Source organism: Xyrauchen texanus, chromosome 9 (genome assembly GCF_025860055.1).
Source record: "Xyrauchen texanus isolate HMW12.3.18 chromosome 9, RBS_HiC_50CHRs, whole genome shotgun sequence".
NCBI classification, from domain to species: Eukaryota; Metazoa; Chordata; class Actinopteri; order Cypriniformes; family Catostomidae; genus Xyrauchen; species Xyrauchen texanus.
In genome coordinates, this window is record NC_068284.1 from 27,597,119 (window position 1) to 27,741,297 (window position 144,179).

Consider the following 144,179-nt stretch of genomic DNA (forward strand, 5'->3'; position numbering starts at 1 on the left):
ATACATTTAGATAAAAGTTACACAAAAGCTTATTACATTGTGTTTAATTTGGTTTTGGCCAAATAAGGGCTAGATATGTATGCACGATAAGTTGAATGTTGCACTGGGATGTCCATGTCTCTTTTATAACCCACTAAATAACAATAGCAGCTACATTTTTATTCTCATGCGGCAGCACTGACAGCAGAGTTGAAAGTTAGTCTGTTTTGGCAGGACTGCTGAATGTGTACTTTTCAATAAATGATCTCCACATTGTGGCAGGCTCTGTTGATAGTCTGATGATTCATACTATTGTAACGGGAGGACACACCTTAAGCATGGAGTCCTGTGTTCCCAGATGTCTGTAACCTTTCATTCTCAGACTCTCTGTCTGATCTCAGATGGACACAGGGTGAGCTAAAAATAAACACCTATTAAAGCCATTTTAGTCCTGTTCTTCAGGGAACCATGACAGCATAAACTGCTCGTACCATGTGCTAGCGTGATATTTATGGCACCGATTAGAGCACAGTAACCCATGACAGACACAAAAATATGCTGGAGGGGGCAGGGAGACATGGACATCACCTAATTGTTGTGACGACAAGATAATTTGCAGTATATTGGGGTTTAGCTACACTGCATGGATGTATTGTTGTTTTCACAAAGGAGGATGTAAACTGTCTTTCCTTTAAATCTGTGAAACAAGACATCACATAGCTGCAGGCTGTGTTAGCTGTGAAATGCCCATGTCCTACTACACAGATAATTTTTTTGCATTTGAGCACAAACGTCCGTTACACCAGGCAGTTTTTAGAAAGGCACCAGAGTTAGATGATCTGGAAAGCAACATCCACAAATCCTTCTGCAGCCATAAATTAGGCTGAATCCAAAATGATTTTATTTGAAATAAAATGAGTCAAAGATGATATACTGTAGTATTTCCATTGGATTTGCATTTGCTTTTTATGTTTTGCTTTTTCTTTTGTGTTTAATGTTTAGGGAAGGGAGGTAAAAATTTTTTATTTAAAACTTGATAGATCATTATCCTTAAAAGCCTCTTCTGTTCCAATTAAGTACAGCTGTAGGCCGGAGATTTCCAAATGGGGGTGGAATCTCCAAAAGAGGGCAGGGTTACTCCAAAAGGGGTTGACCCAGCTCCAAAAGGAGGCATTATTTTCACTTAGGTTTAGGGCAAGGGTTAAGTTAGGGGCTCCCTAGGTTCAGCTTCAACTGACCGCCCACAGTGCAATAACCATCTGATGCATATTGCACACAAATCTGGAAAGCGCTTTCTCAAACAATAAGTGCAAAAATTATTGGCTGGTTTGATGGGACTATCGTGAGAAGACAGACTAACCCCAACCCCATAATGGCAAAATTGACTGTGATTGGTCGCTTTTCCTGTCTGTTAGATAGCTCCTGTCTAAATACATGGTTCTTGGCCAACTGAAGCAGATACAGACCCCAGACCTGTGCCACAGTCAAGCAAGCTATGCAAGACTAGGGGCTCCCTATATTTATGCTGGCGGTTTGGTGCTCCCACCCTTTTTTGGAGCTCTGCCTGCAGCTATATCCTTCTCATATGTTTGGGAGAAAATGTTACTGATCGTGATATGTGTAATTAACCATGTAATATAATTTAGCAAAACAATATTAGATTGGCTATAGTGTGGACACAATCTTTCTAGTATGCTACACTGGTCTTTCAACTTATCCACTTGTGTAAATGAATTTGAGGCCAGTGCTGCTATAGCAAGTTTTTTTTATATATTATATGAACCTAAAATTTAAAGGGATAGTTCACCGACAAATGAAAATTTTGTCATTGTTTACTCACTCCTGTGTTGTTATAAACTCATTTGACTTACTCACCATAATCTGCCTTTGTATGACATCACTGAGCACAACATATTTTCACAATTTCTTCTTTTGAGTCGAGAAAAAGAAAGGAAGATATATGGTGTTGTGACAACACAGAGGTAAGTAAACAATGACTGAATTTTCATATTTGGGTGAATTTATCCTTTAAGTAATAATGAATTTTAGCAATAGATGCTAATGTATGCATATAAACTTTCATTATGCTCAAGGGTGTAGATTTGGGTTAAACATTGGGGGGTTGCAGCGTGAAGAATTTAGCCATGTTTCCATTGATCATGGTATACCCCCATCCCATTCCATTCCCCCCTCTTTCTGTCTCTCTTTACACTCTCTATTTAATTAAAGCAAAGAGTAAAATATACATCCCTAATTTACATACATAGACGTAGGTAGGCTTTGTGAATTGTGATTCAAATCTATACTCTTAAGAGCTGACAATAAGCAATGAAATGAATGAATTGATTCATGGAAACATATTATTCAGCTCTGTTCAGTCTTGTGTTTTAATGTTACATATCAATTAGCATGATGTAACAAAGGTTCAGGTTGGGCAGATAAAGGAGGAAACAGGAACTGGATTCCACAGTCCACGTGAGTCCTTTTATTCACAGATAAGCAGCAATCACTGTACAGCTTCTCTCAAAACATAAGACAGCTCTCACTGTGAACACAGAGATGGTAATTAGTCACAATTCATCTCAGGTGGATGTCCTTACTCTCTCTCTCTCTCTCTCTCTCTCTCTCTCTCTCTCTCTCTTTCTCACTTTCCCCACATGCATTTGCACTGGCTCAGATTGTGTTTATCCAGTACAACGCAGAGTTCAAAATAATAGGTGGTTAATGACATGTGCAGCTCTTCAAATGTAAATTCAGAAATGTGAAGAGACCTCAGTCTTGCACCCATGCCAATTAAAAACATTGGCTCAATCCTTTGCTGAAATATTCTTCTAAAGGGTTTTCTTTAACTGTAAACATTCTACTACTGATTACGAATAGCCTTCTGGAGTTTTGCACTGTGTTATTACACTCCCTAAGAGCAGACAGTGCTTGTTAAATATGATCTCCTCTTTTCTCACTTGCTTTGTGGCATAACCAGCAAATCCCTTCACTCTTCCTCATCACTTTGTTTGGTTTGGTTTGGAGTCACTCTGGAGGGGAATGGAAGAGTGTAATGGCTCAAATCAACCACTTTAATATTTATTTCTTAGAGTAATAGATGGTTTACATCTCAGGAGCAGACACTTCTTGTAGAATAAGGGTGAGTTTCTTTTTGTTGTCAATTTGTTGATGCTTAAAGTTTTAATGACCACTGCTGAACCATATCATAATTGAATTGGGAACAGTCACTCAGTTACCTGTTCTGTAAAATAGTGTTTCCTCAGCTCCAGATTTATAGTAACCTGGTCCAGATGGTGGGAGACTTATATCAACAAAAACAGAGTGGAAAAAAAAAACTTTCTATCTTGGGTTTTTGGAGAGAGTCAGTGCCTCCATTTACATTTATGGGTAAGTATAACAAGACTATTTTAAGTGTCACAGAAAAGAAGAGGTTTGTATTTGAGTAAATATATAATATCTCAACTGTGTGCACATTTGCTAATTTGCAGAATTGTGGTCCTGTGTTTTCACTGAGTACTGTATCATTAGGTTATAATTACTAATAACATGAAACAAAAAATCACGTACAGAGTTTTCTAACATTTGAATTTGAAGTTTGCCCATTTTCCCACTATAAAACGATATACTATAGTTTTTCTACAATAGTTATAAAACACTATCACTGTACCATAATTTTACCTGCATCATGAAAACGTTCTTGTCATTCCATGCTCACCACAGTTTGAACGATTCCATCATAGGCTCGGCATTCTTCAATATTTTAGATCACCTAATCAAACCCCACCCCTAAAATTAAACAGTTATTAAACATGTAACAGCCAGGAAACTGCTAATTTCTATTTCTATTATGCGTGTATATATAAACCTAACCAATAATAAAACAACAATGCAACCAACCAACAATATAAAAGACATTTCAAGCAGATACAAGTGCAGTCATGATAAATTATTCCAAAAACAATCAAAAAGGACCATAAAAGTATACCAACATCTCATGCTGCATTGAAAGTCCACCAAACTCACTCGATATTAATGAAAGAACACAGTGAAACAAGGTTTTAATCACTGAAAATATTCCTTACAGTCTTATTCAAAAATATACATCCAAACATTAGAACGGCACAATCTGTCAAAAGACACATGAGTCAATGGTATTTTACATCACTGATGTAAAAGCTGTCATAAAGCTCGTTGAGGCGGCAATTTTAAATGTTTAAATGAGCATGGGATTTGAATGTTATGGTGGATGTGAAGGCTGACCGCTGCTTAAAAGCGAGAAATTTTAAATATGTTCCTCACACAAAGCCATCACACGGCATCAGAAGATCACAAAACAGTACACAAAAAGAATGTTTTATTTTTACAAACATTTTTATAGTGACTTATATAGTGCCCTTTGTGTCCCATGGCAAACAAAACAATGAACAAATAAGCAATTAGTATAGCAATGAATACATGATGACAGAATTTTCAGTTTATTTCATTTTCAAATGTAGCTTTGGGGAAAGTATTGAAATCCTCAGAAATTATTTGAATTCGGCATTAGAGTTAAATTGAAAATATGGAGAAAGGGTGACATATTGGTGATTAAGACAACAAACCATGGACATCGTTTTGGTAATATAGACAAAAGGTCGCCATAGGGATATATAATTATGAGAGCTGGACGGACGGCTGGACTGACAGATAGATAGATAGCTAGTAAATCAATCAATGGAATACCTCATTCTGTACAAGTTGCAGTTTACCTGTGTGCTCATCATTCCAGAGCAGCGCAACATACCCTCACAATAAGACCCAGGGGAGGGGGGTACAAGAGCTTCGACAAGCAGCCTATCACAGCCACATACATGAGAGTAAATCTCTCTCCTCTCTAGAATGTCCCTCTCTCTTTCTCACTGCCCAAGTGTGGCTTAGCCGTGGCTCTGGTCTGCATTCACAGCAGTAGCAAGGCAACTGTAAAGCAATGATCATCTCTGCTGCTTCCCTGGTTAAATCTGCATGCCAACTTAATTACCTCTGCATTAAGAGCACTGTTTTACCAGCAACTACACAAGCAAATTTGAGCTGGATGCATGCAATTCGCTGGATTATTAAAAGGATAATTTATCTTAAGCGTAAGAAGTGATTAGACAGCAGAGAGTGTCTGGGTGAAGAGAGCACACTGAGGCCAGGAGACCCTTTGAGCTGCAGTTTTCGCTTTTAACAGCTTCAGCATGGTGTGTGTGAGTTTAACAATTTGTATTTTTCAACTGATCAATTTATTCTCACCTCAGATTTAGATTGTGCATGTTTTAGTAAAGAAGCGTACTGTTGTGTCCTCACTATTGAGTCTCAAACTGTGCACATCCAAGCTGTGTTCTATACAAGGAATCCTGAACTGCTCTAAAGTTGACAATCAGTTTCACTCTCCAGCATTCTTCAGAGCAAGAAGAGACAATGAAATTGACCAGAGATGGACCACTGGTGAATTAGTTGGATGTCAAAGTTTGGATTGGTGAAGGTGTGTGCAGGAGTGTGCCATTTCAGAGGGAAGGGATAACTTTGGAAGAATCCCTCACAATCGTGTTTAAGGAGAACCTGGAGAGATGTCCAAATCATCACGTCTGGTCAAACCTTCCAAGCAGTCCCGAAAGGAACCTCCAGGGAACCGCTCACACATGCTAGTAGTTGGGGAGAGGTTGATGAGGGCTGGCAGTGAGGGCAACCTGGTGAGATCCAGACCACCCCAGCAGCAACAGCAATCTGACATCCAAGACCGAACACCTAAAGTGGGTTCCAATCCAGGTACAGGGATCACCTTTGACTGCTTGACAAATTTGAGTGTTGTTGGCAATGGCTTTTTTTCCCCTGAGTACTATCGCAAACTGTCACTGCGTTATCATTTATCCATGTCACAATATCTACCATATCACAAATATTTAATTTTTGTTTAGTTGTCATATTTAGATTTTTTGCAGTGTCTTTTTAGACTACTGATGTAACAAAGTGGTCTCTATTGGACAAATTACTCTTAAAATACACACACACACACACACACACACAGAGCGTGCTTACAGTTCCGCCATGGGTTTAGAACCACCCGTCTGAGGAGAGTGGTTGCTATTGTATTATATGCCTGACAGCAGCACATTAGTGCGCTTGTATGGTTTGGCTGATGCCCTCTCTATGGAGGGATTAACACAGGGGTTTGACCCTTCCTGTTCACTCTGCTGATTAGTTACATTCCCCTCCTCATCATCAAATTCTCTCACATCACTTGATCTCATCTGTGCTAATCAAACCAGCCACTCTCTGCAAGATCCATAAAGAAAGTTACACACATTTCCGAATGGCCTGGTTTTGAGCAGTGATTACTGTATATATGTAGATGAGGGCATAGCTGTAGTTATGAAATGTGGATTTAAGCATTAAAAACGGCCTTAATTTGTTTAGATGATCAATGATTTACTGATTGATGCCAGCTACTTCAGATTTATTAAAAAAAGAAAGATATATTCTGCTGACACCTTTAAAAATGTTTGGAGAAAGTCAGTACAATATCAGTTTTAGAGATTTTATTTAAAATGGCTTTTAGACAACTTATATTATTATATAATATATATTTATATATATATATATATTTTTTTTTTACCTATTTAACCACATTTCTATGAAAATAGCCATGTCATGGCGTTAATAAACAAATATGCTGTTTAAAAAGATTGATCAGATTGATTTGGTAAGTATTTTTGACGACTTCCTAATCTCTTCTATAGTTTATTTTCTCAAGTGTGCCTGAAAAGGTTTTGAGAGTACTATGTGAGGCTCAGAGAGAAACAGCAGCGATGGGAAGATTTATCAATTGTTGTTGACTTACAAGTTTTGACAGTGTGGTTAGGGAGATGTTTAAAGGATTTGTCACTGCTCTAATTAGGTCAGTTTAGAAACCACATGGTAGCTAATGGCTACAAGGACCTCTGGTTAAGATTTCTCGAGACACATCTTCACATCAAATCTGAGACAGTCTCTGTCTTGTATAATAAATATGCCACAGCTCAGTGGACATAGCACAACATTTTCCTCATAAAATGTGTTTAAATAAATCTGCTGTTAAAACCGCAATTATATTTTAAACACATATTTACAATCTATTATGTATATATATATATTCATAATTGTTTAATTGATTAATGTACATTTTATATAACTCTAGCTTACCACCTATTTTCAAACCAATATAAATTCGCTGCTATTAAATCAGTATTATGTTGCTGTTAAGTGGGATTTTTATTGATTTGCCTATATGGCTTATTTATGTTATCAGTCTCCAGTGAGTTTCAAATGCTGTATTGGTTTTGTTTCACATCAGTTACTTTCACTCACAGTACTAAGAGAGGTACAGTATTACCAGCAGACGTTCTGCCTCAGACTGAAGGCACAGCCTCAGAACCGTTGTTCCCTGCTGTCACCCATTCCCTCAGTCAGGTCTGTTAAAACAGAGATTTATCCCAGAGACAGTACCAATCCTGTCATGCCACTGCAGATACATGACATTTCCACAGGCAGAGACTCGTGGACTCATAGAGTTCCTTCTACCCTCAGAGGCTCCAACCAGGCTGAAAAAGATTCCTCAGAAAAACCTGCAGCACCACAAGCATTGATTGCTTAATTTGAAAGCCTCTTTTCCTATGGCTATCTGTGCCATTCAGAGCTTATTTATGAGAAATAACTCCAGAATATATATATTTTTTTGCACGACATGCACCAAGCCATCATTGATGTCATAAAAGTAGGGTAATAGTGACTGAAGAGGTGGGCACACTGTGATTTTATCTAGGATGTATTAAAAAAAAAATGAAAATACACTTAAAAAGTCATATATTTATAAAAGGTGTCAGAATATTATATTATTCATTACATAAATAAATAATAATAACAATTTATGGTCCATTGTAATCAAAATCTCATTTGAACTTACAATAAGGGTAAGACAGTTTCTTGCTGATATGGTGTAGATTACACTACTAAAACTTTAAATTAAATATCTATTTAAATTAATAGGTTTGATTAACTGCTATTTTAATTAATCAAATGGGTAACACTTCATACTCTAATTTATAAACTACTTCATACATTACCTTATACATAATAAACTGTGAAGCATTTTATAAATAATGACTAATGAGTGTAGTAATATTCACGTTAACATCTAATATTACAATATACCCAGCAAACAGGGGATGTCCCCAGACGTTCGCCAACGTCCGCTTAGGTTGACATTTGGTTATTTTTGTAACGTTTGCTGCAGGATGTTCCGAGGACATTTTGGGCATTTGCAACAGGTTCAATTTTCATCTGGGCAAAACATTCTGAAAATGACATTCAGGGTATGTCTGAGAACGTCCCTGTTTCGTCCCTAAAATAACATTCGTCTTTGGTCCCACAACGGACGTTTTCACAACATTCAGTGATCTTACAAGAATGCTTTTAATTACAAGGATGCAATTTACTGATGGGTTACTTACCTCCAAGCATGTGCAAAATGCATCCATCCGTATCCATGTATCACCTTCTTTTATCAGACCTGCCTTGTTTATTTTTCAGCAAATTGTTTTACAGACTACAGAAACAAAACTTTTTTATGAATTAAGCCTACGGAATAAACAAGGATCTCGAATCAGCTGGCAACATGGGGTGTTTTCCAAACTGCATTTTTGCAACCTAGAGAGGCACTGCGGGAAGGGGACACCACTCATAGGGTCGTTCCCAAAAAAATTCACGGATTCAGAGCCCTACCGCAAGACTGTTAGTGAAGGGTATAATCACATGTTCCCTTCAAAGTGCCCACATCAATAGATCTGTCTTTTGGAGTGAGTATAGGGCACAGGGATGATCATTTTCGACTGGAATTCACCCACAAATACAGACACTGCCAGACAGAAATGCCTACAGACCTGTGCGAGTGCATTTAAAAATTCTGCACATGACAACTTTTGAACATCTGAGGCCAACCATCAGTTAATGCATCTCAGGAAAAAGGTAAGCGTAAATATATTTTTATTCATAATTTTACCCAGTGGTTTGTACATATGTCATTGAGTATCATTTTATAGCTGAAATGTGTTATAACTCAGTGTTTTAAAAACTTTCCTGCTTCGTCATTTTGTAATTTTAAATTGGGGAGAACCACTGGAAAGCGCCGTAGATCCAACAGCATGTCGAGATGAATGGAGGCGGCAGAGGAATTCAGCTATGTGACTTGCTCACTCGGCTCTGAAGAAGATATCTGATGTGTGTTTGCTGCATCACTCCTTTTATACCTGTATGTCTGGGGGAGTGGCATGCAAATTCCACATGCCAATTTCCATTGGCCTTTTCTCAAGATCAGAGATGTCTGGGCTCCGCAGGAGCGACCCCTAGTGTCAACTCATCGACACAATGTCGAGTGAGTGACAGATAGGGAATCAAAGTTAAACTATGGTATTTTTAGTAAAACCAGAGGAACCACAAATTTGTGATTTTTGATACCTTAGTTTTCATTGTCCTGTATTATTATTGTGGTTTCACTACAAATATGGTTACTATAGTAAAAACTATTTTGTTGGTTATGGTTTCACTACAAATACCACAGTTTAATAGTCAAAGAGGGAGCACAAAACTGCAATTGCAATTTTTTTAAATAAAAAATTCAGGGAAAGAAAGAGGGGCTGAACTCTTTAATTTAGCCTATAATTTGTTTATTATTATTCATTCATCTGTGATTACACCAGAGTGATTTGGCTGTTTACAGTAGACTTAAAATTTATGTATTAAAGAAAAACGTTTACTCTAAAGATTTGTATGTATCTGTGAATGTATATTTTGCATAAATAAAATAAACTACACTTGCTGTGGATTTGATAAATTATTACATATATAGGCTGATTGATTCCTAGGCCTATTTGGGATTTTTTTCTGTTCAAATGCACTTTGGATCACATCATTCCATATGAAATACTAAATATTAAATGAAACAAATGACAATAAAATGCAAAGTAATCTCTTGAGTAATTAAAATTATTTTTTAATGCAACTGTATTTTAATTTCCAATTATATAAATTGTATCTTTGGCACCCTCCCAGCAGGTGGCACCCTAAGCAACCACTTAATTCGCCTATGCATAGAAACGGCCTTGATTTCTGCACACATATAAAATAAAATCACAATTCACTCAACGGTGCTGTGGCATCGCATAATAATTAAAAGTTATGGGTCAAAAGCCTCCTCGTTTTTCTGGCTGCCGTGTGTGTCATAACTCATTTTAGGTGGGCAAACGCAAAATCCTTTGAAAGATAGGTGTGCATTCGACATATGCCTGCGTATGTCCTAGACTACACTACTACATTAAAGGTGCAATAAGAAATATGTTGTGCAAAACCACAGATAATGCATCCCTACCTGACAGATATCACATCTGTCTCTGTGACAGCCCTAGGCTCTGTAAACCAAGGAAGTATCTGAAGAAAGCTATCTTTTAACATTCTCACTTATCTGGCACATGACCCCCAGAAAGTATGCCATTTGAATTTTGCAATCTTTGCTCTCTCATGGACTCGGTTCTGAACATTGTTTCTGAGCCAATTACTAAGCCCTTCACTAGCAACTATACTGAGCTGTGATGTTAAAGGAAAACAAGTATATTTTATCAGCCCTCCAAATATCAGTCACTGGCAAATCATGTCCTATAATAATGTAATATTTTATAAGAATACATGGCTAGGTTTTGGCTTTGTGCCCCCAGATGAATAACTGGACTATTCTAACCAGCCAAACCTTGTCCTCTTGCTGTAAACACCAAAAATGAGTTGTGGAAACTTCGGAGATCAAGTTCTGCCTTTATCTTTTACTTTTCAGGTTTGCTGACATCGGGTTGGCTGACATGTTTTTGAAGGGTGGCTTTTTGGAGAGAGGGTGTTTGGTTGAAGGGATGGGGGTTGTATAATTCAGTGATTTAATCTAGTGAAAGATAGCAAAATGACACAACATTCTATGTACACACCTTTATACACCTTTCATTTTAAAGTATTGGATGTAGAATTATGTTGAACATTCATTCCCTTGTTGAGTGTGCTCGGACCGCAAGGGGGGGGGCGTGGCCTGAGTGCGATAGGCCAATGAAATGGTGTCCACCACCCAATGGGAGAGCCTCTGTTGGAAACAGCTCTGCGTGCGGTCCAAGTAGATAGGCAAAGCATGTACCGGACAAAGCAACGAAGGGGCTGGGTCTGCCTCCTCCCGAGGCAGCGCTTGCAGGTTCATTACCTGATGTCTGAAGGGCGTGGTAGGAACCTTGGGCACCTAGCCCGGTCGCGGTCTTAGGATCACATGTGTGTCTGCCGGACCAAACTCCAGGCAGGTGTCGCTGATGGAGAATGCCTGCAGGTCCCCGACACTCTTGATGGAGGCGAGCGCGATCAGCAGGGCCGTCTTTAGAAAGACGATCCTGAGTCCAACTGATTCTAGCGGCTCGAAGGAGGATCTCTGAAGGCCCGAGAGGACCACTGAGAGATCCCAGGAGGGGAACAGGCATGGCCGGGAGGGATTTAACCTCCGGGCACCTCTTAGGAACCTGATAATCTAGTCATGCTTACCCAAAGACTTGCCGTCTATTGCAGTCGTGGTGGGCCAAGATAGCAGCTACATACACCTTCAAGGTGGATGGGGACAGCCTCCCCTCCAACCTCTTCTGCAGGAAGGAGAGCACCGACCTGACTGTGCACCTCTGTGGGTCTTCAGCCCAGGGAGAACACCAGTTCACGAACAAACACCACTTTAGGGCATAAAGTTGCCTGGTAGAAGGGGCTCTGGATTGGTTGATCGTGTCTACGACAGCAGGTGGTAGATCAGCTAGATCTTCCACGTCCCATCCAGGGGCCAGACGTGGAGGTTCCAGAGATGTGCCAAGGAGTTGAACCAAGCCCAAGTAGGGAGCCACTAGAGTGACTTGTTCCTCGTCCTCCCTGACCTTGCATAGCACCTGTGCAAGAAGGCTCACTGGGTGAAATGCGTACTTGTGCAGCCCCATGGGCCAGCAGTGTGCCAGTGCTTGCAACATCCCTTCAAGATCTATAAAAAAGCCCTGATCATCGATGTTAAGTGCATAAATATTAGCCAAAATCAACCTTTGCCCCTGAATTTCTGCTAAAGCTATAATGAATCTTCCTAAATTATCTTTACTCTGTTTGAGACATTTGAATTGTAGATAATAATTACTTATCAGTGTAATGACTCTCCTGTTCATACTCGAGCCAGCACTATAAAAAAATGCCCACCCCATATCTTTCCAAATTTTTCAGCTTCCTGCGGAGAAAGATGTGTTTCTTCAAGAAAAACTTTATTATATTTCTAATTGCTCCAACCCATTCACATTCCACGTGGAGAGAGACAATTCACTCACATTAATATTTAACATTTTGACATATAAGAAAAAAATAGACTGTGTGTCAAAAATAAGATTATAAAAACTCTAAAAACAGAAAAAAGAAAAACGTGTGCATTAACCCCACGCACGACAGCACCAACTGGCGTCCATCCCTCGAAACTCAAACAGTCCATGTACGCATTCGAGAACCCCAGTGACAACGTTGTAGTCGGATTGCTTAAGTTTATTAACATTTTTTGAGACAGAATTACACAGTAAAAGATCATCTACTGTATATAATAAACTCCAGCACAATTTTTTTTTCAGATTCTTCAGACAGACAAATGAATGTTCAGTGAGCCAGTCCATTTGGCTGCAACATGAGTACAAGCAGATTACTTACTCCAATGACTTTGCAAGAAATACTCCACTAAATAAACTCCAACCGATAGGTGGAATAAGCACAAAGAGTGTGTAGATTCATCCACAAAACCGTCCCAAATGTGTGTTACCCTACAAAATAAACTCCAGCCGCTAGGTGGAACCAGCACAAAAAGAGTGCACAGAATCTTCAAACAATCAAGCGAATGTTCAGTTAGCCGGTCCACTCTGCCGCAACGTGAGCACCACAATACGACCCATTCATTCCATTGACTTTATTAAGGACATCGTTTGCTGTGGGCATGTGAATGTTTTATGGCTATCCTTAGTATCTATTCTCAATTTTGCCAGGAATATCATTGCAAAAGCAACCTTCTGTTAATGTAAAAGTTTCTTGCATTCCTCGAGTCGATAACGTTTATCTCTTGTCAAGTTTGCAAATTCTGGGAACAAGAAAATACTGTGGTTCTTCCAAGATAGCCTTCCTTTTTGCCTTACATAACATGAGATCTTTATCGTATGATCTCAGAAATTTGGCCAGAATTGATCAGGGCCTGTCTCCCTCTGCGGATTGCTGAGCCGGAACCCTGTGAGCTCGCTCGATTTCCAGCTTATGGCATACTATGTCGAGCAGACTCGGAAAGAGCCCATCCAGGAATTCCACCATATTCTGTCCCTCCACTCCCTATGGTTTTCCATGTCTTTCAACTTCTCCCAGACACTCTCCAAATCCACCTTGGTCGCTTGCGGATTAGCTGATAATTCCCTCTCTGATGACTCCAGATAATGGATCCGTTTCTCGACATCCCCCACTCTTGTGACCACATCAGTAAATTTGTATCCATGGCAGTGATCGATCGACATATCACAGCAAGATCCGCCAAGTTAGCAACAACCTTTGTCAGCATTGCCGACATGTCCGACATCTCTCGCCGCATTTCCCACATCTCTCCGACCAAATTGTCTCCCTGGTCCGCGGCCTGCTTAGGGGTTTCAGCCTGAGCACATAAGTGTCTTTTAATCACTCTAGAGCCCAAGGATTTTAAATTCTTTGACATATTGTCCTCCTAGAACAGTTATGGAACAGAGAGTATTGAATCTCACTGGTTTATTTCATTAAAAGTTATTAAAACTAGCAATGTGCACAGAGCTCGCCGTTCACACATCCGACCCTCGCATGGCGTCATGTGACTCGCCGTAGCATTATTGATAATGCCAGACAGGCTGGTTTGAGTATTTCTTTAACTGCTGATCTCCTGGGATTTTTATGCATGACAGTCTCTAGAGTTTACTCAAAATGATGGCAAAAACAAAAAACATCCAGGGAGCAGCAGTTCTGCAGACAAAAACGACTTGTTGATGAGAGAGGTCAGAATGGCCAGACTGGTTCGATCTTTGAACTGCCAGAAAGGCTTTGGTAACTCAGATAACACTCTGTACAATTGATGTGAGCAGAATAGCATCTCAGAATGCACAACACACTGAACCTTGAGATAGATGGGCTACAGCAGCAGAAGACCACATCTGGAACTTTATTAGGACCATAGTTCCTTATAAAGTATCAGTGAGTGTATAAGGGTCACAGGACAATGTCGACATTCAAGGATAAAGAACGGCAGGAATCTATTCGGCAGGTTAGGTCATCAGATTTAAATGTTTTCCTCTCCCTATCAGTTGTCAAATGTGGATTAAATGTGTGACCATAGGAAAAAAAAGAAAATAAATAAAAAACCCTGGTTGTGATAAGATATCTTGATAGATCATCTATTGCTCTTTATATGCCAACTCTACTTTTGAAAATGAGCATTCCGGCTGCTTGCAACTGTGTGATCCTGTTCTAATACCTTTTATATCACAAAATAAATAGTCTATAAAATAGGGACACTTTGATGTTGTGCATTTTTAGTGAAGGGATTGAGAAATATTTTTCAAAAACAAGTGATATTAATCATAATTGGGCTGCAGTTGTGTAGCGGGTGGAGAAACGGTCTGCTAGGGTGGAGATAATTTGGTTTCGTTATCTGTTAAATGGTGTGATTACGCTGGCCTGCACTGCAGCTGCATGGGGAAAATGTCCTCCATTAAACTTTCTTGAAAAAACATCTGGAACAATGACTTTGTTCACGTTGTGCTTTTCAGTTGAGTTAATGCTTATCACCCCATCAAAGCCAAAGACAAAAACAGGACATTTTGAGAGGTACAGTAAAGCTTTCTTTTAAAAGATAATGTTTGAAAACCACAGAAATAACTTTTTTAAAAGGGACCGTTTACTCAATAATTCATTCACCCACTTTCTTTTGTCTGTGGAACACAAAAGATGTTCGTGAGAATGATAGAATCAGTCACCATTCACTTACTGTTGCATCTTTTTATCCATGCAGTCAAAGTGAATGGTGAGGCTAACCTGCATAACATCTTTTTTGTTCACACAGGTTTGGAACAACTAATTTGTTGTTCAGCTTTGAACAACAAATTATCAAATAATTTAGATTTTTGGTTGAACTATCCCTTAACCCTTGAGCGCCATTCAGGACATTTCAGTCTTTTTTTTTTTTTTTTTTATAATTTTGGCTTGTGTTATTTTTTGCCACAGGTGTGTGCATTGCGGAATTTTTATATTTCAACCTCAGTTCCTATAATACATCTATAAAACACTGTGTACACAAAATAGCTACACTCAAAATGTCCCCATTGAAACCCATTAAAATTGCAATATTTGATCCCAGTGCCATTGAAGCATAAAATCATGAATTCTATGATATTATGTTTTCAATCTGGAGCCCTGGCTTCAAAATTTTATATTGTTCACCAGATGGCGCAATTTTTCTCATGTTTAGACTATGGAGAAAATACATGCTTTTTTTCCTATTTTCTGTTTGCTGTATTATAGAGCACTGCAGGCCAATTGAATAAATGATGAAGCTAAAATTAGTCCTAATCTGCGTATTGAATGCAGAGATTCAAGACTTCTTCATCTTGCAAGTCAACTGAACTTTACTTCTCTGTAGTTACATAAGCTCCCTTCATCTGCATCTGCCTCTAAATTCCTAATTTAATACAGGAATTAACCAGACCTTCATGTTTCGTTGCGTCTGTTTAATCTGTAGGAATCAATATAGTTTGACATCAGTGTGATCTTACACAAGGATGTGTGCCTGTCTTGTTCCATTCCTCTCTGCTGCCCTGTCTAACCTCATTTTTGTTCCCTTCTCTGGCTTAGCTCTGTGACATTTTTCCATTCTCTACAGCAAAATTGTCCACAGTTCAAAAACACACATCCTCTGCCGCACAACAATCTCTTCTAAACAATGAATGAGCTTTTAAATTATGAAGCTTATTAAGGTGAATGACTATTATTTTTTATGAAGATTCAATCCACCACTGACATTAACATTCCTGTTGGTCAGTGACAATCTGCATGAATGAACTACAGAGAACTGGTTACTATACGGACCCCTCTACATGTCATTTTTCTGTTTTGGAGTTTAAAGTAGCCTAATTGCTGCAAAATTAGACAAACATTAGACATGCTGCTGCATAATTAAACGTACATACAATCCCCATGTTGCAGGTCTAGACATTGAATCTCTAATAACTTAAAAGCAATTTAAATTTTAGACAAAGAGCAAGTTGATTGGCTACCCAATTACATGTCAAAGGACCTATAAGTTTATAGCACGCAAGCCGATTGGCTTAACATATCACATGTAATGAGCCGATTGGCTAACAGAAACCAGAAACCAGTTCAAAGAATATAACACCTTGTGCCATGTAGAGTTTCATGCCTGGACATAAGTGATTCAAAATTCACATTATATACTACTTACCTTGGCTTATTTAGGTTGAGTTATTAGAGATCCAATTTATGTCCTTGCCATTATAGTAAGGAAGGAAGATTTATTACATATGATTTGCAAACTGAGGTTAGTCTTAGTTCATTCTGCTGAGATTTTGGTGATTATGTCCTATGTTCAATTGTTTGTTGCACATTTCCAGTGAAGATTTTAAAAGCTAAACATGAAAAATGTGGCTTAAAGAATTTTAAGAAATTTGGCCAAGGGCCAAATTTCTGGTTCCGGACCGTTCCGTCTCAATTTAACCACAATTTGTCCCTCCATGTGCATTTTGTGTTTAGCATATTTTGGAAAATATTAATGAATCGTTCCAAAGTAATCAAATCGATTTGTGAGAGATTTAAGTTTTTATAATTAAATAATATGAGCCTTATATTGGAATACATCAACAGCCCAACCTACTCCAATTCCAAAAGAAGTATTACTATTTAAATAGGCCTACATTAAATCATCATAACCTAACACAAGGCTGAAAAATCATTTTGAGCTAAAATGACATTAATGGTTGTTATGGTGCAAGTCACTTCATTGTGCTTCAGTTTTTGCACACCCGGTTTTCCCATGGCACACCCAAGAGCCTGGTTCTGGCTATGCCACTGGATGCAATTCCAGATTCAGGTAAAAGTTAAGTAGACATTTCAGTGGCTTTTATAGATTAAATTACTCTGACGTCGCGCCGCAATCAACCGTGCTTCTGGGTTCTTTTGAGCAGCAGATTTCAATGGTAGATATGGGCAGTGCTGCAGTTTTAATAATAATAAAAAAAAGCATTTTATAAGGTAATAACGTGCGTTGATGTTATTAAAAACAGAGTGACTATTAACATTAGGTCTAAATAGCACCTGCCGCACAGCGTGGCTATTTGCACTCAAATAGTCTGGTGGAAACACAGAAATTGAAGACAAACTGCACCCCTAAGTGCTGCTGTAATGGCGTAGTATGTAAAGACACTGTTGATGTGAATTTTTTCATGTGGAGGTCCCTTCTGTCACACTTTTTCCCATCCTGTTTCCTGTTTCCACTCTTGTTTTTTGGCGATAGCCAAAGTTTTAATGCAATCAACAATGGATACTAGAGTAATATGTTGTTAATATAGTAACCATGTTTAATTTAGTTTCTGCTATGATAAGTTTACTATAAAATTCCATGATGCTATGGTTAATGTAGTAAAACCAAACTCCCTATTTTTGTAAGGGAAGTTTAGGGTCAGATTTAGGGGTAGGTTGCCAGTGTGACTCTAAATAAGCACAATATTATATGTTAGTGTTTGTTAGTATTTTTTTGTATTTAATTTGGAGAGCAAATAGTATATATTTGCACCAAGGTGCAAACAGCACCTAAAACTATTTGCACTTAGTGCAAAGAAGATGTTTTTGTTGCTATTTACACCTTCATAGTGTAAATAGCATCTATTGTTATTTGCACTTACTGCAAATAGCCTCTGTCTAATAAAAGTAAGCTCATTTAGCTGGACTAAGCTTTAAAAAGGAGTTTTAATTTTCATTATATCATTATTAAAATATGATGTGTTACATTTGTCTGATATGCAATTGGGCAATCTAAAATGAAAAGTCTACAGTTGCGGTATTTGTGTGGCACAATTTGAAGAACTGGAGTTTGGCAGAGATTAATTGCTTCAAGGTGCGCAATCAGCCAAGAACAGGACACTGCATAATTTAAGCTTTTTATTACTGCTCATGAAGTGGATCTGTACCCACTTAGCATACTATAGAAGTTTGCTATGTGAATCTTAATTAAAGCTTTAAAGTTAACTTTTTCCGTTAATAGCTTATAAAGCACAGAACTAAACAGAGAATAAATCATCTTTATGCTTGACTGAAAATGTCCTTTTAAGATGCTGTCAAAACACAGAAGCATCTTGTACCTGTCTTACAAGGACATCACTAAATTGCCCAGTGCTTCAACTACTGACAAACAAGCCACATCTAACTGATCAATAGCCACTGTCTTGAACATGCCACACTGTTCTCTTTAGCTAGATATTTGGTGTCTTCATATCTGAGCCCTTGGCTCTGTACCCAATAATGTTTTGAGTGCTTTTTCATTTGATCCTTAATATACTCTTAACTGCCTGAATCAGAGAGGTGAAGTGTTAAGGTCATTTAGCTTTAATGCAAGTCATCTTTGATGCAGGTGTTCCTAAAGGGAAAGTTCTGACTCATGTTCTTACCATCATGTTTTACCAAACTTGTATGACTTTCTCTTTTCTGTGGAACACAAAACGGATGTTAGGCAGAACGTTTACCTCAGTCACCATTAACTTTAATTCCATCTTTTTAATACAATGAAAGGCTTAGAGTGAGTAAATAATATCATCAATTTTATTTTGGGGAAAACTATGCCTTTAATGGATGCCTTTTGCAGCAGTATTCATTATAGGCACATGGATGAAAGGGTTTTGTCATGTTCTTTTTCAGCTTTGAAACAAAAGTTGAAATTTGTTTAACAGACTGTCCATAATAGCTTGGAATTTGGTACACTATCTAGTAAACAAGCAGGTGGGTATGATGTCGTGTCTTGGCTAGGTTGTGCACAGCTTAAAAAAGGACTTGAGTCCCCCAATGCATGCTATTTTAACCACCTAATTTTAAACATAATGTTGCCCATCTTTGTGCTTGTCTTTCCCTGTTTAAAGCTCTATACTGCTGTGACTTGGACAAACAGAAGAAGAGAGATTCATCTCATGACCATAATGAATTTCTCCTCCTCTCTTCTGTGCTATTTGTGATGTGTGCTGAACATGCTCACTGAGAGTGTAGTGAACCATTGCAGCATGGCAGTCTTGAGGACCCCGCTCCAGGGCCCAAGTGAACTAGATCAATCAGTTTGGGTTTGTCAACCCAGGAGTACCATCCACCGCCTTCGTTACATCTGTGTCCCTCCATGCACTGTGCTGTTCTTCCTGAAAGTTGCACTTAGGTGTCTTGTGCAGGAGCACTGCATTGTTTTAGGCCAACATGACCACACAGGATGTCGACATACTGTATTGCTACGGAATGTTCTATTACACTGACATCGACCCCAATTATGCCTAGTTACTGATTAGCGCCATCTCCCATCAGACATTTCTTCATCAGTTCAAATGTGTTTACCTTTACCTGAGGCACAACTTATAGTGTGTTGCATCAGCACCCTCAGAATCCTGGGTTATTGTTCTGTGTTGAAACCAATAATTAATTGCATTCACATAAGCATTGATGAGCGCAATTCGTAAGTTGCATTTTTCCTCTAAGATTCAATGTATTACATTATTTACTACTGAAAACACCTCTCTTTACAAGTCCCAATTGGTGCCCCTCTATTGACATATCACCTTGAAAAAGAAGTTCACTGTAAAGGGATTTAGATGGGCAAGGAAGAGACGAGAACCGGATTGAGAATATAAATAATAGTTTAATGAGAATCTTAAACAAAAGACAATGATCTCTCTCTCTCTCTTTCGCACCATCTTCCGCAGTCAGTCTTTATCCCTCTCGGAGGCTTGATTAGCCTGATAAGGGACCGGGTGTGTAGAATCACCACCCGGCCCCGCCCTCCACCCTGTCACACTCACATTTGCCCATACTTTAAAAGTACTTCCCAAACCACTGGGGCAGTGGTTCAAATTTTGGTTCTGAATAATTTTAGCTCAAGAACTCACAATGAGATCAGTCCGTTTTAGATACTGTGTCAAGTTAAAAATAATTTCGAGACAACACCAATCTCTTCCATTTGTTTTGCTGTCTAGCTTTTTTTTGCGCAAGGACACATTGAGTAGAAACAGCCCATAAGCATGCATGCTGCATTTAGAGCACTCTTAAAGCAACTTAGATCCTGTCTAATGTACAATTCATGAAAAGGGTACAAAGATGGACCTGAAACAATTTTTTTTTACAAATGGTCAGTGAAAGGAGGTTCATAACCTTCAGAAAATGCTGATAGTCAAACTCAAGTGTTGAAAGTAAATATTATATGAGCTGTTTTATTATTACATTTTGTTTCAAGGTTTTCTGCAATTTTACTGTTATTTTCTTGCATCAAAATGAAATGTGACAAATTTTGTATAATAATACTGTGGCAGGGCGGAGGGTGGGGCCGGATCGTGATCCTACACACCCGGTCCAGTTTTAGGCTAATCAAGCCTCCGAGAGGGATAAAGGTCGACTGCAGAGGATCGTGCAGGACAGAGAGATCGTTTACGGACATGTCCGTTCTGTGTGTTTGTTTAAGTTTTATATAAAAAATCTGATTTATATTATCAAGCCAGTTCTCGCCTCCTCCTTTCCATTGAATACGTTACAAATACATTTGTAAATAATAAAATGAATAGCAACAATTTTAAACATTTTAATTCTAGGTTAAATCAAATCAAATCACATTTATTTATATAGCACATGTAAAAACAACCATGGTTGACCAAAGTGCTGTACAGTGGTTTCATAGGCAAGACAGTATAACAGAAATAAAACATGGGTAATAGGGCAATTTCACAGCTTAACCATGATTTTAAGGTAAATTAAAAGCTAATAAAAATAAGAAGTTTTTAAGCAACTATTTAAAAACAGATAGAGAGGAGGCTGTCCTGAGGTAATCTGGTAAGCTGTTCCACAGTTTGGGGCCAGTGATACAAAAAGCACGATCACCTCTATGCTTCATCTAGGATCTAGAAACAGACAGAAGTCCACAACCCCCAGTGAGTGATCTGGTTGGGTTATGCGGACGAACCAAATCACAGAGATAATGGGGTGCCGGATTGTTTAAAGTTTTATAGACACATGTTAAAATCTTAAAAAGTTAAAAGTCATGCCGCAACATTTTGGACCATCTGCAGGTGGAATAGAGCTGATTGGTGCAGACCAGAGTACAGAAAATTACAGTAATCCAAGCGTGAAGAAATAAAGGCATGGATCACAATTTCAAAAGTTTTCCTGGATAGGAAAGCTTTTGTTTTAGCTAGGCGAGGTAGGTAGGAAATTAGATGTTTTATTCTCATTGAGGTATAGGAAACTATCTGGAAATTATCTATTATAAATTAATAATAAAAATTGTATACAATTTAATTCTAGGTTAATTTTATTTTATCTAACATTTTATTTTAATAGAGTATATATAATAGTTTTCACTAAAATGTGATTTGTGCCCCCAGTGCTTTTTAAAAAGTAATGAGACACAGCGTACCATATTTGTTGAAAGTGCCCTAAAATAAAAGCATACGTTAACGTCTTGAACACCACTGAACAGTACTTATTTGCAGAACATTCGCCTTATTCAATTAAAAAGTCTGAAAGAGTTTCATGAGTCTGTCTCGTATCCTAGAGATCGGATGTATGTATGATTTCGGTTGTTAGTTTGGATAAAGAATACCATTATTGAAGAGCTTAATGTTGTAAATTTGTGGGGGTAACAGTAGCAGAGCTTGTGTCTGTTATTGGTTGAATAAGACTGCCCAGGGATTTTTATTGTTATTGCTGTAAATGTGGACTTGGTTAGGAGGGAAATGTTTTGTGATATAAAAATAAAAGTTTTGAAAAATAAAGGTGCTGGACATTTTGAGGTTCTAAAAAGGTATTAACATAAATATAATACCGTATGTATGAATGCAGATACTTATCCATTATGTTGTATGATTAAGCCTGATTGAATGCTCTCAGTTTAGGCATTGGTTTATTGAATAGAGTTTTTTATTGATTGTTTGATTTGTTCTTTGGCAGTACAAGAGTATCATGACAAAGAAAGCATGTGATTTCATGACCTTTTGTTTTTTTTTTTGTAGCGAGTCAATCTGCCACCTGTGTGCTGTGAAAATATTTGAGTAGACTCAAGCTCTTGGCTCCTGCTTTGATAAAACCTTTATTGGTTTCAAAGTTCGTGTCAGAACAATGTTCATCTTGCTAAACTTGTCTGATGTCGTTATAGCAAGAAAAAATGTCAGAGCACAATTAGTCTCACATTTCACTTGTCTGGTTTGCTGATTTTAGAGGGGATTGAGGCACTTGCCAACTGGTCGGGTTGGATGACCAGCTGGCCAATGAACTAAACCAGCAGAACACCAGCTTGGCCAGGCTGTGAGAGCAGCTTCAGATCAGGTTCAGACCTGCTTAGGTTTTTTTTCATCAGGGATTGTATAGCAACTTTTTTTTTCTTTGTCTTGAAGTCTTGTTGATTCTTTCTCTCTCACTCGGTCTGGGAATGGACAGGAAGAGAGGGTGGAGGAACTAGCTAAGGAAATTGGTTATTAACCCCAACAAGCAAAACCAAACAGCTATGTTAAATTCCTGTGAACAATATCCAGGTGTTGGAGACATTATATGTACACAATGCAGAATTTTTTACATCTTATGAGAAACATATCAAAGCTATATTTTGCTCTCACGTTTGGAGGTGGAGGAGGGAGATGTAACACAATCTACTGCTTATGCATTGTTAAAAGAGATGGTGAACCCTCTGTTTTGGTCTGTTCAGGGTCATTGTTAGGGTTTGTTGCTTGAAAACGAACCCCTCGCTGACAGTGTAAGCACTGTGCTTTGAAACATGAAGGAAAGCTTTCAGTGGCTCCACTGCGTTCTGATGCTGTCACCTGACTACAAACAAACTCTGGAACCACAAACATAAACACTTCTTAACTAATTGTGTTTGACCTATTAACCTTTTTACAGCCAGTAATCTCTCGGTCACTAGTTTAAAAAGGCGAGGTTCTGTTTCAGAAGTAAGTTGAAATTAGGGTCTTTTGTACCTTTAGTGCAGGGTTTACCAAAGGAGGGTTTTAAATGGGTTTAAAATTAAATAGAATAATAATATAATATACTTATACATTATAATAATGTATTAGATTAAAACTCAAAAGAATATCATCAATCAAAGAAAAACACAAAAAAAAAGTTGTTTAAAACAGCATGTGAAGATACTGAATATGGTTCTAATTATTAACTGGATAGCATAACTTAAAATCTCAGGGGGCTTTTCAAGTAAATAACTTGGGTCTTATGGGTTTGGCTTATAAAAAATTGTTTTGTGCCCCAGAATCAGACAAAAGACCCTCCTTTTTACTGCACCTATGACTCACACACCCTAACTTCAGACAAACTCTGTTGGGTAGAGAGTGAATGCAGTCGTTTGAGCAGTGGGCGAGACAACATATTTGATAGAGGGTGAGAGTGCGAGCCTCACATTAAGCAGGATACACATGCAAATTGACTCAGAGTACATTCAGAGCTGGTGAGTATTTTATACAACTAAACTACCTCTATAAATGTCAAATCATTTATGGGTGCACACATTTCACAAACACAGTGGCTTGAGACACTAATGTCTAATATTACTGATAAAGAACACCTTTGTAGACACGTAACTTTGTCATTGATATTTATGCTTTAACAATAACAACCAGTCTATAGTGTGGCAATTTAAAGCGCTGCTATTATTCAGACTTTTAGATGTCTTTGCCAAGATTTCTGTTGTTAAACCAAAGAAAAATATATTTCAGATTTTGTAATATATATGCATGACCAGGACATGATGTACTTGCCAAAGATGACATTTAGCATGTTTCAGACTTTTTTATTATGCTTTTCTCTCTTCCTCTTTTGCTGTTAAAAGACAGGGTGAAGCAGAGGAGAGCATTTATGCCCTTCCTTATGCAGTAAGGTCACATGGTAACCATTCGTTAACATTAGTTAATGCATTACATTTACATTTATGCATTTGGCAGATGCTTTTATCCAAAGCGACTTACAGTGCACTTATTACAGGGACAATCCCCCCAGAGCAACCTGGAGTTAAGTGCCTTGCTCAAGGACACAATGGTGGTGGCTGTGGGGATAGAACCAGCAACCTTCTGATTAACCCACTACGTTAGCCCACTACGTCACCACCACTCCATTAAGTGGAGTATCATGAACAAACAATTAACAATATATTGTTTACAGTATTTATTAATCTTTGTTCATGTTAGTTAAAAAATACAACTGTTAAAGTTAACAGTTCTGTTAGTTCATAGTGCATTAACTAATGTTAACTAATAAAAAGATTTATTTAAAAAATGTATTGGTATATGTTGAAATTAACATTAATTAAGATTAATAATTGCTGTAAAAGTAGTGTTCATTTTTAGTTCATGTTAATTAATGTTATTAACTAATGTTAACAAATGGAACCTTATTGTAAAGTGTTAGCTGTCACATCATATAACCAACACTTCAAATAATACATTCTAAGAATTTGGAAGGTTGTATCAGTACATTAGCTTCATTAAAAGATGGTTGTGGACTTAAAAATTGGCTAGACTATAAGAATTTAATGTGTAAAGTAAAGAGCACAAGCATCCACATAGATGCAAAGTCTTGATCATTTGAAATGTTGTACATGGCAAAAGCAGAATTCTCCTTAACATTCAGGGAATGTTTTCTTTTTATTTCTTTCAGGAAGTGTATCACAAGTGTTTTCTTTTTGTCAATCAGACAAGAGTGATGTGGTTGTATGATTTAATTACAGAAACAGTTTCTGGCTCTATTTGCAAAGGGGAGATTTTTTCACTTCATTAGCATTTTTGCATTTATATGTTATTTTTGTCATGCAGGGCTCTATTTTTTTATTATTACAATAGGTGCTGACCTGCTCTTCTCTGCTCTGCGTTTTGTACAATTTTCATCATAGTTCTAATTCTAATTGCAATTTTCATGCCAGCGCAGCACACAAGTGGCTGTGGGTGGAAGTGCTTGCACTATCTGTGGGCATATGTGCGCAAACTGTAGGTGTGATGTGTGTTAAGGAAGTGTCGCAAATCGAAATTTGCTATTTTCCCGAGAAATAAGTAATTGCGCTAAAATGTATGAGAACCTCATCTATTCTCTGCGCAAAGTGTAAACTATGTTACTCTTTGAGCATGCTTTTTCTCTAGCCCACTAAGGCCTAAGACTGAGTGCAAATTTGTACAAAAATACCAAATCTTCATGCCATGCCCACTGACTTGTTTTATATTATGTGTCACATAGCACTATTCTCAAGATATAGCAGTCTTAAAATAGAGCCCACTGTATCACACTTACATGCAGACCACTAAGTGGTCATTACCAGTAATAGTACTAAAGCAGTCATCTTTTTAAATCTCAAGGTTTGTCCTTTAGTGGGAACTAAGATGTCTGATAGATTTACAGTCTGTGAAAGATCATTGATATTCTGTAACTTAGCAAAGTATGCATCCCCAAAAATAATGTTTGCTTTTACAACTACAGAGCTTTTACAGAAGAGGTCTAAGGTGAAAATCTAATTTGCTTTAATCATTTGAGATTCTTTACAGTACACCATGTAAATACCATGGTACCTTATGTAATATGGTAATAATGCAGTGCCATACTATACGGTATATTACAGTACCATAGTAGTACCATCTGATAAACAGTAGATTTTGTAAGTGATGCCTGTTTGGAATATGAGCATACTCTGTTATACGAGCTTGAAAATGACCCAGCTGTAACAGGTAAATAATTCATAGTGTCAATAATGAGCTAGAATTGCCAGCATAACCGACAGAGTGTGTCACAGTACTGGAATCAATGTTCAGCTCTCTTTTCTAATGAGGCATTTGTGATACATCAACAGCGATTTGAGTCCCATTTGTTCTAATGGTGTAGAATGCAGGGCTCTACCGTGGGCCAGCTAAATGGTCTATGAAATAGCACTGGTTGATAAGGCTTAATTGTTGTTGAGGTCTGCTAAAATGCTGATGGCCATGTGTCAGCCTAAATCTTTTGAGCCGAGGCTTTTAATTGAGAGGGTGCTGGATGGGTTGCATTCCACTGCTTTGCTGACTTAGGGAGGCTTTATATTTGATGTGACACTGCCAGTGCTGAGTTACAAAGCAGACAGTGCATCCAATATGCACAACAAAATGTCTGGGGTTTTAGACTGAGCATATGGGTGGGGGAAAGCATTAAGCTATTATAAAGGTGTCACATTTTTTGGAGTTGCAGACTCTGTTAAAAAGACCATCATTGCTGTTCACTGGCATGTATTTTTTGTATTTTTTTTTTTTGGAAAGACTAATCACACTTTGAATTAGACAACAGGAGGTTGAAAGTTCTGCTGCAGAAATCAGACTGTGCATACCAAAATTTGAACCACTGTCCACAGTGGCCGAAGCTGGAAGTTTTGTTGAGGTGAAATGTCTACAGGGTGGCACCAAAAAGTCGATTTTATGATACATGAACATTCGGAAGCAGCATGTCGATTTCCTGTGTGATCATGTCATGTTTTGGATGCTTGTCCCCTGCATGGAATGCTGGTAAACTGGTGTCCCTAACAGGATTCAAAAGTAGCTTAACTATAAAGCCATGCTGGTCTGAATATTCAACATAAACTTTAATGATATTAATGAACTTAAAACAACATAAAACATAAGGACACAGACACACATGCCGCTCGGCCGCATGTGTCTCTCTCTCCCTTGAACCGCCATTTCCGGCTCACCTTTATGTCCCTCTCCTATTAATCAGCTGATTCAGTGCCGGTCATACACCCTGGTGGCCCTGCTACGCCCTCCTCCTCGTCACACTCCTCCCCTGCCGATTCAGGCCACCAGACAGACATACATGCAGTACATATGCTTTTGCTGTATCCTAGCACCCTTGAAAAAACATATTTACCTTCCAGATTTGTGTTTAAAAGCTGTTGAAGGGGTAATTCACCAAAAAATTTAAATTCTGTATTTTTACTAACCCTTATCTGTGCAACACAAAACATGTTAAAGGGATAGTTCACCCAAAAAATATAAATTCTGTCATGATTTAATCTCACCCTCATGCCATCCCAGATGTGGTTGACTTTCTTTCTTCTGCAGAAAACAAATTAACATTTTAATTAAAATATGTCAGCTCTGTAGCTCCATACATTGCAAGTGAATGGTAACCAGACCTTTGAAGCTCCAAAAATCACATTAAGGCAGCATAAAGTAATCTATATTACTGCAGTGGTTAAATCCATGTCTTCAGAAGTGATTAGCTAAATGTGGGTGAGAAACAGATCAATATAAGTCCCGGCCAATGCCCATGAGTATGCCACACTTCTCGTCGAGTGTGCTCGAACCCGCAAGGGGGCGAAAAGGCTGGGTCTGCCTCCTCCCGCGGCAGCGTTTGCAGGTTCACGACCTGGTCCCTGAAGGGGGTCATAGGAACCTTGTGCACATAGCCCGGTCATGGTCTTAGGATGACATGAGTATCTTCCGGACCGAACTCCAGGCAAATGTCGCTGACAGAAAATGCTTGCAGGTCCCCAACCCTCTTGATGGAAGCTAGCGCTATCAGGAGGGCCGTCTTCAAGTAGAGGGCCTTGAGCTCTACTGAGTCAAGCGGCTCTAAGGGGGTTCTCTGAAGGCCGAGAGGACCACTGAGTGATCCCAGGAGGGGAACAGGCTTGGCCAGGAAGGATTTAGTCTCCGGGCACCTCTAAGGAACATGATAATCAGGTCGTGCTTACCCAAGGTCCACTGCGTGGTGGGCCGAAATAGCGGCTACATACACCTTCAAGGTGGAGGGAGATAGCCTCCCCTCCAACCTCTTTTGCAGGAATGAAAGCACTGACTGAACTGCGCATCTCTTCAGGTCTTCAGACCAGGAAGAACACCAATTTGTGAACAAGCTCCACTTTAGGGCAAGCTAAAGCTGCCAGGTAGAGGGAGCTCTGGCTTGGTTGATCATGTCTACAACCGCCAGTGGTAGGTCACTTAGATCTTCCGCATCCCTTCCAAGGGCCAGACGTGGAGGTTCTAGAGGTCTGGGCGTGGATGCCAGAAGGTGCCCCGTCCCTGGGAATGTATGTCCTTCCTCAGGGGAATTCGCCAGGGAGGTGCTGTTGCAAGGAGCGTGAGATCCGAGAACCAAGTCCGAGTGGGCCAGTAGTGGGCATGGAGTTGTGACATATGACGATTGGCAATTTATGTATGCTACCGTCGCGTTGCTGTCCGAACGGATCAAGACGTGCTTGCCCAGAATCAGTGGGAGAAACCTCCGCAGGGCAAGGAATACAGCCATCAACTCTAGGCATTTGATGTGCCAATACAGCGGGAGCAGAAAACAGAGGTCTGTCCAAGGGTTGAAAGTCTGATGGCAGGAAGGGGTGATTAACACAGGGTATGTGCCGTTACGCCATGCCCATCTCAGGACTCAAGTCTGAAGCCAGTGCAGAAGCAGTCTCATATGCATCAACCCAAGCGGCGCGACCCCGGCTGAGGATGCCATATGCCCCAGGAGACTCTGGAACTGTTTAAGAGGAACCGCTGTGCCGGGCTCGAAGAGAGTGAGGCACTTTAGCACCGACTGCATGCACTTGTTTGTGAGGCATGCTGTCATTGTGACTGAGTCTAACTCTATGCCGAGAAAAGAGATGCTCTGAACCGGGGCGAGCTTGCTCTTTTCCCAGTTGACCTGAAGCCATAGACGGCTGAGGTGCCTGAGCACCTGGTCCTTGTGACTCTCAAGAATGAGCTAGAATGAGCCAGTCATCGAGGTAATTGAGTATGCGGATGGACAAGGGCTGCCTCTACGACCTTGGTGAAGATGCGAGGGGACAGGAACAGGCCGAAGGGGAGGACCTTGTACTGATATACCTGGCCGTCGAACGCGAACCGTAGGAAAGGTCAATGTCGAGGCAAAATGGAGACGTGGAAGTATGCGTCCTTCAGGTCTACTGCTGCGAACCAATCTTGATGCCAAACGCAGGTTAGAATCTGTTTCTCTGTGAGCATTTTAAACGTGAGTCTGTGTAAAGCCCAGTTGAGAACTCACAAGTCCAAGATTGGCCGTAACCCACCGGCTTTTTTGGGTATGATGAAATACCTTCATCTTGGCTGGAGGGACAGACGCTGTCACAACCTTGAGTAGCAGAGTTGTAATCTCTGCACGTAGGGTGCTGGCATTTTCACCGCGCATCGAAGTGGAGCGCTGAAGTGAGGTGGGAACTTGGCAAATTGAATCGTGTAGCCAAGTCGGATGGTCCTGGCCAACCACCGCGATGGGTTGGGCAGCGAAAGCCATGCATCCAAGCTCCGTGAGAGGGGCATTAGGGGGATGGTTAATTTTGACATACCGGGATGGGCTTTGCAGCGGGGGGACAAGGTAATAATGCTTCGAGAGGCTAAAACGCGTCCTGAGGCTGGGGTTCTGAGAAAAGACTTTGGGGATGGTGGAGGGTTCCAGTCCAACCCAATGCTCAAGGCAGTGCGGGAAAGCATGTCGGCCATCTGCGCATCAGCCTCAGAATGGGCGGGCTGACCCGAAGTTGGCAGCCCAGTCGAGTCTTCTGTGTCAGACGCCTGGACTCTCTCCGATGCAGGGGCAAAGTCATCATCCAACTCAAGGAGCTCGAGGGAGAGCAAATTCTGCCAATTTCTCTCAAGAAAGACCCCTTGTGTCACTACAATCGACACAACGTTGAGTGAGTGACAGAAGGGCAATGGAGATTTACAGTAAAACAAAAAGGATAGAAAAAATCATCAGTTTTTTACCCAAAGTGAGTGTCACTTCAGAAGAGTCCTATGGATTACTTTTATGCTGTTTTTATGTGATATTTTGAGCTTCAAATGTTTGGCCACCTTTCATTTGCATTGAAAGTATCTACAGAGTTGAAATATTCTTCAAAATTTTTTTATTTGTGTTCAGCATGTCATAAGCATCTGGGATGACATAAAAGTGAGTAAACGATGAGAGAATTTTTAATTTTTATCACTTTAAGCAGAATGTCAGCATCAGTCACCATTCATTTTTATTGCATATTTGGGAATGGTGACATTCAGCTTAATCACTCAGTGTTTTAAATGGAAGAAAATTGTATGGGTTTGGAACAACATAAGAGTTAGTAAATAATGACAGAATTTACATTTTTGGTACAAAAATTCTATCCCTTCAACTCGATGCTATTGATATCAGTCTGTTGGTCAAAATATAAATATACTACCCAATAAACAATGAAGTCATAAAGCCAAGATCAAATTATCTAAAACCAAAGCAGTCGCTGAATAAATTCCTCCAGTGAATCACAAGTGAAGCCTCTTCTCTTGCCTGCTCACATTGCTTCCACAGTTTGCGTGTGATGTACTCTAATGAGCTCACTCTGTGCACATGTTTATAGATATTCTCTTGTGCTGCATAGTCCTGGTTTAACTCACCTGAAGTTTGCATCGTTGTATTTATGCTCCTTCTTTGACATTCTAATGCAAGCTTGCTATATGAATCATGCTTGTTAGAGAACAAGACTACAATTTGTTCTGAGTTTAGGGGGGAACAAATATTATTTATGAAAATAAATATATACAAAAGGAACGTCACTGACACCTCTGCACAGCAGAAATGCTGGTAAACTGATGAGCTTGCCAAAATGGTTTTAAGTCATCCCTGTTGAGTTGCTGTGTAATATCAGGAGCATTTGTCCCATGCAGTCATTTATCCTGGCCTTAAAAACTGAGTTGAAATAAGGTTCACATCTTCCCTCAGAAGGCTGAAACATTAATTAGGATGCAACTTTAGTCAGATTAGAGGATTTAAGGGATATAATGTCATGAATATAGATAGAAGCCCCACAACCCTTCAGCTGCTCCTAGGAATGTACAGAGAGTTTTAACAGTGTAATTAATTCATATTTGCTAACCACAATGTTATTCAGCTGTCTTTGAATATTTTGAGAAAATACTAGTATGACTGCTCCATCATGCTCCATCTAATTTTCCATGTAGAACACAGGTCTATTGCTGATTTCTCAGCTTAACAAAATAACTATTAAATGACATAAATGTTAGGCATGCAAATGCAGTGGGTGAGTTGCAGCTTAAGCTGTTTGAATTGTCAGTCCAGCAAAGAATAATGTTAAAGCCACACTTTACAGTGTTGGTTTTAGGTTGTGACAGTTGGTTTGGGTTTATTGTGAGAGTCTATTAGGGTGTGAGCAGGGAAAACAGTCAAGGACGAATTAATGGAAACGGTTTTGCAGGGGGGATCTGGGCTGGTTGATATTTCCTGTCTGCCCGTGTTAATGCTGGTGTCCTCATCTATGTGCAGTGCCAAGTTAATGGAAGATTCGCATTCTCTCCAATCATAGAATAGCAGGAAAGGAGGGTAGCTGCCAAATATGAAAAAAAAAAAAAGACTTCAGGACACTTGGTCTGATTGGTCAAATATGGCATTCTGCAGTGAAATATTTCTGTATATTGACCACTAAACTGTGCATTTGAGCATTGTCCCTGGTCCACCCTGTGTTAATTTAATGTCTCTCATACTATAAGGTCTCTTTCTTCACAAATCTCTAAATAATTCAAACTCAATATTCATGCCCATTTAATATTTGGTTAGTAGCTGTGTAATAAGTGATAATGTACACTCATAATGTACATACATTTTCTTATGATTTCCTACCTGCTTACAGTTTTATTAAATCGCTTTGGCTCATTTATTGAAACAGACTTAACATTTTCTAAACTGTAAGTACAATTGTCACAACTGTTTTATGGGACATCACAGCTCTATTGCATATCTGCAAAAATGTAGTAAATCACCCAAAACATTTAATTCATGCTTCAAACCCTAGTTATTTGGTCAGTCACCAAAATGAAAAAAATTTTTGTCATCATGTGAGCCATACTAGTCAAAATGTTTAGATGGTTTTTTCACCAAGGCAGTCAACCCTGGAAATGTTTGTTGTATACAAATTCAATTTTTGTTCTACTTTTTTGTTGACACTGACTGCTTACTGTACTATATATTAATGTTAGTTTTGTTTAGCTGTTGTGTATCACACTGAGCAATTTATATAAAAGGTCCAAGTTTACTGGGAAAAGACAATGCTGTACAATGCTGTAATACACAGAAAAGGATATGCACATTTGCATGTATACAGTAAATGTATTTTTGTAGCAATATGTTACATGTAAACAGAAAATTCACATTTGCATTTCCATTTTTACTAATTTCTTACATGTAAAATCATATATAGTGAACACAAAACTGCCACAAAATTACATCTATCCAAAATATATATATATATATATATATATATATATATATATATATATATATATATATATATATATATATATATATATATATATAACCTGCATCAATTAAACAACCTGCGGTAGTTCTGTAAAAAATAATAAATTGTGCCTCCTCATGGTACATGCAAGTTTCCATCTTCTTGGTAGACATCCTGTTGCTCTTGTTAGTCTGGCCAGAGATTTAGCAGACATTACAAACATTCCATGTCATAGATCTTTATGGAATATACATGTATGTGAGACAGATTTTGATGGCTCACATGATGAAAGAATGTTTTGAAATTGTGATGAGTATGACAATTTCACTGAGAATCAACTCATCAGTTTTTATCAGCAAGCCATGTGCATTTAGTTATTGTACAAGTTGTAAACAATTGTACCATCTCACATGTGCCAAAACACGTGCAATTTGCTTAAATTAATACAAATTTTAAACTAGTGTGAACAAGAAACAAATTGTTCAGAGATTTAAACTTGTTTTGAAAAATATAATTCTCATTCGAGAATAGAGCAAAATCAAGAAAAACTGTAAAACATGGCAATATTAACCTGTATCCATATTTACTGCTAAAAATAAGTATAAATAAAAATGGACAAAAACAAAACTCATGGAACAGGATTTTTAAGCAAATGGAAAGTTTAATTTCAATTGCAATCAGAAAGGTTAAGAGGAAGTTCAACCTAACGCAGGTGCTTATGATACAGTTCTACTCAGCAGCCATTGAGTCTGTCCTCTGCACTTCAATAACAGTCTGGTTTGGTTCAGCTACAAAAATGAACATCAGAAGACTACAAAGGAGAGTTTGAACTGCTGAGCAGATTATTGGTTGCCCCCTGCCCTCCCTTCAAGAACTGTACACTTCTTGTGTGAGGAATAGGTCTGGAAAAATCTTTCTGGATCCCACTCACCCAGCCCACTACCTTTTTGAACTGCAGAGCACTGAGCACCAGAACCATCAGGTACAAGAAAGTTTTTTCCCTCAGGCTATCTCATGAAGTGTTAAAACTATACTATAATTACGTGCAATACACAGCCTAGTCAATTACATTATTTAATATATCCTACCTCTTCTGCATTTCATTCCCTTGCAATCTATATAACAGGTTTGTATTTGTACATACTATATGTATATTTTTGTCCTATTGTGTATTTCTACATATACATATATTTCTTTTCGCTCTTTATTTGTATTCTATTTTCATCATCTCTGTCTTGTTGTTGTATTGTTTGTGCACTGGAAGCTTTTGTCACCAAGAAAAATAGTATATAGGAAGCATACTTGGCAATAAAGCTCATTCTGATTCTGATTCAGATTTATATGAAAGATTTTTCTAGGTTAAACACTGATTAGGGGTTGTGAAAGGTGTGGATACTTTGTGATTTTGTGTTTTGTACTAGGTCATTTAAAATTATTAGAATTTTTGATAATTTGGAAATTAGTAATTAGAGTTTCACAAATTTCCACTGACTTGTGAAAATAATGCCGAAGCAATTATAAAACTATATTGCTGTGGAATGGCCCAATATTAGTTGTGTGCTATTTAAATTCACAATATACAAGAAACAGATGTTTGCAATTGGTGTTTTTTATCCTCTGCTGTCAATAAATGGGGCAACAGCAAAAGCAGCGCAGGCCCATGAAAACATGAAATGTTGCTCTGATGTGTCTTGTTGAAATAAACCCCCTGTCTGTTTTAGCAGAGACATGGATTTATTAGCTGATGGGAGCTCTAAATGCCAATACACTATTGATGACAGTATAAAGTATTGTAAAAGTAAACCAGAAATGCTCTTTGCTACCTGTGTATATGCCTTTTTGAATACAGTGTTCTATATTACATTAGTTGACTGCATCATGTTTTGGTATGGTAATTATTACTGTGTCATATATCAGAACATTTTCTCTTTTTGTCTCATACAGTAGCTATCTATGGCTGATTATTCTTTCAGGAAAAAGCACACAATCAATCTATTGTCTGGCTCACTAATGACCCCATCAACAGTGGATTAAGTGCTTGTCTACATGGCATGTGACTGCTTTATACTTAATGGAAGACTAAAAAGACTATCTATCTATGTCTCTTGAGTAGACCTCTCAAGAAAGAGGAATAGGAGTCAACATTTATTTCATTTCCATAGGAAAGCAAATACTCATCAGGCCAAGCCTGTAAATCCTTCAACCTCTTCAAATTGTCCAGGCTAGTACCTTATTATGGAGTGATGATATATTTGTCAAACACAGCCCAGTTTAAACATGAAAGTTTAGATTAATCACTAGAATGAAACTTTTAAATGTTTTGTTCAAATGATAAATTACCAATGTTATATGGTTGTGCTTCAGCATGCCCACGCTATAATGTTACATTTTAGTTATGGAGATAGTTTGTCATTTAGGTCCACATGCCCATAAGCAACATCTGTGAATAGAGAAGAGGATATCCTCTCCAAGAGGTGACCTCACAAGCTTGAAATATTTTGGAACAAACAATGGCTGGATTTTCTCCAGTGGTAGCCTGCTTTACTGAAGTGGGTTTTCCAAGGCATTGTGTGCAAGGGATGTTTCTTTACATATTGAACTGGAAAACATTAGGGTAGGCCTATGTATTTCTGGAAATTGGAGAAAACAGAAATATAAGCCCAGAGGGACTATTCAAAGCTAATGTAGATAATGTATGCTCATTTTTGTTCTAATTAATTAAGTAAAAGACAATAAAAAGCTAAATGTAATATTGACAATGGATGGACAGACAGACAGATAGACAGATAGACAGATAGATAGATAGATAGATCGATCAGCATTAACCATGCCCTTCCTCTCTGGGCTATCCAGATGCCTGTTGATTATCACACACCAAGCATGTTTTTTGTTTGTTTGTTTCCTCACATGGATGGTTAAAATGGCAGGAACATCTCTCTTCTGCATGACGGCTTGTGGGGGTGGGGAGTGTGTCATATTGTGTGTCCATTTCCCCTTATTTCTTCATAACTGTGCAAATGGTCTGAGGAAAGTTTAGGTCAGGTCAGGGGAAGTCAATGGGCATTCAAAGGATCGGGGCTTGAACCCCTGCCAAAAAGATGTTCACTGAGATTACACTTTAGCTGCCAGTGTCAGAGAAACACCCTGCTCTATGTGTCGTAATCTCTCTAATGACTATCTGGTCTCTGGACAAGCACAAGGCCAGCAGTACAAGCAACATGAAGTAAAAACCCCACAGCATATTGTCTGTGGGTGAATCCTCATGGCCCTTTGTAGGCATTTCAATGTAGCTTTTTTATTTGTACTCTACACAGTACCCTGCTGAACAACACTGGCAGGGTCAGATAAATCATACAAGTCAACTAACTGGTCCACTTTGTGATACACTATGACGAAGGAAGTCCTGCTGGTAAGACTAAGAATCCTGATGGGGACACAAATACTTGAATACGCACACCCGGACCCCAAACGGGCTAATCAGCCAAGGATAGGGATAGATGCCGCGGGATGCAGCAGTTCGAGAGACAGAGAGCCACATGCAGCTGCCATGTGTGCGTTTGTGTTGTGTGTCTTTTTGTTTCATTAAATATTATTTCGACCATTCAGCCAGTTTCCGCCTTTCCCTTTTAAACCTTGTTACATGGTCTTTTCAACAGGGTAAAGGTCACATCGAAGTGCAAAAAGATTAAACTCTTGTCCAACCTCTTCTTTTATCTTATTTTCTCTTTATTTTTTAAGCTTATCCATATAGAGAGGATGGTGGCACTGTAAAGGATGATGGATGTGCTACACATTCAGTACAGAGCATGTGAGCGAAGCGGAGCGGTGTGACGCTCAGCTCAATATTCCGCTCTATGCTCTATGCGCGTGCGCTCCACTCAGTCGCTCGCGTCCCAAGCGAACGCTCCACTGATGAATCGCTCACGCTCACCGGTAAAACAAATCCCGCTCAGATCCCGCTCAGACATAAAATGTCTCTGTAGGCTACTTGCTTTCTGTTTGTACTTTGTAATGAATATCTGGAATACATGTATAAATTACAGTAGCTAGGATTGTAAATAGAAGTTATTTCGGGGTGATTCTGAATAAAAGTCTGTTCTTTTTATTCATTTAAATGCATTAAATTAACTTAATTAAAAAACATGTCTAGCCCTTTGGCAAACTTGCCTATTAAATGCAATAACTGAAAAGGTATATTTGGTTTTCGTTATTTTATTTCCGTGAACATAACTGCAGTTGCAAAACAGGCATATTAAAACGCGCGCACGCACACACAAACAAGATGAAATGCATGTAGACCTTCACAAAACACATCTGGACTATAATGCTCATAAAAGCACACACAGGTGAAATGCACTTAACAACATCTTATCAAAGCACACCTGGATGATTTACTGGCATTAGTAAAAGAAACGCGCGTTCTAAAGTTTATCTATTAATTTATTTTCGAATGGTATAGGCTATAGCTCACCTTTTGCTGCACTACCATGTTTGCGTAGCACATCCTCGTGCTTTCTGGCAATGTGACGCTTTAGATTCCAATATGAATCTTTGCTAACTCTCACAGTCTCTCCACACTCCCTTTCAATTTCTCCTCCCTGCTCGTTCTTAACTGTGATTTTTACTGTGCATTTATGTATAAGGCTCGCAACTTCCTTAAAACAATCTTTGAACTCCATAACCAACCCACTATTGCTTTAGCTAATTCACCGATTCTCGAACTAGCAAATCACAATAGGGCATTCCGGGTAGAGCGAGCGGCGCTGAGCGGACGGAGCGAGCTGAGCGGAATTTTCAGAAAGGCGCTCTCCGCTCAGGAGGAAGTATTGCCGCTCCGCTCCCCGCTACGCTCACGCTCCGCTACGCTCACATGCTCTGATTCAGTACCATAGAGAATACTGTAAAAGCAAACCTTTACAAAGTTTTGTGCATCTTTACAATTGACCAAGTATCATGGTGCAGAAGCTATTTCATTTTCATTAGAAGCATTAATATCATAATATAATAAATGTTCCCCAAATTATTAATCTCATATTGATTTTTATGTTTATCTTTTGAATACACATTCACAACATGACAGATTATGAAAGTCAAGGAGGTCAAGAAGTGTGGAGGCTTATAAGCATTGAAATGTGTATATCCAAACCAACTTTGGCAATTTTAGTAATAATTTTAAAAGCAGAACCGACCTTCTCCCTGAACTGTAATGTGAAATAGGCTATCTGACTCATTGCCTGATAGAAATGACCCCTGACTTTGCTCTATAGTTTGACTCCCCAATGGCGGCCCTCAGTTCCATGCAGACAGCCCCAAACCAATAATGAGCCACCAAACTGAGTGCTCGGAGACCTCTTTTGGCAAGGTGCAAGCTGTTTATGGGAAACAAATGGCCTGTTTGTAGCATTGCTCAGTAATTGCTCTCTTGGCCAGCAGCTCTCTGACTCTAAGCCGGTCATTGCCTTGACTGTGTTGCTTATCACACTAATTAATGGCAGATCTTGAGCCAAGTGCAGCCGCCCACTGAGTGTCCCTATCTAATCTTTATTCCTTTGTATATTTTCCCATGCCTTTAATCAAAGAGCCAGTGAAAAGCATCCAAAGCCTGTGCTACCCCGAGAATGTGGACAGCCACAGCAGAAAGCGAAACAGCGCAGATGGGAGCGATCATTCAGAACCCTGGTCACCCCGCACTGTGCCAAGGAGACACACAGTAGGAGGGCCTCGCACTGCTGGGGACGTCATGCAATCCTACAGCATGGACCACAGGAAAGAGGCCTTTCTTGAACACCTGAAACAGAAGTATCCCCATCATGCCACCATAATCATGGGCCACCAGGAAAGACTCAGAGAGCAGGTAAGCTTAGCTCTGTTTTTTGGTCCTTTTGGTCATCCGAAGGTATAGAGTTTATGTGAAATACTTAAATCAACTAGTGGTATAAATTACTTTTTTATTCTCAGAAACTGCATTTTCTAGCTTGCTCTTTGTAAACTCCTTTAAAGAAGATTTTCTTTACATGGTGTTATTTACAGTATAGGCCTATACTGAATTCAAAGCAAAATGGCACTATCAAAAAGGGATGGATGCACGAGAATGTATTATAGCAGCACAAACCAATCCCAATCGAGGTTCCAGTGAGACACTTAAAATGAATGTGAATGTGGCCAATTTTGTTGAGGGTTTAAATGTGAAGCTTATCATTTTATAATATCACTTAGACTACATTCATATTCTGTTAAAACTTGTGTATTATGTGAGCTGTAAAGTTGTTTAACTAGTCATTTTTACAGTCGTTTTAGGGTTTGTTTACATTGTCATGGTAACTAAGTTGTACAATTGGCTATAACTTTACACAGAAAAGGTTTGTAAGTCATTTTCTCACACTTAAATCATGTTTACACTCATGTCCTTTCTGTCTTGTGGTTATACTTTTGAAAGAGTGAGTATCTTAACGTTAAAAAATAGTCCCCCATTCACTTCCATTGTAAGTGTCTCACAGGAACCTCGATTTTTGCTTTTATTAAAAGAGGAACAAGACTAAATTATTTTTGTGGTAATCAACATTATGCCACAAATGCTTATGATTGAGCTTAACTTGTATTGAACCTGGAACGTTCCTTTAAGGAGCACTGGCATTTTCGTTGCTGCTGGTTTTCGCTTGACATTTTCAATGCATGTTTGTTGGTTAGGTATCTTGAGTGCCATTAACAATTAAAGAAATCAAATAAATGTGATACAAATCATGTGAAGAGTGAAAACATTTCCACTTTTGTTGCATCTCAAATAAATTATGAAAGATATATTACATAGATATACGTGATCATCGATTTAAGTTTAATTTGTAGCCTGTTTCAGATGTACAGAGGGGATGCAATACCATGGTATCGCCAGATGATGGCGCTCGATACGAGTATAGCTGAGATCCAATGCGCTGTTGGTATTTTACACCGATCAGATCCAATAATAACCAACTGCAGAACCGCAGAACCATACGTCATAGCAGTGTGAGGACGACAGCGCCAGCCTAACCGTCTGATGCCGGAAGTGGGCGCGGCAAGGCATTGCGCTACTTCAGCGATTTGGAACGTTTTAAAGTTTAAAAAAACGTTATTATAAATACTTTTTTTAAACGATTTAATTGAAAAGATATATATATATATATATATATATATATATATATATATATATATATATATATATCAATTCTCAAATAGTATAAAAGATAAGAATTATGTTTTGTCCAACAAAAGACAATATACTACTATTAACAAATGTTAATAGTTTTTAAAAGTTAAAATTATACTTTATCCATTTGTTTTGTTGAGTCAAATGATTAACAATATAAATTTAACAAAGCTTAAAACAAAAAAATACAATGAAAACAAAGCTTGAGCGTTTGAACATTTGATTTAATTGAAAATAATTTTTAATACTCAACCAACAATTTTTTTCATAGAACACAACAATTATATGATGGACTGAAAAAACACAAATGATTAATTTAAATAAAATTAGTTTTTCCTCAAATCATCTTTTGAAATATGAAAAGAATCACACACTAGCTGTACCTGCTCCAAATAAATAATAGTAATTAAAGAAAAATACAAAATTGAACTAAATAATAAATAAATTATATAAAACTAAATTAAACCAAAGAATATAAATCTTATAAAAGTTATGCAGGCACACATTTAACAATAATTCTCAAGAGAAAAATAATTAAAATAAATCAAAACTCCATACAAATGCAGTTAATCCTGAGGCGCCTTTCATCATGACACTTGCTAAGAAAAAGTTCCATGTCTTCCTTAAACTGGAACTGAAACATGAAAGGCTCTTTGGCCAGTTCCAGATCATCTTTCTTTTCTGCCTGATCAAGTTTAAAGGGTAACTAAACCCTAAACCAACTTTTTTTAGTTAATGATCTGTAAGCATGGGGCTTTATTAGTACTGGTCATTGATTCAAGTAATTTTTTTGACATTTGTGTATAAAGTGTTTTAATTCTACAATATATGGTGTAAAAACGTCTGAGTGCTGCCCTCTTCAGGTTGAACAGTGGCTACTGCAGTTGAATTTTCCTATTGGCTGTTTGCGGTACTTCGTGATGTAAGCGGTGACAGCTGACGTAAGCAGGTTCCAGCTCACCATGCCAGATTCATGTACATGTTGTCTTGCGACCGAATGAGGAATAATAATAACATAGAGTCTGACAACAGCTGTCAATTAATCCGTCACTACAAGTCTCAGGTCTCCCCCGCACTCGGTTCGTTCCCTCTATCCCCGCCGGGGTCTGCCCACTTTTCCAGCATTTTCAAATATTTCTAGTGGGTGGAGTCAGACTCTGAGCAGGTGTTTAGTTACCCTTTAAGGGCCTTTTCCTGGTCTTCCTTATTTAGGTTACGATACCACGGCTCATCCACAAAAGGCTCATCCACAAAACCTCTGAACGAGTGGCAGTTTTCCCGGAGCCATGCAGCTCCTGTCCTGAGGTCTTTGACTATCTGTGGTTCCTTGAGAGAGGAGCACAAAAAAGGAATGAAATATTTAATTCATTTAAAAGAAATTATTCTCACAAGAGAAAAGATGGTTTGCACCACATTTAGCTGCTAGCTAATTTCCATCTGTTGTCCCTGGGGAGATTGGACGTGTCCTCAACAATACATTGTGTTTTAATCAGGATGCATGTAAATTATTGTTTTGAAATTATGCTCTTTCATGTGCCCGTTTGAGACGATAAAAACATACCTTGTCGTCGATTTCAGTTTCTTGTGCTTTAGGTGGCACCTGCACATCAATGTTTCCTGTGACAAATTAATTTTTAAGTTAATTTATAGAGAGAGAGAAAAACTTGAGAGCGAGAGAGTTACCTTTCAATGGCAAAGTTCTCCATCAGAATAAGGCATCACCATTTTCGAATAGAGGGAAATCAGACTTGCATAAGGGGGGAAAAAAGTGTTAATAGATCAATTTAATAGATTATATTATTTAGTTAAAATATATATTTTTAACAAAGACTTACAGCTGTGAAATCAAAGGGTTCCTCAAAGACCATCACAAAAAGGGCAGTGAAAATTTCTGCAGCATGTTGTGCATTGCTCCAAAGGTGGTAGCGCTGAACCTCTCTGAATCTTTATGTGGTTCTATAGGTGAAATAAAATACAATTAATGCAATTCTCATGGTCAGAAAATTTAACAAATGCCGTAAAATACAACGCCAACAACAAATTAAATCAAAAACCATGAATATGTAACCTAACAAAGTGATACAATCCAACTGTAAAATAACGATACGTGATCAAGTGCCTTCGTCACAATTCTCACTTAGTCACATTTATTATATAGCACTTTTTACAATACAGATTGTTCAAAGCAGCTTTACAGGGATAATAGGAAAATTATGCAACAAAGTTTGTCTCTGTAGATCTAGAACAAAATAGTGTCATAATCCAGCTTAAGTAAGTTCAGTGTTGATTAATTTCTGTTGTAAAAAAGTTATTAATTCTGTTAATTAATCTATATAGCCATTCTGGAGAAAACAGTGATGTTATCATCCAGTTCAGTTCTCATATGTCAATGACAGATCAATAGTATTGTTGAATATTAACTTACAAAATACTTAGAGCCGTTTTGCATAAGCGTATAACGTTAAGTATGTTGCATCAATCAAAGATATAACTTCTTTTTACTTCTCTTCTTCTTTTCCTTGTTCTACCGTGTGCTCCGCCATAGTTAAACATGAACTCCGCCCACTTCCGGCATTAGACTGCTACCCCGCCCACTTCCGGCATCAGACGGTTAGGCTGGCGCTGTCGTCCTCACACTGCTATGACGTATGGTTCTGCGGTTCTGCAATTACACCTATCTCGCGGTTCTGCAATTACACCTATCTCATCAGATTTGCCTTCATACGCAGTACTTTACTTTGGTTGAGGGGACGGTCGCCCTCTCGCGGGGAAATCACCAGTTTGCACCAGTATGTTTAGGATTTTGATCTAGACTTAAGATATAGTTTTGTAGATTAGGTGCACTATTTTATATAATTATTATTATTAATTTATTTTATTACTAAACCATAAATGTAGAAAAACGTATCGTTTGTGAACTGCAAACATAACATTTGAAAACTGCACTTTTTAAATGCTTATCTAGGTCCAGTAGCTAGCCTACATTTGCAATAATAATAATTATAATAATAATAATTGCCTTTATTTACGTTTTTTTACATGTTCCTTTTTGCTAATGAGGGGCACATACTCCACTTTGTCCCCTCCAAACACCTCAAGTGTTTTTCCGACTTTTAGAAGTTGCCCTCCGTTGTAGTATATAAGAAGGTGGTGTAACAGATGCATGTGGAAAGGTTGCACATTTCGCAACCTCGCCTGGAATACTTACACATTTTGTAGCCCAACAAGTCTTTCAGGTAAGTTCATAGAGGCGGGCGTGTCTATGTAAAGACGCTGATGTCACCGTGCGTCTCTCTTACAGTTTACTGGAAACGCGCACTCCAACTGACCCTGCATAGACGTTTTTGAAGCTCTACGGAGTTTCCAGACAAAACTCTGGACTTGGTATTGACACTTACTGTTAATACACGGAATATGCCCTGATCCTCTGTGTGACGAATCGAGGTGGACGTTTCGCAGGTTTTGCGTTAAGGTATTGTGAATTAAATTGATATTGTCTGCAAATCAGATCCATGCTAGTCTCGTTCACTTGTAAAAATAATAATAATAATAATAATAATAATAATAATAATAATTTTAGATTTAAAATTGATACATTTTAATGAATTAATCTTTAATAAAGTAAATAAAAAAAAAAGTTGTATTCATTTATTTCAATTTGATGGAATTTTGTTATGAAATTTAAATGCGTAAATCTTAAAAAATAGCCTTAAATATTTTATCTATTTATTGAGTGAATGGGTTTTCAATCATTTAAAAGACCAATAAACTAAATTATGCGTCATTTTTTTTATTAGTGACTTCAACACTTTGCATGTCCCTGGAATACTGAGGAAATGATAATGGTTGTGTAAACTGAATTTGTACAGAGTAGACTTTTAGAAATGTGAATGCAAATCAATTAGGCTGTTTTGACAATGATCATATTATGAGATAAACACTACTGATACGTAGTCAATGTCTGGCATGAATAAAGAATTATGCTATTATCAAGTTTATTTGGATATGGTACATGACTATAGTGATCATGCAGTGCCATGGTATTACCATCTGATACCATCACTGCATGATAACTTCTAAGGTTTTTTTTTAGATGTCGAGCCTTTCTTGCAACTCTTGTAAATCACTTATGTTCACAGTAGCTGGTTTCTTGAAATGTAATGTGACTTTTTGAGCATAGTTTTTGTAAATGTTCTTTGTGTTCATGCTCCCGACACGGAATAATACTCAAGCCCATCCAGCAAGAGAGGGAGTGTGTCTTTCATCCTCCTTTCTCTCTTCAATATTCTTCAGACGATGGACGTATGATTTATCTGACCCTGCCAGTGCTTTCACAGACCTGGTATTAGACCAGCTCAGATGAAGCATGGTCTCTGGCCATTCATCTGCCTGTGATTAGAAGAGAGTGCAGTGAACCATGCAAACTGCTCCCTTCAAGCCCTGACTTATGCTATAAAGTCCTGTATTCTGGCCTCTTTCCATTTCCCTGCATACTGCAGGTAACAAATTCTGACAACGTCTGAGAGAAAACGTATGTTTGCACGGCTTGCATATGTGTGTGGAATCTGTGTCAAATTAATCCCTGGTCTGCTGGTTACAGTTTGGGCATCTGGAGCTAGAAAATCCAAGGTTAATAATGTTCTCAACAAGTATAACTTGCAGTGGCTGTTGTTGACTTCTTTTTCAAAATGTGCTAATTTGAGAATTAGTGATTTTCCATTTCTCAAACTTCCGGTCCAAAGGAATCTTTAGAATGCTATCTTATTTATTTAATTTAATCCACACAAATAATACGTTTAATGAACCATTGCATTTTGCATTTATGGAATTATCCCAGCTGTCACGCACCATAAATGTTGTTTTTCAAGTGAAGATAAAAGGCTATTATTTGCTCTTCCATTGCATGTGAACACATGAGCGATTGTTAGTTGACCAATAATGCAACACCTGTGCAAAGATAACATCTAACTCATATTCATCACTTTCTAGTCTCAGCCTAGACCTTAAATATGTTGCCTAGCGAATTGCAAGAGCATAGCTCTCTATCAGTCAGCACAGTTTTAGGCTTTGAAAAGAGGATTCTGAAATTTGCTCAACAGGAGGTAAATTAAACCTTACTCATTGTACAAAGCCACACTACAAAATGTAATTTCTTTGTATTTTTGTCTTCTTTTCCTATAAAAATTATCTAAACATCCTTAAAGCAAGACATTTACATGAAGAAAAAATGTCATAAGGAGTTAAAGGATATTAGTGGCCCTATTTAGCAAGTGCTAAGCTCAGCGATAAGTCATAAGTGCAAAGTCAATGGGCATGGCCATGAAGTTTTGGTATTTTCGTGCAAGCGTGGGTTATGTCTAGGTGAAAGTTTGGTAAAATCATGCACGCAAGGCTCTAGTTAGGTCAAGTGCAATTTAATTCTGAGGTTCTGCTTGGATTATTGCAACGTCTGCGCCATATTATATAGTCCATTCCCTCAAGCACCAGCTATATAAACAAAGACAGCACATTCATAAGAAGTTGGTATGTAAATGGACTGTGTGCAGTTAATTATTAGAATACAAATATGGACTTATGTACATTATATTGTGCATTAACTGTGTCTTTGTTTAAGGGTAACTAAACACCTGCTCAGAGTCTGACTCCACCCACTAGAAATATTTGAAAATGCCGGAAAAGTGGGCAGACCCCGGCGGGGATAGAGGGAACGAACCGAGTGCGGGGTTGAGCGGGGTGGGTGGGGGCACCTGAGACTCGTAGTGACGGATTAATTGACAGCTGCTGTCAGACTCTATGTTATTATTATTCATCACACGGTCGCAAGACGACATGTACATGAATCTGGCGTGGTGAGCTGGAACCTGCTTACGTCAGCTGTCACCGCCTACGTCACGAAGTACCGCAACAGCCAATAGCAAAATTCAACTGCAGTAGCCACCGTTCAACCTGAAGAGGGCAGCACTCAGACGTTTTTACACCATATATTGTAGAATTAAAACACTTTATACACAAATGTCAAAAAAATTACTTGAATCAATGACCAGTACTATTAAAGCCCCATGCTTACAGATCATTAACTAAAAAAAGTTGGTTTAGGGTTTAGTTACCCTTTAAATGGGACACGCTCCTTTCATACGCATGGAAGAAGTGGTTCAGGATATGAATGTAGGCTCCGTTAAATTATAGAGAATGTAAGTATTATTAACAACAATATCATCTACTGACTCACAAATCATGGCTAGTATTAACAGGGATTATATGGGAACTCACTTCACTTCTATCGGGCGATTTTGATTCTGAAAAATGTAATGAAATTATTGAAACACAAAATTGTTTTACCAAAAATATTTTTAAATTCAAGTTACACATCAAAGGAAACAAAAATATAATCAAAGTATCGAAGTGTTAAAAAAACCCAAAAGAAAACAAAAATCATACCAAATTAGAGAAACCAGACTCACTGTGGGGGCCAGTTCCCCTCTGGCTAACATCATGAATATAATGCCAATATTACTTATTATTATGTATAGTGCAAGTCATGGTTTAAAATGATTAAACTAAGTAAGTGTTAAGGGTCAGTGTTTAAACATAGATTTTGCATGAACTGTAAAATTAATGACTAATGTCTTTGAAGTCTATCCTAGAATAACTGCAGAAGTTCATATAGATGCATTGTTCTTGTTAATTGGCTGATGAAGGGTTTTGTTGGCATTTGTTAGTCTATGTATTCCATTTCAAGAGTGTAGTCCATCAATAGACCGAGGTGATGCAGGCAGAGATCAGTGAGGTGTATCGCAGATCAACCTGGCCGGTAATTTCGGTGAGGTTCGGTGTGGTCCATCCTAAGTCCAAAGTTCAGACAATGGCATATGAAGTGTCCTATGTCTTATGGTTGGATTTGGCATCAGTTCATCCTCTGAAGTCCATTATAATAGACTGAAGTGATGTTTGGCTGGCACCAGCTGCATTTAGTCATCATCACACAGTGACACATAGCAGTGGAGTAAAACATGAACCAGGAATGGAACTAGATCCAGCAGGTTCTGTTGACCTCAGAATAGGAGTCCCGAGGTTGAGATAGGGAAACAAATATTAGCATGGATGCCATTCAATTTATTGCATATTTATAGATCATGATCAATGTTTCTACAACAATGATTGTCATGGACATAATTTGATGTTCCACTATATTTTCAGAGTAAACTAAACTGAGTTTAGTCTTTGCGCTGAAAACAGACATGGTTTTGAAACTTCTTTGCGAAATTACCTATTTCTCAGGAAATTGTGTTTTGCACCACTTCATTACCATACTATACACCCGCAATTTGCGTGCATACACCCACAGATAGTGCAAACATTCATACAGACACCCACTTGTGCTTTGTTCTGGCACAAAAATTGCACTTAGAATTAGCGCTAGGAAATTGGATACATTTTTTCTTTTTCTTGTTTTAAGCATAAACCTCACAAGGTTTTGTTAGATTTCTTTGAAATTAAGACCTAATATTTTACCTTATTTGTTTCTCGAGTAAATGCATCATGTTTTAAGTATGTTTAGGTATTTTTACTGATAAATAAGACAAAAGTACTGATTAAGAATATTCTTTTTACAGTGCAGTAGAAACTATTTGTGCATCATGTGACAATGTCAGTGTAGTGGTGAAAGGGTGAATTTGGCATCAGTTTGCCTCTGATCAGTTCTTCTATTCATTCCTCAGCTAAGAATGACATCCTGCTCACTGTCCTGCATTGTGTAAAATAGAGAACATCCTGAGTCAGGAGTGCAGGGCGAGTTTAAACTCAACTGGTTATGTAGACCATACTGTTTATGGGATTGAGACCTGCACAAGTGTGCTGCTGTGTGTCATTGAGGTTTTTGGATCTCTAAGAGAACAGAACTTATTTTTAGATTTGCATCACACAAGACCTCAGATCGAAAGTGTCTCAGATTTGTAATGCAGCCACTGTGGCTAACACGATGAAGTACTCTTTGCTTAAAACATTTTAAGAGCTTGAGCTAATCTCTGGAGATGCACTAAAAAAAAAAAAAAAAAGGTACAAAAGAACGTTATGATTTAAATTCCTTCCTCATAGTTTTGGAAATAGAGTAAGGTGTTTACAGTATTATTTTGTGACTCATTTGTCCGGAAATACTGGTGTCAGACTTACAGTCTAAGATGTAATTGTGTGCCTCTGTGCTGACCTCATAATTGTGGTGTCACCAAAACCACTGACGAAGAATGCACCGCTAGGATTGAGATCCTTGTGGTCATGCACGGTGGTTTTTCGGCAGACGTGCATGTCAAAGCAGGTCAGTTGTGCTGCTGTTGTGATGAGACACACTTTGACTCAGAATATGTGATCTTCCGCCTGTTGGTTCTTCCTATTGACGAGGAGGGAGCAATGAGTTCCAGCCTCAGGGTGAGATCTTAACTCGGCATATCCGCTAACCTTTGTCTGCCGTCAGTTTAGCCCCATAAGGTGTTATTAGAAGGACAACCCAGCTAGCACTTTGGTGTGTGCATATAAAAATGCTACAAAAGTATAAGGCTTGAACACACTAATTGCTCCTTGTGCGTTTACTGCTTTTGTGTGACTGGAGATAAATCTTTTTTTTTTATGTGTGAGCTAAATTACAGGACTGAGTTGTAATTGACTTGAAGACATGTTGACAGTTGTATATTTGCATGCACGAGTCTTTTTACAGCAGACTGCTACCTTGCATCACCCTTTTCATTAGTAGATAATTGTTTTCATTTAATAACTTTCAGGCACACAGTTTGCAAGCCTTTGTGTATGTGTACTCTAAATAAAGGACTATGACATCATCTTTACTTTTCATTCTGTCCTCTCGGATGACACTCTGTGTAATTGTTTTTACTGAATAGAACTCTCTATGCCCCCTTTGCGGCATCTAGAGTTATAAAACAGCATTTAGCATCTCTCCACCTTCCTCTCTGGCCTTTCTGTGGTCTTGCCTTTTATTGAGCATAACATTTTATGGCAGTGACCTTGCTCACATCTTGGCATTCAGAATTACACTACCTGCACAGTAAATAAGCAACCTATGTATGTCTGTTTAGATGCAAAACTCTTTGACTAACTTCTGCTTTGATCATTGTGTTGTCCTTTAGATCAGAAGCTCTGCACACAGTGTAACCACCCAGTCGGCTGTAGGGGAGCCAGGGGAGAATCTCTCTTTGGCTTCCCTCCACTCTTTGGAGGCCATGTCGGAGGGAGAAGCGCCCTCTGCCTTCACACGAGGCAGCCGCTCCCGAGCGAGCCTTCCTGTGGTCAAGTCAACTTACCAGACCAAGGACAGGTCATTAGGTATAGTACAGTCTCACAACTTCTAAATGTATTAACTTGGTGTATTTTTGGCCATTTTCTTTGTGTGTGCACTTGAATAGTGAAGAGACTGATGAAATCGTCTCAGGTTACATGTGTAACCCTTGTTCCCTGAAAAAAGCGGAACGAGATGCTGCGCTGCTAAGTGCTACGGGGAACAACTCTAGCTGTGAACCGAGCTGAAATAGTGTGTGTAACACGTCAATGAACATTGACCGGAATTTATAGCCTCGGCTGATGTAATCATTAGATGCACCTGCGGCCAGGCTATAAATGGATGCACCACCAGGTGTCATCAGATACTTCTTTTTGAAGAGCAGTCCTGGGACGTCCCAGTGCGGCAAAGCAGCGCAGCATCTCGTTCCGCTTTTTTCAGGGAACAAGGGTTACACATGTAACCCGAGACCTTCCCTTTACAAAAAGCTTCACTACGATGCTGCGCTGCTAAGCGCTACGGGGAATGCAATACCCACGCCGCCGCACTTGGGGCTGTCCGGACCCCTACGGTTGTGCAGTGTACTCACAAAAACGCGAGAGGTCTCAGACATGAGCTTGAGATGTCGACTCAAGGGCATAAGAGCCCGGAGTAGCATAAACATCTAAACCATTCAATTTTGACGAATGTGTGCGGAGAGGACCAGCCTGCCGCATCACAAACTTGTTCTGGCATGAGCTGAGATGTCGACTCAAGGGCATAAGAGCCCAGAGTAGCAAAGCATCTAACCCATAAAGGTTGATGAATGTGTGCGAAGAGAACCCTATCGCAACACAATCTTGTCGTAAAAACTGATGAATGTGAGTGGAGAGGACCAACCTGCTGCATCACAAACTCGTTTAGGCATGGGCTGAGATGTCGACTCAAGGACATAAGAGTCCGGAGTAGCAAAGCATCTAACCCATAAAGTTCAATGACTGTGTGCGAAGAGAACCCTATCGCAACACAAACTTGTCATAAAAACTGATGAATGTGAGCGGAGAGGACCAGCCTGCCGCATCACAAACTTGTCCAGACATGAGCTTGAGATGTCGACTCAAGGGCATAAGAGCCCGGATTGGCAAAACATCCAAACTATAAAAATCTAATGAATGTGTGCAGAGAGGACAACCTGCCGCATCACAAACTTGCTGCAGAGGGAGACCTCTAGCCAAGGTTTTAGAGGAGGAGAGCCCTCTGGTAGAGTGCGCCCTAAAACCTACTGGCGAAGCTTGACCGCGCGCCTCGTAGGCCCGGGCAATAATGAGGATGCCTCTTTGAGGGCACCCCGCCCACCAAGCCGTGGCAAACCGCAGTGGCCACATAGAACCTGGCAGTGGCGAGGCAAGTGCCCGCTGACAGTTAATAATTTAGTAGAAGGAAACGCATGCAGGCGCATTTGTGCTATGTATGCGTTACTACGATCAGCCCGGGGCGCTAGGCGACTCGGGAGAAGTAGAGGAGACATTGCGCTATCAACAGAGGCGAAGAGGTCCTCTTCTGCCCTGTAAAATCTACCCAGATCAGTTCCAAGTGGAGGGAGCCCTAGCACTTGAAATGGTCTCGATAATCTCAAGAGAAAACCCTGTGAACCTCATTTGGTACCCTTAGGGGCCAGACATGAAAGGTTTCACTATTCGGGCCAAGGATGAGAAGGTCCACCCTGTTCGGAATCGCCCAAGGCGAGCCGTCGAGGAGAGGAATTAGCTCCGAGAAATATATCCTGTTCGGACAGTGCAGCGCCATTAATAGGAGGCAAGACCCTTGCTGGTGAACATCGCCAAGACTCCTGGGAGCAGAGAAACCGGGGAAAGAAATGCATACAGATGCATTCTGGGTCATGTAGACCTGGAAATCATTGATACTGATAACAGTGCAACCTTGACCTAGCCTGACTTTGCTCAGGGTGATCTGAATGGACTCAATCCTAGCGGGAGACAGTTGTGCCCGCATTGTTATTGAACTCCATACGATGCCCCGATAAACAGTGTTCTGAGTGGGAGAGAGGACGCTTTTCTTGGCGTTGAGCCTCAACCCCAGAGAAACAGATGAGCTAAGACGATATCCCTGTGCTGAACTGCCAGTTCCTGGAACTGCGCTAGGATCAGCCAATCGTCTACATAATTCAGAATGCAGATGCCCCGGAGTTGCAAGGAGCCAGCGCTACATCATGCATTGTGAATGTGCGGGTAAAAAGGGCTAGGCTGAGTGAAAGAACCTGACCCTGGAAGACTTCACCCCCGGAAGTGAACCTCAGGAACTTTCCATGTTGTGGCAGAACTTCTAAATGAAGTATAGAAGTGCATCACAAGATCGATGGTGACCAGCCAAACGAGTTGTAGGGCTTGAGACACTACCGTCTTGACAGGCATCATCTTGGACTTGAACACTCACGGGTAGTTCAAGCTTTAAGATCTAAGCCAGACGCCACCCCTCACCCTCCATGGGAAACAGGAAGTATTTAGTGTAATATCCTAACTCTCTCTCTGGAAGGGGAACACATACCATGGCCCCTTTAACCAGGAGATTGAGTTTTTTTTTTTTTTTACATAAAAAGAAATCCGGTTCACGGTAGTGAGAACACGCCGTTGAAACACAGAAAAGCGGCGAGTGAATTAAATCCTGACGCCCTTATAAGACCCACAGAAAAGAATATATCCGGCAGAAGTTTCCACGCTGCCAGGATCTCTGAGATGGGTATTATATTTTAACACTTCCTGTTGAGGGGTTGTCGAGTGTTTCGCGTCCTGAATAAAATGCAGGAACAGCGAAAACACCCAATTTTGACGGAAGCCTCTGCAACCCAAAATACCAAGAGGTGGCGGGAATGGAGGGGCTTCGAGTGGGTACCGGGAGGGGTGAAGTGAAGCACGCGCCCCGTCCCGAGGGGAGCTACCCCCTAATCTAGGCGCAAGACCGTCAGGGTTTTCTCTTACAAGAATTTATAGTTCTGAGGTCTTGCTTCGGGGGCTGGCGAGGGCGGTGAGACTGTCCCCAATCCCTGGGAGGAGGAGCACGACTCACCACTCTTTGCTTTTGAGCCTCCATTCAGTCAGCGTCTCTTCGACCAGCGGCATCACTGAATACCCCCGTGCCTCAGCAACCACGATAGTCGAATATAATGACGTCAAGGGTATGTGAACACGGGAAGAAAATATATATATATATATATATATATATATATATATATATATATATATATATATATATATTTTTTTTTTTTTTTATTTTTTTTTTTTTTTTAGGGGTTCTCCATGAGCGAAAAAGCTCTTCATGGAGGTTATCAAAGAAGGGAAGGGACCCATGAGGCGTTCCCTTTCTTAGACTGGAAGATAAAATCTATCCCCTAATTTGGAGCATTTGGGGATCTCTTTTTCGCGTGGCCAGTCCAATCTGGCAACCGCACGAGTAACAACATCGAGCAATTCCTCCGTAGATTTTCTATCGCGGACGGAAAGCTCGGAGGAGGGAAGAGAATCGCGATCCACCTCATGATCTGAAGAAGCGTCGGAACGCGCTTCAAGATCATGTGAAGGACCAGCTGGGTTTGGGGAGAAAGTGAGAGAAAGGGAACAACCCGTCTCTTGCTCCTCAGCCAAATCCAGGCAAGAGCCCCACGAACGATCTTTTTTTTTTTCGTGAGTGCTGACTCCCGGAAGCAAGCGAGGCGAGCACGACACACTCTGCCTGTTAAAACAAATCGTAGTGCTCGCACCCGCCCTGCTGCAACGCGAGAGCAGCGTGCTCTTACCCCCAAACAAACAGCAAAAACTGATGTGTGTCGTCTTCAGCTATAGAGCGAGAAGAGGGGAACACGCACCGTTTGCGGCTTTCAGTCATTCTCTCTTTTTTTTCTTTCTTTTTTAGAAATATATATATATTTTCTAAACAGAAGAGGAAAGAGATGTTCACTGCACACTGCCTAACTGATTCTAACTCCTAACAGAGGAAAGAAAGTTTTGACAGGGTTTGTGAAACACACAGAAACAGAATCGCTCTGAAAAAAGAGTTTCTGACGACACCTGGTGACATATCCATTATAGCCTGGCCGCAGGTGCATCTAATGATTACATCAGCCGAGGCTATAAATTCCGGTCAATGTTCATTGACGTGTTACACACACTATTTCAGCTCGGTTCACAGCTAGAGTTGTTCCCCGTAGCGCTTAGCAGCGCAGCATCGTAGTGAAGCTTTTTGTAAAGGGAACATATATTAGTGAAAATTAATTCCAAAGACTTTTTATCCGTTAATATTAGAAAGGGTTGATCATTAACCCTTAAATGCATGGGAATTTCACCAAACACTCTTAGACGCTTACTCTTAACCGACACGTTTATCTATCAAAAATGGATCTACTAAATGGCCAGATAGTGTAAGATTGTCAAAATATTTGAAAGCAATTATAAAATAATACAAAAAAAAATGTGGTATATATATATACGTATACTGTTGTTTTATTTTTCATATATCAAAGAGATAATGCTACAAATCAGGACAAATCTAGAACAGGTTTCATTGCTTTTACACACTGAAATGTCATGAGAGACAACTGGCTGTCAAACCATATTGAGCTACACAATAATCTACACATAAGTATTTTCTCAGGCACTTACTGAGTCTAAATAGAACACCCAAATGACAATAGTCACATCATACTGTTCATGTGTTGTACTTGATATCATTTACTTTGATGTTTTTTCTTCATCAAATAGCAAAGTCAAATGTAAATCAGGTCAATCACTGAAACAACAGTGCAACCTTTAGTAAGAAATAGCATGTATATTATGTACTGTACGTGTACACACATATGGAATACAGATAATTCACCATTGTCACACAGAAAACCAATGTGATATAGTATTTATTTTTATAAATATCCTATAGAAAGTTAGTACTAATTTCTCCTTAAACAAAGTAATAGATATCCTGTGGTTGTAAACTTATATAGATATGAAATAATCCTAAAAAATATAATTTATGGAAGTGAAAATAAAATATTTATTTCATACCAAGGGTCATACACCTTTGATATTTTTTCTTTATTATTATTATTTTTTTTTTCAATATTTATAAGAGATAGATTGAGGAATGCTAAAGAGGTGTGGGTACAACTCCAAGAAAATGGATGAGGCACAGGTGGTGATATGAGGTGCCAGGTCTTTTAGGACCAAAGGTATGTGTTTAAGGACTAAGCCCCTATTGTTTTATTTAACAATTTTGTTTAATATTTTAATGTGGTTGATGAACCTGAAGAGCATTACTTTTAGTATAATTACTATTAAAATAAACAAGAAAAGATCCCGCACACTGCCGTTTCTTACAAACACATTCCAATATTCTTTTTTACCTTCATTCTTATTGAAATATAATCTAAATTCCAACATGCTGTGACAAAGTGCTTACCTTTGGGCATGGCAGACCTAACATGGTTGAAAAATTCCATGCCTTTTTGCCAGCTCTAGCTGCCCTTTGCAGTTCTTGTTTTACCTCAGACACAAAGCATGCAATGCCATGAAATAAGATTAAAAAAAAAACAGCATAGTGTAGCCTTATAGCACAGTGTGCACAGTTTATATTTCAAAAAAGAAAATTATTTGCAGACAATAAACTACTGTACATGTTTTCCTCTTTGAAATAACATTTTGATATAATTATGCAAAAACTGAGCTTTCTTTCGCTATAATTGGTCATTCATTTGGAAAAGCTTTAATTTTAAGGGTTGATGTTACAGCTGAGGAACAAACGGTACATTTTCTTTCCATATATCATGTGTCACGTGGCAAGATAACGCTAACACTGCATTCATACCAGACCCCATTTGACTGTCTTGAGGGATTCCTTTAATGAAGGTTTAAATACCAAACACAAGAAGGAATGCAGTTGTTACCATTTACCATCAATACCTTCATTAGTCTAAACTATACTGTCTGAATTAAGGAATATTTATACAGCTTTTAGTGATTCCACAGTGTTAGGAACGACTCAAATTACAATATAAAGAGAAATGAAGACACACAAGCCAATTTGCCAAATCAAAATGTATTCATTCAGTTACGTGTACTGTATGTTAAATAGCATGGATTGCTTCAACAAAAGTGACCAAGGAAAAATAAATAAATTAAATAAAAAGACAATTAAAGCACAAAATGGAGAGAGAGATGCAGGAATCTGCAATAAGAAACACACTTCTCTAAAGCCACTCAGTGCTCGTTTACTTTCTAATGGACCAACCACACCATTTGCAAATTAAAAGCGATAGTTTTCCCAAAAATGAAAATTCTTTAATTTATTCACCCTCATGTTGTTCCAAACCAGCATGACTTCCCTCCATGGAACTCTGTCGATTTTATGCAGAATGTTAGCCTTAGTCACCATTCACTTCCATTGCATCTTTTTTTCTATGTAATGAAAGTGAATGGTGACTGAGGTTAACATTCTGCCTAACATCTCCTTTTGTGTTTCACAGAGGGCATTCTGGTTTGGAACAGCATGAGGGTGAGTAAATTATGATAATTTTCATTTTTGGGTGAACTATCTCTTTAATAGGCGCAACCTGTCAAAAAGGAAGAGAACAGCAAAACAAACCACAAATACAAACACTAGAGAGGGTAAATGGGACAATAATAATAATAAATAAATGCAAAATAAATTATAAATAAATATTCTGTATATCTGATAACATAACAATAGTTAATGCACTTCCAAAGTACAGCAATTTTTTTACATAACATGCTGGTAGTGAATTCTCATTTAATTTTTTCTTAGGTGTACTTTACCTGCAATATGGAGAGGAGACCAAACAGATCCGAATGCCCAAAGAGGTGACAAGTGCAGACACCATCAGGGCCCTGTTTGTCAGTGCCTTCCCTCAGCTCCTCACCATGAAGACCATGGAGTCTCCCAGTGTGGCCATATACGTCAAAGATGACATGAGGAATATGTACTATGAGTTAACTGATGCCAGGTGTGTGTTGCAGCAGTCTTGTGCAATACGATCTCTTGTCAATTGTGTGATTTAGTGGTAACGGAGCTTAGCCTGTTTCAATTTGAATGAGGAAACAATTTGTCAGAGTATATCAAGTGTGTCACTGTGCACTAGCAGTGCAATGTACACCAGGAAGGATGCATGATAAACTTATATTTAAGTTTGCAGCAGATGCTCTTCTTGAATTATTGAACTATTAATTAGCAGAATGTGCTAATTAAATATGGTTGACCTTATATATATATATATATATATAAAACATCCCAAGCCTAAAATGGGATGCTTCAATGGAGTATGCAGTTATGATGCAGACATTTCCTTTCATGTGCAGTTAATGCAGTGCAGTAAGCTCACTTTTGTTGTTTTTAAAGTGCAGAAAATTGCAGGGAGTGCTTGATTTTAAGTACGCACAGCCTGTTGGGTGACTCCCTTTTCCACACCCTATTCTACACTGGCCTGCGGCTCCCTAACAAGTCAGCAATGACAGTGTGATCCATCTCTTTGTGTGTGTGTGTGTGTGTGTGTGTGTGTGTGTGTGTGTGTGTGTGTGTGTGTGTGTGTGTGTGTGTGTGTGTGTGTGTGTGTGTGTCCAGGTATTCCCTACGTACAAATGTCCCCACAAGGAAAGTAAACCTGACATTTTTGACGTTGTGGGGACAATCACTCAGCCCCCTTGAGGAAAACAGCTTATAAGACATACTAAATTATGTTTTTTGAAAATGTAAAAATGCAGAACATTTTCTGTTAGGGTTTGATTTAGGGGTAGGGTTAGGGTATGGAAAATAACGTTTGTGCAGGATAAAAACCATTATGTCTATGGAGAGTCCTCATAAAACCTGTTGCTTGTGTTGACACGTTTCTCACATTTCTGTCACAATGAGGTGCAAATTTATGATAATGCTCTGTTTCGATATAAGTTTGAGGCATTTTAGTTGTTCTTTGCACTATTTACACCATCACACTTTGCATTTTTTCCCTCTGAAATGTCTACAGGTATCTTGGAAATAATCTCACTACACATTGACAAAGCACCCAAGATGGGAAATATTTGTCAAACTGTTCAATCCCCTTAAACCCAGGTGACACAATATAAGATACATTTATTTTTTGTCTTTACAGGAACATCACACCACACTCTTGCCTGAAGGTGTATCACAAAGACCCAGCCCAGGCCTTCAATCACAACGCAAAAGCCAATAATGGAGATATTAGGGTGAGTATAAGAGTGTGACCACAGTCCCACAAAACTATCACGCTATTAGTACTCTTTGTGTGTGTCAAAGAAAATCTCTTTTTGGCAAAAAAGTGCTTCTGTTCAGCACTGTATGCAGCTGGTGTTGACAGGAGACAAGGGTGTGAAGGTTAAGGTTCTGCCTCTGTTCTTTAGAGTATAGAATTTAATGTGAATACTTGCCACACCCATTCGTGTTGGATGGGGGCTGACTGATTGGTCTTTCCACCTCATGACAGGATAAAATCTGCTGCAGTTATAATGATTGGTGTTCATCTTTAGCAAAGCTTCTCCTCAGGTTAACTCTGCAGATAACTTTGTCTTCTTGCTGGTTGGCTAAATTACACAATACAGTAGGTACAGTAGTGTTTGCTGCATAGTGTGCTACATTATAGTAATTTCTCTGTCAGGAATGTAGTTGATTCAGAATGATACCTTTGTCTCTACAGGCCAATAAACCAATGAGGCAAACGATGAAAGTTCCTTATCTCATTATGTAAAATGTGGCATCTGGATTTGAGTAATGGATTTAATTGGAAACATGCTCCAAACATCTCGCTCTATAATCAAACCCAACTGTACAAATGTTTCAGGGAAATGCTTGATGAATCCTTAAAGTGCCATGAGTCTGAATTTACGACACTGATCCACAAACATGTACAATAGGATAATTTTACATCTTCAAATTAAACTTTCTTTCTTCTTCTTCTTCTGATAACACTGCTGTGTTTTATCATAAAATAAAAGTGAATGGTGACTGAGGCTGTCTGTCCCTAACATTCTGCCTTGCATCTACTTTTGTGTTTCATGGAAGAAATAAAGTCATACAGGTTTGGAACAACTTGAACGTGAGTAAATGAGGACAGAATGTTCCTTTTTGGGTTAAATGTCCCTTTTAATTGACTCAATATTTATTTATTTTTTACAATCAATCTCCACTTTCACCTTAACATTCTTCTTCTTCTTTTTTGTCGATTCGTAGTATTCATGCAAATCACCACCGACTGAGCAGAGAGGAGAATTTATAATTAAAAAGGAATTCAATATTGATCTGTTTCTCACCCACACCTATTATATAGGTGTGGGTGATATGGATTTAACCACTATAGTCATATGGATTACATTTATGCTGCCTTTATGTGCTTTTTGTAGCTTCAAATTTTTGATACCCATTCACTTGCATTGTGGGGACCTACAGAGCTGAAATATTCTCCTAAAAATCTTAGTTTGTATTCAACAGAAGAAAGTTATAAATATCACGGATAGCAGGAGCATGAGTAAATTATGAAATAATTGTAATTTTTGGGTGAACTATCCCTTTAATCTTATCAAATATCGTGATAAGCTACAAGGTCTAAAATGTAGCACATGGCAGCTTTTCAAATGCATGAAAATTGCATATAATTCCAATACACTGTGATAATTGATATGACCATTTTAAGCCCCAAGGCTACACACAGTGTTGCACCTCTAAGATAATGAGATACACGTTTTTGGAGCTGTTGTGCAATTTTCTATATCTAATTTGAAAGCATTTCTAGAGAACTGCTCTGTCTCCTGCTCTCTTATCCCTGTCTCTAGTCCAGCAGTCAATAGAGGATTGGGAAGAACATAATACAAAGCCAGGGATTAAATTCTTTGGCCGGGTGTAGAGAAGAACTGAGGTGAAGTCATGAGACAATCAGAGCTCCAGTCACTCTCTGGAAGAAAAAATTAAATGGAGAAGCATCTGACCTTGTTCTCTGCTCTAATGAGAGTGGAGAAAGGATCAGCTCCTGTCTGCACCAACACACCACCAACACTACAAGAAGCCTGCTATTTATTTGGGCTTCTGCAGCCTTCATAACCAGTTCTAGTGTGGAAAACTGGCCAGATGTTTGAAAACATTATCAATATAACAGGGTTTGCTTCCAACACAATGCAATTAACTGACATTTTTAATCTAGAGAAAGGCTATTATAGTATCATTTACTGCTGTACAGGTGGGTTGAAGCTGTCAACCTGATTCCAGAATATTAGTTGGAGGACTTTGAACATTCCTGAGCAAAGATTATTGGAAGTAATGAGTTGAACCTAAATGTGCAAAACTGCATGTTTTTTTTTAAATTGACTAGGTGGTTTGTTGACCTTAGTCGATCTTAAAGGTGCACTCAGTAATTATTTTGTTTATGTTGCACATGACACTTTGTGGTGTATATTCAGCATCACACAAGTTACCAATGCAATTGAAGAAATGCGCTATTTTCAATCAGTCATGATTAATTTATTCAGCAAGGAAAAGTTTACAATTACAAGGGAGTATCGAGATAAAATGGGTAATATTGGGTTGGCCAGTTGACCTCAATATTTTGTGTTTGGGGTTGTGCTGGCTGACTGACTTTTTTAGAAAGCCCCTGCACCGTAGGAAAAATTAATAAAGAATATCAAAGTTACATTTATGAACTTGAACGATTTTTTGCGGGATGGGTGGCAACCTACATGAATGCGCCTCTAGTGTTTCATTCACTACTAAACTGCCACAATATGTACAACAAGCCACAAAAATCGTTTAGTAAAAAAGTAGATATAGTAACATGATGCAAGGAGCTCTTTAAAATTATATAATATACTGTAACAATATTATCAACTAATTTTCTTAGGGATATACAGTGTGTATGCAAAGCGCTGCACTTCAATAGAATGACAGATATTCACAAATAAATAAGCTAATTAATAGTCCTCACAAAAATCTGATAATGCATTATAATGGGAACATTGCTCTCAGCAGGCATTTTGAAGTTCAAAAGCATTTATTGAAGTAATTCTTGAGTGATGCTTTGATAGTGATAGTGGCAGGGCTTTAAAGGAGGATGAGCAACTTCTTGCAGAGGGCTTTAGTGTGTTGACAGACAGTCTAACAATTAATGGTAGCACGCTTAAACCCTCTGCAAAAACTTGAGTCTCTAAATGCATCCCCTTTAAAACACTGCAGCTAAAAAGATTAAAGCAAAGAAATTTAGATAAACTAGTCAAGCTCACAAATCAACTAGTAGGTTGATGGATGAATAGTCAACCAGTTGATCATCCTGGCCCATCCTGAGTATAGTCAGATCTGAGCTTTCCAGCCATGCCTTCACTCTGTGCTTTTTGTACAGGAGGCTGCGCATTTTACAACATGAAGTTACTTTCCATATGTTTTCAATTTTCCTGGTCTACACAGCTGGCTAGCCTTCCGGCCTCTCCCATATTATCGCCACACAGTGTGTCGACACCCGTGTCATTGTGTTTAGGGGATGTGAGACCTGCGTAAGTGTTTCAACCTGTAACCCTACAGGAGTTTCACTGGCAAAACTGTAAGCCCTCCAAACATTCTTCCCACATGCTTTTGCTATGGTGAAATATCCTAAACCAAATGTCATATCAGTGGGATGATAGGAACTAGAAAAACATATGACTGTGTAAAACATGTCCTCTGAGAGTGTGAGAAAGCATACATGCATGGACATGTTTGTTGATGTAATGCACTTGTTTTGAAGGGCTTTAAAAATGACCCATTTTATATAATGTTTGGCTCGATAATATATTGGCCTTACATTTTAGCTGTTTATTAGTGCTTTAAATCTCTGCAAAGTTGAAGCTTGTCCTTCATACAAATAAGTTATCTCACGAAAGACTCATGTACAATGGTGCTAGATGAATTGTTCTACATTCCCAGGTGCTTTGCATCACTTCTGACATGTTGTTGAGCTAACAGTCCCTCGCGATTTAACATTTAAAGGTGTGTTTGCAGTGTTTGGTTCCTGTGGTCATATGTGAAAATTAAGCCATTTTAATGGAGTTCTTTATTTACCCATTGAAAGAAGACACATTTTTTAGCTTAGATAATACAATAATGAAAAGAAGGCTGCACCTGTTTTAACATGCCTGACTTTGCATGTATCATCACACTTGAGTACTTGGCCTATTCTTACTATGTCTTGTTTCTTTAAGCAGCAATGTTAGAAAGACTTAACTGTTAGAAACTCTTACAGAAGCAACTTGTTTTGTCATGCCATTTAGTTGATGTTAATTTACCAACCACTCCAAATGATCAGCCAGATAAATTCAATGCAGTGTCGAGACAGTACTGTTGAAGTTACTCACAATTTAAAGTAGTTAAATTAAAGTCAAGCTACTCTTTTAGAAAAAAGTATTTTTGCACTACAAACAAAAACTAGAATGAATCAGACTTTCAAACGGTACATATGGGAAAGAGAACAGTTTAGGCAAGCATGTTTGACTACTTCCTCAGCTCGCTTTGTAGTAAAGCTGTGTGCACACAACAACGATATAGCATTTTGTTGTGCTTCACTGCTACTTGTTGGAAGAAATAGGATGGTTATTGGAAGAAAAAAATCAACTACTGTCATGCTACTGAAAAATGTAGTTAAGTTATTAGTGTCATTACATTTAGTTATAGTTACTCCCCATCCCTGATTAAGTGCACAAGTGCAAAGTGAATATGGTCTGAAAACTAGACCTGAGGTTGTAAAGACAGGTTTGGAGAATGTTATTCATTTCTGTGCAAATGCAGAGGCTGCTGGTGTGCTCTGAATGGGGAATAATTCACCTGCACACACACTCTGTCTGTGGGCTTTATTACAGCACACTTAAGCATGACCACTGTACAAAGACAGGTCTGGGCAGGGCTATTGTGTGTGTTTTTACTCAGATTCAATCTTTTGTTCAGATCTGTTATATTTCTTAACATAAATCATATACATTTTGTTTGTGTGTAGTTTCCTACCAGGAAAACTTCTCTTGAAAGGTTTTATAGGTCTGAAAGCCGGAAACATCTTTTAATCTTCTTTTTTCATGGCATAAATTTATTAAAAGGTTAGAACCTTTTCAGATCCAACAACTGTCTGTCATTGAGTTGTTTACACCTGAGGTGTAATCATTTTAATTTATATGCACCAATTTAATTAGTAATAAACAGCATTATTTATATACCAAAATGTTGAAGTAAAACTTAATGGAATAATGCCACACAAGCAGGGGCGAAAATTTCATCAAAATGTTGGGGGGGACAATAAACATAACAATTTTCAAGAGCAATTTTTGAAGGGGACACCAAGTTTTTTTTTGTTGTTGCCCTGTTTGCATTTGTATTATTTTATTTCTTAAACAATTATTTTAAGAATATATCATTATATTATTTACAATACACATATTTTAATGATATTTTAGGGGACAACCCTCAGATGGGGGTCCTGACCCCCAGCTTGGTCAAATTTACCAGAATTTATTTTCAATTTCAAAAGCTTGTAATAATGGCTCTGTCCCTTCAATAACCTTCTACAACAATATACAGATATGAAAGACAGGGGATGCCCAAAAGCAGCTTCAAAATCTTGTAATAAAAAAGCTTCAAAAGCTTGTAATAAAGGCTCTGTTTTCTCTATCTATCTAGTTTCGGTCTTAAATTGTTCCTCTAAATGGCAGCAAACACTTAAAGATTTTTTCTCTATCAACTTCTATTACAATACAAAGGTCTGAAAGGCAGGGGGCTCCCCAGTGTGTTTTGTGACTCCGCCCATAGACATCCTGTCGTTTTTGGGAAGCCCCCATGTTTTGTGAAATATCTCAAGGTGTGTGTGTGTGGGGGGGGGGGGAGTTGCTGAAATTATGAGTATACTTATAATAACATTTTGAACATTTCTACCATTATACAGCTTTCTCATAACTTTTTATAACATTTCAATTTGACCTGGAGGTACAAAGTAGGTACTTAAGTACATGAATTTAAAGAGATTACATTGCCAGGTTCATATCATCTCTGTGGAGGATGTCATGTAGTTAATTAGAGTGATGACACGAATTACCATTATCGTTGTATCTGAAGTTTTATTTGATTTACTTAAACATAAAATAACTGAACTTACCAACTCTTTTAAAACATCTTAATGCTCATACTCACAAGCCTCGAAGACTTGAAATTAATCTAATAACAATCTATGAAACTTCATGGCCAAATAAAAAGTAAATTAAATCATGGCAGTTATTCAAAGTGTTGCTTAATTTTATATTTTCAGCAAGATCATGGCAAACAGATAGTGTATATTTAATATGTTGCTTCGCCCTAGTGTGATAAGCTTTTTCCATCTATCCCCAGATTACAAAAGAGAGGCTTTATAGCAGCAGACATCAACAGGGAGGCCAAAGCCCAGTGCATACTCTTCCCCACAGTCCCATCCATTCAATCCAGGGCTCCTTGTCTCCACCTACACCTCGTTCCATGCCCTCCTCCCCATCCAGAACCCACTACAGTCACTCTGTTTCCATGCCGGGTGGCGCTACATTACCAAGGGACCGTCTGTCCAGCGTTCCCCCCAATCGCTCCATCACACACTGTGCTAGTGCCATCTTGGAGCGGCGTGATGTAAAACCGGACGAGGATCTGAGCAGCAAGAGTGTTCCACTGTATGGAGACCGTCACACTACACCTGAGGCCAGGCTCAGCGTCGCTTCTTCTCAAGGCAGTCATACTGGAGATGTCCCAGATGGGGTGGCATATATCCAGCATCGCTCTTCTATCAAGTCTACTGGTGCTTACACAGAGGGTCAAGACCAGCAGCACACCCTCTACAGACAGAAATCTCGCAAGTACAGCGACAGTCAGATCACCTCCATGGGATCCAAAACTCCGCCTGCTTCCCCCCACAGGGTCAGAATGATTGACATGCAGGGAGTGGCAGTGGAAAGGGCATCACCAGTTAAAAGGTCTTTCCGTAAGGACAGTAATGGAACCATGGAGGTCATGACCAGGGTGAGAGGCAACTTGGCCTCTCCTGTTTTTGCTGACCTTCCACCCGGTCATGGGGAAAGGCCATTTCAAGGACACGTGTCAGCCGGAGATCCTCAGAGGTGAGAGTGAATGTGACTTTTTAAATTTAATGCAGATTGTTAGAGCAGTGCCCAAGTGGTTAGCACACATGGTCTACACTTGAACCTTGGTGCTCATGTGGGAGACACAGGTTCGAGTCTGTCCTCTTTTTAATGTTCTGGCAATTAAAAGTGGAAAAAAATCCTAAAAATGAAATAAAAACATCCTTGCAGTAAAAATACTCTATATGTGATTTCCCAACTATTCCAAAGGCATTCTTTGGTTACCAACTCAACTGTGTAAAGACAGAGGTTCTACATTTAAGAGCAAAGGCCAATGATTATTTTCTACTATTCACAGCAAAATCATCAAAGATTGCCACAAGAGATCTCTATTGAAGATCAGAGAAAGGCGAAATATTTCCCTCCTAGTGCCCACAATTAGATCCACAGCTTGGTGGACTGCAAACATTTTCATTAAGTTGTTTATTTAATTGTTATAGTCTTTATTGTCCAGTAAATCTATAGTGATGAGGACTTTGTTTTGCAGTGAAAGAATAAAAGCAATGGAGCAGCAGATAGCAAGTCTTACTGGACTTGTTCAGAATGCTCTTTTCAAGGGGACCAAAGAGACATCAAGGTAATATTGTGTCCAGCAAAATATTTTTGAACTTCATATTTTGCTAAGTTCTATTAGGAGTGTCTAGATTGAATTTCAAACACATTGCATAATGTTGCTGTTTTTAAAAATCACGATTTTATTTTTCAATGTAGTGAGAAATCGTTGAGGATGACATCTCCTGCTCATAACATTAATAATGAGGGTCAGTTATTTATATTCTCTGCTGTGCAAAATCAACATAAAGTATACTGAAATATTTGTATAATTTCAATACCTCACTTGATCCCTTCACCCTCCTTACTTGCTTCTGTAAATCATGCTTAATTTAATGTGGTTACCACATATGTACAGTAGTTCCATGATATTTACCCTACCATTCACTTTGTTACCTGAGCAATAACTTGAAAATTGTTATTTTCTCAAGGAGTTTGTGCTGTAGACACCCCTTCAGCACAGGCCCCTGTCGGAGACCCTGCTATATGCCCCATTCTCTCAACCTTCAGGAGAAACGTCTCTGACCTAAGACTGCAACTTCACCAACTCAAACAGATGCAGGTATACAGTATATAAAATTCTAAAAGAAAATGAAGCAAGATCTGTCCAATCCATCTGTAAGATTGGTTCTTAACCAGGGGGTCAGGTTTCCTCTGCTGAACACAAATGAAGATTTTTAGAAGAATATCTCAACTCTGTTGGTCCTTAGAATGCAAGTGAATGGTGACCAGACCATTTAAAGCTCCAAAAATCACATATACACTCACCTAAAGGATTATTAGGAACACCTGTTCAATTTCTCATTAATGCAATTATCTAATCAACCAATCACATGGCAGTTGCTTCAATGCATTTAGGGGTGTGGTCCAGGTCAAGACAATCTCCTGAACTCCAAACTGAATGTCAGAATGGGAAAGAAAGGTGATTTAAGCAATTTTGAGCGTGGCATGGTTGTTGGTGCCAGACGGGCTGGTCTGAGTATTTCACAATCTGCTCAGTTACTGGGATTTTCACGCACAACCATTTCTAGGGTTTACAAAGAATGGTGTGAAAAGGAAAAACATCCAGTATGCGGCAGTCCTGTGGGCTGAAAATGCCTTGTTGATGCTAGAGGTCAGAGGAGAATGGGCCGACTGATTCAAGCTGATAGAAGAGCAACTTTGCCTGAAATAACCACTCGTTACAACCGAGGTATGCAGCAAAGCATTTGTGAAGCCACAACACGCACAACCTTGAGGCGGATGGGCTACAACAGCAGAAGACCCCACCGGGTACCACTCATCTCCACTACAAATAGGAAAAAGAGGCTACAATTTGCAAGAGCTCACCAAAATTGGACAGTTGAAGACTGGAAAAATGTTGCCTGGTCTGATGAGTCTCGATTTCTGTTGAGACATTCAGATGGTAGAGTCAGAATTTGGCGTAAACAGAATGAGAACATGGATCCATCATGCCTTGTTACCACTGTGCAGGCTGGTGGTGGTGGTGTAATGGTGTGGGGGATGTTTTCTTGGCACACTTTAGGCCCCTTAGTGCCAATTGGGCATTGTTTAAATGCCACAGCCTACCTGAGCATTGTTTCTGACCATGTCCATCCTTTTATGGCCACCATGTACCCATCCTCTGATGGCTACTTCCAGCAGGCTAATGCACCATGTCACAAAGCTCGAATCTTTTCAAATTGGTTTCTTGAACATGACAATGAGTTCACTGTACTAAAATGGCCCCCACAGTCACCAGATCTCAACCCAATAGAGCATCTTTGGGATGTGGTGGAACGGGAGCTTCGTGCCCTTGATGTGCATCCCACAAATCTCCATCAACTGCAAGATGGTATCCTATCAATATGGGCCAACATTTCTAAAGAATGCTTTCAGCACCTTGTTGAATCAATGCCACGTAGAATTAAGGCAGTTCTGAAGGCGAAAGGGGGTCAAACACAGTATTAGTATGGTGTTCCTAACAATCCTTTAGGTGAGTGTAGGCCACAATAAAAGTAATCCATAAGACTCAAGTGGTTAAATCCATATCTTCAAAATTGATAGTGTAATAAGTGTTGGTGAGAAACAGATCAATATTTAAGTCCTTTTTAACTATAAATCTCCACTTTCACTTTCTTTCACATTTTAAATGTGAAAGTGGAGATTTATGGTAAAAAAGGAATTAAATATTTATCTGTTTCTCACTCACACCTGTCATATCACTTCTGAAGACATGGATTAAACCACTGGAGTTTTATGGATTACTTTTATGCTGCCTTTATGAGCTTTTTGGAACGTCAAAGGTCTAGTCACCATTCACTTGCATTGTAAGGACCAACAGAGATAAAATGTTCTTCTAAAAATCTTTGTTTGTGTTCTGCATAAGACAGAAAGTCATACACATCTGGGCTTTTATTTTCATTTTTGGGTGAACTGTCTCTTTAACTGTAATGTAACATGTTGATATTCTATTGGTGTATCCCCTCGCGTCTTACAAATGATCATTTGGAAAGGTATTGTCTGAATAAAATATTAATATTATTGTGATATGTGTGCAGTAGCTCAAGTGTCAAATGTGTTGAAAATGCTTTGCTTTGGATATACAGCTGCAGAATCAGGAGGCTATGCGGCTGATGCTGCGACAGGCAGAGCAGGAGGTCTCTAGAAAAGCTTCAGACACTCTTTTGCACCTTGAAGACCCTGTAAATAGACAGAGAATCCAGGTGGATGAAGAAAGGCACAGATATTTGGCAATGGAGGAGAGGGTTCTCATTCAGCTCGGGTAAGAGTACAAGGCATCATAAATCATTTGTGACTAGTGTGCAACTACTGATCCTGTTAAAACCTTGACATTAATTACCCATGAAAATCCATTATGGATTGATCATCTGTCTAGAATGTGAGAGACAGCTGTAGATGAACAGAGCAACATGTTGCAAACTGAAAGGGAAAATCACAACAGTGATTAGCTGCTTCTAATGAGCCAGATTTGATGCTGATTAAGTTCTCATGTCTAATCAAAGCTGAATTCCTCCTGATATCCAACACTAATTAATTATAATCTCAGGTCTCCAGTCAATGCTAAATACAGTCTTCATTAAACAATCAGTGATCAGTGTTGGGTTTTAATAGATTGGATATCCTCAAAACAATTTGACTTTCCGAATGAAAAAATATAGATATTTTCAATTATTTTCAGTCTAGTTTTCACCTATAAAAGCTGAAGGTAAACATTTTTTAACATCTTGACATTGTCTGTGTTCATAAAGGACAACTTGACTGTTTTTCTTTATTTTATTCTTTAATTTTGTTTCACGAATGAAGCAAGGTTGTAACACCAGTGACAAATTATCTTTAAAGATTGTGTCAATAGCACTAAAATATGAATAAATTGCACCATTAAATCAATTATTTTCAATCAAATCTTTCAAATAAACATTACACAATGTTACACCAATTACATATTTAAAAGAACCATTTAAAAAAAAATACAGTTAAAAAAAAGTTAAAAGGAAATTTAGGAAAAAAGGAAAATTACGGAATGCACATGTGAGCAGCCTCTTCTTCATGTTTGACCATGGAAGTTATTTTCCACAACCTTTTGTATTTTCAAAAATACATGTTTTTTTTACATCTATAACACCAATAACATGAAATCAACGGACACTCTTTTCAATTTATTTAAATTAATCTTATTTTTTATCTTTATGTTTTGCTTTTTTGCACACTTGTTAGGTCTTGAACTAATGCCTGACCTGACTTTAATTTCAATTGCTTGGTGAAAATGATTCACAAATCATTCTGAATGATTCATCAGCAAATCAGTTCAATAAAATGTATTTAAAAAATGCTTCCTCTAATCACAAATGATATGAAAAAATGGAAATTCATTGATCCAAAAAATTCGAAACCCTGTTATTCTAAGGCCCATTTGGATGTATAGAACTTGATAATGTAAAACTACTCATGCCTTTCTTGGGTGGAGTTGTGTACAATTTAATACAAATTACGCATAGAATAAGCAACTGTCCCGACCTGTCTCAAATGAAAAAAAGGCTTGTGAAAGTTTCTTTGGGTTTGAATATTACTGTCACAGTGAACGCTCAGTGTACTTCTGGAGAAATATAATAGGATTACTTCAGAAAGGTACGTTTTGTTTAGTAATCTGTAATCTGCTGCTAAATTTCAAAGCATTTGTTTCAGTAACTAAGATCTGTCAATTCAAACACATACTAAAAACAAGAAAAAAAAATCCTCTTATGTAAGACAGTGCCACAGTGAGACTGATAACAGAAAATAATTACTTGACGTTGTGCATGGGAAAACCCTTAGGACACCCCTCAGGTAAATCATAGAAAACATTAACAATTTCCCATAGATACAGGACTAAACTATGATCTCAGAGCATGGGTACTGGCATGCAGATACCTGCATGGCTGCCCCAGCTACAGGCTTTTATATGCTGGTAAAACCCAGTCTTGATGACCATCTTTAGCAATTCTGAAAACAGTAAACAAGAAAGTGAGAAAGGTAGATAATATTATGATCCTCTACAGGTATTTGGCTGAAAGGAGACTGTTGTTGCCATTTGCAATCTTTTGCTTGCTCACAACGACAAACTTCTCTGTATGTCAACTGTCAGTCAACAAACAGGCCTAAAGCATGTCAAACAGGTTTCAGCCTTGTTAGCAGGTATCACAGTCAAGACGTTCTCAGACAGTATTAAATGTCAATTTATGCTCTGAATGTTGCAAACATAAAATACAGTAGGTTGAAATAAACTAAAGATTTGATAATGAAAAATTATGGTGTAAAATTAATTGGAAATATTTATGATTCTGAACTATTTCTTGGTCAATAATAAAATAAGAAACATTTGTGACATTGACCATGTTAATTCAGCTTTACAAAGTTTCACTTAAGCACACAAGAGTCTCAATTTATTTTATACTGGGAAAACAAAGCTCAACAGGTTTTGAACTTGTGAAGTCAATGCCATCTCGAATGCATGCTGTGTGCAAGCCAAAAGACATACCAAACAATCATGTTATTTTATAAATCTAACTTATAACTCAAAATATTTTGCTTGTAAAATAATTTGTAATGTGCCCACTTACAGTTTTTTACGATTGCTATGACAGATTTTTCAATACTTTAACAATTTTCCAAAACTCTTAACACAGTTAGCACTACATCCGTCTGTGTAAGCTATACTATTAACACATTTCTTGTTGCTTTAACACAAAATGCATACAATTAACACAGATTTAAAATGCTTGAACTTCTTTTACACACAAGCTCAAACAAGACCAAAACAATGGATTTTTACTGCCAAATTTACCAATGCTTTAACACTGTATGTCAGAACAGATAACACCATGTTCTAAACCTAACCTTACAGGCTAAAGTCAAGGTAAACAGCTGTTTATATTGTGAACTGAAACACAAATATATCCCTTGTATTTTATTCTATTGTTACTGAGAAACAGCTGATTGAATTATGCAAATATATAAATCACAGCTGATTCCCATCTTGAGGTTCTTTCAATCGCATGACCATATGGTATAATGTAAAAGAGGACCTTTTGGGCTGATCATTTGTGGAAAGGGAACAATATAGAGCAACAAAAGAAAGAAAGAAAAATGTCTGCACTAGGTAGAGGAAGATGTATACCAGGACAAGGGAGAGGAGTGGGACAAGGGCAAGGGGCAAGGGAGAGGGAGTGGGACAAGTGCAAGGGCAAGGGAGAGGAGTGGGACAAGGACAAGGACAAGGGCAAGGGAGAGGAGTGGGACAAGGACAAGGGCAAGGGAGAGGAGTGGGGTGAGGGAGAGGATTTAGAATGCATGGTGGTGCTCAAAGAAGGGCCAGAGCTAGGGTAACTAATGAAATAAGAGCTACTATAATAGACTATGTCATAAACCACGGGCTATCATACAGAGAGGCTGGTGAACGAGTACAGCCAAATCTCAGTCGGGACACGGTGGCATCAATTGTTTGGATTTTTAGAGAAACCAACAGGTAGGATATTGCTTCTCCTACTTCAAAGTGTAAATAATTTTACCATGTATTACAGTGACTGTGTGCCTCCGGTCTCTAATATGTCACTGTATTTTGTCCCTCTAAGGATTCAACGTCTACCTCCCTCAGGGGGCAGAGGAAAGCTCCAGAATGAAGAATAGGAACTTGCTATTGTCAACATGGTGATTGCTGACAATGAAATAAAACTGAAGGACATTCAGTCCAGAGTTGTAGAGGACAACCTTGTCTTTGGGAACATTGCAGCAATCAGCATAACATCCATTTCTCGGACTCTAGCTAAACACAGAGTTCGAATGAAACAACTATACAAAGTTCCTTTTGAAAGGAACAGTGAGCGCATCAAAGAACTCCGTCACCAATACGTCCAGGTAAGGTTATGCAATACAGTCATTACTGTACTATACACAGTGTGTTTTGCAGTAAACTACTCTATAAACCTGGAGTACATTAGGACATACAGTAGATATACAGCAAAGCATTTACATACACTGTGTCTAATTACTTTCAGAGAGTCATGGAGTTGGAGGAGTTGAGGAGTTTTTCTCAGCCTGGAGATGGAAGGTTTTTGACCATCGTCCACATGACCAAATGTCCCTCCTGGATGCAATGGATGCTGCATGCCAAGACATCACAGCTGAACACTGCCAGGGGTGGATAAGGCATGCCAAAAGATTCTTCCCACGATGCCTTGCCAGAGAAGATATCAGGTGTGATGTGGATGAGAACATGTGGCCAAATGCAGAAGACCGGGAAGATTAGAAGATTACTTTGTTTTTTAAATTATTATTCCAGTGCTTTTTCTGTTTGTATATCTTGCAGCAATGTCCTTTTGCAAATAAAGTCTTTACTGCAGCAATTCTGTCTCTGTCTTTTTTTTTTTCAGAAACTGTACATTCTATAAAGCTACTCTGAGATGGTCATTCATTTTTTGTATTGAATTTCTGCAGCAAAAGAAAGTAAAATGCATTTACTAAACCCAACAAAACAAAAATGTAGAGAGGCATCAAAAGAAACTACAGTGCAAAACACAATCTATGATCAATACAATATACTGTCTATTGTATAAGGGCAGACCTGACACATAAAATAATGCAGTTTCTGTAATTTCAGCTGATGATAGTGTTTTTTTGTCATTGTGTTATGATTGACTAAATGTTCCTGTTGGAAGAGAACATGTGTTAGTGTTTTGAATAATTATTTGATTTTGAAACATGTTTGCAGTGTTTTGTTAGACATAGTGTATTGTGTTAGTGTATTATTGTATTTTGAAAATTAGTTTTGGAGTTTAGTTTACAATGTGTGATTTTGAGCATGAAATTAACCGTTTTGCCAATTGTGTGTTTTAGGTGTGTTGGCGCGTTAAGAGTTTAGGAAACTTGTTAAATGTATTGAAAAAACTGTCATAGCGATTGGAAAAAATTGTAATATTCCGTGATTACATTTTTGCAATTGGAGTGATGGTTGTCGTGCTGATAAATGACATGTCCTCTGTTGTAACTATGTTGCAGAGAGCTGGAGAAATATGTGGAGAAGCTCAAGCAAGAATCCACCTCTGCCACAAGCCATCGGCCAGTCACTCTAAAGGATGTGGAGGAAGGGGCGGTCAATCTACGTAAAGTAGGAGAAGCTTTGGCTTCTCTCAAAGGTAAACATTTGTATTTTTCCCAACCTAGTCACTTTATATAACTACAGTTTTGCAAACTGAGTTTAATGTGACACTTTTTACATTTTGCTGCTGTTTCCTGGTGAAATTAACACTAGAGGTGCTACAACAACTGTGCTTTTAATTCACATTCACATAAATCGCGGGTGCTATGGCTGTTTATGACTTTATAAACACTTATTTTTCGCTTCATAACTCACACCCTGCTATATCAATATATCAAAACACTTTTACTCTAACCAACATATAAAAAACAATACATTGTAATGCTTGTATTATAGACCCACCTACATTTAAACACTTATTCCAACTTGAGTAGCTCGCGCTATAGTTTATAGATAGAGTGTTGGACTTTAGACATAGAGACTGAGCCTCAAGCCCAGTCAAGGTGGCTTAAAACAAAAGTAAAAGTGATATGAAAGTGCCATAGAAATGGCACGAAATTACGTGGTTGCTTCAGTAAATGTGCTTTTAATGTCAAATTTGCTTTTAAAACACTATCGGTTAGGTTTAAGTGTTGATTTATTGTAAGGATGTCTGTTTTGTTCGCCTCATTAAATTTTTTTAAAAACTATTGGTTAGGTTTTAGGTTAGGGAGGTATGTTTTACTCATTAAAACATCAATCTAATATTCACCTTAAAAACCGTGTCTGATTACAACATAATTTCACTCACTTTTGCTGCCCCCAGCTGGACATTTCACTGGGAAACAGCAGCCAAACATGTAATGATGCACATCATTTTTGTTTGCAAAAACTTTGCCATTTTCATGTACATTTTATCCTTTTCGCACGCGAGTTTCTCCTGTACTGACGGACAGGGCTGGACTGGCAATTTGGCATACCGGGCATTTTCCCGGTGGGCCGACACACTTTGGGGCCGATCAGGGGCGGACTGGCCAGCGGGCGAACCGAGCGGGCTGGTGGGTCGGCCGCGAAACGTGCCGAATGGGCCGCGATAAGCAAAAATTAGCCACCGTGTCATGCAGAACTGAGCACAATACAGCGCCGCGATATGCAGAAAAGGACAGCGAACCACCTCTCAACAACTTTTGTATAATGGGAGGGGGGGCCCATGTAAAATCCCGGTCCGATTTCTCTTCCCAGTCCAGCCCTGCTGAAGGACCTTCCAGCGTGAGTTCTTTAATGCGTGCTGTAATTGCCTTACACTTCACAGCATATGCACTGTAGGACAGATTATATCACAGCAGGTGCACTGAAGGTCAGATGTTATCAAACATATAATGTGGTGTTTAGATATATAATGTGGTGTTTAGATGTTTATAATGATTGATTATGATAGAAAAGATGCGATCGCAAATGTGCTTGCCGGCTATGCGTGCCGCCATATTGTTTAAATGCGAAGCAACGGGATTCGGAGTAGGTATTAGAAGCATAGAAGGTTCTAGAAGCCTAGCCCTTCCACTTTCCCAGCACCGGAAGTGGTTAGAATGAGTAACGGACGGAATGGAAGAAGGCTCGAGTGTACTGACGAGTTTGAATATTCTTTGTTTGATGTTAGAAAACATGGCTGCATCGCTGCATCAAAACAGTGCGCTCTGATGGTTACAACTTTAAACTAATATTTAATGATTGTATGTAACATATAAAAATAAAGATATTGTAATTTTGAAAAGACTATTTGAGCAGCTGTTTCATTCTAACAACCGCTTCAGTCCCTCTTTTGCTGGTAAAAGCAGCAGAAATGCAGATCACACCGGTTTGTACACATCTGAGCCCTGCCTAGTGTAATCACACCGATTTTATCGTACGTGTGAAAGAGTTAAGCGATCAAGCTGATTTTTCCTTATTGTAGAGCCATCTTACACTGTATATTAATGCAATATAATAGAGTTATTTGTTGGTGATGGTAGATCTATCTATTTTGTAATAATTGTGCATCTGGAACTTCAGGAGAGTTCCCAGCACTGCAGATGAAAATGCGAACAGTGTTGAGGGTGGAGGTGGAGGCGGTGCGCTTCCTGAAAGAGGAGCCTCACAAGATGGACAGCATGCTGAAGAGAGTCAAAGCTCTGACTGACACTCTCAGTGGACTGAGAAGGTGAAATGCTAACAATGTTGTGTCTCATGCACCATTAGCAATACCAATGTATCTAGCTGTTAAGGGTATAGTTCACCAAAGAAAAAGACAATTCTTTCATCATTTACCCACCCTCATGTGGTTCCAAACCCATATTACTTTCTTTCTTGCGTGGAACACAAAAGGAGATTTTAGGCTGAATGTTAGCATCAGTCACCATCCATTTTCATTGCATCTTTTATTTACACAATGAAAGTGAATGGTGACTGATGCTAACATTCTGCCTAATCTCTGTGTTCCATAATAGAAAGAAAGTCATATGGGTTGGAAACCTGAGGGAGAATACATTTTGAAAGAGTTTTAGTTTTTGAGCAAACTAATCCTTCAAGAGTGTGTACTAGACATTTTTTTTATTTACGTGAGGTCAATTTATAAGTGTTATTTTTCTTTGTTTTGTGCAGATATGGTACTGAGAGCCACAACCATGCTTCTGACGCAGTGTCTGCCAAGGCAGTGACTGCTGATGCATTTACCTTTGTGGAGGAGTTTAGATCAACCCAACCTGTTCGTGATTCCCCAACCCCACAACCTAGATCACCCGCCAAAATTAGCTGCTCAGAGCCCACACCCTCATCTCCTGTCACTTTGCACCATGTTCGGATGGCTCCCGTTACCTCACACCACCACAGCCCCCTGCTCACACCCACCCATGGCAGGCACTCTCCGACTGTGGCAAAGGTCAGCCCTAGGAGCAGAGAGACTAGCCCTGCTCTGCACAAGAGAGCAGCTCCACAAGACCAGGAAGCCCCACTGGCAACTACTGCCATCAGGACAACTGTATCCACATCTCCACTGCAAGGAGAGGAGATCACTGTCAACACAAGCTTGCCCATGCCTGAAGAGGTGCGGCTCATCTGCATCTTTCAATTTTCATTGATTGAGATTAGTGCATTGGCACCAACACAAGAATGTTGATAGCAATCTAAAATCAAGTAATTGTTTGCAACAAATTGATTTTTTGGTAAAAGCCATAACGCTCATTTTAGCCATAGTCATACACAAAAGGTCATCATGAATGATATAACAAAAGAAATTCAAAAGAAATTCTGATATGTAAAATAAACTCGCAGGTTTCAGAAAGCACAGCAGAGGGGGTTCAATCTGCTGGCACAGAAATGGAAAAGGAAATGGATAGGATCCTTCAGCAAACCCAGGCCAGCCTATTGAAGGCCATACCTAACCTGGAGTTGAGCAACCAGGTGGACAACACCCCCTCCCAAACATCCAACATCCTGCTGGACGAGGTGGACTCTCCACTCCCTGTGTCTCCAGTCCCTTGTATGTCTGCACTGAGAATATAATTTTTTTCATATTTTTATTTTTGTCATTTTTGTGTGTGTGTAGAAAAATCTCATTCTTTAAACAACATACTTTTACTTGGGATGAAAAATAGATATTAGGTCTTTGTTTTCAGAGAAATCAAACAATATTTTTCTAGGTTTGTGCTTAAAAGAAGAAACAACTTTACCGATGGGGTAATAAAAATAAACTTGTTTTCCCTTTGAATTACAAATTGTATGGTTTTTTATGATTGTATCATAGCATTTATTGAGGCAATTTAATAAGGAATGGGAATCATAAGGAATTGAATGATCCCGGTTCCTTAAAGGGAGAGTTCACCCCAAAATGAAATTGATCTCATTATTTACTCATCCTCATTCCATCCCAGATGTGTATTACTTTATTATTTCTTCTGAACACAAACGCAGATTTTTTTAATAATTTCTCAAATCTGTAGTTCCATATAATAGGTCCAAGTAAATGGTGACCAAAACTTTGAAGCTCCAAAAAACACATAAAGGCAGCATGAAAGTAATCCATATAACGCTGGTGTTTTAATCCATAGGTGCATCCCAAACCGCACACTTCTGCACTATTCTACACCATTTTGTATTGTAAGAAATGCGAGTAGTATGTTTACACTGAAAATAGAGCAAAAGTAAGTGTTCTTTAAGTACCCAGATGATGCACTTTTCCTGCGCTGCTGGTATGACAAAATAGTTGTAAATAATGAAGAATGTAGCAGCTAGCAATACTTCAGTGGATACAACATCTTACAAATGTGAGTTGAATGCTTTACCATCACCCCAAGCTGTGTGAATATGCATGTTGTCACGAGCGCTTGAAACGTAATTTCCGTCAGCTGTTAAATGGTGCTTCCATATAGTAAAAATCCATTAAGCGTTCCATTTGGGATGATAATACACTTCATACACTATATGGCTGAGTGTATAGTATATTTTGTAAATGCAAAGTGTATAGTGTGTCATTTGGGACACAGCTCATATCTTCTAAAGCTATCTAATCGATTTTGGGTGAGAACAGTCCAAAATATAACACCTTATAGGTGTTCGTCTTGTCATTGCAGTCTTTAGGCGCGATCATTATTTCAAGCTCGAGTACACTTAGTGATTGACCCACGCGCAGAGAGCTAGATGGCGATAGGAAGTGTTATCGAACTTGAAATCATGATCGCCAAAGAGACTACTGATGTCAATATTTATTGTGAAATATGTGTTAAATTGTGGTCTGTTCTCACCCAAAACCGATTGGATTGCTTCAGAAGACATGGATTAAACCACAGGAGTCATATGGATTACTTTTATGCTGCCTTTATATGCTTATTGGAGCTTCACCTTTTTGGTCACCATTGAATAGCATTATATGGGCCGACAGAGCTGAGATCTTTGTTTGTGTTCTGCAGAAGAATGAAAGTCTTTCACATCTGGGATGGCATGAGGATGAGTAAATGATAAGATTATTTTCATTTTGGGGTGAACTAATCCTTTAATGATTCAAATCACAATTTTTTTATTTTTTTTTTTTGAGGAAGAAATATTTGGTATTTAAAAAAGCTTTTTTTCATATTTAAAACAAACATTGCAGGTGTGTTGACCGAATGTTTAAGAGATATATATATATATATATATCAATAATTACAACAAACCCCTAATGTGTAATAACATTGTCATATGTACATTATAGTAATTACTCAGTAATTACACTGTTTTAAACCTCACAAGTTGGACATGGCAAAATTTTGCTTGCTGTTCTTGTTTTTGATTCACTAAAATGAACTGGATAATATAATTTGTTCAGAAATCAGGATACACTGGTTGCACTGTATGTTTCGCACTGTAGATGGCATTGTGGCACCTCTGAATAGCATTGCAGGAAACATTGTTTTTTTATTATGGTGCTCTGTATTCTCATTCGAGAATCGTTAACAGTACTGTAAGTCATGAAAATCATTTGAACCATTTCTGAATAAGTTCCAACCTTAACTTTAATACACCTCTTAGTTCAAACAGAAGTCACACTGCAAGATGGATCTGAAGCAGAAAAACCAGTCCACACCAGTTTGGAGAGACCACAGAAGCCTGCCATAGAGAAGCCCCACAGGGCCAGTGTTGACAGAGCAATGTCCAAACCGGAGACGGCAAGCAAATCACCTCCCCCTCCTCCTCCACGTAGATTCTACCCCTCTGGAACTGGCCTTACCACAGGACGTTCAGGAGAGGTTATCTACACCACCCGGAAAGAATCCACTAGCACTCAGGTGTGTGTGTTTGTTTGTGTGTTTGTAAGTGTCAGCTGCCCATTACAAAGATCACACAATCATTATCTAAGTGACTCAGGCCTTGCTGAGCTGCATTCTCTCTCCACACTGTACATACCTGCAGTTGTTTGAAAACAACACTTCTACCATAGAATGTGCTTGCCAGGTGTTGAAATTTCAGTTTGCTATCTTTTGCCTGGGTATGCTGATCACTGCATATTGTTTCCTGATTTTGTGAACAATGATGACGGAAAGTCACGGTAGAGATTCTAGCTGCTTTTGTTGATTTGAGAGACATAATGGAGGGTGAGGGTCGGTCACACTTGGCTGATTGTTTTGACTATAGGAAGGCGAAGAAGAGGCCCTGCAGCACAAGCCCTTGCGTGTACCCCCAGAGGTTAAGCCAAAGACCCACAAACCTCCCCCTGTCAACACCTCAACCTTACACGATGAAGAGGACGAAGGAGATAAGATTATGGCTGAGCTGCAGGTGAGGAATCCATCTCACAAGTGCCAATCACACAATGTGCATGTCCATTCTTTACACACATATAATGTAAAACTTTGGCAAATGAGGAAAACCGAAAGCCGGGGAGTGAAAATATTGCTAGCATGCAGGAAGGAAACAGGTGTCTGAGACATGGCAGAGGTGATAAGGGACAACCACTGAGCCTCAATGAACATCAAACAGCCAAACCAATGTAAACATTTGCACAAAAGCATGACAACGAGGCCATTCTGGTGTATGGTCTCGCTCAGAAGTTTGACCTGTGCTGCCCTCTATAGATCAGAATAGGTAACTACTTCCATTAATCGTTACTATGAATCCATATGACATTCATGGGAAAATAAACTAACACAGAACACACAGAAGCCAGTTGCCTCAAAGTATTTGGACATTTAAGTCACAGTTAAAAATGAATGAATATCATTGCATTCGATGACAAAATATCAAACCAGGTGGCATTTTAAAGATAGCACAACAGGGTTATTTATTTGAAGACTATATGAGAAGCATGGCTTCCGCTAAAATGTCATTAGAAATGTGGCATTGCCAAATTTAATATACAAATAAACTATATAAATGACATATTACTCTTTATGCATTGTAATATCTTAGCTAATATAAGTGTTAATTATTACACCACACCATTGCACTGTTCATTCAAGGAACACAATCCAGGACATGATTTTCTACATGAATAAGTCCAAAGAATATCAACATCTGTAATTGTAAAAAAATTCTTGCTTGCTTACTTACATAGAAGTCTGTGGACACAAAGCCCATAGAGCACTATAGAAGCCATGCTTCAGTGGGAGTCTATGGCAGAGACCGGACCATGAGATTTCAGGGAGGAAAGATCGAAGATCATTGGACATGAGGCTCTAAAACACATAATTTTGTGTCCCCCGCCAGATACAAAATGACTGTGGGTGTCTATGGGAGCTTAAAGTCCCAGTGAAGTGCCTTGATGAGCACAGTTTTCTTTGGTCTCTTAATTGTATTTACTACTGAAACATTAGTTGACAAAAAAACTTTGCATATTACGGTCTGTACTTACGTCGAGGCTTGAGCTGTTGTGCAAGTCCAATACAGATGAATGGGAAACATAATGGTAAGATCACAATATGTTCTTTTAAAATCAGTGTTTTGAATCAAAATACACTTAAACATAAAGAATAATGAACACTTACTTATACTGTACATCCCAAGAAATGCCTGCATTAAACGTATTAATAAACTCCAGCCACTTTCCTCACATCCAGCTCCCGTGTTGGCACACTCTATTCAAAAGTGATCCTCCCTATGCACTATTCCCTAGAAGACATTTACCATCCACTGTGAGAGCTTCAGAAGGCTGAAAGTTGAAAACAGTCATTCAGAACTTTTTAAGTTATTCTTATCACCCTACAGCATGGATTGCACTCCCTTCAAAGTACCCTGCAAAGGCCTCATCAGCGCAGATGAGGTCACAGCTATGTGCGCTTAACAGATGTAGGGGAGGATTTCTCATGGGGGCAAATTTTCTCAGGCTCTATGTGATGTTATGATTTTGCCTGGGTCTGTTTAACCAGAAGAGAGAGACTGTAGGACACTAGCATATAGATGTCCTTAAAGCTAGTAGATATGGACATAAAGGATATTCCAGGTTCAATACAAGTTAATACAAAAATCTAAGTAACATTGAGGCACAATTGTAAATTCGTCTGTTTAAACTCATGTATTATTTGAGCTGTAAATTTGTTTAAATCGTCATTTTTACAGTAATTTTAGGGTTTATCGGTTTGTTGACATTACATCATCATGGCAACAAAGTTGTAAAATTGGCTATAACATTACACAGAAAAAGTTAGTAAGTGAATTTTTCACACTACAATCATGTAAACACACATATTGTTTATGTCTTGTAGCTATACTTTTGAACAAGAGAGTATTTTAACATTTACAGATCTGTCCCATTCACTTCCATAGTAAGTACCTCACTGGAACCCAGAAGAAAAGGAGGGGCAAGTCAAAATAATTACACAAATGCTGTCGATTGAGCTTAACTTGCATTGAACCTGGAATGTTCCTTTAAACCAGCAAAACTTCATGGGGTCTTTAATACTATTTGCATTGGATCTGCATCTGATTGCCTATTGGATATTGAGCTTTCAATGTATTTTCCCCACCTGGAAGCCAGGTTTCTCAATATGATGATGACTTTGCAACAATTGGCAAATAATTAAATGGTGAGGTATGTGATTGACAGCGTATGAAATTTAAATGCACCACTCTCGAATGCAGTGTTCGACATCTCAGAGATACACATGCGGTTATTTGCAATCTGATGTAATACATTTTTTCAGCTTTATAATCAGATTATTTTGCCTTTTTTGTTGCAAAAACACTTTCAAGCTTAATTAATTGTTTTTGTATTACATTTTACTTTGATATTTAACATTGCAGACACCAAAAACAATAGTTTGTGCTTCCCCAGTTTTGAAAAGCGGTAGCTGCCACTGTAGCACAATCATAATTTTCAAGCTAAACATTTCAGAATTTGTTTTTTTTAGATTTTAAATCATAAAACAAAATATATGTTGTTCAAAAGTAATACACAATGAATGTGATGAATTACAACTGTGGTTACTCTGCTTGGGCTCCAGTGTGAACATGAGGGGAACTGACTTGCATCCTCTAAAAATCACCTTGGGTAACAGTAATAGCCAAAATGGAGAGAAAAATAATTGTTCTGTGAAAAAATCTAGCTTAATTTTTTTGCAGATGCAACTGATATTTTATATCTAATGCAATGACATTCATACACTTTTTAGAATTGTCCAGAATGATACTTTCTGATTCAGTGAAATTGTGTAAGCCAATACAAGCATCAATATAATAACAGATTTACGGATTATTTAATGAATCCTATGCGGCTCAAGGTGCTCAGTTTTGTTTGACATCTCGTAATCACTCAATCACAACCAAAAGACAGAAACTTGCGCAATGCCATCTAATGGCCATAACCCTATCCCTTCCTCAGGTGTTTCAGAAGTGCACAGTTAAAGATTTACAGCCCAGATACATTGTTGATCTCACAACCCATGAGCCCTCAGTCAGGGAGATGGACCCAGTGCTTTCCCTCTCTTACCATACAAAGGTAATGGAAATGATGTGTGCAAACTACGCATTGCAGTCTAACGCCAGTGCTCACATGAGCAGTCATGTCCTATAACCTCCCGCTCTTCTGACACTAATACGCAACATTTATACTAATGCAAGCTGACGTCTGAAAACAGCCCCTCATTACGAGAGGGGATAATATGATTGAATGTGTCTAACACTGGTCTGTCACTCACAGCTCTTCTACTGAATGCTTATAGAGACAGCTGTATAAGATGGGGTGGGTAAGAATGACTGGGGCATTGGGAAGACTATTCAGCACAAAACTGACTCCTGACCTTTTCCTTTTCAGCATTCACAGTTCACTTTGAAAAAGAGCCAGGAAGTCCACTCTTTAGACACAAAAGCAATTTTTTATTTATTTTTATGTTTGGAATTATTTATTTATTATTTATTTGTAGTCCTGCATAGTATGGCATTGACTTTGGATATATGCTCAACTTAAGTTTTAGAATGAGATTGGTCATTGTTAATGCTCAGTCAATATCATAATTGTTGGGATTTTATTATATGGGTTTAAAAACGAGGAATATTTCAACATATATATTTCTACTTGTTCATCTTATCTCTCTAGAAAGATTGGATTCACCTCACTTTCTCCTCTAACATGTTTTGTTTAAAAAAATAAACTGACCAAAACTTCTCATTTAAAGCATGTGTTGTCCACAAATCTCTCTCACAGTCAAAACATCATTGCATGTAAAGTGTTGCATCTAAAAGGTCACAACACACTTCAAGTCACAATAAATGCATATTTTGTTATTTTGTTAATGCTTGATAAAATACTGTGGTTTTCAAACTTTTAGAATTGTGGTCTAGTTGGCACCATTTGTCTATTTTACCTTGTAATGTTTGTCTCTGTATTGTACTGAATAGTTGTGTATTGATTTAGAATATTTAAATCAATGAAGCTCACATAATATCTGTCACAGATTCAGTTTAATGTAATGACTCTGTGCTAACAAACTGTTCTAGCAGAACACCACTCCCCCATCTGAGGAAGAAGCACTATCTAAACATAGGGAAGATAGTGCATCAGCTGGCTCCAGGGTAAATAATATTTGTTTTTCTATTTGAGGGATCTTTTTGAATTTATTAAAAATCTTTCACTTTTTTATACTTTATCATTAATGTGTTGTTTTTAAGCCAAACAATTCTTGATTTCTTTGTCAGGTTATGTATTACATCACCGGAACAGCAAAGACATCAATAGAAAGCACTTCAAGGGGAGAAAACCCAATGTCCAAGGAAACAACTTGTTCTCCTTCAAAGGTTGCATCTGTAAATGCTTCAGTTGACTTATCTATAACTTCACTTAAATCAGTCAAGGAAATCCAAAGCAAGCTGAGTGGTACTCAGCAGGTGTCACATGGCCCAGTTAACTCTTTAAAGACTAGCCATGTAGCTGGAAAAGAGGTATCGCTCATTAAACCCATAGAGCATAAGACTGAATCAGTTTTAAAGTCACTAAAGCAGGCAGTACCTGCAAGCGCTGAGAAATTCACACCTGATAAGAAGTCAGAGCAGCAGATAGATCATACATCCTCTGAGCAAATGTCTTTACCTGTCCAGGAGAGGTCATTAGGACAGGGACAAAGCATGACCACTGTTCAAGTTACACTTGTTAGCAAGGGCCCACAAATTGATAAACCTCAAATTCAGTCACCTGTCCATCAGCCAAACAATGATGCTTCAAGGTCAGCACAGCAAAATGAAAGTAATGGAAATGAGCAGCAAGTAATAATGAGGTCAGAGGCCAGATACACAGAGGAGGCCAGTCTAAGCCCAGACCTCCCAGGAGAAGAAGGTCCTCCTCCACCAGAAAACATTGCCTTCAGGATCACTAAAACCAAGGTACAGGCTCTGTCAAATGGAGAGTACCAACAGCTGGTCAACAGCAAGGGCATGGATGTCCAGACTGTTAAAGTGGGCTCCGAACCAACCATATCTGCCCTGGATGACTCTGGATATGACAGGAAGCCAGTTATAATAATTTTTGACGAGCCTATGGATATCTGTCAGGCCTACAAGCGGCTGTCCACCATCATTGAATGTGAGGAAGAGCTTGAGAGGGTGCTGTCAGAAGAACGAATTGATGAGGAAACCGAAGAGGAAGTGGAAGCACTCTCAAATAGTCAGGTCAGTCAGATAACACCTAGACATAATATTGTAGACCCATGCAGGATGGAGAACTGCGTAAACAATCAAAGGACTAGTAGTGTTGGTAATGCAATGCCTCTACAACAGCAAAGTTTCTTCGAGAGTCGTTCTCGTGATGTTGAGGATGAAGACCAGACAGAATCATCTAATGGCACAAAACAAGATTCAAAAAAGAAATTCAAGTTTAAGTTCCCCAAGAAGCAGCTTGCAGCTATCGGCCAGGCCCTTCGCACAGGGAAGAAAAATGGCAAGAAGACACTGCAGGTGGTCGTGTACGAAGAGGAAGAGGAACCAGATGGATCCGTGACTGAGCTCAAAGAATCCAAGAGGTTTGAGATCAAGTCCCATGCAGACTCAAGTTCTCCCACCCCTAGGTCTTTATCGCAAGGCCAGACCGCCACATCCAAGACAACCAAAAACAGAACAGAGGAGCTCTGTAAGACCACGTATCAAACATTAGATAGCCTTGAGCAGACCATTAAGCAGCTTGAAAGCACCATAAGTGACATTGGTCCTGCAGTGTCAGCAGAAGTCTCCTGCAAAGACTCAAAGGCAAAAAGAATTGCCAGTCAAGCAAAACCAGAGGAGGGCAGCCCCACCAAAAGGCCATCTCCTGTGAAGCCAAAGCCCAACAAGTCTGCCAAACATAAGAGGCCTAAAATACAGTCTCCATCATCCTCAAGCACTTCCACCTCCTCCAGTTCCTCCAGCTCCAGCAGTCAACAGGTCTCTTTCCACAGCTCCTCTACCCCCTTTTTGCCAGTGGCATGGGTTTGCTCTAAGGGCCTAACTTTCTAACCACTTACTTTAATCAACTGTGAATTTGTTTTGTAGGTGTCTGCTGTTGAGCACACTTGGGAACGCTCTGCTTTGAAGGCTCTGTGTGATCAGTCTAAATGATTATGGACTTGGTGTATTGATGGGATTGTTGTTCTTCTTTTTCAAACCAATCTGTTTACTTTTAACTTTTCCAGACTTTCAGTCAGGTTGAAGCCGTGCAATCTTTCTCTGTCAAAGTGACTGGTTCTAATTTGTTATGGGATTAATAAAGTGCATGTGGTTGGGAAATTGGTGTTATATTTGAGCATGCTGCCTGTATTCTTCTGTCCCTAATCATATCTGGAAATCAGAAATTTAAAAGCTCTGTTCTCATTCTGCCATGTGTTTCTGACATAGATTTTTTGTGAATCTTTACAGAAATCTGGTGACTCCCCTGCTTCAAGTGGGATTTCCTCGCCCAAATCACGGCAGCAGTCTGGGAGTGTGGAAAAACCTGGAAAACCCCAAAAGCTCCAGGACTCTCAAAGGCAATTACGACAGGTAGTTTTACTGTAGGTCTGAAAGTGTAAGGGATGCTCATGGCTTTGGCATAAAGACTCTGTAAACTGTGAATCTATGAGTCATTTTATTGTGGACACTTGGATCCAGCATGATGTTCTCATTTCCTGGTCACAATTCTTCCCCTACACATCGTTAAAAGCACCAGTTTGTGCATGCTTTTCACCTTACTACAATTACCCATCAAGAGGAACAAAAAGGATCTTACAGAGTAATGCCACTGTGTTGGTTGGGCATTGATGGCTTACAGTTTAATTTCTTTGGTTTATGAAGACATTTTGGGGATAACAGCAGGTCTATCTATACCTTTGGTATCTTCTGTCTCATGCCAAATCCTCTGATTCCTCCTTTCTCTCTTAATTGTTTAATGTGTGAAACAAACTGAGAGAAAAGAGAGAAACCCAAAGTGATCCACATTATGCCTTTTTGTTACAAGAGTAATGTTTTTGTTGGTGTTTTACTGTTGAGTATTTTTATGCAATATAGAGCTCTATATTTTCATTTAAATGTTATCATCCTACTTGACATTCCATGTCTTCCGGCATCTTTGTTTGCAGGCTAATGGGAGTACTATGAAAGCTGGTGGGAATAGTACACATTTTTCCCTTGCTTTGTCTGCTTCTAAGATCCCAGCCTTTATACCTAGCTCAACCCGTGCTCCTAATGCGAACGTGTCTAGGCCTACTAATCAAACCTCTTCCTCTTTTAAATCCTCAATCCCATGTCTCAGTCTGAGCTGGCCCAGCAGTAGACCCGTCTTGCCCTCCAATGACTCTATCCAAAGCCCCCGCCCCCCACGGCTGACTAAAGGTCAAACCCTAACCCTTCCTTCACAGACTCAAAATTGCCCCGTCTCCTCATATACCTACTCATCCTCTTCTAGTTCCTACTCGTCCTCCACTTCTGTCTCTCCGACTTCTACTTCCTCCTCCTCCTCCCCTTCCTCTCCTTCCCTCCTGTCCCCCACTACCATGTGCCGGGGTGGCAGAGCTGTACACATGCCCACAAACATCAGCAGCCACAGGTCTCTGAAGGCCAGCAGTGGCCAAGCCACTACCACACCAGCATCCTTTACTGGGGACATGGCATGAGCTTTATATTTCTCTCTTGCTCTTTGTGTTTGCACTCCCATTCCAGTGGGATTAAGGTGGGCATCATCCTTGACACACAGATTCAGATGTGTGTTGGGGTGGTATTATTGTTTTTTGTGCAAAACTTCTGAAATCTTAGAAAATTCAGCAGCTTTGTATTTTGAAAAATGTTAACAAAATAGTCTAGAGCCACATATGGTGCTTCTTAATAATGGACTTCTTTTTTGTTTATGTGAGGGATTACACTTGACAGTGTTGGCTTTATATTTTTAGATGTGCTTTATTTTTTAGATTCTATATAGAATAAACATTGTTATTTTAGAGAAAGGAAATTAGATGAATGAAATATTATAGCATATTTTGTTTTAATTAGCCAAATTCAGTGGGGTCCAAAAGTCTGAGACCACATTGAAAATAATAAATATTAAAATAAGCAGCAATAAATATTTTAGATTCTACACAATTTCTAGGTCACTAATCAAGTGTAAGCAAATGTTGGATGTTGACTATGTTAAATCCACATGATCTTTGGAACATTCTCTGATCAAGTTGAGATATCATTGATCATCTGGATTTGCACAAACTTGCAAAGTCCTTTGCAGCTCGAATGCATGCTGTCATTAAAACAAAAGCAAAAATAATTATATTCAAGAAGTGTACTGAATTGGAAAAGAATACAAAGCATTAAACATTTTCACCAATGGTCTCAGACTTAACCCCTTTTCGATCCAAGAAATGGTTGAACTGTGGTGAATTGATTTGACTGTTTGAAAGGTATCTAACCACATTTAATCTGAATTAGTTTTATCTTTTCCTCCAGTGCACTGCCAGTTTTAACAAAAAAAAAAAATAATGCAGGCAACATGCTTCCTATTTATAGTATTTTGCCACAAAACCAAAGTGTTGTTTGTTGAAAGATTTTACATGACATTAGAAACAAAATTGCATATTGCGTGAGTGGATGACATACAACCAATGTAGTGATTATGTAGCCTTTGTGTTACACCATTCTTCTAACCTTTAAGTAGCTGATGTAAAATGCTAAATATTTGTATTTTACTTGCTAGTTGATTAAATAAGAGGTTCATAAAATATTGGCTATGAAAAAGGTGCTTTTAATCTTGCCAAACGTTACTATGCATGGTGTTAGATATTTAATTGCAGAGAGGATACTGCAAAGGTAAATGCTGTAAATATTATCTCTGATTTTGTATAACTTGTACAAAAACTGTGTGGAACAAAATGCTTGCCAGAGAAGTTTGTCAAATAAAGGGCTGCCAGTGTATTGTGATTTATTTTCTCTTGAGGTAAAGCTTTCTTCATGCTGTTCATAATGTCCGAGGTACATCTGGAATATTTTAGTTGCTTTAATCCTTAGTTTTAGTTCTTGTGGAAAAAAAATGTAAGACATAAAAAGCTGAAGTACAGAAGTCAAAGCGAACATTAAAACATCACACTTGGTTCTCTTGCACTCAGGTAAACCAGTTTAACCTTGAAGCTCAAGGCCCAGCCTGACTAAATGCAAAGTTAAAAAATATAAAACTCAGCAAAATATAATCAAGTTATTCCATACTTGTTCAGTGAACTACAAACAATTCATGAACATGCACCTGTGGAACAGTCATTAAGACACTAACAGCTTACAGAGGATAGGCAATTAAGGTCACAGTTATAAAAACTTAGGACACCAAAGAGACTTTTCTACTGACTCTAAAAAAAAACAAAAGAAAGATGCCCACGGTCTCTGCTCATCTGCGTGAACGTGCCTTAGACATGCTGCATGTAGGCATGAGGACTGCAGATGTGGCCAGGTCAATAAATTGCAATGTCCATTCCTTATGCCTTAGACAGTGCTACAGGGAGACAGGAAGGACAGCGGATCCTCCTCGCAGTGGCAGACCACGTGTAACAACACCTGCATAGGATCATTACATCCAAATATCACACCTGTGGGACAGGTACAGGATGGCAACAACAACTGTCTGAGTTACACCAGGAATGCACAATCCCTCCATCAGTGCTCAGACTGTCCGCAATAGACTGAGAGAGGCTGGACTGAGGGCTTCTAGGCCTGTTGTAAGACAGGTCTTTACTAGACTTCACTGGCAAAAATGTCACCTATGGGCACAAACCCACCTTTGCCGGATCAGAGAGGACTAGCAAAAAGTGCTCTTCACTGACGAGTCACGGTTTTGTCTCACCAGGGGTGATGGTCGGACTCGTGTTTATCATCAAAGGAATGAGCGTTACACCGAGGCCTGTACTCTGGAGTGAGATCAGTTTGGAGGTGGAGGGTCCGTCATGGTCTGGGGTGGTGTGTCACAGCATCATCGGACTGAGCTTGTTGTAATTGCAGGCAATCTCAACGCTATGCGTTACAGGGAAGACATCCTCCTCCCTCATGTGGTACCCTTACTGCAGGCTCATCCTGACATGACCTTTCAGCATGACCATGCCACCAGCCTTACTGCTCGTTCTTTGTGTGATTTTCCAGCAAGACAGGAATGTCAGTGTTCTGCCATGGCCAGCGAAGAGCCCGGATCTCAATCCCATTGAGCACGTCTGGGACCTGTTGGATCGGAGGGTGAGGGCTAGAGCCATTCCCCCCAGAAATGTTAAGGAACTTGCAAGTGCCTTGGTGGAAGAGTGGGGTAACATCTTACAGCAAGAACTGGCAAATCTGGCACAGTCCATGAGGAGATGCACTGCAGTACTTAATCCAGCTGGTGGCCACACCAAATACTGACTGTTACATTTGACACGTTCAAATAAGGTTCTATTTGTTATCACTAGTTAATGAATACTGCATCATGAACAATTAACAATATTTTGTACTGCATTAATCTTGATTAATGTTAATTAAAATACTATTGTTTAATATTAGTTCATTTAGTTTATATTACATTAACAAATGTTAACATATACAACTTTTAATTAACATTAACAAAAATCACTAAGTGCTGTAAAAGTATTGTTCATTGTTAGTTCACGTTAAGTCTAATTTTAACAAATACAACCATATTGTGGTATTTGTTGCCAGCCTGTCAGAATGCTTTTGGATCAAATCACATTCACACACCTCACTTTAAACAAGTAGGTCAATGTTGGAAATTGTCCTGTCAGCTGTGTTACCAGAGTAGCTCCTTACCATTTGAGACATTTAAGTAACAATTTCAGAAAGACTATATTGAGATATCAGAGATAAACTGAAGTGAGTATCTTAAACTAGTCTAAAAATGGGTTTCAAAAGCCAGAACTATGCCTATGCCCCTTAGCGGTCTTTTCATCTTGATACATGAAAGCAATTAATACCTGATTGATGTAAGAGTCATATCTATTATGTGGACAGCAAAACTCCTCTGAGACAAATGATTGGCATATCTATTAATTTGGACTTCTCTGTACTTAGATATGCTTTACATTTAATGCCAAGTTTAAGCTGTTTTAAAGAGTCAATTTGGCATACCTGGTCAGGCACAAGTTGATAATAGATGGTCAGATGTTCTGAGGATTTCATCTTCCTGTGACAATGTTTTATTGTTACCATTCACACAATAATGTATTCTCTAAAGGGCATTTGCAACATAAAAAGAAAAAGCAATTTGTCTAAATGTTTTGATGAGATAATCAAGATTTTATCATTGCATCTACAAATATACAAACGTTTATGGCAACATTTAAAATCATCTGCAATTTTGTCAGCGCATCTACAATTCTATTTAGTGTAGAATACACTGTCTTGACAAAGGAACGATGTATGTTCAATTCTAGGTCCTCAAATTTGTAATTAGCCAGCTTTAATGAAAGAAAATTAGCTCATATGCTAATTTTACAATGACTGAGTCCCTAAGCTTTGCGCCTTCTAATTAGCATGTAATTTGTGTATTATAATACATTTACCATTAAGAAGTGAGACCAGATGCTACAGAGAAAACTAGTAATTGAAAGGCAAGTCCTTTTAGCATTTAAGATTAATTATTGTCTCCTTTGTGTTTTATGGTACTAGAGCAACTTGTGTGTATCAGCATCATAAATCTTTGAGGACATTAACAAACCAACAAGGAACTTGTGTAAGTTAATCAAAGATCTGGTCACTAATTTGCATTTTTAATTCACTGCAATTAACGAGTGTCAATTAGATGGAAAATTAAGTAAGCTACAATATTCATCCAAGCTACTGCAATTTGTCTAAAATGAATGTTTGTAACCTTACTTATTTTAACTGTAGAACAAAAGGGAGCTTGAAGCACCTACTTGAAACTCATGTTAATGTCTATCAATAAATTCTACTAGAGTTTAAAGGATTCATTCACACAAAAATGAACATTTGTCATCCTTTACTCACCCGTATGACTATCAAATCATAAACCAAACTTAAGCAGCTAATAATGCTTGGATTACCTACACTCACTGAGCACTTTATTATGAAAACTATGGTCCTAATAAAGTTCCTGACGTGGTCTTCTGCTGTTGTAGCTTATTCGCCTCAAATTTCAACATGTTGTGCATTCTGAGATGCTTTTTTACAATTGTACAGAGTGGTTATCCAACTTACCGTAGCCTTTCTGTCAGCTCGAACCAGTCTGGTAATTCTCCATTGATGTCTCTCATTAACAAGGCGTTTCCTTCCGCAGAACTGCCGCTCACTGAATGTTTTTTGTTTTTGGCACCATTGTGAGTAAACTCTAGAGACTGTTGTGCATGAAAATCGCAGAAGATCAGCAGTTACAGAAATACTCAAACCAGCCCATCTGGCGCCAACAATCATGTCACACTCAAAATCACTGAGATAAAAAATTTTACCTATTCTGATCGTTGATGTAAACTTTAAGTGAAGCTCCTGACCCGTAGCTGCATGATTTTATGCACTGCTGCCACAAGATTGGCTGATTAGATAAATTGCAGGAATATGTAGGTGTACAGGTGTTCCTAATAAAGTTCTCAGTGAGTGCATGTGTGGCCAAACAGCCATACGTTTTTTTGGTTATTCTAAACAGTCTTGAGCAGAAGTTATGCAGGGAAAAACAAAGATGGATACTCAAAGAAACACCTTAATGGAATCCACAGTAGAGTGTCCAGAGCAGTTTGCAAAGGAACATTTAGTAAGCACTTACTAATGCAATAAGACAAAGCTAAACACAAAAAAAAAAAAAAACACTAAGAAAACGTGCAGACAGAGCACAACTTCTGAACACAGATTTCCACATTAGCAAGGACCAATCAATGCTCAGAATGAACAACCTATGTTTTCCCTGTAGCATTTCTGGCAAATGACCTTGGATACATAAGTTTTAATTTATCCAATTTTAGAGGGCAATGCTGCCGGCTGCTCTCCTCAACCCAGCTCAAGAGCCAGGGGATCACCCCAGGCGAACTGTCTGACAGCACACAATTGCCTTCCACCGGTAAGTACTCTAATACTTCATTAGCATTTAATTGAAATTAGTCTATCAGGAATAATGCTTTTAAGAGAACAATGCATCAATATGAACGGAGCACTCTGTGTACTCCCAAAAGCATCAGTGAAAAGATGATTTGGAGCCATTGTGTAAATATGTTTGCCAGCACTTTTCTGTATTACTACTCGGTGTTGAAATAGACCTTAGCAGGGTGTGTATATAATTAGATATGGATAGTAGGTAGATATCAGATTGACAGAGTTGTTACTTTCAATATTTAAATTTTATTCCAAAATCATAAAAGGGTCCAACATTCATCACAGTAAAAACATAGCTTTGCCTTCATTTAAACAATCATTACAAATAAAAGTAATTAATTTAGAATCACTATTACATGGTTTACAAAACTGGTAACAAATGATTTATTTATCAGTTAATAAAATACAAACATTGAAACTGAACATACTGTATTGGCTGTACACAAAAAATTAATAATTAACCTTTAGCGTTGATCCAGAACAGGGCACCAGCAGAACCATACAAAACTCATGTCCTTAGAAGGACATCATGTAAATTTATATGTGAGGTTAATTAAGGAGAACAATAAATGCCCAGCATACCAATCAATGAAATCTAGATGACTACATAAGATTATATTGCACTGAAACCCAAAATATATTTAAGAGTGGGTGTTCATTTGTGTTTTTAAACATTGTATTTTAAAAGGATATGATTCATAGTCCAAGGTCTGAGTCAACACACCCGTCAATATGAGCTCAGCATTGTGCACATCTAAAATGCAATAAGACCGAAATGGAGGGTAAAGATTTATTTCAGTTAGGAAAAAAAGATCATGTTAAAAATAAAAAGCTCAGATAAGTGAATTGCATTCTCATTTAGAATCCTTATTGTAGTATAATGGTTTTGATTTGGGAACAGGACTCTTACCAATGTTTTTCAGAAAGTAATCTCCACACAGATGCAGGTCATTCTCGCAGGATATTAGAATGATCTCGGGTAAATTCTAGCACAAGACGAAAGTACATCAAGTTAGGATTACACAAAAACGAAAAAGTTTGAAAAACAGGAGCACTTTATAATAATTTTCACTGAAAACCTTAGTGATCTGTTAAGCATTATATAATGTTTGTTATAAAACAGTTTAACTGGCTGCACACAAGTTAAATTGTATATTAGAAGAATTATTTTTCAGATTATTAATAAAATGTAACTATTGAACATTGATGTCTCACAATAAAATCGCAGTTTCTGCCATTTTATAAAGATCAATAAGCCACTAAAGGCGCCTGTTGACAGTGATTTTACCAGTGAAGTGGGACACTATGCATTTTAGCAAAAAAAGCCCCCTTCCCATTGTAACACACTGTTAATGAATTACGACAGTTATTATACATAACTACAAATTTTTTCAGATACATTGACTACAACAGGGATGCAAACTCATGACAAGTGAGAAAGTCATAGCAGGTATTCAAGATATATATATTTTGCATTGATTTGTTTGTTGCATTCAAAGCTTTTAAAGTGTTTAAGCTTAAAGTAGCCTTTTAGAGTTATTTTAATAAGGAAAATTTAGAACACTATACCAAAAAATCTAGGCAAATTAGCTTATTTATTTTTTACTTTAGCTGATAGGTGAGTAGTCTGCGTCCCTGTTTTAAAATTGCAATGTACTTGTGGTTCTTCACAGTCCTTGAAACTCAAACAACACTTTAAAATGTACAATTATGTGTCGAGCAATAATTCTAACCATGGAACGAAACTGAAAAACTATGCAAAACCCAGGGACCAACTTTGTTTGTTAGGTGTAAAAACAGGTGATAAAGTAGAGTCTGGCCCAGCAGGCTCATCAATACAACAGCCCACACACCCATGTATCAGGGATTTGATTAGAGTACCTTGTTTTGCTTGTGCTCCATAATCTTGCGGTAGGAGGGCTTCTTGGGAAGCACTTTCCCTCCGGCACTCTCCACAATAATTTTCATTGTACTAAGGCTTGGACAGATTCCTGGAGTTATATAGAAAAACTTCCCCTGTTGAAAGAAGAGTGAGATGACGGAACATACACTCGTCAGCGAGACCATTGTTTGTGACATCAAATTAGGCCACACTTCAGTGCTGACATACGCTAAAGGCAAGTTGTTTGGCCTATTGTTCAGCACAGTAACATAAACAGCGATGTTTGTGTATGTGTGCATGAATGTGCATGCATAAACACACACACACACACACACACACACACACTAAAGTGGGGAAGTGATGAAGTGGAAAGACTCCAAATATCCTCAAAGCGCCTAACCTTGAACAGTTGAGCTGCATGAGCTCTCTTCAGTGACTCCTCGAGACTGAAACAGAATAGCACCTCTGCTTCTGCATCTCTCAGCATGTAGCTCTGCTCATCTGGACACAAAAGACATGCAGCCATAAAGTTAGTGCAAAGGATGCTCAATATATCAGTGACTGAATTAGCATTAACCCGTTTTTGTGTTTTGAAATGATCAGGGTTGGTCTGAATAAGCCAATATTTGAAGCGTATAATTTAGACCTTCCATAAAGTACTTTATCTGTTCTAAACCTTAAATGTATTGATCCATATTAATCAATTATTTCATTAATTTGATCCGTTGCATGTAAAACTGTAGATTTAAGTTTTTGTATGAAATAAAGAAAAATATAGTTTAATAGGTTACAATAAGGTTAAAAATTGACATTATATAATACATTAGGTATCGTGAACTAACAATGAAAAATGTTTACAGGATTATTCATAGTAGTTAATGTTCATACATACATACATACATGCATACATACGGCCATAAGTTTGGAGTAATGTACAGATTTTGCTCTTATGGTAAGAAATTGGTCCTTTAATAAAAAATTGCCACTGGTGAATAAAACTACATCAAAGTGTTCTCATCAAAAAATCCTCATGTGCAGCAATGACAACTTTGCAGATTATTGGCATTCTAGCTGTCAGTTTGTCCAAATACTCAGGTGGCATTTCACCCCACGCTTCCTGTAGAAATTGCCATAGATGTGGCTGTACCTAATATTGACCTTAAGACATGCCAGTCTATTGCACACTGTGGCAACTCAAAAACCAACACAAAGACAATGTTTAGCATCATTTAATGAACCAAATAGCTTTCAACAGGGTTTGATATAATGGAAAGTGATTTTCTAGTACCAAATTAGCAATTTAGCATGATCACTCAAGGATAAGGTGTTTGAATGATGGCAGCTGGAAATGGGGCCTGTCTAAATTTGATTAAAAATGACTTTTTTCAAATAGTGATTGTGCCATTTCTTTACACCAGTAATGTCCTGACTATACTTTGTGATCAGTTGAATGCCACTTTGGTGAATTAAAATACTACTTTCCTTCCGAAACAGCAAAATCTGTACATTATTTCAAACTTTTGGCCACCAGTGAATATATACAGTATATAGTATATGTAGAAATTAACATTTAACCAAAATGTAAAAGTGCTTTAAAATTAAAAATCCTTATTGTTAAGTCGCTAACACTTTACAATAAGTTTCCATTTGTTAACATCAACTAACAATGAACAATACTTTTACAGCATTTATTCATCTTTGTTAGTTAATTTCAACATGTAGTAATACATATACATTTGTTAACATTAGTAAATGCACTATGTACTAACTTAAACTATCAATGAACAATTGTATTTTTATGAACTTAAAATAACAAATATTAATAAATGCTGTAAAGAAAAAGCATTGATCATTGTTAGTTCATGATCTCAATGCATTTACTGATGCTAACAAATGGAACCTTATTGTATAGTGTTACCATGAAGCCTTACTGATTTACAATATAAGCCAACATATTAGTTATCAGCTAAAAATAAAAATTACCATATCGGTGCATCCCTAGTTGCCACAATTACTTACATTTCTTGAAAATGCCCAGTCACAAAAGAACCAACCAGCTGTATTCCATTCCACATTTTCATTAAATAATATTAATACAGTATTTATGGCTGGGCTATGAATCACAGCACTTCTGAGCCTACACACTTCACTCAGAATTGATTGTGACAAAAATTAGAGTTCCAACTGGCTCTACACTGACTCACCCACAAATTTCTGGCTTTTCCAGCTTTCCTCCAGCCACTCTGGGGTGACTATGTGCTTAACTACAGAAATAGCAGTGAGGAACTTCACTGTTCTTGTCACTTTGTTAGCCACCAGATGAGTGCACTTCTGAGTTCTGTCAGCCACTTCCCCTCCAAGATCATACAATTTCTGCAGCCAAGGAGAGTGAGAAAGATGATAAAGAGAGGATGAAGGGATGTAGGTGAAGGTGAGCAAAACACCATAAGGGTTACCAAATGAAAAGTGTCTGAAATGAGCAATGTATTTCTCAGTGTTCCTGAACAGTTTAGAGGAAAAGAGCTCATGACCATTGTTCAAACAAGTTAATTTTCAGAGCTTTATAACAGTTTTGAAAGCTGAGAGCTAGAGCAGAGAATGCATCTATATTTAGTGCAGAAGAGTTCCATGGACAGATGCCAAGTGACATTTAATGAGACTTCCTAAAACTAGGTTCAATTCAATTCATTTATTGTTATTATTTGTATAGGCAATACATATAGTTCCAAAGCAGCTTTACAGAAAAAATAAAAAATGAAAAGAAAAATAAGGCAACAGTGGCAACGAAAGTCTTTCCAAGTTGTTATATAGGAGGAACCAAGACTCCTTCTCCAAGGTCAGTTAGGTTAATTTTGTGATTATTTTGAAAATGTGTCTCCACTTTCAACAGGAAGAGAGAATGTGTTTAGTTACCTTTATATACTGCTGAGTCTGCAGTGGTTCAAAACCTGTGAAAAGCACATAAGGAGTGGACTCTGGCGGAAGCTTTTTGGTAGGTGTTGGCAACTCTTCTAGCCTGCAAATGAAGAGTGTAACAATGATTTTGCCATTTTAATTACATCCTCTTAAATAAAATCCACCATGTTTTTGTGTGCTATTACAGGTGTAAAACAATTCCCTGATGAAAAATGTATACCTAAATAAATGAAACGTAATGCTGAAAATATCAAATACACTTATATTATACACTAGCAAAAGCTGATTTATTTCACATGAGATCACATGACTTGTTGAATAATCTTGCATCATCTTGATAGTAACTAGGGCTGAGAATTGATACAGATTTCCTGCATTGATTCCGATTCACAAGCCCTCTATTCGATTTGATTCAATTTCGATTTTACAAGGGTATATTTCGGTTATAATGTCCCTTTGTGTAGAACTTTCCAGCAGGTATAACTAGTGTTTATAAATATATATATATATATATAAATATATATTACAAGTGATGGATGTTATTATTTTGTTCTGGGGTATTTGAGAAAATAAGTGTGTACATTTACCGACTTATTCCAAATGAAGGCATATTTATGTTATATTTCATGTTATATGTTATATTCTGACTAGGTTAAAGGTTTGTTTATTATTTATTCCTGGTCCCCAGACTATGTGTCTGAGTATGCTTGATTAGTTACAGTGCGCAGGCGTCTCGCCTTTATATTCATTTTCATTTAGTTGATGTTCAGGACTGGTATGCCTTGCCGGTTTACAACCTAACCTAACTAATCTAACTAACGTCACAAATGTTCAACTGACAGGCTAGCGTTGCTGTAGCATTCTGGCTACCTTGTTTGTGGATGAGTATTGTGTATGTGCGCAATAAAAGCTCATAAAGTGACACGAGTTGTATCCGCCGTACTTGTCCTGAAACCCTTCCAGTGGGGAGTTTATTGAGCTATAGCAGGTTGCTTAGTAAAGAACTGGACAGTTGTAAACCGCTGTCGGAGCCGTGCTAGAGAGTACACGAACCCCGAGCGGAGGAGAGTTGATGACCGGCGCCGGGATCGGAGAGTCGGATTCTGGAGCGGCCGTCAACAACACCACGACAACGGAGGAGCCAAAGTCAAAGGGCTGATAGAACCGTTAAAGGGCTGAATAACTTCTACAACCGTGAGTAAGACTGTGTGGATAATGATGACAGCCGCGGGGATACTATAGTGACTTTGTAAAACAACGCTGCTCTGAGACATAACAGCTGGCAAAGACGTCTGTGTTGTTCGCGGACGAACGATTCTTTTGAACGATTCTTTTGAACGACTCCTTTGATCGATTCCCTTGAACGATTCTTTGAACGAGTCATTTTGATTAAAGGTGATTTTAGAGATTCTGTTCACTAGAAAAAGAGAAAGAAGAAGAAAATAAAATAAAAATAAAAAGGACAAGATGGCAGATGACAAGCCAGATCTAGAGAGCTTAAAGCGGAAACGCTCAAATGCGCAACGAAACTTTACAACACGTATAAACCGCCTTAATGTTAGTGCTGGCCGTTTACGTGAAGTTGAGTTGTCAGAAGAGTTAGCGAGATTGAAGGATGATTATGACAAACTCCTCGATGTCAGTAATGAATATGTTGACGCACAGAGCCAGATAGACCCTACGGTGACGACAGTGAGTCGCGGGACGCCCTGGCGAAGAGAGATGCCAGTGAGCAAAGGTTCCTTGAAACTGAGAGCAAGGTCATGGAAATCCTGTGGTCCAAGTATGCAGCGCCGGACATAGACGATCTTGTAACACAGTTCAAGTCTGCTCTTGATCGGGCTGAGGCGCTGGGGAAAAGTAAGGTAGTGCCATGGACACAGCAAGGGGTCGAAAGTGGTAAGCTGGATAGGAAACTCCATGATCTCAGGGAGGCTGTGTACACTTGGAGAGACTATCGGCCACATGGAAAGGATAAATGCATGCTCCTTGGATCATTGAGAGAGGACAAGGAGCAACTGATGGATGAGTGGACATGCCGACGTGAAAATGAGGCCATGAAGAGGAACAGTACAGAACTAAAAGACGGTGTAGACGGGGTGAGGAGGAAGAGGATGAAGATGTGGGAGGCTGATGATGCAGTTGGTGGGCCTGTAAGAACAGATATTGACAGCCTCAGCAGCTGCAGATAACATCACCTTTACACAACCAGTAAGCCTTGCTATTGCTACTCCACCTGTTAACACCTGGCATGCTGTCATCAATCCAGCCCACTGATGGGCAGGGAACTGTATATACAACAAGTTCTCCTTCAATAAAGTTATCTGAGAGAGCAGGCATCTCTACCTATGCTGCTCAAGGTGATATTGTCACTAGTCGTCCTCAGAGCAGGTATGTAGCAGCTACCACACACAGTGCCCCCAAGAGACGTTAAGGCCCAACCTGCAGTCAAGACGGTCTGATGGTGGACTTGGTGTCAGTTTCGCCCAACCTCCGACCCATGCCAGCACGCCACAATTGATGAGTGTTCATGCTGCTCACCCGTCAATCTCAGCATGGGACAGGGTAGTAGCATGCCATATGGCAGCTCTGGTTTATACACTGGTGGGGATAACAGCTCTCAATGGGCCCGGCCAAAAATAAGGCTCACACCCATAAGTTTGCCTAAGTTCTCCGGGGACAGGAGGGACTATTAGCGCTGGAAGGCTGAATGGGAGAGTATCCAGGCGAGGCGGAACCTACGGGGTCAAGGGAATGCAAGAAACTTCACTTGCTGGACAGTATAGACGAGTCTGTGAAAAGTGAACTCAGACTGTTGCGTTGCAGAGATGCAAACGATATCTTCAGGGAATTAGAGAACCGTTATGGTGACAAAGCACAAACGGCAGAAGAGATTGTGTTGGAGCTTCAATCACGACCTGCTGTAAAGAACCACCAGCCACGAGAGACGTTAGAGTTGATCCTAGCGGTGGAGAGGGCAGCATTGGACCTCACAGACCTGGGGTGCGCAGATGCTGTACAGAATCAGCTAGTGATACGGTCTTTGGAGAGTAAACTCCTGATGTCATGAAAAGAGAGTGGCTCATGTGTGCGAGAAACCCTGTTAACGACGCCCACCCAGGAAACCGCTTCGACAGGCTCTTGCTGTTCCTGGAAGACCAAAAGTCGTTGCTAGTGAGGTTGGAGCAGTTGCTACCCAGCAAGCCATGGCCTGCTAATGCTCCTGAGCGACCAAGCTACCGGGAGAAACCAGGTGACAGATGGAGAGAAAAGAAGTCGTTTACTAAGACTACGGCAAGTGAAGTCAAAAGAGACTCCAAACAGTTACCATGTGCCGTGTGTGGTAATGAAGAATATGGAGGTAAACTGTTTCGCTGTAAAACTTTCAGGAAGGCCGGTCTGTCAGAGAAGAGAGCTCAGGTTAAAAAGGCAAAAGCATGTACAAAATGCCTGGATGTTCACGGGGTCGGGAGCGGCTGCACTCCGAAGTTCCTTTGTCGTAAGGAGGAGTGTAAAAAAGGCGACACTCCAGTAGATCACCACTATTTCCTCTGCTCTAAGGCATCAAATGAGAAGGATGCTACTAAGAGGGAAAACAAAACAGAGGAAAAGAGGGACCTCGTGGTCCGACAGAAGAGCAAGAGGCTGTGTTCAGCTGAGTTGGGACTGACTCCTAACCAGTTGGATGCTGTCCACAGAGCCTGTACTAACAAGGCAACGTCGACAGTGTGTTCTGGCAAGAGTGTGATAGAACAGAGTGGCTTGAAAGAACATCCAGTCCTCATGATGCTTGCACCTGTCACGACAAAGAGAGGAGACAGTCTCGGAGCCTTGGTCGATCTCGCCTCGACACGAATTACATCACACACCAAGCTGCAGAAAAGCTCGGACTGACGGGTGAACCAATCTCCCTTGTCGTGTATGGTGTCGGCACGATGAAAGTGAAAGTTGATACAAAAAGGTATCTCGTGACTATAAAAGTGTGGACCTCACGAGGAACCCTGAAGTTTCATGAGATGATCTGCTACGGGATGGAAGACATCGCCAAAGTGGATCGAGTGGTGAAATCAGAGCGACTAGAGCAGTTCTTCCCTGAAACTAAGCCGGGAGAACTGGCCCGCCCAAAGAAGATCGATCTATTGATCAGTACTCGAGAAGGTCGATTAGCTCCCCAAAGGCTGCAAAGGGTTGGCGACCTGGTGTTGTGGGTAAGATGGTCCCCTGGGTAAGATCGTGAGTGGGGTGCATCCAGACCTCTTCGAAGAAGTGGAGGTGACCACGTGGCAGTCGAAGACGCACTTCACTCACTCAATGAGGACGGTAGCCGTCAAAGTTGAAGAGCACTTCGTGGGAAGGCCAGGAAGCCATTTGGAGCAAGAAAACAGTGTAGAAGTTCGAACGACAGCAGTGTGCAATAAAGATATCCTTGAGTGGCTAAAATGGGACAGTATCGGTACTGCCTGTGACCCTATCTGTGGAGGGTGTCGCTGTGGAAAGTGCCCACCGGGAGGAAAGGAGATGTCCCTGGTTGATGAGAAAGAGCTGGAGATAATAAAGGCAGGTCTAACCTTCAGGGAGAGAGACACCCACAGCGACCAGCCACACTGGGATGCGAAGTACCCCTGGAAGGAAAACCCAGCCTCTCTTCCCAACAACCGAAAAGCTGTGGAAGCTACGTTCATGAGAGCTGAGAAGCGGCTTGTGAAAGACCCCTGTGGAAAGAGGCTTACATGAAGCAAGTCCACGAGATGGTGGAGAGAGGAGCTGCTGTTAAGCTCACTAAGGACATGATGGACAGCTGGAAAGGTGCTGTGTGGTGGGTGAGCCACTTGACCGCTCCAAATCCCCACTCAGTGACTACGCCAGTGCTCTCGCCTGGAATAGCAGCCAGGAGTTCAGAGGGGTGAGCATGAATAGCATTTTGCTCAAAGGCCCAGACGTCCTAAATCCCATCAGAGCGGTGCTCCTCAGATTCCGGAAGGAAAACATGCAGCCATCGGAGACATCACCAAGATGTACAATTCGGTTTGGCTGGAGGAACAAGAGGTCCATGTGCATCGGTTCCTATGGAGAGACTCACCAGAGGATGAGATTGAAGATTATGCTGTCGTGGAGGGTGAACATGGGGGACAAACCAGCAGGGTGCATTGCACAGGTTGCCATGCGAGAGACCGCTGAGTTGCCCCAGTTCTCTGATATGAGGGAGGAAAGAAGAGTCATCGAGGAAGACTCCTACGTCGATGACCTCCTCACGTCCCACAATGACCCACACTGTCTAGACAAGATCCAAGAGGGGGTGGAGAAAATACTGAAAGCAGGAGGCTTCTACCTCAAGCCTTGGGTCCGGTCCGGTCAAAGTGGGAGGAGGGACGGAGCAGAGTCCAAGCCAGTGACTCTGACGTTGCCCAACCAGCTAAGGGAGGAAGATAACAAAGCCCTCGGAGTTGGTTACCTTGTGCAAGAGGACAAACTCTTTGTGATGGTCTCAGTCAACTTCTCCAGAAGGAAGAAGATGAGAACTGAGATTGACCTCACTGAAGAAAAAGTGGAAGTAAACACACCGAACCCACTGACTCGTCGTGTTCTACTGAGCCAGATCGCCGGGCTGTATGACCCGATCGGTCTAGTAACACCTGTGAAACAGAAAGGAGTTATCCTTGTGAGAAGAGCCTTCCAGGAAGCTGGCAAGCTTACTAAAGACACCTGGGATGAACCTCTGTCTGACGAGCTCAGGGAAAGGCAATTGAATTGTTCAAAGAGTACGCTCGTTTGAGCAGTATTAAGTTCCACAGAAGCCTCACGCCCCTGACTGGTGGGGTAAACCCTGGGGAATCACGCTTTCTGACGGGAGCTGTGAGTCCTATGGCGCTGTACTGTACTTGCGATGGGAGACGTCAAATGGTGTGGTCACCCGGCTGGTAGAATCAAAGGCCAAGTTAACCCCCTCGACCAAAAAGGTGACGCAGTCAAGGCTGAGGTATCGCGGGCTGTCTTTGCCACACGTCTAAAGGTATACGTATTGAAGCATGGACGGTTAGATGTGGAGAAGTGGTACCAATTCATTGACAGTCAGACGGTGCTGGGGGCCATCCAGAGAGAGAGCTATGGATTCCAGACATTCTTTGCGAATCGAGTCGGAGAGATTCAGAAGGCTGGACCCGTAACTGACTGGTGGTGGATACCAGGCGAGGTCAACATCGCTGATCTAGTCACGAGGGGGTGCTCTCCTGAATTGCTAGGTGAGAACTCTGTGTGGCAGGAAGGTCCTGAGTTCCTGTCTAGTCCAGTCGAGGATTGGCCCATGAAGTCCGCTTCAGAAGTGGCAGCTGATGCTAGGGAGCTGGTTAGTAAACTCCAGAGAAAGGCTTTTTCGGCAGTACTCACCAGAGCTCAAGCCAAGAAGCAGTTGAACCCTGACAGTCCTGGTGGTGAAGATCCAAAAGTCACAGATGGATGTAGCGGGGTTTCAGCATCCTCAGAAAATGGGTTGAAATTGACTTTAGTTGAGACCAAAGAAACTGAGACACTGTGGGGAGCCATGCTCATAGACCAAGTGGAACCAACAAGGTGCAGTTCTCTAGCTAAGCTTTGTGGAGTAGTTGGTTATGATCCGCAGAGCTGTGAAGAAGTGGTTGGCCTGTGTAGGCAGGGCCTCTATACTAGCAAAGTGGGAGGCAGTATTGACAGTAAAGGAACGCAAAGCTGCATTCCAAGACCTGTGCCTAGCCGCCCAGAAGGGCGTTACGTTTCCTGTGACGACACTGAACAGACTCGTTGTAAGCAGGGATGAGGATTCAGGGCTCCTAAAATGCCATGGTAGAGTCCAGACCATTACCCATGGAGATACCGGTGTGCCTCTGATCCCCTACAATGCGTGGATTAGCACCCTTCTCACACGAGAGGCCCATAAGGTTAACCACGAAGGTGTTGCTGGCACACTCCTCCGTGTGAGATCTAAAGCATGGGTGGTGCTGGGACCAAGGATTGCCAGAAATGTGATTGACTCCTGTATGCACTGTCGAAAGACCAAAGCAAGATTGTGCAAACAGATGATGAGTGAGCTACCCCTCGAACGAACTGAACCAGCCGCACCTTTCAAGTTCACGACATTGGACCTTTTCGGACCATATGTTGTTAAAGATACTATAAGACGAAGAACAAAGATGAAAATCTGGGGTGTAGTGTTCAGCTGTATGGCTCTGAGAGCGGTACATGCTGACATTGTGGAAGATCTGTCGACGGAAGGATTCCTGAAAGCATACCAGCGCTTCACAGCTCTCAGGGGTCACCCAAGAAAGCTCTGGTTGGATCAAGGGACAAACTTTGTGGGTGCCAGACCAGTATTACAGGAGCTTTATGAGTTCCTTAGTGGCATCGACAAGGATCAGGTCCAGGAGAAGGCGGCAGCCGTAGGAACCGACTGGATGTGGGTGTTTCACCCGGCGGACTCTCCCCACCGAAATGGAGCAGCTGAGGCAGCTGTCCGCGTACTCAAGAGAGCGTTAAGCAGTGTTGGCAAAGAAGGTAACCTGACAGCACTGGAGTTCCAGACCCTCCTGTACCTTGCTGCTAACCTGTCAAATGAGAGGCCAATCGGTGCCAGAGCCCAGGTACAAGATGAGACCGTGGAAGTCATCACTCCCAACTCTCTTCTGCTTGGTCGCAAGAGGACCCAGTGGGGACTCCCGAGGGTTTAAGTATCCAACTTACCCCTTTGTGCTCTGAGAGCAATCCAGATCGAGGTTGACAAGTTCTGGAAGCGGTGGAGCCAGTTGGCAGGTCCGGGCCTCTACATCCGTCAGAAATGGCACGCCTGCTAGGAATGTTGCTGCGGGGGACCTGGTGTGGCTAGCTGACCAGAACGCGCTGAGGGGCCAGTTCAGGCTGGGTCGAGTCGTGGAGGTGTGTCCTGATGTGAAGGGCATAGTACGAGATGTGAGGGTGAGGACATGTCGAAGCTGTCCAGTTTTCGTTGGACAGTTCAAGAAAAACCAAGGTATGGAGAGCTATCCCTCCACCATCCTCCATAGGGACGTTAGGAGGTTGGTGGTTCTGCTTCCAGTGGAGGAGCAGTAAAGAATCCCCATCATGGTGTGTTTCGGTTGGTAAAGGATCCCCACCATGGTGTGTTTCGGTTGGTAAAGGATCCCCACCATGGTGTGTTTCGGTTGAAAAGGGATCCCCACCATGGTGTGTTTCGGTGAAGGATCAAAACTCTCCCCCACTACCATCCTCCCGAAGGCTGGTGGTGTGTTTCGGTAAAGGAGGTTATAATGTCATCAAGGACAATGTGTGTTGTTTATGGACATTAAAACTAACTTGAAGAGATCGGTTCATGTTGTGACATAATACGTTCATATCCAAGTATGCAATGTTATTTGCATGGTCATGGGGAGAATGTAATATCTAGAAGTTAAACTGTTTGGTTGTGGTGGCCTACTTGGATTCTAGAATCAGTAGGCCAAGTGGGAGGTGTAGAACTTTCCAGCAGGTATAACTAGTGTTTATAAATATATATATATAAATATATATTACAAGTGATGGATGTTATTATTTTGTTCTGGGGTATTTGAGAAAATAAGTGTGTACATTTACCGACTTATTCCAAATGAAGGCATATTTATGTTATATTTCATGTTATATGTTATATTCTGACTAGGTTAAAGGTTTGTTTATTATTTATTCCTGGTCCCCAGACTATGTGTCTGTGTATGCTTGATTAGTTACAGTGCGCAGGCGTCTCGCCTTTATATTCATTTTCATTTAGTTGATGTTCAGGACTGGTATGCCTTGCCGGTTTACAACCTAACCTAACTAATCTAACTAACGTCACAAATGTCCAACTGACAAGCTAGCGTTGCTGTAGCATTCTGGCTACCTTGTTTGTGGATGAGTATTGTGTATGTGCGCAATAAAAGCTCATAAAAGTGACACGAGTTGTATCTGCCGTACTTGTCCTGAAACCCTTCCAGTGGGGAGTTTATTGAGCTATAGCAGGTTGCTTAGTAAAGAACTGGACACTTTGCTTACATATGAAATAAATTCTCACTCAGCTAATGCTGTTAATTATACAGTGGACCTTCTAACTAGGTACATTATGAAAATATAAATGACTAATTATATTTTATTACTTTGTCATAATTTTAAATCACATTTCAGCTTTTTTAAATTAACAAATCTGTTTTCAAACATTAAATGATATTATATTGATATATCATATTTATTTATTTTTTTTACATGTTTGTTTAACCTCTTCAACTATGGAGCATTTTTGGGCTCCCGGCTGAAATTTTTCACATTCAAACTTAAAAAGCTCATCATTTACACATACTGTGGACTACTTGTCAAAAATGTGTCTTATTTTTTCAGATGTGCTCATCCATAGACATTCATCAAATATCTCGTCCTCTTAGTGGACTAGAAGCTCAATTTAGGTGTCATTAAAAAGTTGAGTTCCTCCCCTTTGCGATGTCGATGATGTATACAATATTTTATCATCAATAGTCGATTACATATATTTCTGATGGTTTGTTTAGCATGCTTTTCCTGCTGAACCACATATTTTGTTCTGGAAGATATAAGATTGTATTATTCACACAAGAAAGCTCACAGTCAAGTAAAAAAAGGCAAATATTTTTAGAAAACTGCCTAAGGTAAAAGCATAACCTCTAGGTTGGCTCTGATTTGCGACGCAAATGTTTTCAGGCCTTATTTTATTATTTTATATAACATAAATGCAGAAATTAAATGAAATGAAAAGATCAGAATCTAAGCTTTCAAACGATACCCCATGTACCTGACTTATGAATTCAGACTTGAAAATTTTAAGCGTAAACTTTGTTTTGCAACACAGCGCCCCTTTTTGGACATGCCAGGGGTCTGCAGTGTTGAAGAGGTTAATTGCTTATTTAGTACTATTTACAGGTATTTACATTCATTTGTAGAACACAAGCTAAAAATCCTTTCTGTCTCTCTAAAAAAGCAGGCACTTCTGTAAAGAGAATCTGTGAATGAGAGCAAGTTAACAAGAGAGGACTTGAAGTTAACTACTCTCATCTTTATATGCGTAATTAGAATTAAATGTTTCTTTTTTTGTTGTTTTTGATCAAAAACTGACTGTAAAGAACAGAAAGGGAATTAAGAGACATTATTCCATAACAAATGGGATGCATGAATCTCATCTTTGGACACACATTATACTGAGCAACTTTTACTCTCAACTTACACTGAAAGGATCTTGCTGCTGAATACTCCACCACTATACTACACAATTACTGGTGAGCGCAATCTAAACATTTACCAGTCAGTTGCAAAAGTATGAATTTTGTTGGATAGTGCAAAATTTTGTTGCAAATGTGAGTGATTTCCTCTCATTGTAGTAGCGGGTTGCTAATAAAAGATGGATATCGAGATAGTTCAAATGAAGATGTGCAAACAGCACACTTTTGCAATGTCACCGGTCACTGGAAACTATTGATTTTGTGTGCTGCATCCACACTGTTAGATGCCAGATCAATGCAAAAGCCCAGTAAAAACGGTCACAAACCAGATTCAAACCTCATTGCCCACATGAGCACCATGGCTCAAAACGTCACAACATGCGCACTAACCACTAGACTACGGCTCTAACAAACTTTCAGCATTTGAACTTACTTGGGCTTCTTGTTGGGCGGCTGCAGGCCAACCTCATTCTTTTTCTGTTTCTGCTGCAGATGTAAGCTCTGTGAGAAGTGATAACACAAAGATGATTGTGAGACAATCTCAACATATGAACCTCTGGTAAGACATGCTTTTAAATGTGGATCTATTGAGGACTTTTACTGCAAGATTCAATCATCACAGTCAAGAGAGAGCAATCAGAGTGTCTGTGTGAGTGCCAACTTACCGCCAACGCCTCTAGTGAGATCTTAACAGGAATGCGCCAGGAACCTGACCACAAAAAAACAGCACGTTATTTTCTAACTCCTCAACAGCTTGGAATACTGCCAGTTCTAGCATCAATTCAACTCAAAATCTCAAAGTTACATTGCTGGCAATGGGAAGAATTCTTTTTTTTTTTTAAAGCAAAAAAAAAAAAAAAACTTACTCAGAAGATTGTGCACAAGATGTGGGTTCGGTGCAAGTGGATCAGGCAAATTAAACTGAGAGTATCTGCTGTGCTGAATTTGCCGCAGAGCTTCAAAGTTACCTAGTAGGATGTCACACAGCCATTGGGCATTTACACATGGGATCTTCCACTCCTTTGCTTTCTCATATTTCAGCCCACTTGGTCTGATGGGATTGATAGAGGGGGGAACCACATATTAGCAACACTGATTAAAAACAGACTCTCTTTGGAGATTTAGTGGGAACAGTTACGGTGATGATTGTTAAATATTTGTCAAAATGTTAAGAATCACTTCTTTTATCACTGCCTTATTAAATAAAAAGTCTGATGAGCAAAACAACCTTGGAAAGGAATTCATGATGAATCTGCTTAAAGACAGACCATGCAATACACAAAGAACACTGACATACAGCAATGAAAGAAGAGAGAAAGCATTCCAAAAAGTATGGGTCAACAGCATTTCAGTATGACAGCCCATAGAAGCATTGAATTTGTCATATTGAGACAATAAATGTTTTAGTTTTTTTTTTTTTTTAAATGTATTTAAAAAATCTTTTCCCATTTTTTATTGATTTTTTTTTTTTTTATCACATCAGTTTTATTCAAGAGACAAGTCTTAGTCCAATAGAGCTGTTCAGCCATGACAACAATTTTTAAGGGAACCCGGAAGTCTAATTTCCCATGGGTTCCCTCTGAATTTTCCAATGGGTTTTAATTATGTTTTTTTTTTTTACTTATGAGTAAAATAAGATCTGTGGTAAACATTACTTGACGATACATGGACATTTTGTTCTACAACATAAATGACACTTTCACACCTCAAACATTCATTTTGAAGCCGCCATGTTTTTAAAAAGAACATGTGGGGGGGCCTGGGTAGCTCAGCGAGTAAAGACGTTGACTTTGACGCCTGGAGTCACGAGTTAGAATCCAGCCAGGTCTCCCAAGCAACCAAATTGGCCTGGTTGCTAGGGAGGGTAGAGTCACATGGAGTAACCTCCTCGTGATCGCTATAATGTGGTGCTCGCTATCGGTGGGGCACGTGGTGAGTTGTGTGTGGATGCCTCCTCACGCCCTGTCTCTGCGGTAACGCACTCAACAAGCCTCGTGATAAGATGCACAGATTGATGGTCTCAAATGTAGAGGCAACAGATTTGTCCTCCACCACCCGGACTGAGCAGATTCACTACACCACCACGAGGACTTAAGAGCACATTGGGAAATGGATATTCCAAATTGGGGAGAAAATCAAAAGAAAAAATGAAAGAAAAAATTTAATTCAATATAGCTTCAAAATTCACATTTGACCTATAACTGATTAATTTAGGTTGTAAAAGAAAATATCCACATATCATCCAGTTATGTTGACCACAGACCATATTTTACTCATTAGTTCAAAAGCCCCATTATAAAAACTGATAGGAAAATCCAGAGGGAACCCATGGTGAATTATCTTCCAAGTTTGCAGACTACAGCATGAACAGCTCTATAGCCTTCAACAAACAAAGTCAGCAAATGAAAGAAGGCAAAAAATCTGGTGACTGCACTTGTTCTTACTCTTTACAAATGAGCACAGTGTTGCTTCGACACAGATATCCCGTGTATCGGGCTCCTGCTAGATAGGCCATGAGCTTCAAATCGTCACGATCACTGTCCACAAATCCCGTCACAGAAATAATCTGTTACAACAAAAGCAGAACACATAATCACACCCTGAGCCTAGCATTCATGTACAGTATATCACTACACAATTGTATGGCAATAAAATGGTTTGGTTTGGTAAAATGCCGATTAAACTGGGTATTTGTTGAACACTCCTTCACAGCTCCTGAAAGAAAAAAGGCTGGTTCCTACATGCTGTGAGCAGGGCTTGGCTCCTGGTGGGAAGTTAAAGGGAAGATGAAGTGTCCTTTGAGGTGGGACCATCCTTTTCTTCTTGAGAACAGTGTTTAGCCAATGAGCCGTCACGCAACGCTTGCCCTCTCTCAGAGCCTGGCAACAACAAATGTAACTCCTTTAAAAAGACTTAAGAGCTCACATCTCAAATAGGACTCTTTCCCAACAATTTAACAATTACGCAGTGTACTAGATGGGTATAATACGGAGATAATAGGGATAATCTAAACTCCAATTTTTTAAGAACTTAGTTTCTATGCTTACCTGGACATAAGCATTGCTGACTTGACTCTCACAAAGTAAATGAGTGCAGCGACTGAGAGTAGAGTCCACAGTCCCTCCATATGTTTGAATGATCTGGGTGCAAAATAAAAATGGCTTATAGGCATTCTGACAAGAAAATCCAATATGATATTCTTATGAAGGGGTGGATTTCAGACCTGTAACTTTTGATATTCTGAGATACTGTTTAATAACTTTATTTCCTCCCCCTTTTCTCCCCAATTTGGAATGTCCAATTTCCAATGCACTAAGTCCTCGTGATGGCATAGTGACTCACCTCAATCCGGGTGGCGGAGGACAAATCTCAGTTGCCTCCACGTCTGAGAGTCAATCTGCGCAACTTATCACGTGGCTTGTTGAGTGCATTACCGTGGACACATAGCACACATAGAGGCTTCACACTATTCATTCATCGGCACCCACGCACAACTCACCACATGCCCCACCAAGAGCGAGAACCACATTATAGCGACCACGAGGAGGTTACCCCATGTGACTCTACCCTCCCTAGCAATTTGGTTGCTTAGGAGAATTGGCTGGAGTCACTCAGCACGCCGTGGATTTTAACTCGCGACTCCTGGGGTGGTAGTCAGCGTCTTCACTCGCTGAGATACGCAGGCCCCACTGTTTAATCGTTTTTTAATCAATTTGTGTAATCCAACATATTCTGTTAAACACAGCGATTCATTTTCCTGACATTTGCTTTGTTTGAATTGAAAATGGGAAAAGCAAAAAGCTTTCAGATTTTACACTTAAGGCGCACTCAGTAATTTTTTGTTTATGTTGCGCTGGTCGATATGGAAGTTGTCTAGGACTTTTACTGACAACTAACTAACAAACTAACTTGATCAATTATCACACATTATACATACATTTCTGCATATACATGGTGAAATTATTTATTTTTCACATATCCCAGCTAAGCTGGGGTCAGAATGCAGGGTCAGCCATGATACGGCGCCCCTGGAGCAGATAGGTTCAAGGGCCTTGCTCAAGGGCCCAACAGTGGTGTCTTGGTGGTGTTGGGGCTTGAACCCCTGACCTTCTGGTCATGGCATCACATAAAGCAACAGTTTTAAGCTTCTGATTACATTGTAGAAATCCATAAATGATTTATGCAATAAGCGAAAGTGTCCAATAACAGGTGGATTATCAACTAGTTTTAAACTAGTGATTTGATCTCAACATGGCAGCCCCCATGAGACCAACCAGCTACAAGTAAATCATCTTTTATTAGGCTACTGCTATGAATACTGTCTTCTCATTAACATTTGTGAGTGTAAATGATTAAAAAATTACTAAGTGCACCTTTAATTAAAATAGCATAATTTATGCCATTAACTTGTGGTCTGTTGTGTTGGGCTTGTGTTGCTCCCCCACCTGCTTTCCTGTTCTGCTAATCTTGGAACAGTCTTAAGGGCACTCTAAACTGTCTACTGCACACTGGTACTCAAAAAGTTAATTTATTTTTTACAATGACTCATTTAGTATTAGCTGAGGCGTGGTGGAGTCACTTACTCTTTTCCATGTTGCCAGTAACTGTTTATCAGCCATCTGCTCTGGATAGTCAGCAATGGCAAAGACACAGCCAACAAGGAATCCATCCTCAGGAACTAAATTACATAAATGCATAATTTTGTTAAATTCCACTGGCAACTCTTGAGCCAGTCCATTCAGCAGCAACTGTTCCAGCTAGCTCAATTTTGCTGAGGGTCAGGGTACATTGTTAAAACTTACAGAAAAATCATGAGTCAAAACAATAGGCATTGACAAACAATGTGCACTATGCCAAGAAATAATACAATGCAGGCAGACTGTGTTTTATCACTGATAAGCAGCCATTGCACTTACTCTCTTGGCCTGTCTCATGCCCAAACAGTTGGTGTGGCTGTGCAGGCATCAGTGGAGGTTGCAACGTGGTCTGGGTCTGTTGCGGAACCTGCTGGTTCTGATGCTGCAGTGGCTGTTGATTCTGCAGATGTTGCTGCTGGTGCAGCTGTTGCTGTTGCAGTTGTTGCATGTGCTGCTGTTGAAGCTGCTGTTGTAGGAAATGCTGTTGCTGCTGCAAATGCTGCTGGTGCATCTGCTGCTGGTTTTGCTGTTGCTGCTGCTGTTGTTGTTGTTGTTGTTGTTGTTGTTGTAATTGCAATTGGAGCCTATGCTGCTGTTGTAAATGTTGCAACTGCTGCTGCAATGCATGTTGTTGCTGTGGCTGCAAGGGTGGCCTTTGGAGCTGCTGTGGTCGCATTTGTTGCTGTGGAAATGCATGCTGTTGTTGTTGTTGTTGTTGTTGTTGTTGTTGTTGTTGTGCATACATCTGCTGATGCATCTGCTGCTGTAGGAACTGATGAGATTGTGGAGGCATTTGAGGGAAGCCTTGCTGTGTCTGCTGTTGTGATTGCTGCTGCGGCTGCTGTTGGTGGTGCATCTGCATGACCTGCGGCTGAAGATGCACCATAGGATGCTGTTGTCCTATCTGTTGTGGGTGCTGTTGTTGTGGTAGCGGATGCGACTGTTGATGTGACTGTTGCTGCTGCTGCTGCAATAGCTGCTGCTGTGCTTCAGGTGGGAGTTGCTGCTGGGTCTTAACTGGATTAAACAAAATCTGGTTGGGAACACCAGGCTGGCCTTGATTTCCCAGGTGCTCCACACATTTAGAGGTGGCTGAAAGACTCTGGAGGATCTGAATTACAGACAAAGTTACAATTACACAGACATCAATCAAACAAGCTTCTCAAAATTACAGCAATAAACTGAAGTATTTACGTTTTGCTGTAATAACATATAAGGGTGGGCGGTATGTCTAAAATAGTCCATCATGGTATGAGCAAATATAGACCACAGTTTACTGAAGGCTGAAGAATTCTTCAAGTGCAGCCCTGTTTTTGTAATCTCGCACAACTGTGGACATCGTCTGTGCATGTGCCTGGAGTACACTGTATTAACAAGCATCACAAAGCAGTCGTAGTGTGCGTGCATGGAACGCATCTATACAGGCTTACAGTCAATATAATAAAATACGAAAAGCTAGAACTTTGATCGTGCATGAGACGTAATGGCACACTGAAAAAGTAAGCATACCCTTTTCTTAATGGTATGTATCAAAACTTTAAATTTACTTTTTAAATGAAAGGTACTTAATCTCATTTGATTATTTTGAATAATCTCCACTTTGCACTGTCTACTGATCCCCTCCTAATAAAGATGCTCTTTATTTTCGCATTCTTCCATGTTTCTTCATTGTCTTGCCTACTCATTGCCACATGGACATATCTACTACAATATAAATAGTATGGCAGAAACTCTACCATCTTTCCAGTCACACAGTATACGCGGTCATACCACCCAGCCCTAAAAAAATGTGTCACAGAGTAGTAATCCTAATGCTTTAGAAGTTACATTCATAACTTTAATCCTCACATGTGCCACATTGGAGGGCCGTGAGACCTGTTGTGTGTCTGTGTTGTTAGTAATGTTCCTAAGCGTCCTGGCAGCTGGATTCCATCCACCCATCACCTCCGATCTCTCCCCCCCTAGAGAGACACCTGCACCTGTGCCACCCATGCGAGCATCTGACGGCCCAAAGCCTCCAGGTACAGGGGGAACATTGGCACAGAGATTGATTAGACCAGTTTCTTTGACCGGCTGCAGTCGACGCTTGGTCGGGCCAGGCTGTGGCACCTCAGCTGGGGTCCAGTTCAGATTTCGGTCCTCCTTTTCTGGGGATGAGTCATCAGAGTCATCGAACATCAACTCTGATTTCCGTTCAGGTTTCGGTGAGAGTGAGCACCTTCCTGCTGGGGAACCATCACGAGACAATGAACGGCTGGATCGTCTGCTGCGAGGTGAGCGCCTATCGCTGTAGCTGCCATCAGAATGTGAGCTCCTCTCATTTTCATACTCGCTACCCTCTTCTTCTGGTGACTCGTATAATGTAAGTTGTGGATGATATAGAGACTCATCCTTCCGGTTCTTGTCTTTTACAGAGTCCAAAATCCATTCAGGTGTTACTATCTTAATATTGCTATGCCGCAAAGCACACTCATACTTTGCCTGGAACAGACAGAAAACACCAAATGAACACACAGTTTGGTTATATACTAGTATATCAATGCATGTTTGACAGACTGGTGCTGAAAGAAAAGCCACAACCCCAAATGTCACTTTACAGATGGTTCCAGAGAGAAGAAAACACAGAAGTCAATGTAGTGACAATATTATTTTCTTGAAAACAAACAGATAATTTTTCAATATTACGATGAGCTTGATTTGGTAGGTTTCAACAGCTGATACAAATTACATTTGTTTGATAAACAATGGGCAGAACTACCTATAAAAAGCAGGCTCTATAAACAGAAACGGTAAAGACAGGCTATAAAAATTACCCTTTTCAGAATACAGCCCCCAGACACCACAGGCCTCATAAATGTGGCAAATACACACAGACCAGCAATCCAGCTCCATCCCTCAATTGATACAATAGTAAACTTCCAGCAGATGTAAACCTACAATGACTTGAGGCTAGCAGTTGTTAAAGGCACTCTATTAATCATAAACTTTAACCGAGAAGCATCTCACACCTCCCCCGCTTTACTTTGGAGAAAGAATGGAGACTATAAGAGATTGAGTGGATGCAATATGATCTGCACTTATATAGCGCTTTTTTAACCTTAGAGGATTTCAAAGCGCTTTACACTGTGACTCATTAACCCATTCACACACACACACACACACACACACACACACACGCACACACACACACACACACACACACACACACACACACACACACACACACACACACACACACACCAATGATGGCAGAGCTGCTATGCAAGGCACTACCCTGCCATTGGGAGAAACTTGGGGTTCAGTGTCTTGCCCAAGGACACGTCGGCATGCGGAGTCATGTGGGCCAGGAATCGAACCGCCAACCCTGTGATTAGTGGTCAACCCGCTCTACCACATTTCATTTACTATTAGTGAAAACATAACAGACTTAGCATAACTGACATGTAACTACCCACAGGAAATGCTGATTATGTAATCACTAGTAAGGCTTAGAGGCACTTACCCCTTTTGGTTCAGGCACAACCAGATGGGTGCACTTCTTGTTGAAATGGAGCTGACAGTCACCTCCATAAAATGTAATGAAGGCCCAAAGAGTGTTGAGATCCTCTGACAGCTATAAACAGGACAGGATCAGTAAACACAGTGATAAAACCCGTTGCCTTAAACTGAACGATGACAATATGTACATGGGAATATGCAGAAGGAACTTACGTGTGGCAGACAAGCGGTAACACCAAAGAATACTTGTCCTGACTCTGGGGAAAATCCTGTAACACTGATTCATTAATTGTCAAGAAAATAAAAATGAAACAGCTTAAACTCACAATCTCTTTAAATAATTACATGAACATGTTTATGGTTAAGTGTATAGAATAAAAACTGTACATATTCACACCAAAGAATCACAAAAGGATACGGTAGCAGGTCTCCACATTTTACAGACAGTTTCACCCAACTTGGCTGAAACAGAAGGTAATGTCAATATTAAATGTTTACTTCAAAATTAAAATGACAATATTACACACATAATGTTAAGCAAAAGAAAGTGATTGCACACAGATACGGGCATGTAATGTTTGTAAAGGTCTAAATGTCTGGCTTTACAATCATTCCATACTGCATTATTATGTGCATTTACCTTCACAACAGGCAAGTCAAAGACCTCTCTGGACTCCCCAACCTCTGGATTGTCTCCATCTTCAGCTATAATGTGGGTGGCGAGGGCATTGTAAGACACTTCCTTTCCTTTCCCAGCTTTCAGGAGTTGTACAACCTATTTGTGAATGTCAATCAAGACAGTGAATAAACAGAATTTATAAAAACTAGTGTAACTATTAATGCTTTACAAAGACAAATTGAACCCTAGTCAAGATAACAGCATTTAAAAAAAAAAAAAAAAAAAAAGCAAACATGACATGTAAAATGAGATTAAAGGTCTATAAAATGCCAATGAGACATTGTGATCAACCCAGAACAGGGGTACAGCTGCCAAGATACCGGTCTATGAGATTACACACACACTTTTAAGGCAGGGTCATTCACACAAGCCTTTATTTAATATATAAATCGCAAACACTACTCAATCAGTGATTGGAGTAGCTTGGCTAACATACTGTTCTCAGGACTTTCGTTTACAGCTGATCATAGGAGGGATACCGTGAATGCAAGATGAATAAATCCTAATATAATCCGAAATAACCCTGAATTTAGCCAGCCCAACGATATCCAAAGATATACAAGTTCTTCGCCATGCTTGAAGTGTAAACATGTTTTTGTGAATTAGCCTTCGTGCATTAGCCTTCGTGCTAACATCAGTCAGTGAGCCACCGTTAGCCAAAAGGCTAAATGAATAGCTTCCAGTTTAACAAAAAAATTACCTTTTGATCAATGTCTCCCACGACATAGAACTTCACGTCCTTGAAAAGCGCTTCCGGTACTTTAAAGTCGTCCTCCGACATTGTTTTGACTGCTTTATATACATTTACAGTAAAAAGTAAGCATTATGCGGCTGTCAGATTAACGTGCAACCGGCCTCACAGTGGACAGACTACAGAAGCGCCAAAGAGGATTCGGCGGGCTTTGGACGCTTACATACCTTTCAAGGGGGGAGATTAACACCTATGCATAAAGAGGTCAGGCAAATATAGGAAAAACTGGAATAAAATGTGTAAATTTTCTTATGTTAACTATTACTGTATTTCCCAAATCATTTTCAGGGCTGTATTTATTTTTATTTGATAGAATATAATATATTGTGTATTTCACAACACCCCTATTTTAATGCAACTTGTCACATTTGTGGGCGGTGCAAGACCTTCTACGCGCTTATTTACATCAATAAAAGCGCCAAATATAAAACCCCCACTGTATTAGCGTATGCTTCGTTAATAGAGCCAATACCGTTTAATTGAGTGAAAATTTAACGGACATTTGAATCTAAACGTTTTACATTTTTCGCATGTATGTTCGCAATATAGTAAAAAATAATAATAATAATAATTATTATTATTATTATTATAATAATAATAATATATATATATATATATATATATATATATATATATATATATATATATATATATATATATATATATATATGATAACTTTATTTTCTATCCTTACATGTCTGTTTTGCCATCTTCACATAAACACGTTATTATGAAATCGATTAATATTTCCAAAAGTGTGAGTGACCAATCCATCATATCCATCATTTATTGTGCGTACTTTCTGTTTAACTTCTGAATCACAAGAGGTTGAATTTCGCCACATACCCTGAAGACCTACGAATTCGTAACGGGGTAAAGTTGTTTAAATTCGATATTTGTTGGATATTCACCAACTGAGAGTTAGGGACCGTCTAAAAACTCCACACACTAAATTCTCCAAAATAATTTCACATTCTAAAGGTTGTAGTAACTTCCTAGAGGATATACGGATTTACTACAGGTGAGATTATTACAGCATTATTAATTATATGAGTACAGTAATTAATTATTTTAGAAACATATTCACTAAAATTCACCAAAATAATAGTTTCACATTTTAAAGGTTGTAGTAACTTCCCAGAGTATATACAGACTTAGGAGAGATTATTAGAGTATTTAAAACAATAAGAGTACAATAATACATTATTTTAGAAGAAAATTAATTGTTCTTTTCAACCTCCACCCACTTAATTATTGTGCTTGTGTCTTCTTTTCCCCTATGAATTTATACTCTTCTTGTTATTTAGCTTTTTGCTAGATCATCATGTGTAGGAATGATCCTGCTTTCTGTCTGTTCATTTAACTTGTTCAGGGAGCTTTGTATGTTCCTTGTGGGTCTCTGAATTAAGGCTTTTTTCATCTGGTTTCCTGCCTGTTGCAACCAATGATTAATGAATTTGCCCTCTGATTGGACTTTTATTCAGATGATTTATTCAGTTCTGTTCTCCCTGCTCCAGGGCAGTGAGAGCCCAGAAAAGAATCTAAATGATTACTTCAAATGAAAGTAAAATTGATACACTTGATGCAAGTGGTCCTGACTGAAACAACCATCGATTAAAACCATTGTAACCCCTAAAATCTCCAATGTCACTCAAAGCCAATTAATTAGCAACAACTTATTCAGTTATTTACTGATATAAAATGAAAAACACTGCACATTGTCTTGCCTGTCATATTCTTTAAAGAAGATCCCAAATTAATTTTAAATAGTTTTACAGAAGGAATACAAATATAGAATAATTGCAATAAACTGTTTTGGTGGAAAATCTGTTATGAATTTGTTATATGAAAATGTAGTGAATATACCTAAGTTTAGAAAACAATTTATGACAGCATTAACATAACAACTTGGAGATCATTATAAAAGAGAATTTTTGAAACAATAAATACCAAAAATATCCTACTTATTTGTTTCTGAGAAATATCACAGTAATATTACTTTTATATCAGGTCTTATCTCACTTCGTATAAAATGAAATATCTGATGAAACATCCAGTTGGAGAAATACTCATCAAAACACTTGCATTAAGTTTGCAGGTGAAACTTAAACTGGATGTTGCATTGAAAATGGAGAAGACTCCGATTACAAAAAGCTGGTGGATGACTTGTATTTTAGAAAACAAATGCAGCTGAATATCACAAACATAAAAAAGCTGGTGGTGGACTTTGAAGGAAAACCTGAGTCTCACTATCATTGAGGCACAGAACGCAACATTATGTCAAAGCAGATGACTAAAAATGTGTAAAAGATATAATCAGAAAGGACAGCTATACTAGACTTGATATTCATTTACTGAAGTATGTTAAAGCACCCTCTCCACAACATTTTATGAGCACCATTCTCTAGGAAGTTATAGTGGAGATCTCTCTTACGTCAGCGATCAGACTTTATTATGCCATCTCTCCTGTCTCCTTTAGAATTATAAAATATAATTTTGGTGAATTTTAGGCAGTGATGGCTCAGTGGTTGAGGCTCAGGGTTACTGACCAGAAGGTCAGGGGTTCAAGCCCCAGCACCACCAAGATGCCACTGTTGGGCCCTTGAGCAAGGCACTTAACTCCAGGTTGCTTGGGGGGGATTGTCCCTGTAATAATTGCACTGTAAGTCGCTTTGGATAAAAGCGTCTGCCAAATGCATAAATGTAATAATCTCACCTTTAGTAAATCCGTCTATCCTCTGGGAAGTTACTACAACATTCTGAATGTGAAAATGTATTTTACTGTTTTATTTCTTCCTCATGTACAACTTGCACGCCAATTTATTGAATGAGTGGTCATCTCCTACGTTTTAGCGTAGTGGGTGGAATTTTCAGACGGTCCCTTACATCTGCTAAGCGGTCAATGCGCATTTCAGGCAAATTTTTGCAACCACACCAAGCGTTGACCGTTCTGAGTCCAATTTGATTGCCCATGTTGTACACTTATACTGCCTTTAAACCAAATGTGCTAATGACATCTTTGCAAGACTGTCGATTGAAGAAAGCGTGGCAAAGTCAAACCGAATAACCGAATGTCGAACTTAAACCCAACTTTACCTTACTCGAATAGGTAGCCTACCGTCGTGCAAATACCCGGATTTGTAATGCAGAAAGTGAGAAAATGTATATTATCTTTATGCCCTACCCAAACCTCTAGAGTAGAGTAGCTAGAGTCTGTATTGTTTGACAGAAGAAAGTGTCGCGTTTTAGAAGCAGACGAGAGAGGGTGATTGGTTGTTCCAAAAGTCGTACGACGAGTGCCTACGAACCAACTGTACGAATAGGCTACATACGATTAGACAACTCTAACCAGTCGGAACTATCTCTCAGTGAGAGCGTGTTGCACATTTACCAGGTCAGCACCTTTTTGGTTCGTTTGAGGCAGTTTTCATCCTATACGCTTATTTTCACCTAGGATATGATTTTATTTCTCCTCTGCAAAGTCCTGTCATGAATGTAAGTCAGGAAAAAATTAAGGGAAAAATGTCAAACTAACACCAAACAGTACACCAGAACACGGCTCAGTTGTTTAGGATTTCATTTGGTAACACAATGTTCACAACCTCCACCGTGGTCTGCCAGGTGACGACTTAAGCTGCAGTAACGACTCCTCTTGTCTGAGAGTCAGCGCCCGGCAGACTGTGTTGACTCAGGGAATTGTTTTCAACCGAATGGAGTGATTCTCCCATCGCTGAACCAATTTTTTTTTTTTCTTTCTTTCTTTTTTCCTACGGTAAGTGGAGAGCGGAGAGAAAACGATATAGATTTATGGAGATGCTGTAAAACGAGCGCTAATGTATGTTGCACTGCACTGCAGTATCTGTAAGAAGAATGATGCTGATCGTTCTATTATTTTGATAGTTTTAGGATTAGCTCGTCAGGAATGTCACATCATGGAATTGCTGAAAGGAGCTATCCTGCGCGTTCCTCTTCATTAGTAAGCTTAGTTGAATAGAAATGTCATTTTACGGATCATGGCCATAAGTTAACACTTTGAGTGACTTTTTTGTGATTTTCCAAAAGTGTGGTGGATCATTGCCAGAAATGAAAATGTACTTAAAATGAATCATATTTCTACTGATTTTATTTTTCATGGTTGTTTATCCTCTTTGATTTATAATTGTATTGGTAGAATAGAATTGCATGAAATATTTTCACGATGCATGTCATATTTACTCTGTTTACATAGAATTAAGAACTAACATTGTAATTCAAATGTAGCCTAGTTCAGCCAGATCATGGACCAAACATTTAAACGTGGGAACTATGAAATGTTGATAAGGTTTGGCATGTTACATTATTACAGCATGAAGCAATCTTGTTTCCTGAGTGGTTAACAAGTACTTGCCAAAAACAATGGGAAGGAGCATCAAGTCACTGAGCATGTCTGTAGATGTACTGAAATTAACCATTGTCACCTCATGTTTGAAGCAATCCGCTGTGAAGAGTGAATAAGAGCTGTCAGTCTGATTAGGTTGAGCCCTCTGGCGCTACACTGTTTTAACTGTCATTAAAGTAATGATTCAAAGATGAGGGCATTAGCTGTGAGAGCGGATGGCACAGTCTGTTGGATATTTCATATTTGATTAAAGGAAACTATGCGGTTTATGGAAATCATAACTTCCCACACATGCATGAAATTTCTAAAAGACTGTCTCTTGTTGATCAGTGTGACACTGTATGAAATAGTTCATCCAAAAATGAAAAATCTGCCATCATTTACTCAACCTCATGTCATTCCAAACCTGTGTGGAATTCTTGGATTCAATACAATTTCATACAATAAAAGTAAATTGTTATTGACTGTCAGTCCATTAAATTATCTGCTTCTTTATTTCCATTTATTTATTTATTTTTAAATGTAATTGAAGTACAGGTTCAGAGCAGAGGGTGAGTAGTCTAAATGATGACAGACCTTTATGGTTTTAAAAGTAATTTGATGTTTGGTTTTGATAATAAACCAAAAATATTTTATTGATACACCATGTGTGGAAGTTTGAGGTGTTTCATGTACATCAAGCATATATTATCCACTGTTTTTCCTCCCTTTAGGGATGGATAGGAAGAAGGGCTATTCTGGTCTCTACTTTGTTTTGCCTCTTCATTTTGACGTGTTTATTGCTGCTGCTCCTGAGCCTTCCAAACAAGTCTTACTTGTATGCTTCATCAACTTGGCCAGTGTTCACACAGATACTTCTAAAGCACAATTAACTTTCCAAACAATCATAACCTGAATGGATGTCAGTGGCAGATTCATTATGGTTTAAAATCTGGAACTATATATTTGGTATATAGTCACAAATGTGAAATTATTATTACCTATTGTAAAATATTGATTTAAGTTCCTATAGTAAAATATTAATGTAACCTTTTACTTACATTAAACATGAGCAAGATGCACCTCAAAATGCAAATACTTTGATAATTGAAATACATTTGAAGAATCAATTAAGCATTCACAGAATCAAAATTATGAAAGATAATTTTTCCAAGCAATGCTTTTTAGCATCTATTTTCAGCACAAAATATGATGTCCCTCAAAATAATTTCTGAAGCTACAGCATACGGTATTTGACACCCATATCAGTTAACTACCTACGGATTCCATTTATCATGGGGAGCGTGATAAACATCAATTTGATTTTTCTTAATCTTTCAGAAAATAATTATTTAAATGTTTTGTTCACCCAAAAAATGAACACACTCTCATCATTTACTCACTCTCATGCCATCCCAGATGTGTATGACTTTCTTTCTTCTGCAGAATACAAATTAAGATTTTTGGAAGAATATTTCTGCTCTACAGGTCCATAAACTGCTAGTGAATGGTGACCAGAACTTTGTAGCACCAAAAATCACTGAGGCAGCATAAAAGTAATCCATATGACTCCAGTGGTTTAATCCATGTCTTCAGAAGTGATATGATAGGTGTGGGTGTGAAACAGATCAATATTTAAATCCTTTTTTACCATAAATCTCCACTTTCACATTCTTAAAATGAAAGTGGAGATTTATAGAAAAAAATGATTTAATGTTGATCTGTTTCTCACCTAAAGTGATTGCATCACTTCAAAATACATATTAAACCACTGGAGTCATATGGATTACTTTTTTGTTGACTTTATATGATTTTGGGAGCTTCAAAGGTCTGGTCACCATTCACTTTCATTGTAAGGTCCTACAGACCTGAGATTTAAAAAATATATATTCTATAAATCTTAATTTGTGTTCATCAGAAGAAAGTCATCCACATCTGGGATGGCACGAAAGTAAATAATGAGACAATTATCATTTTGGCGTGAACTATCACTTTAAATATTGTTAGAGCCCTATGTCTGAACATTTCAGTCGGTATAAAAGTTTAACAAGTTGAAGGTTAGTGTCAGTGTTCCACAGCATTATCATGTCATGCCTTTTGACATGTTTTCAATATGAATCAACTGTAGTCTTCCATTTCAAATGTAGCCGTGCCACACCAGAGATGTCGACTGGCTTGTTTTCTCTGGTATGTCATTTCAGCTAAAAAGACTGTTCTTATTATATGTTTTTATTACACTATACCAACTGAAGAAAAAAAAAACTGTGGTGAATGTTTATTCTACCTTGTTTTTCTGGATCATCTAGATATGGTCAAACATATGACACATATAGAAGAGTCTATTCAATCTGCAAGCTAAAGTGCAGTGCCCCATTATCACATCAATATTGTGTCACTGTGTTTTCTGTTAACAACACTGTATGTTACAACTGAATTGAATATCTGCAGACAAAGAAGTAAATGTCTGTTTTCTCACTTTTTACAGCGGTTCCAGTCCAGTGAAGTTCTTTTGTAAGTGGTGTAAGTGGACAACGGAGCACTCAATAACATGGCTAATGGCAATCAGAACAGCTCCTTCAATCAAAGCTCAGAATATGGAAACATATACAGGCCACAGACAGTGTTCAGTGTCTTGACCTTCACCCTGCTTGCCATGCTTGTTGTAGCTACTTTTATTTGGAACATGCTTGTCCTAGTCATAATTCTCAGAGTCAGAACATTCCACCGTGTTCCCCACAATTTGGTGGCCTCCATGGCCATATCTGATGTTATGGTGGCTGCTCTGGTGATGCCTCTCAGTCTGGTACATGAGTTGAATGGTCGGCTCTGGAAGCTGGGCCAAGCTCTCTGCCAAGTCTGGATATCTTTTGACGTCCTGTGCTGTACGGCCAGCATTTGGAATGTGACTGCAATAGCCCTTGATCGTTACTGGTCTATAACACGCCACCTGGAGTACACACTAAAGACTCGCAAGAAGATCTCCAATGTAATGATTGGCTTGACTTGGCTGCTTTCATCTGTTATTTCCCTCTCCCCACTGTTTGGCTGGGGTGAGACATATTCAGAAGAAGGCATGGAGTGCAAGGTGAGCCAGGAGCCATCTTACACCATCTTTTCCACATTCGGGGCCTTCTATTTGCCTCTCTGTGTTGTGCTTTTTGTCTACTGGAAGATATACAAAGCTGCTAAGTTCCGTATTGGATCAAAGAAGACCAACATCATCACTCCAGTTGCCGAGGCTGGAGAGGTACAAGTGATATGTTGTGATATGCTTTTTCTTTATGCAACATTTGAGGTAAATGGTCACTCTTTTTGTCTACACCAATATACTGGCATTTTGACTTTTTAAACTACACTTTAGATAAGGACTCGTTTTAAATGTACATAAAATGTCTTATTTCTTACAATTTCTACAAATATTTTGAAATGCAGAAAATATTAATTCTTTTTAAAGGAGACTACTCATATTCTCCCAGTCATTATATCCAAAATTTATAAGACAACAGCGCTATTCAACTCAATTTTAACTTTTAACTTGCTCTATTAACTTCAACAGCATGGTATAATTTTCTGAGTCTGTCCCAACACGTTTGTGAATAGTAATCCTGACACCCTCCTTATTAGTTCTACTTCAGTTCTACTCTATTATTTAAAGGGTTTTAAGCTTAGGCTTAGGATATTTTCAAGGCTATTCCAAAACATCCAAAATATTACTGCATTGGGTAGCTCAGCGAGTAAAGACGCTGACTACCACTCCTGGAGTCGCGAGTTCAAATCCAGGGCGTGCAGAGTGACTCCAGCCAGGTCTCCTAAACAACCAAATTTGCCCGGTTACTAGGGTGGATAGAATCCCATTAGGTTAACTTTCTCGTGGTTACTATAATGTGGTTCTCACTCTCGGTGGGGCTTGTGGTAAGTTGTGCGTGGATGCCACGGAGAATAGCGTGAAGCCTCCACATGCACTATGTCTACGCTGTAATGCGCTCAGCAAGCTATGTGATAAGATGCGTGTTATGACAGTCTCAGACATGGAGGCAACTGAGATTGGTCCTCCGCCACCCGGACTGAGGAGTCACTACGCCACCACAAGGACTTAGAGTGCATTGGGAATTGGGCATTCCAAATTGGGGAGAAAAATAATAATAAGAATAATACTGCATTAGATAAGCAACATTGCATTATGTTATCTTTAATGGATAGTTCATCCATTGTTACAGATTAATAATGGGCAAGAAGGTGGGAACCGACTGAACAGTCAAAATAAAGTTTAATGATATTTTTTAACTTAAAACCAACATAAACAAACATGCAACGTGGCTGCGTGTGTCTCTCTCTCTGCCCCACCGGCGTCTCTGGCTGCCCCTTTTCTCGCTCTCCTGCTAATCAGCTGATTCAGTTTTGGCCGTGTTCAATCACAGCCTGGCCACGCCCTCATCATCGCCACACTCCTCCCCTGCACGATTCAGGCCGGGGCTCCACTGGTCTCACTAACTCCACCCCCAACCCCCACCCCATCTCTGGGAGAAACGCTGCCCTTCCGGCCATTCTGTCAGCCGGTGGTCCATCCCACCTCCTGCGAACCTGGGGGAGAGATGAGGGGAGGTGTGGGGAGAGGAAAAGGGCAAGCGAAGACACAGAGAGAGAGTGGAGAGTGAGAAGAATTGCTCGCCGGCTCCCTGACGTGCTGTTGCCTGGTCCTCAACCGCTCCTCCGCCCTCTGGCAGACACTAACTTCCTCTGGCCCCTGCTGGACAGAACACTTCTCTCCTTCTCGGCAGATGACCGCAGTTCCTCTGGCTCTTGGCGGCCATCAGCAACCCCTCCATCACCAAGCAGACAGCCACAGCTGCTCCCAGCGCATTCCTCCTCCGTCCCAGGTTTCAGCACCACTGTAACAGTTCAAGGATGAGCAAGGAGGAGGAGGGAACTGGCTGAACAGTCAACATAAAGTTTAATGATATAAATGTACTTAAATCCAACATAAACAAACATGCAACGTGGCTGCATGCGTCTCTCTCTCTCTGCCCCACCGGTGTCTCCGGCTCTCTCTCTCTCTGCCCCACCGGTGTCTCCGGCTGCCCCTTTTCTCACTCTCCCGCTGATCAGCTGATTCAGCACCAGGTGTGTGCCATCACAGCCCTGCCACGCCCTTCTCCTCTTCACACCCATAAATGAAAATCCTATCATCATTTACTCACCCTCAAGTCGTTTCAAACCTGCATGCTAGCCTCCGTCAACATTCACTTGTATTGCATCTTTTGTCTATACTAAGAAATTGAATGGTGACTGGAGCTGTCTTTCAGCCAACATCTCCTTTTGCATTCCACAGAAAAATAGAAAGTCCTAATGGTTTAGAACAGTTCACCAAAAAATAATTATAATTTTATAATTTACTCTTTATAAATTACCCTTATTCAGTCTCAAACTAATATGACTTTCTTCTCCAGAACACAAATGAAAAAATGTTGATTGAGATATGAGATGTTTTGGTAACACTTTACAATAAGACTTCATTTGTTAACATTAGCTGGACCTATTAACTTTCATTGTGTGAACAAACATACCTCATATTTCCATAAAAATATATAATATAAGAAAGTCAATGAGAGAATTATAAATTTTGGGTGAAATATTCTTTTGAAACTAATTACTGTAGTTTATTTGACCTTAAAGGGATAGTTCACACAAAATAATGTCAATATATTTTTTAATTTCTGTCTTATTGTGACGAGGAAGAGGGTGTGACCTAATTGTCCTAATCAGCCGGGAGGGGGATATAGATGCACCGGGGGTGCCATTTTGAGAGAGAGAGAGAGAGACAGAGACAGACACACGCAGCCGCTGTGTGCGTGCATGCGTGTCTGTGTGTTTTATGTTACATTTCAGTTTCTTTATGTCATTCAATTATGTTGAATGTTCTGCCAGTTTCTGCCTCCTGCTCGTCCATCGTAAGAACCCTGTTACACTGGTGCGAAACCCAGGAAAGAGGAGGGATGCGCTTTCGTGGATTCCTTGCCACTGCCGTCCACCAGGAAGCGGAGGAGCCGCGGCTGTCTGCCAGAGGATGTAGGAGTCGCTGCCGGTCGCCAGGAGTGGGAGGGACTGCTGCCATCCACCAGGAAGCGGAGGAGCCATGATCGTCTGCCAGGGTAGGAGGACTTGCTGCTGTCCACCAGCGGAGGAGCGGTGGTCATCTGTGGAGGAGTGGCTGAGGAACAGGCGACGGCGTGTCCAGGGATCGGCAAGCAAATTTTTCTCTCTCTCTCTCTCTCCTCTATCTGTGTCTCTCCCCCTTGCTCTTTCCATATCATCCTCTCCCTCCCCTTATCTCTCCCAGCGCTCCAGAGAGGTGGGGAAGACCTGCCGGCAGAAGGACGGCCGGAAGGGCAACACCTCCAGCAATGGAGGGGAGTACGTCACAGCGGAGGTTTCCCCAGCCTGAATCGGGCGGTGGAGGAGTGTGATGGAGAGAATGTTTCAGTTTCTTTATGTCATTAAATTAAGTTGACTGTTCTGCCAGTTCCTGCCTCCTCCTCACCCATTGTAAAAGCCCTGTTGCACTTATCTAATAAGTAATTCTTGAGACACATCTCATGGCTTGCTCCTATGTCCCCTCAGGTAAAAGAGGCATGTAGGCAACAGCCTCAAATGGTGTTCACTGTGCGCCATGCCACCGTAACCTTCCAGACTGACAATGAGACGTGGAGAGAGCAGAAAGAGAAGAGAGCAGCTCTGATGGTGGGCATCCTCATTGGTGTGTTCGTCCTCTGCTGGATCCCATTCTTCCTCACCGAGCTCATCACCCCTCTGTGCTCCTGCCACATTCCGCCAATATGGAAGAGTGTCTTTCTCTGGCTGGGTTACTCCAACTCCTTCTTCAACCCGCTGATTTATACAGCTTTCAATAAGAACTACAATAATGCTTTCAGGAACCTCTTCTCCCAACAACAATAAAACCCTCTGTTTGAGAGATGGCATAGCAGACAGCTTGGCCTCACCACAAATGCCATTTTAAACACAAGTGTGGTTATCTGAGCACTTCATTAATCACAGGTTCACAAATGAAAGCATTTAAGCATTGAAGGAATAATGTCTGGGTATTTTATGTGGCAGACAATGTGAGACTTTGACCAAGGATCTTTCTTTGAAGAAGAAAATGGGCAAAATGTAATTTTGTCACATTTGCATTATATGATTATAGACCTACTGTCAACAGCTTCTGATCTTAAGGCAGTCATTTTATATCAGTTAATATTAATGTAATGTGAGACTGGATTCATTTGTATGTGGCTTCTTCAGTAGGATGAGTGGTGAAATGTCTTAAAACAACCAAAAACTAATCGCAATGTAACAGCTAAACTTCACCTTATATTCTGTAATGACCTAGATGAATGAGAATCTTCACAGACAGATACACTACATGGCCAAATGTTTGTGGACACCTCCTTCCAGTGGCAGACTGTGAAGGTATCAGCCCTGGATTTTACTTAGAAACTGGCCCAAAAGTTGTTGAGTGGGGTGGTGGGGTGTCGCAAGATGTTGAGCGGCAGCCCTTTTCAGCCTGTCACAGCCCCTTTGGTATAACGCGGCGGCCCATTTCAGATTATCACAGCCCTTTCGGCCGCATTTCGCAGCTGGTCCCAGTTCTCCCTATGGCAAGTCTGCCCCTGCCCCCTTATAATTAATGTGTTTCGCTATTTCAGCTTCAATCTTTACTAATAGGTACATAAAATCAAGCATTCAGGCATACAATCGCCATAGACAAAACATTGCAGTAGAATCAGGTGTATGTTTTCTGATCCAGCATGACAAAGAGTGTGAAAAAACTTGATAATATTGCAGAAAGCCCAGACCAATCACAGTGAATTCAGTGGCAGAAGGTTTGAAAGTTCTGCTACTGAAATCGGTTTGTGCTAATTGAAATTCGAAACCATTGCCCACAGTGGCCAAAGCTGGAAGTGTTTTTGAGATGAAATGTCCACAGGGTGGCACCAAAAGTTAACTGTATTTTCAGCTGTAAATGATACAATACAGTCAACAAGAATGAATAAATTTTATTAACCCTACTCCCTTACTCAAACCCCGATTCCAGACCTAACAGTCAATGGAGTAAAACTTTTTGAGCAAAAATGCAACTTCCGAACCCGAACACAATTACATCCACAGGGACCAAAACACGTCTCGGAGATTGCATGCTCAACACACTATTGGCTAGTTGATTTTACGAACGTTCCATGATTGTCAGACGTCACTGGTGGGCGATGGTATTTCCGGTCTAACGCTACGTTAGGTTCATCGACGACGCCGGTAACTGTCAGGTAAGACTAGGACCAGATAAACATGGCTTTCTACACCAGATCCCTTCAACATCTGCCAAGGATAACGATAAATGACGTACACCGAATAATTCAAGCGTCATCACCGGCTCCCAAGAGCAAGAGGGAAAAGGGTTTCAAGATATACGTCTCTTCATTCATTGACAATTATGTTATGCTATATCTTTAGCTAGCTGTAGCCCTAACGTTAGCGATGATGCTAGGTGACGTTAGGCTAGAAAGTAACCTTTACAAAATACTTATTAAATGATTAATTTTAGTTGTTGGTCACATGTGGTTTATTATATGTTCATTTTACTATCTGACATTGAATAAATGTATGGGCGTTTCTTCAACAAGGGGCACTTTTAGGCTTGTGAAGTTGAATAAAAAAACTTGTTCAAAAGTCACGTAACACCGTCTCATAAGTTTAAATTATTTGTCTAGTTTTAAGCTCTGTAAGAGGACAAACTTAGATTACAAGAGAAGTTATGAGACTGTGTTAGTCTCATAACTAAGAAGTTATGAGTTATTCTGTTTTTAGATAACGGCAGTGAAATGTCATTTCCACCACATCTCAATGCTGTTATTTAAAAACAGAATAACTTATGTCAGTCAAGAATTGTCTAGGATCATTTTTGTAACTAGTTTTATCAGTTTTTCCACAATGTACAATAATTATACATTTGTCAATGAGATAAATTAACTGCCCTAAGGACCAAACGGTGAACAGTACACCTGTCACACTCTGAAATGTAATACTGGTTTGGGCAAGAGCTTATTAGAAAATAAATGACTTGCATTTTTATATTAAGTAGAGCATGATCTCGTAAATTGTTGATACATTTTTAATGTGTGATGAGAACTTTTTAAATATTTTTTAAAAATATGGGTGGTGATGGAAATTACAATGAATTAACGTGAATGTAGAGAAACAGTGGAGATGTTTATTAGAAAAACAATTAAACTCATCACACTCAGTAAACTCAATTCACAAAGCCATTAAACATAACCACAACTGTTTTTAGTGTAGTGCTGAGTTTGATGTATACAACTGATTTGTCTCAAAGATGAACGGTTACAGTGCGTGTAAATAACTGACACAACTTATGGCAAGGCAAAAATATAAGCAATAAATGATGCAACAAAATTGAATTTTCATTCATCTAAATGAAATCAATTAATATAAAAGTATAATTTAGAAATAAAAATAATATTATAATCTAAATATAAAAAGTATTGTAATGTATTATAATATAAAAAGTATTACACAAATCTACTCTTGCAATCCATATCAATTGTACTTTGGTCATATTTTTTAAAAATGACATTTATGGTTACAAAGTACATAAAAGTGCCCATAGTCTAAGAATCACCCATATACTAATGACTTGTGTTGTTCATTTACATGTATTGACAGTATTTGGTTATCCCCAGTATCAAGTAAAGACAGACAGGGAGAGTCAGCATCCGTGCTACCTGTCATAGATCTTTGAGGAAACATGAGAAACCTCAAACCATCAGAGTAGGATGAAAGACAGTTCAGTTGTTCGTCTGATCCAACCAGTTCTGTTCTGGGGCTTCAATTTGGCAATGATGGGTTAAACTGGCAAACAAATGTATAATTACCTAAACAAGTTGAACATCTTAGACAACTATCTAGCTAGCCAAACGTTTGAAGTAGGTAACACTATGATGACACTTGCCTGCCCTATTAGTGTTCTAGTAGACCTACCATTCCTATATGAAACCCCAGAAGCTGGTTGTTGAGACAGTTGCTTTGCTGTTTATATTGTGTTGTGTTTAACTAACTTACTTTCTTACTAACCCTAAAGTAACCTCATTCTCTAACTCATAGTAGCTAACTTGAAAAATAATGCAAAATGCACTTTTGACTTTGAGATATCTGATCAGTTTGTGATCTCTGCTGATAACACACTTTTTTGTTTTTTAAAAGATTGTCCTAGAAGACTCCACTCCTGTTCAGCTCTATGAGGTTGAGTGCTCCTGTGTGGCTGGCAGAGCCTTAATCATAATGTTGCATTACTGTATCAGACTGTACAAAACATGTGTTTGTGTGAAAATCAATGTAAATAGTTCTCTTTAAGAAATGCACATGTATGTACATAAACAACAAACCTATACGAGGTACCTTTTGTTATTATGAATTCAGTGTTAGTAGTTATTAGATTACATTAAATTTTATTGTCATTTAGCAGAGTACAGGTACAAAGCCAATGAAATGCAGTTGACATCCAACCAGAAGTGCAAAGAAGCATTAAAGTACTGTTGAGTACTGTATTATGTGCAGTTATGTGGACTAGTTATCTACAAACTCATAACTCATACAAAATGTCAAACGTTGCATCACAATGTTACAATTATAGGAGCCATGTTATTGTTGAGTGTAGTATGACAGCTTGTGTCTTTGTATAATAAATGTCTGAATTAACTCATGTATTTGTGTTCCTCCTGGCAGTGTAAAAGACAATAAATGACATGTAAACATTGTCAATATTTCAGACAATTTTCTGAAAGGTATATCACAAGATACAAAAAACAAACAGCATAGTAAATTACAAAATATATAAGCAGTATATGGAAGCTCATAGAGAAAAATACAGTCCTTGGCGCTGGTAAACAAAAATTGTTCCACTCAAAAGACATGGCACAGCTCCTTGAACAAGTTTTCGGCGTCCTGTGGTTATGATGAAATCTTCTAGCTTAAAATGTCGACTGCATACCCGGGTGTTATCGGTAGGAGTGAAGTTCTCGCGTCTTATCTTGACTAGCCACTGAGCTCGTACCTCAGGCTGATGCGGAAAACGATGAAAACTTCAGAATTATACCTCGATGAAACGGCACATCGAGGAACACTACAATGTAATTTAGAGTTGCTAATTTGATACTGATATGTAAGACGTTTCTTATTTACTGTTAACATTTTACATACGGTACTCACTGATAGCTTGCCACTCACTCTTTCACAACATCTACATCGGAAATACCGGTAGTAACCTAAACCGGAAGTCCCCCCGCCCACCACCAGATTTCGAACGTTCGTCGCGTCACATGTGCACATAGCGAATAATCAGCGCCACAGTAAAAGGTGAAGACATTTTAATTGATGCAAAAATATCTCATGGGGGATGCCACTTGCAATTTTGGGGTCGATTGTAAGGTACATTCTGTAGCAGCATGTCAATTTCCTTTGTGATTATGTTGTCCATGACCTCACTGATGTTTTTGGGTCTGAATGGGACCAAAACCCTATAAATAGTAGGGCTGTCGAGTTAACACCTTAATAATGCGCGATTAATTATACAAAAAATAACGCGTTAAAATAATTAACTCATTTAATCGCGTGCTTGTAGTACCACCTGTATACTCCAGAGGGCAGTAAGTGAAATTTCAGCGAAGAATACAACACCGATATGCGTTACTAAGGGTTCAAATGCAAACTAAGGGAACTCAATATGTGTTTAAAGATTGAGTATTAAATATATTTAACTTGACACAGTGACCTAAACATTTTATTTTTATGACGCAACACACCCGAGATGCGACACAAGCATGTCTGACGCAGGTCGTATGGTAGGGTGACCACCAGTCCCAAAATTTGAAGCTTTGTCCCGCGTTTCAATTTTGTCTGTATAATTTTTTATCTTTATAATTATTTCGGCATCATTTTATTTAATCGTCCTTTAATTACAAAATCACTATAAAAAAAAATTTAATAAGAAAACACTAAACGTGCATTGCAGCATTGCCTTTTTTTCTTGCCAGAGCGGGAAAACACTGGAAAACAAACTGCAACAGAAAAATGGGTCTATCCGGAGCTCCCGAGATGAAAAAGTGTCTTTATTCGTATAATAAAGAATTGGAGAAAATATATACATGGTTAAAACCAGTTACAGGTGACCCTAAAAAAGGAGAGTGCAGGGTATGCCACCGAAGTTTCACAGACAGCTCTGCTGAAGCATTTCAGTGCCCCAAATATGGCAGTTCTGATATCTTTGGCTTTGAGCATTCCTGTCACCAACGTGTTCGTGGAGAGGGTGTTTTCTCTGATGACCGCTGCGTGGACAGAGACAAGGAACTGAGCATCTGTGGACCTCATCAAAAGTGAACTCCTGGTGAAAGTGAACACCTACACCTGCCAGGAGTTCTACAGTCATAATGAATGAGAAGGCCCTACTCGAAGCTGCCAGATCAGACAACATTTTTTTATTCAAGATGCACTAAATCCGGTAAGAACGCATTTAATCTTTCTAGTCTTTAATAATGGAATTGATGTGCTTGTTTGGAAATGTGCTTTTTAACGATTAGATTATTATTTTCACTTCATTATATTTACATTGAGTAGGTCTGAGCTGTTAAAATTAGTTTGTATCGTAGATCTTATGCCAAACTGAGTGACGTTCACAGCGCAGGTGTACATTGGCGGGTCCTTAAACAAGCCCTCATAATAAATCTCCAACTGATTTACAAATTCACTTGTGAAATGGATTGCTGTGAACTGTGCCAATGATTGACTTATGATCAATAATATGGTAGTAAACAATACATTGTATTCTAAAGCCACTTTTATATTGTTTTATCAATGAGTAACTCTTCTGCTACAGGAATGTGTGTGTGTGTGTATATATATATATATATATATATATATATATATATATATATATATATATATATATATATATATATAATTTTTTTATTTAAAGATAACTATGTATAATTATTTCATCATTGTTATATGAGGTTATATGAGGCTTTCTCAGCAAATATTTGTATATGCGATTAATCACGATTAATTAATCGGGACACCATGTAATTAATTCGATTAAAATTTTTAATCGATTGACAGCCGTAATAAATAGTTTTCATTTATCAATTAACATCATACAAAGTCCGGTACACCTGGACACAGTTTTTCTTGTTGTTAGATAGGATGTCTCAATTGCTTCTGTCTCTTCATGTAATCCCAGACTGACTCTATGTTTAGTGGGGGGCTTTGTGGAGGCCATGTCATCTTTTGCAGGGCTCCCTGTTCTTCTATTCTGTTCTATTTGCAAAATAATTGTTTGTGAATCTAAAATGTATATTTCCTATTGACACACTAAAGCTGAAGATATAAATAACCATTTTAATACAAATGTCTTGTATCATCTTATGTGCCTAAGACTGTCGCACAGTACTGTCTGTCAAAATCCCCTGTACTTCTGTGAACTCTTGTTTGTTGTGTTTACTACTACTGTTTATTTTTCTTCTTAACCTCATTTTAAGGGAAAATTATATGCAATATACTCTCCTTTAGAAGGGAAAAAACCCATAAATAACAAAAAAAAATGCTTTGTAGTAGTTGCTGTATTTTATATGAAAAGCCTTTTGGCAACATATAGATGATGATATAGGCTTTCTCTTACCTCTCTTTTGGAACGTTTACATTTTAAGGTGCATTTATATATGCAAATGTAGGTTGTGTAAAATCATTTGGCTCACTTTTAACCTTTTAACTATTATTCATGCTTTATCATGATTGTTCCTATTGCAACGTAGACAGATTCATACTTAAATGAATACCATAGAACAGATGGTTTGTGTTGCTGTGACTGTTTATAATCTGAAAGCTGTACAAAAAGTGATATATTGCTACAAAACGTAATAAAAAGTTTGATCTAAGGGCTATTTCGTTTGATGGATTTGGGAACAAGTGCTGAAGGTAACGATTTTTTTGTTTATTTCTGTAACAAGAGTCTGTGTATGTGGGAATGATGACTCTTTGTAAAATTGTGAAAATTGTATTCTTAATTTGGTAGATGTGCTGATAAATTTGACCATGCCAAAACTTTTCCAGCTGTAAAGTTCTGTAAGCTCTGTAATTTAGACTTTGACTAAAGTTATCCCTGCCTCTGGTCATTTAAAATTATTGATCAATAGCAATCATATCCCCATTTATGTCAGTGCAAATTAAATTGAGCAACTTGACATTGTAAAAGTCATGGATCTTCATTCAATCTCATGACGCTCCAACTGGAATATCAAGTACATGTCAATAAAAGAGGAAATACAATAGCAATATCAATAGAAGAAGTGATCTTGACCTAAATACTGAAAAGCAGATTAAGACATGTAGATATATCAACTGATAATTAAGCATTAAAGAAAAGATGTTCAAATGATTCAGCCATTGAAAGGAAACAGTTCTAGTTCCCTGCACTCCTTCACCTTGAATGGCTTAGTCATACTAAGATGTCTGTTTGAATGAAATGTTATGTCAACTTATTTTATATAGCTGTTCATCCTATCATTCTTAAACATTCAGGCATTCGAGTATGCTTTTTGAAAGTCCTGGATACACAGACAAGCGATTGAGAGACCAAAGGCTCAGTTGGCTGCAAACTCAGCTTTGTAGATTGTTTTTGCATTTACAACACAGTGAAAATAGGAGACATTTTCAGGGCTAATTGAAACTTAAAGTGTCAGCTAAGTAATTTGCTGGTCGAGTGGAGACATGAATAATGACATGAATGAATGACACCTTCCCCTTTAGCAGAGCTGGAAAGGACAGACAGAGATAGCAAAACTGTCTGGATCTGACATACTGAGGAAATATAAAATCCTTCTTTCCTATTACAAATACTCTCACACAGTAGATCATTTAATAAATTATGGTAATAAACAAACTCTATAGATCATAGGTGAGAGAAATGGTTTTAGTAGTTTTCAGTGCCTGGCTCAAATATTCAAATGCTCAAATTATTTTACAGACAGGAAAGACACAAGCATATCAGAATTAAATGAGCCGTGTGTAATGCTGATCTTTTTCAGAAGAAGTGGCCTTAATGGCAGATTCATGCCTGACATTCTGCACCTTTACCAAGGACAGATTCAGCACACTGATTCATCTACTTCTTTGTATTTTGAAGGAGTGACAGTTTGCACAGTTTTAGTATCCTTTTCAGGGCTGCGATGTGATTTCAGATGCGTGAGCTATGACTATGGAATTCAGGAATGATATTTTTATCATGTTCATATTCTTCAAGCTTTTTAAATAAAGAGAAATACAAAGAGATGGATAAAAATGTCATGGTAACCAAGGAAACGCTATCTGCTCCAACAAATATAAAGTTCAGAGAATTTCATTGAATGATGAGAAAACAGCAAGGGATCAGATCCATTTTGTACAAATGTCACATCTGACATTCATTCAATGCAGATTATCGGTTACTGCTTTGTAGGTTGTGCAGAGAACTAACGGTTTTAAAGGCATCTATAACATTTATTAAGTGAAAGCCAATCAATTCTAGTCTTGCATAGGTACTTTGTGTTGGTTTTCTAACATCATAAATTGACTGTTGACTGAAGTATATCAAAACATTAAAGCAGAACACAATTGTGTGGTGTATTGTCACAGAAAGTCAAACAGTAATACAGACATCTTTATTTTATAGAAGTCATACATGCACATTTAAGATTCAATATTTTTTATTAAAGTGCATAGTAAGGAAAGGATGCACAATGAAAGAAAATTCTATATTTACACTGAGCAGGCTACACACTCTCACGGCAAAATTGTAAGGATTCGCATGACTTTTCTAAATTTGACTAATTCGTTTGACATCGTACGACTTTCACTACAGCCAATGATGTTGCTGGACATCGTTTCCATCTAATATGCGACAATTACTTGCTTCTGTCACACACAACAGCTTCCTATCATGTTTACACACTCTATTAATAAGCATGTCCTTAACGCTTCGTGCACAGAACTTGCGCTTCCGCATTAGACAGCAGGGCATTTGCAGGTGGTGAAATTGTACAAATTTATATGAACAAACTTGTTCAAAATAACATGAAATAGCCAAATCGTAAAATATTTACGAATTTTCATGAGACTGGGTTGCTACAAAGTAGGAGTGGAAACAAAATGTCTGCATTGCTCGAAGTGGAAAGAAAACTGCCGGTGGAAATTGTGGTCAATCGTTATCAGATTTTGACTAATAGGCCCAATAGACCTTCTTCACAGCAACGCCATCTTTGATTTTTGACAGAAATGACAATGAGGCTGTGAGGGATAGACTTACAGACTCTTCAATGGGCTGTACTGCAGTTTAAAGTGTTTTTAGATCATTCTGCAGAAACTCCAGACAACACAAGTTGTGGAAAATCAGATGTGATCTAGGAGCTTTTCAAAGTTTTATACCATGCATGCCATTGAAGGGATGTAAATCTATCCCTCACAGCCTCATTGTCATTGCCATTAAAAATCAAAGATGGCACTACCGTAAATAAGGTCTACAGCTGTATCAGCGGTATGTGCTTGTTTTGAATTTTGAAAAGCTGTCCATAGTGAATTACAATCAGTTTTGTCTGTGCTGGTATATTGAAATGTCAAGATATGATGTAATTGATCCACATACTGAATGCAAACTGAGACATATTTTCAGATTTGCATTTTTTTTTTCAACATTTTTATAAAGTGGAAATTATCAGGAAGTCAAAAATAAAGTGCAAAATAAGTTGAGCATTCATCCACAATTTCTGAAATGATATACAGTATCTCACAAAAGTGAGTACTCCCCTCACATTTTTGTAAATATTTGATTATATTTTTTCATGTGACAACACTGAAGAAATGACACTTTGCTACAATGTAAAGGAGTGAGTGTACAGCTTGTATAACATTGTAAATTTGCTGTCCCCTAAAAATAACTCAGCACACAGCCATTAATGTCTAAACCGCTGGCAACAAAAGTGAGTACACCCCTAAGTGAAAATGTCCAAATTGGGCCCAATTAGCCATTTTCCCTCCCTGGTGTCATGTGACTCTTTAGTGTTACAAGGTCTCAGATGTGAATGGGGAGCAGGTGTGTTAAATTTGGTGTCATCGCTCTCACACTCCCTCAAACTGGTCACTGGAAGTTCAACATGGCACCTCTTGGCAAAGAACTCTCTGAGGATCATAAAAAAATAATTGTTGCTCTACATAAAGATGGCCTAGGCTATAAGAAGATTGCCAAGACCCTGACACTGAGCTGCAGCATGGTGGCCAAGACCATACAGCGGTTTAAAAGGACAAGTTCCACTTGGAACAGGCCTCGCCATGGTCGACCAAAGTTGAATGCACGTGCTCCGTGTCATATCTAGAGGTTGTCTTTGGGAAATAGACAGATGAGTGCTGCCAGCATTGCTGCAGAGGTTGAAGGGGTGGGGGGTCAGCCTGTCAGTGCTCAGACCATACGCCGCTCACTGCATCAAATTGGTCTGCATGGCTGTCGTCCCAGAAGGAAGCCTCTTCTAAAGATGATGCACAAGAAAGCCCGCAAACAGTTTGCTGAAGACAAGCAGACTAAGGACATGGATTACTGGAACCATGTCCTGTGGTCTGATGAGCCCAAGATAAACTTATTTGGTTCAGATGGTGTCAAGCGTGTGTGGAGGAAACCAGGTGAGGAGTACAAAGACAAGTGTGTCTTGCCTACAGTCAAGCATGGTGGTGGGAGTGTCATGGTCTGGGGCTGCATGAGTGCTGCCAGCACTGGGGAGCTACAGTTCATTGAGGGAACCATGAATGCCAACATGTACTGTGTCATACTGAAGCAGAGCATGATCCCCTCCCTTCGGAGACTGGGCTGCAGGGCAGTATTCCAGCATGATAACGATCCCAAACACGTCTCCAAGACGACCACTGCCTTGCTAAAGAAGCTGAGGGTGAAGGTGATGGACTTGCCAAGCACGTCTCCAGTCCTAAACCCTATTGAGCATCTGTGGGGCATCCTCAAATGGAAGGTCTCTAACATCCACCAGCTCCGTTATGTCATCATGGAGGAGTGGAAGAGGACTCCAGTGGCAACCTGTGAAGCTCTGGTTAACTCCATGCCCAAGAGTGTTAAAGCAGTGCTGGAAAATAATGGTGGCCACACAAAATATTGACACTTTTGTTCTGTTGTTTAATAGGTACAATGATAACCTTCATCATGGAGACGACTTAACTTAACATAACGAATATAACTTTTATACCATTCTTTATTCCAAGTCCCGAACCGCAATACCCTCCATATATTTCAACACATATAACCTATATAATGGGATACTACCGTATAGGACCTAATACTACAACTTTGGGCCCAATTTGGACATTTTTACTTAGGGGTGTACTCACATTTGTTGCCAGAGGTTTAGACATGAAAGGCTGTGTGTTGAGTTATTTTGACAGCAAATTTACACTGTTAGACAAGAGGTACACTCACTACTTTACATTGCAGCAAAGTGTAATTTCTTCAGTGTTGTTACATGAAAAGATATAATCAAATATTTACAAAAATGTGAGGGGTGTACTCACTTTTGTGAGATACTGTAGCTTGATTAGTGAGAACGGTTCTCTAGTTTTTATATTTTGTGCTAGAGCAATGTAAGTGATCATTTGTTTTGACTCCCATGTTGTATACTTTGTTTAATAAGTCAATGCAATTCAATTGTGACAGCTGCTTCCCAATCATGTACCCATAATGTTATAAAGTGCACCAATTATCTGCCCATAGCACTGAGTGGAGCATAATTGGGCTTGTGTTATGGACATTACTTTCCCTACCATTCGTTTTATTATTTTTTATTTGCAAGGCCTACATACAACTTTGGTTGACTGCTGTGTTGTGAAACCCTGCCCCCTGGTGTACATACAGGTAAAACACATTGTCTGATGATTTAATACTTATGTTGGTCAAGAATAGTGATCCAGGGCAGCCAGAAGAGATATGTACAATATAGCACACAGTGTTATACAAACGAAAGAAATTATACCAGATACACTGACACAGTCATGTACAAGGCCCTTTTTAATGTAACCCAATAAAATAATTAAACAAAGGGCAGGGAAGTGGAACCTGTGAAATATCATGTAGCATAATGTGGTATTAATATGGCACAACATCTAACACAGCAGTTTTGGATGTGGTAATATTTGGTGAAATCAGGCTCTTTATGGTCAACTAGTTCCATTAAAACTTATGTCAGATGAGTTCAGTAACCACAAATATGAATAAAATACAATAGAATTGTGTGTTTTAATTGTTTTGTGTGGTGTTAAAAACAGCTTTAAAGCTTTAAACATGACACATTTTGAAGGCTGAATAGTGTGCCATATTGTCTCTGTACAAAACACGTAAATCGTCATGTGGTCAACAGAGATTTCAACGCAGACACTGTGAAAAGATGCTGCTGGATGTAGTGCCTCACCATACTGAAGTGTGACGCTGTTGAGTCGCCTTTATGTGTAATATCACCTGTTGTCTCCTTTTTGTCCTGGTGAGGGCACACTAGACAGCAAAACAGAGACGCTTCCTCCATAATATCTAACAATATAGCAGGTATGAACAAATACCTCAGGTGTAACAATAAAAGTACATTGGAAAGTACAAAGTTCACACAAAAAGGAAAATTTTGTCATCATTTCCTCACGCTTATGTCCCTTCAAACACGTATGACATTTTTCTTTCTTCCCTGGGACACAAAGGGAGATGTGAGGAATAATGTTAGGAACTTACAGTAACAATTCACTTTCATTGGATGGAGAGAAATATACAATGAAAGAGAATGGTGACTAAAGCTGTTTTTCCCTAGCATTATACAAAGCATCTCAATTAATTAACGGAAGAAATAAAGCCATACGGGTTTGAAATAGCATGAGGGTGAGTAAATGATGACAAAATGTTCCATTTTTGGGTGAATTATCTCTTTAAATGACAGATATTAATTGTAAAATTACTTCAGTGACTTGATAAAGGTATGTTTCATGTTTTCGAGGTTCAAAAACGAGATCTGCCAGGATATAGTGTGAATGGTTATACGTCACATGGTCAAATACATCAACACTAAAAGACCTTGACAAACACTGAAACGCATCCAATTGGAAGCATAATTAGATCATTTAATTGACAGCTAGATTCAGTGCAGGGATGGGACCTTGTGACCTGAGAGAATTAGGTTTTGACATCCCTTTACCTGACTGTCTGACACAGCATGACAGACTGATTAAGACCAATTTTACCCATGTGGTCACATTTGCCACTTGCTTTTAAGGTTTACCCATCACATCTGTGTACAAGCTTTGATTTCTGGAATATAGTCAGTATGTTACAATTGGTGTGAAGGTTTTCATTAATTTATAGGCAAACATCCTGAGAAAGATTTTAAATCCTTCATTTTATTTCATGAAACACCCAGCTGATGTCATATTCTACCAAAATGGGATGCTTGGAAAATCTAAACCAGAGCCTCCATCAGCACAAATTAGTAATGATTAAAGGTTAACCGCTAACGAAGGACAGATCAAATCACTTGGCATCACAGCAGATTATAACACACTATGACATGATGAATTAATTCTGAGAGAAGTTATGGTATACCTCTGAAGTCCAATAAGAATTCTGACATTTTCAGTATAGTGGTAGCCTCAGGGACGGATTATGATTTGAAAAGGCCCTGGGGCCAATTATCTCCAAGTTGGGATTAATTCTTAAAGGGATTCATTCTTTAGCATCATTGATTTCAATTTAAATTGGATGTATTGGCCTGCTTTGGAAGAGAACTATGTAAACTTGTAATCATACAGCCATATTATACCTACTTACATGCAGTTTGTTGGTTGGTTGGTTGGTTTGTTTGTTTGTTTAATTTGATATTGAGTGATTCAGTATTCTGGAACTATACAATCCATATTTTAAACCCAGCTTTGTTTGGGCTCTGATTTAAAGCTGACGTGTGTAAACTTTGCACTACTTGAACCACCAAATGGAATTGCAAAAATAAACAGATATTTTTCGAACAGTCTTCCAAATACATGTTGATCAATTACATAGATAGTCCCACCCCCAAAACACGCCACTGGTTGAGTCAATGTTGCTGTAATGTGTCGGGCTGGATGGGTCACTCAAACAAAGTTTGTCAAATATATTAAATATACCAGTTGTTTTTAATAATATCATACCACTTTATCACAAGGTGGCAACCGAAGAGAAATGTGATGAAAATTAAGAGAAGAAGCCAGCAGTATGCTAAGCTAACAGGCTAACCAGCAAACTTGAGAGCTAACTGGAGACAATAAAACTTTTTTAGTTTAGTTTCACCATTTATATCTTCGGTTTAATGATGTGACATATAATTTAAAAAATATATTCTTTGTTATTACACAGTTAAGACAACATGAATCATAAAGTCAATTTCTTCGAAACTTCGAGCCAATTTGTTTCAAAACGCTAAAAACACACTAAGGACATCTGCTGTAAATGCAATGAGAAGACTTGAGTCAACAGATACAAAGGGGGAAAAAATCATATTTACTGCCCTGTAGCTATTTGTCATATATTTTTCATGGTTGTGTGGGGGTAGGGGTGGGGTGGCATCCCTCTTGTTGCAAGAAATACCAAAAAGCATTCCCCTTGTAAAACCACCATCCCCCTTACCATCCCCTTTATATTAACTGTATCATGTAGCCTATTACTTAGAACTAATCATACAAGTAAAATATTTAATTGTCTACATTTGATAAATGACAGAATTTAAATAAGGACGATTTGCCAGTCAGAATTAGATTTCGATGTGTGTAAGGTTGCCAGATTGTTATAGGTTACATCCTTCAATCAGATCATGACAGGAGTACAGATTGGCTATATTCTGGCAGGGAGACACTTTAGTCACGCAATCTGGCAACCTTTTGAGTGCACAAGCTCTCTCTCCATTGCAAGACCAGTTTTCTGAAAACACTGGCAAACAGGCATGTCAGAGTTTAGAGATGGGTTGATTTGTCCTTCCTAGTGTTCACAGGAAAGTTACTCCACTGAAGGTAATGCAAGATTTCGCGGACTTTCAAAAATGTCCAAGAGAACAGTAATAGGAAAACATTTGTCTTTCTTTAAAAACAGAAGGAGAACGAATGTAAGACATTGCTATGACAAGTGTACAGTTACAACGTATACATGTTTTTAACTCAAACAATTTCAGGGTTTCGCACATTAAATGCTTTTGTGTGTTGAGCCATTTTTCTGTACCGTTTATTCATCCTTCATAGAAAGAGCCCAAACTTCCTTTACACTAATTCAGTTGTTGGAATCGAGAAAAGAAAATTGTGTGTCTGTGACTGAGAGAGCGATCTAGAAAAATACTACTTTTGTATTATCATAACGTGGGTTATGCACAAGATTCATCATAAAATACAATAACAGAGGGCAACATGTGCATATTATGTGTCCTAAGGGTCAAGGAAGTGACTCATTTCTGTCCAATTCAGTTCACACAAACCATTTACATGAATAAACCTTTTCTATGATGAGCATTTCAGTTTCTGACTTTAAAGTCATACTGCTATTTTTTCTGGGGCTTAAAGTAAAAAAAATATCTTGTGGCGTCCAGAGACATTATATATATATATATATATATATATAAGACATGTTGGCATGAATAGTGCAGAATAATATTTATTTATTATTTATTTAAAAAAATAAGCTGTGAAAAATCAAAGTCGTGGAGTAACCAACATAGAAAGGTAGCCATTTTGCTGTTTATGTTGACCATAAAAACCAAAAAACAGAGCGGACATCATTAGACCCTCAAAACTGAGAATGAAGTTTTAAAAACATCTGATTTTTTTATATATATTTTTATGACAGGCACATTTCACATCAAGTCATTTGTTGTAACCCTGAGAAAACTTGATATTTTTGACTCAAATTAATATATATATATATAAATAATAATAATTACATTGAAAAATGCGTTTGCAAAGTTGTTGGAAATGAATAATTAAGTTAATTAGACTCTCATGTATTCAAGGTGCAAAGAAAGTATTTATTATACGTTTTACTTGATGGTTACACAACATGACAAATTAAAAGTTATATATTTTTTGTAGAAAATGCCATAAGGTTTTTCAAAAATGTATGAAATCAAATTGGACACAAATATTATGGTTCTGTTTTAAAAAAGATTTTTAAAAGATTTCTCATTTTAACACCTTGGACAACTTATTTGCCAATACCCCTGAGCATTATTTATAAAGATAGATAGATAGATAGATAGATAGATAGATAGATAGATA

General features: G+C 39.1%; 4 protein-coding genes and 1 long non-coding RNA gene across 9 annotated transcripts; 3 read left to right on the forward strand and 2 right to left on the reverse strand.

Annotated features, from left to right (window-relative positions):
* The first annotated feature begins 5,555 nt into the window (after positions 1-5,555).
* LOC127648863 (sickle tail protein homolog) lies at positions 5,556-85,304 on the forward strand. 4 transcript variants are annotated; one of them, XM_052133666.1, is made up of 20 exons: positions 5,556-5,769; positions 38,191-38,465; positions 48,929-49,124; positions 55,882-56,080; positions 57,221-57,314; positions 63,466-64,217; positions 64,726-64,815; positions 64,950-64,999; positions 65,222-65,352; positions 67,379-67,554; positions 72,324-72,460; positions 74,392-74,539; positions 74,980-75,421; positions 75,649-75,856; positions 77,881-78,137; positions 78,484-78,627; positions 81,665-81,781; positions 82,780-82,854; positions 82,978-84,690; positions 85,162-85,304. In XM_052133666.1, the coding sequence occupies exons 1-20, from the start codon at positions 5,571-5,573 to the stop codon at positions 85,297-85,299; spliced, it is 5,541 nt and encodes a 1,846-aa protein (XP_051989626.1). In that variant the 5' UTR covers positions 5,556-5,570; the 3' UTR covers positions 85,300-85,304. The 4 variants fall into 4 exon arrangements, with proteins under 4 accessions (XP_051989626.1, XP_051989630.1, XP_051989627.1 ...); XM_052133670.1 differs by having other exon boundaries at positions 82,978-83,076; XM_052133667.1 differs by lacking the exon at positions 5,556-5,769 and adding an exon at positions 23,674-23,815.
* LOC127648887 (uncharacterized) lies at positions 40,134-42,357 on the reverse strand. The gene is made up of 5 exons (XR_007971244.1): positions 42,220-42,357; positions 41,630-41,750; positions 41,478-41,541; positions 41,356-41,411; positions 40,134-41,120 (listed from the first exon to the last, which is right to left on the reverse strand). It is a non-coding gene; the product is annotated as an uncharacterized LOC127648887 (long non-coding RNA).
* A 16-nt stretch (positions 85,305-85,320) lies between the features above and the next one.
* LOC127648884 (uncharacterized) lies at positions 85,321-87,677 on the forward strand. Its single transcript, XM_052133698.1, has one exon. The coding sequence runs from the start codon at positions 85,809-85,811 to the stop codon at positions 86,391-86,393; it is 585 nt and encodes a 194-aa protein (XP_051989658.1). The 5' UTR covers positions 85,321-85,808; the 3' UTR covers positions 86,394-87,677.
* Positions 87,678-92,084: 4,407 nt separating this feature from the next.
* Positions 92,085-116,514, reverse strand: LOC127648864 (PAX-interacting protein 1-like). Of its 2 annotated transcripts, XM_052133672.1 has the most exons (21): positions 116,363-116,514; positions 115,624-115,758; positions 115,402-115,445; positions 115,197-115,260; positions 114,988-115,098; positions 113,334-113,966; positions 111,765-112,596; positions 111,432-111,526; positions 109,896-109,988; positions 109,590-109,727; positions 109,293-109,414; positions 107,715-107,899; positions 107,514-107,557; positions 107,282-107,349; positions 96,626-96,728; positions 95,917-96,085; positions 94,113-94,213; positions 93,712-93,846; positions 92,741-92,816; positions 92,520-92,584; positions 92,085-92,369 (listed from the first exon to the last, which is right to left on the reverse strand). In XM_052133672.1, exons 1-21 carry the CDS (start codon positions 116,441-116,443, stop codon positions 92,358-92,360), a joined length of 3,306 nt encoding a protein of 1,101 aa, XP_051989632.1. In that variant the 5' UTR covers positions 116,444-116,514; the 3' UTR covers positions 92,085-92,357. The 2 variants fall into 2 exon arrangements, with proteins under 2 accessions (XP_051989632.1, XP_051989631.1); XM_052133671.1 differs by having other exon boundaries at positions 92,085-92,584.
* Positions 116,515-123,276: 6,762 nt separating this feature from the next.
* LOC127648873 (5-hydroxytryptamine receptor 5A-like) lies at positions 123,277-130,022 on the forward strand. The gene is made up of 2 exons (XM_052133685.1): positions 123,277-124,017; positions 127,389-130,022. The coding sequence occupies exons 1-2, from the start codon at positions 123,319-123,321 to the stop codon at positions 127,722-127,724; spliced, it is 1,035 nt and encodes a 344-aa protein (XP_051989645.1). The 5' UTR covers positions 123,277-123,318; the 3' UTR covers positions 127,725-130,022.
* Positions 130,023-144,179: the final 14,157 nt, after the last annotated feature.

Bases quoted from the DNA above. Each gene is read 5' to 3' on its own strand.
- LOC127648863 (XM_052133666.1), top strand. From the start codon at position 5,571: ATGTCCAAATCATCACGTCTGGTCAAACCTTCCAAGCAGTCCCGAAAG. The intron at 5,770-38,190 runs GTACAGGGATCA...CTTTAATCAAAG, and splicing joins TAAAGTGGGTTCCAATCCAG to AGCCAGTGAAAAGCATCCAA. The intron at 64,816-64,949 runs GTAATATTGTGT...TTTTCAATGTAG, and splicing joins GGGACCAAAGAGACATCAAG to TGAGAAATCGTTGAGGATGA.
- LOC127648884 (XM_052133698.1), top strand. From the start codon at position 85,809: ATGTTATCATCCTACTTGACATTCCATGTCTTCCGGCATCTTTGTTTG.
- LOC127648864 (XM_052133671.1), bottom strand. From the start codon at position 116,443: ATGTCGGAGGACGACTTTAAAGTACCGGAAGCGCTTTTCAAGGACGTG. The intron at 115,261-115,401 runs GTATCCTTTTGT...TTAATGAATCAG, and splicing joins AAATGTGGAGACCTGCTACC to TGTTACAGGATTTTCCCCAG. The intron at 109,989-111,431 runs GTAAGTGACTCC...TTTTGCACCCAG, and splicing joins TACTGGCAACATGGAAAAGA to ATCATTCAAACATATGGAGG.
- LOC127648873 (XM_052133685.1), top strand. From the start codon at position 123,319: ATGGCTAATGGCAATCAGAACAGCTCCTTCAATCAAAGCTCAGAATAT. The intron at 124,018-127,388 runs GTACAAGTGATA...ATGTCCCCTCAG, and splicing joins CAGTTGCCGAGGCTGGAGAG to GTAAAAGAGGCATGTAGGCA.